This window comes from Poromitra crassiceps, assembly GCF_964638095.1.
Source record: "Poromitra crassiceps genome assembly, chromosome: 3".
NCBI lineage: Eukaryota > Metazoa > Chordata > Actinopteri > Beryciformes > Melamphaidae > Poromitra > Poromitra crassiceps.
Genome location: NC_139625.1, coordinates 58,532,474 through 58,659,973, shown reverse-complemented (window position 1 = coordinate 58,659,973; position 127,500 = coordinate 58,532,474). Strand labels below are relative to the sequence as shown.

The 127,500-nt window shown below is 44.4% G+C and overlaps 4 protein-coding genes across 4 annotated transcripts in view; 2 read left to right on the top strand and 2 right to left on the bottom strand.

The window, feature by feature from the left end:
* The window catches only part of igfbp2a (insulin-like growth factor binding protein 2a), a 45,461-nt gene extending 40,413 nt beyond the window's left edge, over positions 1 to 5,048 (bottom strand). Inside the window, exon 1 of the mRNA XM_083632833.1 lies at positions 4,637 to 5,048. Within this exon, the coding sequence (XP_083488959.1) occupies positions 4,637 to 5,018 (382 nt within the window). The 5' untranslated portion in view covers positions 5,019 to 5,048. The remainder of the gene's footprint in view (positions 1 to 4,636) is intronic.
* A 19,167-nt stretch (positions 5,049 to 24,215) lies between these two features.
* stk11ip (serine/threonine kinase 11 interacting protein) lies at positions 24,216 to 84,233 on the top strand. Its single transcript, XM_083633095.1, has 26 exons — positions 24,216 to 24,340; positions 24,672 to 24,739; positions 27,353 to 27,555; positions 32,592 to 32,666; positions 32,844 to 32,939; positions 33,129 to 33,236; positions 35,760 to 35,831; positions 36,024 to 36,153; positions 36,631 to 36,734; positions 36,993 to 37,082; positions 39,817 to 39,858; positions 40,528 to 40,695; positions 43,733 to 43,814; positions 44,478 to 44,987; positions 47,663 to 47,877; positions 48,414 to 48,521; positions 49,058 to 49,292; positions 51,411 to 51,583; positions 52,271 to 52,562; positions 54,205 to 54,314; positions 55,901 to 55,998; positions 57,162 to 57,343; positions 72,939 to 73,023; positions 76,314 to 76,396; positions 78,035 to 78,261; positions 82,959 to 84,233. Exons 2-26 carry the CDS (start codon positions 24,673 to 24,675, stop codon positions 83,097 to 83,099), a joined length of 3,696 nt encoding a protein of 1,231 aa, XP_083489221.1. The 5' UTR covers positions 24,216 to 24,340; position 24,672; the 3' UTR covers positions 83,100 to 84,233.
* A 3,759-nt stretch (positions 84,234 to 87,992) lies between these two features.
* On the top strand, positions 87,993 to 106,795 carry LOC310773994 (gap junction gamma-1 protein-like). The gene is made up of 5 exons (XM_083634040.1): positions 87,993 to 88,144; positions 99,775 to 100,046; positions 102,083 to 102,311; positions 103,548 to 104,252; positions 105,326 to 106,795. The coding sequence occupies exons 2-5, from the start codon at positions 99,807 to 99,809 to the stop codon at positions 105,337 to 105,339; spliced, it is 1,188 nt and encodes a 395-aa protein (XP_083490166.1). The 5' UTR covers positions 87,993 to 88,144; positions 99,775 to 99,806; the 3' UTR covers positions 105,340 to 106,795.
* A 14,248-nt stretch (positions 106,796 to 121,043) lies between these two features.
* On the bottom strand, positions 121,044 to 123,184 carry inha (inhibin subunit alpha; the record flags this gene model as incomplete). The annotated part of the gene is made up of 3 exons (XM_083633658.1): positions 121,044 to 121,493; positions 121,987 to 122,285; positions 122,887 to 123,184. The coding sequence occupies 3 exons, from the start codon at positions 123,182 to 123,184 to the stop codon at positions 121,044 to 121,046; spliced, it is 1,047 nt and encodes a 348-aa protein (XP_083489784.1).
* Between the last annotated feature and the right edge of the window lie 4,316 nt (positions 123,185 to 127,500).

Genomic DNA, 127,500 nt, shown 5'->3' with positions numbered 1-127,500 from the left:
CACTTGTGACAACGTGAATTGTCACCATCGACTCGAGTGAAGTACAACCACACTTTAGAATCTGATCGCTTCGTTCTTTCAGCCATTCTTAACGTGTGCTCTGCTCAGTTGCATGTCTAGTCTATCTGCCTGCTCCTCCGCCGGTTCCCTGTTCCCTGTGCTGTGCATGTGGGTGCTCTCAGGCACGCCCCCAGCCCCTCCCCTCTCCTCTCAGTCCTACTCCTCTCGTCTTGTCTGGCAGTGCAGCAGCTGTGTCTCGGAGAACAACGCGGAAAAGATTATCCCTTTTCTTGTTCGGAAATCGCAAAAAACACATCATAGGCCTGTCTTACGGAGTTGGTGAGATAAAATGTGCAAGATAACGTAACGTTTATTTAGCAATTATATAGCCTATAGTAAATCTATTTTCTTAATTTCTCCACTCCAGACAGTACCGATAAGAGAACCGTTAACGTGAAAGCTTATTGATCCTCCGGTATCCCGAAATCCGGCCCCGGGGCCAGTTTGGTACCGGGTCTCGGTACCCATCCCTATTTAGTTATGAGCCGGAGAAGATAGGTTGTTTTGAGCAAAAAGACACGTTTCAAATTAGAAGCTGAGATATTTCGCCTTTTGTGAAAAGAAGCATTTCAAGCACATTCACTGAGTCTGAAGCTAATATTTTCTGATGTAGTGACGTGGTGTAGTTGTGTGGTGCCCTGCGTGCCACACCCCCCTCCCCCCCCCCCTCAGCTGCAAACTCCTCCCCACACTAACACACAGCCTCACGCACCCAGTCTATTTTCGGAGCGCTCCGTTTTTGTGCGCCGGCTCCCAGCGCGACAAGGAAATGCCAAACCGGACTGCAGGGAAAGGTTTGGCCCTTCGGCGTCGGGTGCTGCCTTTCTGGCGGCTAATCGTGTGGAGAAACTATGCAGACAGACAGACAGAGGCAGAGAGGCTCAGTTGTGGGCGCGAATTGACTGCTGTTCGCAGCCAACGTCAGCTGCAGCCAGAGCCATCTATATGGCTCTGGCTGCAGCATGAGCGGTTTCGCTTTCATCACGGGGCTTTTTCCTGCTGTTTTCCGGACCTTTCTCTAATCTGGAGAGCACTGTCGCCACCTAATGGGTCTGTAAAATAGGTTATACACCTTCAATAGCTCCCATATTTTTATAGGAGATGTAATAGGCTTTGATCCACGTCCCACCGTCAAAAAACGCAATTGACGACAATCGTCGTCATTGGCACTCTACGTCACTAATCGAATTGACGACGACTGTCGTCATTGGCACTCAATGAGTTAACCTGCATAAAAATATGGATGTAGCCATGACGTCACCCATTGGATTCCTGATTTGAAGGCTTGAGTTTCGCATTGTGAGTGACCGTCGCCATCTTGGTTTTCTTGGAGCCAGAAGTGACCAGATGTGGACAAGATGAGCTGCATCGCCGCCTGCTATTGGTCCGTGATGGGCGAGTTGTGCGATCACTGGACAGGGGACATGTCAATCACGTAAAACATAACATAGACCCAAAACATCATCTGCTTTGTCTATTTTACTCTATAAATTGGACCATAATGAAGAAGACTTGAGAATAGCGCTTGAGACATGAACTCGTTAGGAAAGTGTTTACTGAGGTAATAAGTTAAGTAAGAAGTTGGGTCATTTTGCCATTGACTTCTATAGAATCTAGCTTCTTTTTGCAGGCTAAAGGCTGTTACACACCAAGAGCGATGCGAATATACAGCACGAAATTGCGATGCGAATTTTGACCCAACTGTCAATCACAGCCACAGATGTGTACACGTCGGAAGCGAATTTCTGAAAAATCGACCTTGGTCTGAAATTTTTTTAACTTCCAAACTTCCACATGGATTCACGTAACACCACAAAACATTGCAGAAAGGTGGGTCATAGGCCAAGGAAGACCTGATTGACTTTCCATGCACCACTGGCCATAAGGGGGCGTGGTAATGAGGCTAGCCAATCACAAAAAGGCACCTAAGCTCCAAACAGATTCACATACAGTAACACCGCAAAACTTTGTAAAGGCGTGCCGGAGGTACAGTATGCACTCTACTGAGTGCCCTCTAGTTATTAGATAACCTTTGCTTACAGCATGTATGTAAATGACTGAGAACCTTTGCTTACAACATGTATGTAAATTACTGAGAACCTTTGCTTACAACATGTATGTAAATGACAATTATGAATAATTCTGCACTGTGACCTTGTAACACTATCTATCTATCTATCTATCTATATCTATAAATTTGGTAATGTTTAATTGTTTGTTTCAATTTTGTGTCCTGGATGTAACGTGGATGTAAACGTGTGAGGCCACGCAGCAGCCGAGCTGCGTATGCAAGCAGCAGGGCCAGCTTGGCGAGCTGCAGGGCGGGCGAGCTTAGTTTTATGTAAAGCACTTTGAATTGCCTGTTTGAAATGTGCTATACACATAAACGTGCCTTGCCTTATCAGCAATGAGTGGGTCAATCATAACAGTGTGACCATGTGAGAAGGACCATCTACAGTACAAGTGGGTTTCCTCAGTTACTTTACTTTTTAGACCATTGGCAATGAGTCAAGTCAGAGCTCGATTTAGTTTGCTCCTCCCTTGCAATAAGGCTGCACAGTCCACTGTACAGTCCTGTCAGTAGTGTGCCATCAGTATGGCTGGTTGTTGTGTAGCAAAACTGGTTCATTTGGCATCTAAAATTGTGTGCATAGCTGCATGTATCAAACTGGACTGTGTTATATAGTAATAGGCATAGGTCTTCAGCTCATTGAAGCACATGCATTGCATATAATGTTGGGTTGGGGATTTACCTCCCAATAGAAAAAGTGGCCCTCCTTGTGTAACAGCATAATATCCTAATTCACCCTAGTCTATTGTATTATTATGATTATTTTTTATAGGCAATTATTTAGAAAAAAAGAGTTAGCACCTGCTGTAAATAATTAGCTCCCTGCAGCCTCTAGGCTACTGCTTTTATATAATGTGTCTTATGTGTTTTGTTCTTGTTTGTTTTGCTCTTACGCAACCCTGCCTCAATTCATGCCCGGGAGTTGTATGACTTGTCTGTTATTGTCTCAACAGCACTTCATCTATAAAGTTTGTTATTTCACATTACATAAATGTGAAATGAAGCTGTTATGAAGGCTGGCGGCTCGATCGCAGCGTCACTCCGGTAGGTTCTCTACGTTCTGCCAAAATAAACACGCGTGAGGAGGTAAACTCGGACAAAGCGTGGTGCTGGAAATCAGTAGAAATCACTGACTCAAGCTGCCAATTAATAGTGCTATTTATTTACTCTTCTTCAGTAAGCCTATGACCTGTCCTTGTTTCAACACAAACGGCACTATCCCAACCCGCTCTGGTTCTGAAAAGAGCTTCACACTCATTAAGATTTTTCTCTCTTTCTTTTTTTTTGCCCACACATTCCAAACCGTTCTAAATTGCTCATTTTCCAGGTAGACAACTCAGCAGTCAGTAGACAGCACCAGTTTACAGTCACTTCTGGTCAAAGCCTAAAGTCCACTCTGCCAATCAATGCAGCATTCCTCTTGCTCTCTTTCTCTCTCTGTCTCCACTCTTCCCCTTGAGGAAATGTCAACACTAATGCTGCAATTGTTTTTGTCTTTCCCTACAACGACAACTTTTGGGAGATTTGCAGGCCGTTGGCTCTCAGGCTGCAATCTATTACAGTTTTAAAGGGAGATTGTTGCGGATATCAGCTGATGAAGAGTTATTGTTTCTTTCATGTCTCTATTCCCATACATACCATATTCAACAGACAGTAACATGTGAGCAAACATAAATCCCAGTTAAATGACTGCATAGTATGACAGAGGCTGCACACCTCAGTTATATAGGGCATGAGCAATATTACATCCCAATGCATGATTAGGCTATTATAGTGCTATAGAATAGAGATAGCCTTGGCAATAGACATTTTAAGTCAGAAGCTCTAGATCAGTGGTTCTCAAACCTTTTCACGTCAAGGACCCATAAACTGACACAGATTAGCCCACGGGCACGAACCCCCAGTTGAGAAGATTTTGTCCAGGGTCCCCCATCTGATAAGAGTTTTGCTTTTAGATGTTTTGTTAGAGAAAGTGTATGAAACCCATGAACAAAGTAGTCATATTGTGTTCCTTATGGATGGAATTACAGTGAAAATAAAGTATCCCCCTTTTTGCTGGGGACCCGGAACCCCCTCAAGGACCCCTGGGGGTCCCCGGAACCCAGTTTGAGAACCACTGCTGTAGCTACAGTAATTAAAATGTGTTTGGTTAGGTAGCCTACTGAGAAGGAATCTTGTAATAAAGAGGGATGTAAAAAAAACTAGGCTGCAAACATCACAGCAAAACGGTAAATATAGCCTATATTATCGTTTATCAATATGGTAGAAAAAACAAGTAAGGATAGGTTAACACACTCACTATTGTGCACCACAGACACACTACAAATCCCTATGGCCTGTAGGAATATTATAGGATTATTACTACAGTATAGTGCTTCTGCGTTTGGGCTCTGCCTTCCATGACAATGCATTCAGATATACTGTATACTCTTCCTCTGCCTGCAGTCTAGACAGTGTCATTAAAAATTGATAGAAGAAAACCAGGTTTCCAGTAAACGCACTGACCGCTGGTGTGTTCCCGGTGCTCCAGGCTCCATGTGGTGGGCAAGTCGGCGTCCACTTTGCGCCCGCAGAGCCCCTGGCCCTGCACCAGTTGCTCCAGGGGAAGATCCGAGTCGGGCTTTGGGTAGCACCGCAGACCGCTGGAGCACCTCGGAGTGTACACGCCGCACAGCTCGCCCTCTTGCCGTGCGCACACGGGACAGCACCCGCAGCCCGGCTCCCGCACTATCTCCGCGCAAGTGTCGGCCAGTTGCTTTGGGCACTGCGCCTGGCGCTCCGCGGTGCAGCCCGGGCAGCGGAACACCATCTCGGCCAGCGAGGCTCCCGCGATAGCCGCCAGAGAGAGGAGCAGCAAGCTGCTGCTGTAGCCCGTGTACGGTAGCATTGTTCCAGGCGTGAGGTTTAGGCTCGTTATCACGGGCGATGGAAGGCAAGCCCAGGTAAAAGAAGGGAGGAAATGTGCATGCGAACAGGTGAAGCCGGGGGATGTGAGGTCCGCAGGGTCCTACAGACACCCATGTTTGATCTCGGGGGCCAAATGGGTGTTAACTGAGTACAGGGCAGGATCTGCTATAGCTTGATGACGATTTTTTTTTTTTTACCTCCACAGAATGATTACATTTAAAATGCTTGTGTCCCATGTGATTAATGTGATTCATTTTGCATAATGTTTTCAAATATATTATATATGCCTACTGTGGCTCAGAATAAAAGCTCACTTCTTCATGGTGTTGTGCAAATGAATGTAATTTAACTAAGTTTTAATTTAGTTCAAATTTGAGGTGAATAGTTACACTGCATTTTGATTTGAAGTCCTCACAGGCAGAACTGTCACTGGAGTCTGTTTGCAACCACATGATTCCGATGACGTCAAAAGCTTAGGTGGAGGGCATGCAGCAAAAAGCAGAATGGACAAGATGGAGGAAAGCTCATCATAGCCTATTGTGCTAGTTTAGACAATATTACGAGAGAATGTGTAAACAGAAAATCACAAATTGCAGCAACCCAGTCTCGAGGTGTAAAGTGCGCACGTTGGTCCTCCTTGGCCAATGGGATTGTCTCTTTGGTCTGATGGTTAACGTGTTGCGCTTTGGAATGACAGACCCGGGTTCAATACCAGCCTCACTTGTGCCGTTAAATTAATGGTGTCAGAAGTGTGATGGGGTGGCCGCGAGGTCATCAGAGACACAGGGCCCCTGGATGCGTGAGGGAGCAGAAGGGCGCCACTGCGGTTGGTTGGTTGCCGAGTACGCTGAAGCGCAGGGGCTGCGCTTCCCACAGGCGGAGGTAGTGTAGCGACCCGTTCCCGAGGTGTAAAGTTGGTCCTTGGCCATAGCATTTACACTTGTCCTCCAGATGGGAGGCGCACAACTCACTTCACTCATTTTGCCGACCAGCTCCCCCAATTCAGATGAGATTTAAATCTGCTGAGTGATTGATCATTAATGTATAAATTAATGGAAAACTTAAATTTCTATCATATGGGACCTGTAACTAAAGTCTCTCTTTCCAAGATTCACTTTAAAAGACACAGTAAGTAATCAGGGGGGGGGGGGGGGGGGTTGAAAAATGTCAGTGGGGGGACCCTGGCCCATAATCCAGCCAGCTGTGCTCAGGGGGCACGGGGGTGATAAATAATAATAAGTCCTTATTTGTGGGGGCTTTCGGGTCTCGTTGAAGAGGCGGAGGGCAGTTGGATAGACTGTCCTTGTGACGAGAGGTTCTGGTACCGCCAGACATCAGTCTGTTGCCAAGGTGGAGAGCCTCAAAGAGTTTATGACCTGGGTGGGAAGGGTCAGCCATGATTTTCCGAGACCGCTTCAGCATCCTGGCGGTGTGCAGGTCCTGAAGGGATGGCAGGCTGCATCCGACCACCTTTGCTGCATTGCGGATGATGCGCTGTAGTCTGGAGGTGTCCTTGACCTTGACAAAGCAATTACCCCTAAATATAAAAGATAAACACATTCCTCATATCACATCTGGTGTTTTATTTATTTTGGCCTGTTAAATTACTGATAAAAATGTCTGGTCGTGTAATACACTCACTCAGATATACACATGATGATACTGCCTTATTGCTTGTTGTGTCTCTTGTTGTTTTTGCACTCATATGCCCTGTTATATTTGTACTATGTTGTAAACGGAGTTCACAGCACAAGAATTTCACACGTGATACTTGTACTAAGGAGTGACAATAAAAATCTAGAATCTTGAATCTTGATGCAACTGACTTTAAACTGTCTGAAATGGTAAAGATCCAAGTTCAGTGAGATAAAGAAGGTGCAAATGTCTTTTGCAAGATGAAGACTCTAGTGGGGGAAACAGGTGCCTATGGTGTGTGTCAGCGTGTGTGTGTGTGTGTGTGTGTGTGCGTGTGTGTGTGCGCGCGCGTGAGTGTACGCATGTATAAAAAAAGACCAATATAGCAGAGATCCAAGCACTTATGATGCATAAATGTGCAAGGGTTATCCTCTACAGGTGAAAAGGCTAAAATGTTCAATAAACACAATGAGGAACCCCCCCCCCCCCCCCCCCTCCATATTACTGCAAAACATCTGTGCCGAAAGCGCCTCCACAACACATGGGTGTATAATAAAGACAGATTGTATTTAAATGTACTTTCAGCAAGATCTTGTCTGGGAACATAGTCAAAGATTATTAAAAATTATAGAATGTATTTCTCCATCTGTGTGGTTTAAGATAATTATGGACATGTGTGTCTGCCATTGACAGGTTTCCTATCCCTTTGCTAATGTTATGTTTTTCCAAAAGCGACTCCACAGGACACAACAGGAATACTGTACATGCAGACATGTTGCCTTGTTGAGGACACTGTGTGAAACAGAAACAGATAATGCAACACCACAAGACTCAAGGCCACCTTATGCTATCTTTTCATTTCATTTATAATTTATTTGATTAGGCACACATACACAACATATAACATTTGTCAAAAACATCTGATGTCATCTATAGCCTGAGCTAATTTGCAATGCCCATCCCTAGATGTTATAAGGCCATGTTCAGACTAGGAGGCCAAAACCTATTTGTGAACTTTAGTGACCTATGATTCTATCCAGATTGGTTTTATAAGTCTGGACGCTCCAAATCTGATTTGTGTCACTTGTCCCAAACCACATATGGAGGTAGTTTCCAATCTGCTTTCGAATGATGTGACTTCAGTGTGGACGTGCTGATCACCCAAATCAGATTTGAGAGTGTCTTTTGCAGGGTGCGGGGACTTGAAGAGCAGAGAGCAGACATGAAACACTGCCAGAAACATTGTGGGCCCTATCGTTGCATCGGCGTAGAAACTGCGTTTAGGGCCTGGCGCAGCCCAGATTAGTGGGTGTGGACCAGCGCACTCGATATCTTGGTGTCGGCGCTACACGCGGCCTCAAGCATTATAACCACGCCTTTTAAGTGTAAAGTTATGCACCATCTGCTCATTGGAGAAGTGCAGTAAAGAGTCACACGCTTGCCTTTTAAGCTCCAATTCCACGGAGAAATCCAGTAAAACCAGACAAGCCAAACGCTCTGCTCCCCCCCCCCCTCCCTTCATCCCGTCTGTCTGTCTCCATATATAGGCTATTATTCCATATTATTATGCTTCTCAAACCAATCTAACTGCAGTTTAAATACTGCAAGCATGTAAATACGCTACACTATAGCAAGATCAAAGTGAAAAGAATGTTCTAAACGCATGAGCTAGAAAAATATAGCCTATCCCTATATGATGAGATTAATTAGATTGGTGAAAGTTTGTCCAGAAAGATATCGTTTTCTCTCCCCTGCTGCAGGTAGGATGATGCACATAGCCTACATTATGTAAAGTCATTGCAGAAATGTGTTTTTATTGTAAAACTAAATGTGAAGTAGGGCCAAGTTATTGGAGCAGACATCACAGTATAGCACATGACAGTAGAAGCGCGTGACGCTGTCACTTATCTAAATCACGTTAAATCGACGAGGGATATATATAGGCCCAGGATGACATATATGTTTCACATAGGGTGGTGTTTTCATTTCGATGTTTTATTTGGTCCAATATTGAAATGTTCTACAATTGCAGGTTCTGTTACCATTACACATTATTTAGATCTACCTTTATATCTATTTCGGCTCATTTGGTTGCTATTTAGTAGCGAAATGGAGTAGCCCAATGCATGCTGGGACATTTCACATGCCAGGCAGTGAACTTACAACTTACTTTTCCTATGTTAAGTTAAGTTAGTTAAGTTATCCTTTATTTATCCCCTTGGGGAAATTCATCCTCTGCATTTGACCCATCCTCTACTAGGAACCTTCCTAGAACTAGGAGCAGTGGGCAGCCGCAGTGCAGCGCCCGGGGACCAACTCCAGTTCTTTTGCCAGTACCTTGGTCAGGGGCACTGACAGGAGTATTAACCCTAACATACATGTCTTTCTTGATGGTGGGAGGAAACCGGAGCACCCGGAGAAAACCCACACGGACACGGGGAGAACATGCAAACTCCACACAGAAAGGACCTGGGACGGACCGGGTTTCGAACCCGGGACCTTCTTGCTGTGAGGCAACAGTGTTAACCACTGAGCCACCATGCCGTATGGGACGTGTGTTGTGTCTGTCTGAGCGAGGGAGTCAGAGAGAGAGAGTCGTATTGTGCCTGTCAGACTGAGGAGAGAGAGGGAGTGACACAGAGAAGGGTGACAGAGGAGAGGCAGAGGAGCGCTCCGCGCAACTGGCGCACTGAATAGCAGTGGTGGGGGAAAAAATCGATTCACCTAAGTATCGCGATTTTTAATGTCACGATTTTTTGAATCGATCTTTTATTCCAGAATCGATAATCGCAAAAAATAAAAATAAAAAATTGTGTGCTTGCAGTCAGGCCACTCACTGAACAGCAGGCCAGGCGCCGCCTACTGGTTTACTAGTGGTTTTATTACTTTATTAGTTAGTCTGAAGTAATAATTACACTTCAGGGTTAAAGTGGGTGCATCTCATTGTAAAATTGGACTTCAAACGGCCCAAATCTGGCTTCAAACGGCCCAAATTGGGCTTCAAACGGCCCAAATTTCACGCGTGTCGGCCCATATCGGCCTGGCCTGCTTGGTATCTAATGCCCGGCCTGAATTATGATCCCAGTCCGCCCCTGTTTTTAACTATATCGCCCAGCTGTACTCATGATATATAATATACAGTCTCTAGTGTATGATTCAACTTTTCCCATGTTCTAATCTAGTGTAAAAAAGCAAACAAACTGAAAAAATAAAAGAAAAAAATAAACAAAAATCGCAATAAATCGTAATATCGAATCGCAATAATCGTAGAATCGCAATACTTAAGAATCGCAATACTTAAGAATCGCAATATAAATCGAATCGGCACCCAAGAATCGTGATAGTATCGAATCGGGAGATAAGTGAATCGCCACAGCCCTACTGAATAGGCCTGGTTTTCAAAAGCGCAAAGCGCTAAATTTACGCCAGGTGGGAAGATATCATTAGGCCGGTATTTAACGCCGAAACGCCGATTCTCGCCCATTCAGGGAGTGCGCCACGCCCATTCCGCCTAAAGCGCATTTGGCAGCCTAAAGCCATGTTGATATCTTCCCGAGGCAGGCGCAAGGCACGTTTTTTTGCGTTTCAGGCCCGTTTTAGCGCCGAAGGCCTGTGGGAGAATAGGGGCCTGTATGTTGGCTCATTGTATCTGGACACACAGATCCGACTTGAACACTTGCCCAAATCAGATTTGTGGCAGTGCGGACACACTCCCAAATCAGATTTGGGAAACCAATCAAGATAATGATGATTAATGACTTTAGCAGCAAATCGGATTTGCCTGTAATGTGAACATGGCCTTAGAAGCACCTGTTAAAAGAAAAGTAGAGTAAAATACAGTAAAATATACAATAAACAATATATCACAAAATCATAAAAATAGGTCAATCAAACAATCGGTCAGTCATAAAACAATCAATCATACACAAAGACATAGGTCATCACCCACACACCCACGGGCACAGTTATTCATGTGAACATTGGTAGTTAATCTTCAAGAACTGCTTTAGATTTTACTTTAAAACATGCTCTCAGCTACGATCCTGTTTAATGTTTGTGAGCAGTGAGTTCCACATTTTAACCCCCTCTACAGAGAGGGCTGTTAGGGAGGTTCTTCGGAGCGGGACTTTGCAGTTCCCTGCCACAGCACCTCTGGTGGTTGTGCCTGAAGCCCCCAGATGTTTTACCATGTCGCAGAGAGCATGCGGTACCTGATCATGGATACATTTGTAGATTGGCAACATAATGTCTTTGTCAGCAGACTCTCTCTCTACTCCTCCCAAACATCCAGATAGCTGCAGTGGTTTCCCAAACAAGTACGGCACAGTGGTCGGGCGTCACACATTATTTGAGGGCTGAGTGAAAACAACCAAGATAAGCCATTCAAGTTCCCTCTCAAATTCCCTAATAATCACCTTGCCAAATCATATTTTGTTAGTCATCATTCACTGCTCTGCATGTAGTCAATATAAACTGGTTTTGACGTTTTGGTGTCAAATAATAATTTGCTGGGACTTTGCCATACTATACCTTAGGGTTCAATTAATTGGTACCCTACAGTTTCCATAAGTGAACATCTGTCCATCTTTGTTTATTTAGCTTGCAGTTAATTTAAGACTTTGTAAGGGAGCATATTGTCCACTAAAATTGTTAAAGTTGGTGTTTTCCAGATGTCAGAAACTGGACCGTTCTTGTCATGGGTCTATAAATGTGTGTGTGAAACTGCCTGTTTGAACACCATGGTGTTCAAATCCACTGCAGTTTCCAGAATCAGAGCCAAGCCAGAGGAGACTTTTCTGATTTGGGCTTTTTAAAGTCGTAGAATGCTTTACCAGTCTTTTCATATGCTGCAGAGATGGAGATGGGGATGCATTGAGTCTGATGTGTTTGTTAATTTGCAACCATAGAGCCATGAAACAAAACCCAGAATATACAGTTTGCTGGTGGATGTTGCAGTCCTTTGTTCCTAATGGCCTCTTACTGTATGTTTGGGCTATACATTCCACAGCTGATACTTTTCTAATGTACATTCTATATGTGGAGAGCAGGTTTCTGCTTCAGCACTACAAGATCCTGTGGGCTCTTTTTCATGACAGGTCAATGAGCTTTCATACAATAGGCCTTCAGCATGGTCCTTCCCCGTCAGTGTTGGGCAGTAAAGTAAAGTAATGCGTTACTGTAATTTGTATTACTTTCCCCAGTAACTAGTAACGTAAGGGATTACAATTTCCAAAACAGTAATTATATTACCGTTACTAATCCAAGTAAATTAAAAGTTACTGCATTACTCTCTCCAACGCTAGCACAGCACTAAAACAAAGAGATAGGTATGTGAAACTACTGCGTTGCCAGTACACAATACGTTTTTTGTCCAAGGTAGGAAAATAAATCAAAAGTATGCAGTTTGGCTGATTGTTGACTCCTCCTGTAAGGTTATTGTTCCAACAAAGTGGATTCAGTTCGAAAAGGAGCTGGCTAAACAGGGTGTCACTTTTTCAGAAGGGGGCATGGGGGGTGGGGCGTGGGGTTAATGAACGTATAATAATGTAACGAGTAACGTAACTAATTACTTTTGATACCATGTAATAAGTAAAGTAATTGTATTACTTTTTAAAGGAGAAATGTAATAAGTAACTTATTACATTTCCTGAGTAACTTGCCCAACACTGTTCCAACATCAGCATTATTGACTGATTGTTTTAGAAATATAGCGAGAAAAAAATATTGTGCAAAAAAGTTAAGCTGCTTGTTTCCAATGCGGCGATATTATCAGCATCAACTTCCCATTTCCTTCCAATTATGTGTCCCATCTGTGCAGAGCTTTTTCAGGGTTAAGATACATTTTGTGTATGTTTAATTCAAGAACCCCAAAAAAAGCTGAAATCTGAGCTCAAAAGGATATTTTGATTAATGTATTTTACATGTTTCAAATAAAATAAAAAACAATAAAGCTTCATTGAGCTTAGTCAGCTCAATGACCAGATTTTTTTTTAATTTGGAACAAAACATATATTTTTCAGAGGCACCAAAAACACCTTACTTTATGTCAATTTTCTTACCCAGCAAATGGACGTTCTTAGTCACTGTATACAAATATAATTTTGGTTGAGCGATATTAGATATATCAGAGAATTATAAATTGGCCTTAAAGCCCTCTACCAACACAAAGCTGGCCGAAATTAACGCAGAGCAGGCCACTTTGTCTTTTGACCTTCATCAATTGAACCAATAGATTAGCAAACATTCCACTTTCCTAATCACCAGGATATTGACTTGTAAAAAATAATGGAAATCAAAGAAATCAGATTGTTCCATTTGTTCCATCTTCAACTTGATGATTTTCTGTGGGCCATGTGAAGATGTGCTGTTTAGTGTCGCTCTCTGTTAAACACACAGCAGGGCAGCACAGGGAGTGGAGGAAGAGGAAGTCCTGGACTCTGTCTTGGCACAAAACCTGCCTGCAGAAGTGTCTCTGAGCAAGACATTTAACTTTGCCATTATTCAACCCGCTTTGTATCATTACAAAAGAACTTGTACAACTTCCTGGACTAAATTATGTCACAATGATGTCATTTGTTTCAGGAAGCTCTGTGAATGAAGGTAGAGAGAGCAATAAAGATAGCGATAGTAAAGGTTGCACAAGATCTACCCTTCTGTCTCTCCATTATGTGATAGATGTCAGCTGTTAGAGGGTACACTCTCACATGCTTTTTGGTTTTGCCCTTCACTATCTGGATTCTGGGCCAAGATATTTGACTGGTACTCTAAGGCCTATAAAATAACCCTCCAGCTGGAGGCAGAACTCGCCATCTTCGGCTGCTCGGAATCCTCTCTGCTCCTCCCCACGGCTGTGCAGCAGTCTCTGACGCAGGGGATGACTGTCGCCAAAAGACTCATTCTGAAAGATTGGAAGTCCCCCTCCCCGCCTTCTTTTCAATTGTGGCTGGCGGACATGGTTTCGGTTGTATGTATGGAAAGACTCAGGTTCTTGAGGACCAACTCACTCGGGAAGTTCTCAACCATATGGGACCCGTTTCTGGCCTACTTGGACGAGGTTAGAACGATGAGTAACTTTCCCAGTCAAATTCTTTTTGTAAGCGCATAGGCTTCTTAGGTAGCTGGTAGCACCATGTTGCAATGTTGGTATGTTTTTTTTTTTTTTTTTTTTTGTGTGTTGTTTTTTCCTTTCTCTGTGTTTGAGTTTGTTTATTGTATTGTTTTTCATGTTCATGTTTTAAAAGTTGAAAAATTGAAAAATAAAATAATGAAAAAAAAAAAGAAATAGCGATAGTAATAGTAATAGTAATAGTAATAGTAATAGTAATAGTGATAGTGACAGTAATAGTGACACCATGCCAAAACTGGTCCAAATCACATAATTTGGACCAGGAAGTTCTGTGAATGAACGGGGAGCTCTCGGTCCAGGCAAGATGAAGGGAAGTTAAACTTTTTTTTTCCATTTAAAAAATAATAATTATAAAACACAAACAAAACAAAACAGACAAATAGGCTCAGACACACAAAAAGAAAAGAAAGAAAAACATACAAACAATCAAAATAACAAAGTGGTGCTACCAGCCACCTAAGGTGCCCATGTGCTTGTAAGCGATGTACTTGGGATCTCACACAAGGGGTATATGGGAAACCCTCAAACCTCATCAAGGTAGGCTAAAAACGGGTCCCAGATAGTTCGAAATGTTCTAAGTCAGTTGGTTCTCAGGAACCTGAGTCTCTCCATCCATAACAGAGATCATGTCTGTCAATCACAGCTGGAAAGGAGGTGAAGAGGAGGAGTTCCATTCCTTTAGAATGAGTTTTTTGGCAACAGTTGTCCCCAGTGTCAGAGATTGTTGCACAGCTGTAGTGAAGTTCAGAGAGGTCTCCGAGCAGCCGAAGATGGCGAGTTCTGCCTCTGGCTGAAGGGTTATTTCGCAGGCCTTAGAGTACCAGTCAAATATTTTGGCCCAGAATCCCGCCAGTGAAGGGCAGAACCAGAAGGCATGAGACAGAGTGCCCTCTGACACCTGACACCTACAGTGGAGAGACAGAGGGGTAGATCTTGTGCAACTTTTGCTTAGAATAGTGAAGACGATGGGTGACTTTAAAATGGATCAGCTGGTGTCTACTATTAACTGAGCAGAGTTGTACCACAGACAGACTCCTATCCCATATAATGTCAGATAACTCAATGCGAAGTTCCAAGTTAAACATGGTTGATTTGCATATCTAATACCGATTTTGTAATGATACAAAGCTGGTTGAAAATGGGCAAAGTGGCACTTTAAAGGGCTACTTACAAGGAACCAGATGTAGCCTAAAAGTGGAACTGCAGCCTCAAAAAGAGGCAGTCATATTACCCGCCCCCTGCTGGAAGAGGCTGCATTACTGTGGCCTGTTTGTTTCTATCAGCATGGCGCGCCCCACCTCCCAGAACGCATACATAAATAAACAAACAAAAGGACTATGTCCAGAGCATTCCTTGCATGGAAAGACCTCCCCGCCGTGGCTGACATGTCCATTGGCACTCAATTAAAAGTCGCCAGCTGCTACCGACATACATGCCCGTGTACAGTAATGTTATTGTGCATAATATACGGTAATGTTTCCTATCGATCGGCGAGGCCAAACCTTGAGGTGTCGTGCTTACCCACCGAACAAGCTCCTATTAACCCCGTCCAGTGCGGTAGACTAATCGGTGTTTATCCAAGAGCACAGAAATAGAAGTGGCATGTGTAACCTTACTCCGCAGCACAGACGGAACAGCAGATATAAATGCAGATTATTTTGTTTTGTGGGTGCCCCCTGATTTAATGCTATTTGGCCCTATTCACGATTTGCATCCTAGCTCACCTTGGGGGTGGAGGGAGGGAGAAAGGGCACATTTGAAGCCGCCGTGTATCTCAGGGGTGTGAGTCAGGAGGATGCCTAGGGCTGTTTGCACATAGAACCTCATATGTCATTTTCTGAAACCATGGATGGAAAAGGAGGGGAGAGAAGGCCTGGCATTTTATAAATACAAGCAAGGGGGCTAGGATTTGTGTCTGGGATGGCCACTAGCTAATAGGCCTAACAGGCCGCAGTATCTGACCATGTGTGCAAAGTAACCCCCGCCAAGGTCACTTACTTAAATCCCCCCCATGGAACTGCTAAGTAAACACAAACTCTGGATAAACTCCACATTGATAGAGAAAGGTATGGGATCGCTGATGGACTGTAGGACACTTCCATGAGGCTCGTCAAGTACACAGAGGGAGTTTTGTATGCGATAGGTCATCTCCTTAATGAAGTAAGCCCCCGAGCCTCTGCACAGGTTTCTAATAACACAACAACATGGTAATCATTTAATATGCAATTACAACACATACATGAAGAATAACGTGTCATATACAGTGGTGGGAGTTAATTACTGTAAGCACATTACATCTGTCTATAACGAGTAGTGTAAAGCATTATGGTCCCTAAATCCAGTAATCACATTACAGTTACCAAATCAAACACTGCTGTATGTCATTACTTGCATTATTAGGATCGGGATTGAATCTGCAGGATTATGGAAAAAAACATCAAACGTGCGGGGCTTTTTCGTGCACGATTGTGCAACACGATTGCGCAACAGCTGACTGTAAAAAGCTGTTGATTGCTAGAATGGATGGGCTGGAGGGACGAAGAGGCGTGATGATTGGTTAGGTTTAGGCATGAGGAGTGACGATTGGTTGGTTCAGGCCAATCAGAGGCAGTCCTCCATCCGGCCGATCCATACCAACTTTCATAGGAGTTTGAGGCAGATCGTGGGAAATGGCAGCACGGTCTACAACTTTTGAGGGGTGGAGATATGCACATTACTTCACATCTAACGTAACAAAAAAAGTAATGTAACGAGTAGTGTAACAAATTACTTTCTCTAGGGAGTAAGTCAAGTAAGGCATTACTTTTTAAGTAATGTGTAATGTGTAATGTGTAACATACTACTTTTTGGAGTGACGACCCCCAACACTGCATAATGAAATTCAGTTAAGATGCTGATAATCCATTTGTTAAAACTGTATACTTGGCTTGGTCAAAACCACCTTTATATGGGATATTAATTTGTAAGACATGTCTTAATGTCACATTACTTTTTGATATTCTGGCACATGCCGAAATACCCTTTCAAGATTGTCCAATATTTGGATTCTAATTGATTGGGTGGTGGTGACTGACACATTCATATTTGAGAGGCTACACTTTAGAGCTGCCAAGCTACTAAACTGTGACAATGGCAGCAGTCCATTTGAGAGGGAGGAAGGTACTGTACAGAGACAGTGATATAAATCTCTTAACGCTGTGCTGAGACTTAAACTAATACTATCACAGCTGTGTTTTAAACCCAAGAGGATATCCAAAAATGCCTAATGTGTAAACAAAACAAAGTATAGTATTACTGTCCAGCTTTGGTCCTATAGTGTGCTGTTAGGAACTGGACCAGGTTTGGAGGGGGGAAGGAGGGGGGGGTTGAGGGGGGAGGTCTCATGCTGTCGACTCACTTTTCAGACTTTGAAAATGAATGATACACAGTTTAGCGTTTGGCCTTGATTATACTCAATTAAAGTTTCCTTTGCTTGGGCTACTGATTGGATAAGTAGAGGCAGTGAGTGCGGGGGTGTGGAAAACCAATTTATCATCAGATTTATGGGCGCGTATAAAACCAAGTCATACACTTTTGCGCCGAGTCCTCTCATGCAATGGCATCTAAACATATTTTTGTTTATATCTCAAGCCATATGTTGCAAATTCTGAACAAAGGCCACTGCACCACTGAGTTACGTCTTCCAAAATCAGAGGAGATTTGAGGAATCTGCACAAGCACTTCATGGTCTCGCAGTGTCACACAACAAAATAGGATCAGTTACTTCTCAAGGGGGCTGTTTTTCCCCTGTGTTTCAACACCATATTGCTTGAGACAGAGATCATGAGAAATTGAAAAGGGTCAGACTCAGAAGCATTGCAGCTTTCATGCCGGCACACTTGGTTGGGAATATCCCTTCAGCTGGTGCAATGTTAGCTACATCTCACTCAATGGAAATGTTTACCAAATTACAGTACATAAATCCTTACATGGAAATGTTCACATCACAAGTCCCAAATGGAAAAATGCGTGTGTGTGTGTGTGTTTGTCTGTGTGTGTGTGTGTGTGTGTGTGTGTGTGTGTGCGCGCGCGCGTGCATGTGTGCGTGTGTGTGTTCCAGTGTGTGCGTGTTTGTTTGCTGCCTAGCAACAAGGGATGCATGTGCAAATTAGGAAAGTTCCTGCTTTATTTGCTCATGCAAATATCTGTTATGAAGCCACAGTGTTATGTATTCTCAAATGGAAAAAAAGAAAGATCTGCTTCCTTAACAACCCTCATCCTACCAACATATTTAACATATGAGGAGTAGCCTACCGACTGGAGACCCCAAGAATAAGCTACTGTAAGAAACAACCATCATTTCAAAATCAATAAACAGATGCTAAAAAAAGAAGAAAAAACATAATTGCAAAAAGTTCCAATAGTTCTCCTCAAAACATTATTCATGTGATTAATGTGATTAATCCATCCATCCATCCATCTTCAACCGCTTGTCCGGGGCCGGGTCACGGAGGTAACAGTTCTAGCAGGGGACCCCAAACTTCCCTTTCCCTGGCCTCATTAGCCAGCTCTGACTGTTGCATCCCGAGGCGTTCCCAGGCCAGTGTGGAGATATCATCTCTCCACCTAGCTTCTCTTTTACATTTTTGTTCTGTTTTTACTGTATAGCACTTTGTAACTGTTTTGAAAAGTGCTATATAAATAAAGTTTATTATTATTATTATTATTATTATTATTATTATTATTATTATCCCTTGGTCTGCCCCGTGGTCTCTTCCCAGCTAGTCTCGCTGGCCAGCCTCCTCTCCCTTCCGTCCGAGGAGTCTGGCGCCGCAGGTCTCCAGAGTGGGATTGCGATGGGCGGCGCTTAGCGGCAGTGCCCTTGGAAAATAGTTTCAAACAATCCAACTTGCCGTTTTCAGTGTGTAGCAACGAGCTAGCGTGTAGGTTTCTGCCGTTAGCTTGCTAGCTAATTAGCGTTGTTGTTTTCCCTGAGGCGGCAGGGGACTATTTACAGCAACACACAGGGAAGAGTGAGCGGAAGCCACTCTGATTGACATGGTCGGAGCCAATGACAGAGCTTCTTAAGCGGGGAGTGGACATCCGGCTGCCACTGAAACCGACGCCTCCAATGGGAGAGCAGAGTAGAGCAGGGGAGGGTTTATCCCAGTTATGGAGACCTGCGGCGCCAGACTCCTCGGACGGAAGGGAGAGGAGGCTGGCCAGTGAGACTACTTCCCAGCTGGACGTGCCTGGAACACATCTCTAGGGAGGCAACCAGGTGGCATCCTTACCAGATGCCCGAACCATCTCAACTGGCTCCTTTCTACGCAAAGGAGCAGCGGCTCTACTCCGAGTCCCTCACGGGTGACTGAGCTTCTCACCTTATCCCTAAGGGAGATGCCAGCCACCCTCCTGAGAAAACCCATTTTGGCTGTTTGTATCCACGATCTTGTTCTTTCGGTCATGACCCACCCTTCAGGACCATAGGTGAGGTTAGGAACGGCGATTGACCGGTAGATCGAGACCTTTGCCTCTTGGCTTCTCGAGTGGTATGGCCCCTTTTACCTAGCCCCTCCCCCCTTCCTTGCCCCCTCCTACCACCCACATCCCCCTACCCACCCCTCAATCCCGACTCTCTACCACCTTCCTATCCCCCTTTTCCCTAGCTCCGCCCGTCTTCCTTGCCCCCCCACCACCCACATCCCCCTAGCCACTCCCCCTACCCACCCCTCGAATCCCGACTCTCTACCACCTTCCTATCCTATCCCTAGCTGCAACCCCTTTTCCCTAGCCCCGCCCCCTAGTCTCAGGCTAGAAACAGACGGACGTGGATGTACACACATGTCACCTATAGAAGCGGCTACACCACTTTAAAAAACGGATTATTATTATTTTAGGACAGTTAGAGAAGAGAAGACAAGAGGAGAGGAGAGAAGAGAAGAGAAGAGAAGAGAAGAGGAGAGGAGAGAGGAGAGAAGAGGAGAGGAGAGAAGAGGAGAGAAGAGGAGAGGAGAGAGAAGAGGAGAGAAGAGAAGAGGAGAGGAGAGAGAAGAGGAGAGAAGAGAAGAGGAGAGGAGAGGAGAGAAAAGAGGAGAGGAGAGAAGAGGAGAGGAGAGAGAAGGAGAGGAGAGAAGAGGAGAGAAGAGGAGAGAAGAGGAGAGGAGAGAAGAGAGAAGAGGAGAGGAGAGAAGAGGAGAGGAGAGGAGAGGAGAGAGAAGAGGAGAGAAGAGGAGAGGAGAGAGAAGAGGAGAGGAGAGAAGAGGAGAGAAGAGGAGAGGAGAGAGAAGAGGAGAGGAGAGAAGAGGAGAGGAGCACATGAGGAAATATGTGTCTGCTGCATCTGTGTCTGTCACCTTCAAAATGACTGGCAGAGTGCCCCTACCCCCACTGATAGTGTGTGATTTAAATTAGGACCTATGGCAAACTTGAAAAAGAATCCATCTAGGCTATTCAAACTGCATACTGTAGTGTAGGTGGAATTGGATGCTTTTAATTTGTATTTTCTAAGCACTAATTTAAAAAAATGAAGAAAAAATGAAAACAATGATATGAAGTCATTAGGAACAAATTGATTGACAAAGCCATGAAAAATGTGAATGATAGGATAAAGCACCTGTGAGATATGATATGAACCAGTCAGTAGGAACCATTCTCACAGGCTTACAGATTGAGGATTGAGACATTCGGACATGCTGGCATCAGTATTATAGTCTTTTTTCTGGTATCATCACCTTAATAGCAACAATATCCAATAGGCCCATCGTGTTTGATGAGATCCTTAAAGATGTCAAAGTTGAATATGTCTAGCACATTTTGTGTTTGTCTTGCCTAACAACATTGGCAAAAATAAGGATTTGGTAATCACTGAGTCTTTTTTTTCCATATAGGAAAAACACTGAAATGCCGGGCCAAAACATATTCAGTGGATGAGAACTGTTAGTTCAGCACAATATGAAGCTGTTCTCTACAAGTTTGACTGCCCCAAGCTGCAAAATGTAATGCCAAAAATGTATTGTACATCCCAAAAGAGAAGACGAATGACTGGATAGGATTTGTCACTTTTTTGTCTCTCTCTCTCTTTTACTATACATCAAAATCAACTTGGTTTACTTGACCTGCCTGGCTACCCACTCAGCATCCAGTACAGTTGATGGAGCCATATGATGAGATGTTGTCGCATGTTACTGTAGTCTACTCCGGCCCCTGCTGTGTAAAATTGGCCAAACCAGCTACTCAGCGCCAAGCGACTGGGGCTTTTATTGGTGCCATGACTCGGATACGGTTGAGTCAACCTCTGCCAGGAGGCAGATGTGGTGTCTCAGAAGTCAACCTCTGCCAGCAGGCAGATGTGGTGTCTCAGAAGTCAACCTCTACCAGCAGGCAGATGTGGTGTCTCAGAAGTCAACCTCTTCCAGCAGGCAGGAGGGGTGTCTCAGAAGTCTCATGTTGACCTCTTCCAGCAGGTAGATGTGGTGTCTCAGAAGTCTCAGGTTGACCTCTGCCAGCAGGCAGATGTGGTGTCTCAGAAGTCAACCTCTACCAGCAGGCAGGAGGGGTGTCTCAGAAGTCTCATGTTGACCTCTTCCAGCAGGTAGATGTGGTGTCTCAGAAGTCTCAGGTTGACCTCTGCCAGCAGGCAGATGTGGTGTCTCAGAAGTCAACCTCTACCAGCAGGCAGGAGGGGTGTCTCAGAAGTCTCATGTTGACCTCTTCCAGCAGGTAGATGTGGTGTCTCAGAAGTCTCAGGTTGACCTCTGCCAGCAGGTAGATGTGGTGTCTCAGAAGTCTCAGGTTGACCTCTGCCAGCAGGCAGATGTGGTGTCTCAGAAGTCAACCTCTACCAGGAGGCAGGAGGGGTGTCTCAGAAGTCAACCTCTACCAGCAGGCAGGAGGGGTGTCTCAGATGTCAACCTCTGCCAGCAGACAGATCTGGTGTCTCAGATGTCAACCTCTACCAGCAGGTAGATGCGGTGTCTCAGATGTCAACCTCTACCAGCAGATAGATCTGGTGTCTCAGATGTCAACCTCTACCAGCAGGCAGATGTGGTGTCTCAGATGTCAACCTCTACCAGCAGGTAGATGTGGTGTCTCAGATGTCAACCTCTACCAGCAGGTAGATGTGGTGTCTCAGAAGTCAACCTCTGCCAGCAGGTAGATGTGGTGTCTCAGATGTCAACCTCTACCAGCAGGCAGATGTGGTGTCTCAGAAGTGTCAGGTTGGTGGATTTGACAGATGGCATTTATTAACCTCAGCTGCCACTTAGATGAGTGAACATGACCTGGGATTTGCTCCCATCATACAATTTTTTTTAAGACGACTCAAAACCTTCCTGTTTTCTAAAGCCTATCTATGAGTACTTTTTGTGTTTATTTTAATTTTTTCCCCACATTGCATGAATGTATGTATTTTGTATAATTCGTACAGTTTTCCTTGTTTAAGTTTTGCTTTTATGTGAAGTGCACTGTGTAGAAAATGTGCTATATAAATACAATTTCCCTTACCTACAGCCTGGCTTCGGACTGGAGTCTTCCTCTGGATGACAACGTGCACTTTGTCCTCCCAGTAGGCTCTGAGTTTGTCAGGTTCCTGGGTGCAACTCATGACTGTAGATTTTCTTGCCATAGTGCACCTTCCCTCTTAAGGCCTGGGTTGGAACAGGTCTACCTGTAGTGAATCCACACATGACAAGACTTGAAGTAATGAGCTTGGCTGTCAGAATGAGAGAAAATGTTTACTTCAGACTGAGAAGAGAAGAAGAGCCATGCATGCAGACCAGTCTGACCAGTGGTTCTCAAACCTTTTTACCCCTTTTCAGACATGTTTTCAGCCAAGTACCCACAAAACATTTGGGGGAGGGGGGAAAAGGGAAATTATTGTCCATTTAATTTGGTAACAATTGTATGATTTAGTGAGAAATACAGTATGGGCTTATGCTTCATTTATGGTCTTTGTCATCCTGTGCTGTGTGTGTGTGTGTGTGTGTGTGTGTGTGTGTGTGTGTGTGTGTGTGTGTGTGTGTGTGTGTGTGTGTGTGTGTGTGTGTGTGTGTGTGTGTGTGTGTGTGTGTGTGTGTGTGTGTGTGTGTGTGTGTGTGTGTGTGTGTGTACGTGCGTATGTACGTACGTATGTACGTACGTATGTACGTATGTGTGTGTGTGTGTGTGTGTGTGTGTGTGTTTGGTATAGTCTACTCTACTGTTTACATTGTGCAGTCTGGGCTCCTTGGGTTAGTGCACCACTCAGTGGTCACCCCCTGAAATGAATCGTGAGCAAATCGTTCATTCTGCCCTGCAATGGCAAAAAGCAGTTACAATACAAGGTGCCTTTGTGTGATTTGAAAGCATAGTTTGAAAGTGAAAGGTTGGGCGTCCTGGTAGCTCGGTGGAAGTAGTGCAGGGTATACTGTAGGCCTACGCAGTATACCTACTTTTCAGTTGGCTTTGAGTATACCCACTTCTAAATCCCCTCTGATACGCAGTGCAAAGAGTGAACGAATATGTAACATTAGCTTTTGTTGTTTGCTTAACTGTAACTAAATATTAGCTTTAGCAAAATAATTTCAGTGGTTTAATTTGCGGCCTATCATATAGGTATGAGTTAACTTGTCTTAAAAAGTCTCCAATAGACTGCCATCAGTCTGGTAACTTCTGAATATGCACCGATCTGTTTAACAAAGCCGTCACAGTTTAGATGAGACAGACCAGCAGAGTTGAGGCAACTCAATGTGTACAAATTAATAAAGCTAAAATAAGTGTATTCCTGGTTTTGCTAAATATGTTGCTGATGCCATAAAAGTGATGCCCATCTCCCAACTGGCATTGTTGTGATAAGGAGCTATTATGTCAGATAGCAATGTGGTTATCTCAAGTGACCAACAACCCAGATTTATAGGTAATCCATGCTTACTCCCTAATCAAGTAGTATTAATTGACAATGTGCAAATACTACTAGAACATTTTGGGGTGAACTAATTATGCAAGAGTACATGTTACTGTTATAATACAGGGTGTTTATTATTTGTTGAAGCATAACAAGTAACCTTGCATTACTCACTTCTCCAGGCACCACTGACTACACCACTGCTCGGTGGTCTGGGATGCACACTGGGTTGGGATCTGAACAGGGCCTGCTGTCCGCTGCAGCTGATCCACTGAAAATGCATTTGATCAAATTAACAGTAGTGAACGTGGTGGAGTGTACCTGGAAGATGACTCAATAGTGGTCTCAATCACACAAATTATTTTTCTATTGTAAGAAACTATGAACCTGACACTTAAATTACCCTATTATAATTATGTCTACAAAGTCGTATTTCATTCATTAGTAGTAGCCTGAAAACAGTACTACTTACCAACCCTTTTTGACTTACCAGGGCCGCCGTAGCGGCTTGTTGGGCAATGCCATCCTCGTCATGTGATTCAAAAAATGTCAACATACTGCACCTGCAAGAGGAGAACTTAGTGATGTTGTCCGCATACGCTAATATATAAGCTAAATACGTTTGACAAATCCCAGTTAATTAATGTTAGCCATCCATTGTTTGGTTGTCACCGCTCAGGTATGTTGTCGTTTCGGCTTAACGTTAGCTAACAACTTTTAGCAGGAAAGCTAACGATAGGGTTATGAACCAGTTTCACACCCTCTGAATGCTAACGTTAAGCTAGCTTTTAACGTCAACTGCATATTATTTTATTTCAATAACGTTTTCGACATGCTTCCTAAGGTAAAGAGGGGTTGTACCTGTTGGTATATCGTGTATAGCTAGCAGAGTATGGGAAAATATATTAGGCTAACGTTATTCTCTGGGTTAACATTGGTTAAGATAATGCTAGCTAACGCTAGATCAAATTGTTGATTGTCGCACAATGTTGTCTGAAAAAACGTTACAGGATGGCTGTATCTCACACTGGCCAGTCCTCTCTTGTACACAGCTTGGCCACCCTGCTCCGAAATGATGGTATGACAGTGTCGCATAAACACACAGACACACGCACGCACACGGCCACGAGAGTCGACCACAGGAGTTATCTATCTATCTATCTATCTATCTATCTATCTATCTATCTATCTATCTATCTATCTATCTATCTATCTAACCTATATAAAAGGGAGCTAGGGCTCTGTTTGTCTGTCCCACTGATGATGTCATAAATTCACACACACACACACACACACACACACAAAGTTCCAGTGATGTCATCAGTGATGTCATAAATTGTGACATCATCAGTGATGTCGGAGGCATTGTGACATCACACACACACACAAGAGACAGACACATGCGCACACACACACACACACACACACAAAGGGCTAATGTACACCGCCTCCGGAACAGATCCGGTACGGCTGCAAACAAACCTACACTCATGTAATCTGTCAGACGTATGCGGGATCCGACAAAAATAGAACAGGTGCGTAATTTTTCCGTACGGCATGTATCGCCCATCAATTAACATGGGTGAGAGTCGATCCGTCAGTTTTGTCGGATCCGCAACACAGCCGTAACGCATCTGGTGTATATTGCCTGAAAGTCCCAGTGATGATGTAATCAGTGATGTCATAAATTGTGACATCAGTGACAGTAACTGGGTTTCCATCCAAATGTATCGCATAATTTAAGCGAATTTTGTGAAAATCCGCAAAATAAAATGCGAATTTATGCATGTTTCCATTCAGTTTTGTTTAGCGAGTTTTGGGAGTCGGCAGGTTGAGCAGTCGGTGGCGCTTCTCGTCAGGAGGAGGCGTAACGTGCCTGTGTGCCTGTTAAGAGATCTCTATCAGCGGAGACCTGCTTTGATTGAGTCATCACCCGGTGATGGTGATGATCACCGTCCTCATCATCGTAAAGTCGCCTTCAAAGCATGATGTTAGATTATAACGAACTAGTTGTGTGGCTTAGCCTTCCCAAATGTTGAGGGTCGTTTTTTAGAATTTAATACATAGAATTGCGAACGTTACATTCAATTTCATTCAGACTGCCTGGCGCTAATCGCCACCATTTCTCCCTGGAGTAGCATGAAGCGGAAGTGAAGTCACATCTGGTACGTCATCGTTAATTCGCAAAATCTGTTTCCATTGCAAAAGTTCGCATCTTCCTACTGTCGATACGCTGATAAATCCACCCCCTCCAACCGTAAAAACATTTATGCGATATTTCGACCTTTATTCGAATTTCTGGTGTTTCCATTCAAGTTTATATTCGCATTTTGGGTAAATGCGAATATCCAGAGGTGGATGGAAACCCAGTTAGTGATGTCATAATAGGTTGTGATGTCAAAAGGCATCATCAGTGATGTCATAAGAGTCCCACTGATGATGTCATCAGTGATGTCATAAGAGCAAAATCAAGTCCCAGGGCCAGACACTGAAAGAAGTGGGAGTCTGGCTTCAGACCCCCGTCTTCAGCCATCAACAGCTGTATGTTGCCAGCTCCAGAACAGGTGATTCAGCATCCCTGAAGTATTCCATCAAGGATGTGTATGCGGGCGGCAGTTATCTAAACCTACCTCACTTGCTTGCCAGCCACCAGTCAAAACAAGTCTAAACTTCTCATCACTGATTTAAGTTTGTCAGCTACAGCAAAATATGACCAGGATAGCATACCACCAAGTATTTACATATTTAATAATGTAAATTTGTAATTTTATTGCCTCACTACAGTACTCTGCAGTCTGCACTAAATCATATTCCCAATCCCTCTCCTGTATTACTTTCCCTCTGTGCTTAGCCTTTGCTTTCTTTTCCCAGAAGTTATGTCATACATAGACTCAGCCCTCAGTCTTAATCCGTTTCACTCCTGTAAGACTGAGAATATTACTATTTAAATCTTTGCATAACGTTAGGTGGCGCTGTTGGAAGCCTTGCATCGGAGAACCAATCATGAGTGTTGTGGGCGGGCCTGCTTTCTGGGGGCAGATCTCATGCAGAACCGGTGTCTCGCAAAACATCGTCGCATTTGCGGAGAAACATATTAATCACGTAGAAACAAACATAACCTGTTAATAGGACGTGTTTCATCCGGCCCCGGCGGCTAGAGGTCTTTCCCCCAGCGATAAACCCGACTCCCGAGGCTAACGTTACAGAGCCTGCTGGCTGCTGATGACTTCACACAAGTTCACAGTATCAAGCGGACCACTTCCGGGTAGGAAAAACGATTGTAAAATAAACCACAGCTATACATTTTGTTTGGAGCATATCAGCTTCATGCTCTGTGTTAGGACTATGATAAATGGCATTGCCGCTACCAAATAAAATTCTAATAATAAATGTAGGCATGTCTGCTGCCGGCGGTTCTCGCCGGGCTCGGACAGACAGTTTCTGACAGTGAAATTCCCAGACGTTTGGTGGCGCAGCTCACCAAACGTCTGGGAGCCGAGACTATGTCATACATGACCATTTTACGGTCACAGGGATACACCATATAGCCCTAACTTGTGCCCTCATTGCTATTGGTTGCGTGTAATGTTGGTGATCTGAGTATTTAAGCATAGTATGCTCATTGTAAATCCCTGTGTGAGTTGGTCTGCTGAATGCCTCAAACTGAAGCACGCTGTCTGTTGTCCTCCAGGCGACTTGGTGCTGGAGGGGAGCAGCACGCTGACCCTGCAGGCGTCCAGCTTGCAGCAGCTGAGCCGGCTGTTTGAGCAGTACCTGCTGTCCCGCAGCCAGCAACATGGCTTCCTGGCTCTGCCCTCCCACCCTGCCGACACCGCCTCGCTGCTGCAGCTGCAGTTCCTGTTTGACGTCCTGCAGAAGACCATCTCCCTCAAGGTGGGTGAGCGAGCGACAGTGACCAATTGAGTGGGGCTGGGTCTAAAAGAATAGATTTTTTTGCGACTCAAATCGATCTTCACTTATTTTTGATTTTTCATCCCATTTTTATCCCCCATTAGTGCTAATCCAATTTATTTATCCTGGTTGCTACTCCACCCTCTGCCGATCTGGGGAGAGCCGAAACTGGCTCCATGCTTCCTCCGAGACATGGGCAGTTAGCCAGCCGCTTCTTTTCACCTGACAGAGGAAGCTTCACCGGTAGGACATAGCATGTGGGAGGTTCACACTATTCCAACCAGTTCCCCTCCCTCTGAACAGGCGCCCTTAACGACCAGAGGAGGAACCACATTAGCAACCATGATATTGCATGTTTTTGTGAAGGGGGTTCCTATATGAAGGAAACCCCCGGGAGGCACAGGGAGAACATGCAAACTCCACACAGAAAGGCCCTTTTGACGACCCCACCCGGGTGGTGGGCACTCGAGGACATGCGGACGGGCACGCATTCCTTCAGCGTTCACAGCGTCCCAGGTGGGAGTCGAACCCAGGACCTTCGAGCTGTGAGGCGACAGCGCTTACCACTGCACCACCGTACCCCCTAAATCGATCTTCACTTGAATGATCCGATATCAATTCATAAAATTAGGGATGCACCAGTTGCCATTTTCTTGGCCGATTCCGATTTCCGATTTTTGAATAGTCTGACTTGCCGATACCGATTTTGGACGATTCCGATTTTCTTTCTAAGAACAATAATTGACGGGTTACAAAAAAAAAGTAACTTTGCTTTAATAGAAAATTAAGATTCATGTCACATTTCTTATCGTTTGCATGAGGTAGGACCATCTCACTCAAACACATCTCAAAATAAAAGTGTTCCAGGTTACTGGACAGAGCTTTTCTTTTTTGTGAAAATACAATGAATATAAATCCATTAATTCCAGTATATCCCACAGCTATCGTGCATTTACTTTTCCAAAAGAAAAAAGGTGCAACAGAACATCAAAATGTTATCCATGGACAAGGAGTTTACAGTATAGCCTATACTGTAGGTCTGGAGTCCAGACCTTCAAAGCCATGCCCACTGTACAGTAGTGGATTTGGCTGTTCTTGAGTAGATGAGGAAATGAGTTTGAGTTGACCATTCAGTCTGAATATCAGAGTTTACAAACAGTCCGAAATTTCGTATGCGTTTTTTTTAATCCGCCATCTGAAAAAAAATAATCACGCACAGAAAACCTTGCAGACTGAAGTTCGATGCGTTTTATTATTAGGTTTGTCGTTCTATTCGCAATACGAAACTAGTCCTCTCCTGTATCCACGTTACAACATGACTGACAGATAGCAGCAGCAACTGATCTGCAGCAGCGGTGATGTGGACTGCAGCTGCAGCAGGTCGGGGAATGTAACCACATCATACTGGACACAGGGCTCCATCTCACCTTCACTTCGCCAAGCCGGCTGTGTTGCGCTGTGGCCGGGGAGAGAGAGGGGGCAGTGAGGTGAAGCGAGCTGCTCAGACTGGAGTGGACTCCAGCCGAGCGGGACTCGGCCGCACCTCTGTCTCCGCGGCTTATTTTCGACTTGCATGTGTGACAAACTGCAAAATTTCCACAATAAGGAGGACATGCTGGCGTGTGTTTCCTAGATGTCCCCTTTGGCTGCAGCCCATCTGTCTCTCTGCCTTAGGGTGCGCGCATGTCACGTGAACGCGTGCAGCTGCAGGTAATTGACCAAACAAAAAAAGGGGGGAGCCGACCTGCGCACACAATCGGCTATGTGGACTGATCGGCGCAGGTCACCAGTCGAGACCGATCAGCTGAAAATCGCCCATTTCCGGTCACGTGCCGATCGATCGGTGCATCCCTACATAAAATCGATCTTTTAATATATGACTTTTCTAACTGCTGTAGTGTGTTGATCATGTTAAATAAAAGTACATTGGGGTCAATTCTTAATGTAAACTATATTTTTTAATAATGCTCCAAGTTAGAGGTTTCCTTGTACAATTTAAAGCATTAGTTCTCTGGGAATCTATTTCATATCCAAGCAGAACTGTGTAACTGAAATATCCCTAACAGAATCGATATAGAATACAAACAAATCGGAAATCGAATTAAATCATGACCCTGTGAATCGGAATCTAAACAATTCCGGAAATCAGTTGCGATATACCCAGTCCTATGAGTGACTGAATGATTAAGTGAGTGTTTGATTGAGCAAGGGAGCTGTTTGCATGTGTAGGTGAAGCTGTGCGGCTGTCTGTGATTAAGTGATTGAATATGTGTGATGGAGTGTGTGTTTCGTGACAGGAGAAGAAATTAACCTTTTTTGGGAGGGCATTTTTTGCTGTCCTTGGTCAGAATGTTTAAGTGCATTTTAGCTATTTTCTGGGTAAATTTGATTGAATACATTGGCATTTCATAACTGCCAAATAAATAAGCAATTTGTCATGCCACTAAGATTTGTTTTATTTTATGTCATAATATACAGTACTGTGCATACCACACTTCTTCCCACTGCTGGAAACTCACTTCAGGTCTTCCACAACAAGATGATTGCTGTTTCTGTCCACCACCACTGAATTTAAAAACAAAAAAACTATATTTTTAGTTGACCCAGCCAGTGGTTTGTGTGGAGTTGATATCCTGTCCTACTTCTAGCTGCATGGTGCCAAGTATTTCTACTGCTTCAGGCTTACGGCTCTGTTTTCTGATCAAAAGCCGCTCCACTTTTCTTGCCCACAACCCTGTATGAATAACCTCCTGGGCAGGCTCAAATAAAATACCTACGGTGGCCCGGGAGGGACAGTAGTTGCATCGTTTTCATTTTGAATTTCACAGGCATTTGAGGAACTTTCAAGGGTGCTTTTGCCCCAAATCCCCTTGATTTTTGAACCTGGTATGCAAGTATGTACAGTAGGTATCTGTGTGTGTGTGCTTGTAGGTGTGAACATTACATATACCCAGTGTTTTTTTTTTTTTTTTTTTTTTTTTTTTTTTCAATTTTTTAATAGAACACTAAACGGTAAATGGTAAATGGCCTGCATTTATATAGCGCTTTTATCCAAAGCGCTTTACAATCAGTAGGTACATTCACCCATTCATACACCGATGGTGGCAAGCTGCCACGCAGGGTGCTGGCACACCATCAGGAGCAATTTGGGGTTCAGTATCTTGCCCAAGGACACTTCGACATGCAGACTGGAGGAGCCGGGAATCGAACCACCGACCTCTTTCATCCAAAGCGATTAGTGACGACCCGCTCTACCTCCTGAGCTACAGCCACCCTGTACACAAACAAGACAAAACAAACAGGCTCCGGCATAGGAAAAGAAAAGAAAGAAAAAACATACAAACATAATCAACATTCAATATCACAATGTGGTGCTACCAGCCACATAAGGCGCATATGTGCTCAAAAGAAAAAAGACAAACATGGGATCCCGCGCTAGGGGGTCCCTGAGAAACCAGCCATGCGAGTCACCCATCGCCCCTAACCTCATCGAGGTAGGCTAGAAACGGGTCCCAGTTTGTTTGAAATTTTCTAAGTGAGTTGGTTCTCAGGAACCTGAGCCTCTCCATCCGTATAACAGAGATCATGTCCATCAACCACAATTGAAAAGGAGGTGACCCATTCCTTCAAAATTAGTTTTTTGGCAACAATTGTCCCCAGTGTTAGAGACTGTTGCACAGCTGTAGGGAAGTTCAGAGAGGACTCCGAGCAGCGAGTTCTGCCTCCGGCTGAAGGGTTATTTTGTAGGCCTTAGAGTACCAGTCAAATATTTTGGCCCAGAATCCTGTCAGTGAAGGGCAGAACCAGAAAGTATGAGACAGAGTGCCCTCTGACACCTGTCACACAGATGAGACGGAACGGTAGATCCTGTGCAACTTATGCTTACAATAGTGCAGACGGTGAACAACTTGAAACTGGATCAACTGGTATCTGCTATTAACTGAGCAGAGTTGTACCACAGACAGACTCCTTTCCCATATAATGTCAGATAAATCAATACCAAGTTCCCCCTGCCACGCTTCTCTAATCCTCTCAGTAGAGGCTGTGTTGCACTTATCAAACAGACATACAAATCTAGAGATGAGATGCTTGGAGTGAGGAGGGCTCAGTAAAACATCGAAAAAAGCATGCTCGTTTGGGAGTGCTTCAAAGGCATTAATCTTGGATCCAACATAATTTCTGATTTGCAGGTATCTGAGTCAGTGCGTGCCAGGCAACTCAAACCTCCTCTTTAGTTGATCAAAGGATGCAAAATGACCATCAATATACAGATCTCTGATGGAGACCAGCCCCTTCTCAATCCAGGCATGGAGGGTTCTGTCTGACCGTGAAGGTAAAAAAGAGTGATCAAGACAAATTGGTGTGTGGACAGAAACATCTGGTAGACTCAAAACACTCCTAACTTGTTTTAGAATTCTGAATGGAGTGTTTCACAACAAAACTTAAATTTGGTAGAGTCCCGGGCCTCTCTAGCCTAGAAAACAACATGGCTGGCAGAGAGGAGTTAGCAATAGAGCCGGCCTCCAATTTCAGCCACAGGGGGGCCCCGAGTGCTAAGCCGCCAGGAGTCGCCCGCTGCCAAAACATTAGAGCCCTAACATTGGCAGCCCAGTAGTGCCTAAACACCGGTAAGGCCAGCCCTCCTTCAGACTTGGGTTTTTGCAAATTAATTTTCGAAATTCTATGGTTCTTGTAATTCCAGATATAGGACAGTATTATGGAGTCCAGTTCTTTGAAAAAAGCCGATGTAAGGAAGATGGGAAGATTTTGACACAGATAGAGGAACCTGGGAAGTGAAACCATCTTAACTGAGTTTATACGGACAATCATTGATAAAGGGAGGATTTTCCAGTTTTCTATACATTGTTTAAGTCTTGAAACAAAATCACCAAAATTCAACTTAAATATTAGTTTAGGATCCCTGGGTATGTTAGGCCAAGATAGGTGAGATGATCCTTACCTGGTGGAGTTCTTATATCTAATATACTACCGGTATTTGACTTAATGTTTAAACACAGCTCATCAACCCGCCGGGAGAGAGGCTTCAGTCGGTGGTGAAAATCTTCCCATTCAAGTCTCTGAAATTCTTGGAGGTAGAGTATAAAACATCCTCACAGTTTATAGACATTATCAGATTCATACCATCCCTCCTTCCTTCTCTCAAAGTGAATTTCCTTTTGCTACATTCTCCTCATTCTGTCTGCCTGCCTGTCGGTCCTGACAAGCCATTTAGCCATGTTTGATCTGTTTGTCTCTCCGTCCTTGGCCAGCTGAAGCGGATTCCCCCGCACTGTCTGGAGGGACTTAGAGGAGTTTACTCCCAGTTGGAGGTCTTTACCTGCTCAAAGAGCCTCAGCTCCCTGGAGGTACTCTTATTTGTAGTATGTGTGTGACATTGTGTCAGTGTGCAAGTGTACTGTCTGTGTGTGTGTGTGTGTGTGTGTGTGTGTGTGTGTGTGTGTGTGTGTGTGTGTGTGTGTGTGTGTGTGTGTGTGTGTGTGTGTGTGTGCGTGCGCGCGCGTGCGTGTGCGTGTAAATTGTGTAATGTATTCCAGGAGCTGCTTTCCCTCTGTGGAGGTGACTTGAGCTCTGCGCTGCCTTGGTTGGAGCTGCACACTCTCAACTTCAGCTACAACTCCATCGTCTGCCTTGACCAGTCACTGGTGAGACACACTAGGAGTTGCATGACTCCAGATTTTTTTCAAGTCGACCTTGGCTTTCTACCAATAAACTCCCTTGATCATGCTGCCGCTCTCACTCATACAGTTCATGCTCTCTCACTGCAACTCCTGTCCGAAGCGGGCGGCTAAACTCTGGATAGAAACTGTATATATTTGTATTTTGTAACATTATCTCTCCTCTTCCTTAACTCATTGAGTGCCAATGACGTCTAAAGACGTCAATTCAAATAGTAACGTAGAGTGCCAATGACGTCTAAAGACGTAAATTGCGTTTTTTGACGGTGGGACGTGGATCAAAGCCTGATGCATCTCCTGTAAAAATATGGGGGATTTTGAAGGTGTATAACCTATTTTACGGACCCATTAGGTGGCGACAGCGCTCTCCAGACCAGAGAAAGGCAAGGAAAAACAGCAAAGAAGCCGTGATGAAAGAGAAACCGATGCATGCTGGAGCCAGAGCGGCACAGATTGCTCTGGCTGGAGCCAACGTTAGCTGCGAACAGCAGCCAATCCGCTCCCACAACTGGGCCCCTCTGTCTCTGCTGCATAGTTTCTCCACACGATTAGCTGCCAGAAAAGGAGACACCCGACACCGAAAAGCCAAACCATTCTCAGCAGTCCGGTTTGGCTTTTCGGTGCTGCGCTGGGAGCCGGCGCACAAAAACGGCGGAGCGCTCCGAAAATAGACGCTGGGTGCGTTAGTCTGTGTGTTAGTGTGGGGATGAGTTTCTCCCAGCTCTGGCATGCAGGCTGTGTGTTAGTGTGGGGGTGAGTTTCTCCCAGCTCCAGCATGCAAGCTGTGTGTTAGTGTGGGGATGAGTTTATCCCAGCTCCAGCAGGAAGAGATTCGTCGCCTGACTCAGGTAGCAGAGATTCGAGCAGAGCCACCAGAGACACTCCCACGGAGGAGGAGTTTGCAGTTGAGGGGGGTGGGGCACGCAGGGCACCACACAACTACACCACGTCACTACATCAGAAAATATTAGCTTCAGAGTCAGTGATGTGACAGTCACCTGATGCCCACCAACTGTAAATCAAGACCAGCAAGTAGGTGTAGGGTCTGCGCACGCAGGGGCCAGCGCTGCTGGTTGCAGCTAAAAAATATTATTTTGATATCAAAATTCCTTTGTTTTCGCTGTTTTATTGAAGGAAATTATTTTTGAGGTGTCACTACATCAGAAAATATTAGCTTCAGAGTCAGTGATGTGCTTGAAATGCTTCATTTCACAAAAGGCTCATTATCTCAGCTTCTAGTTTGAAACGTCTGTTTTTGGTGAAATCAACCTATCTTCTCCGGCTGATAACTAAAGAACGGAAAATGATATCAATAAACTTTTTTTTGCTGATGATACAAGAGAGTCTTGTCGTTCTTTGGGCGTGTTCGGTGTTTACATAGTAATATCACACAATATTCTGTGGGTCTTGAGTTATCACTGAAAACGCTCTGAAAGGGCTGGCACTGGGAGCATCCGTTTTCCAAAAGTGGCTGGCACTCAATGAGTTAACCATCACCTCCCTCCTCCTCTGCAGCCCGAGGCTGTATTTCCCTCTTTGGGATTCGTCTCTCAGACTCACCGCAGCCGCACGCAGTCAGGATAGAGTGAGTTCAGTCCTGACAACACATAGCAAAATGTTTATTTAAACAGAAACGGTGGTGCATTGAAACATGCGAGGAAACATGAACCTTCAACCTGGGAACCATAGCAAAACTGCACACAGCGTTTTAGTTGAACACACCTCAGCTGACCCGCGCACACAACAATAAAAGTACTCAGAGTGAGAGAAACACCAACGAATGTGCAAAGCCACATATTATAAGCCAAATAACGGAGCTTACTACTTTGAATACCAAATAAATCACGGGAGGGCTCGACGCGTGATATAGTTCGGGCGACGCGTCGTTACATCGAGTTCATGAAACCTCTAATGCACGCGCACACACACACATGTGCTGTGCACATACAGCATGTACACATTACAATATCTCAGAAGCGCTCCAACGTTGACCACTTTTAAAACTAGGCTTAAAACTTATCTTCTGTATTTCTTACATGTATCTAATGTCTTTTATTACCGTATACTGTATTTCTTACATGTGTCTAACGTCTTTTATTCCTTGTCTAAAGCACTTCTGCCATGCCTTCATTCTATCCATCCATTTAACCAGCTGCTAAGCTCGCCATCCATCCATATAGCCTGAGAAACATCCATGAACGACTTTCTCCACGCTCGTTCTTAGAGTTTACTGAACGTCCTGAAGTATTTAAACATCCATGAACGACTTACTGAACGTCCTGAAGTATTTAAACATCCATGAACGACTTACTGAACGTCCTGAAGTATTTAAACATCCATGAATGACTTTCTCCACGCTCGTTCTTAGAGTTTACTGAACGTCCTGAAGTATTTAAACATCCATGAATGACTTTCTCCACACTCATTCTTAGAGTTTACTGAACGTCCTGAGAAACATCCATTAATGACTTTCTCCATGTTCATTCTTAGAGTTTACTGAACGTCCTGAAGTATTTGGATCTAAGCCACAACAAAATTCAGGAGTGCGCTGAGTTTATGAAGGTGGGATGGTCACCAGTTTTCATTGTTTAATCATAATTATAAACATAATAATAATCATTATTATAAACTATATTTTAGTTGAGCATAGTTAATTTAGATGTATAAAGAATTTTGTTCCCTCTCGCTGCTTTTGACACCCTTTATCTTGTTTTTCTCTCCCGTGTCTTTCGTGCACTCCTCACTCTCTCTCAGCCCCTGAGTGAGCTGGAGCACTTGAACCTGGGCTATAACTGCCTCCAGAGGGCGCCAACGCTGGGCCTGAGCGCCCGGGCCAAACTCCTCACTCTCATCCTCAGGAACAATGAACTGGAGACGATCAATGGTAAGGCAGACAAACCTACATTGATTGTTGTTCAAGCTAAGGTCAATACCCAGTCAATTAAATCATGGCGCTGACAGGGGTGTGAGGCTGTGAGCCCATCAAAACCTTATAATAGGGCTTCACGGACAAACAAAAATCTCATCACCACGCAGATACACAAACTGAGAACTTAATCCATTCTGAGGTAGTGGACTTTCTCTGCCAGTGATATTCCACGCCCCCCCCTCCCCACACACACACACACACACACACACACACACAGGGTCCAAGTATGGCTGCTGTGCAGCATGCCGAAATTCAATATATAGGCTCTTGAATTGTAATGGTTCTTTAAATTTAGTGTATGTTTGTGTGTATGCATGTCTGTCCATTTGTTGTTTCTGTGTGTGTGTGTGTGTGTGTGTGTGTGTGTGTGTGTGTGTGTGTGTGTGTGTGCGCGCGCACACATGTTTGTGCGTCTGCCATCTTATCATACAGGTGTGGAGCAGTTATCTTCTCTCCAGCACCTGGACTTGGCCTACAACCTCCTGTTGGAGCATTCCCAGCTGGCTCCCCTCTCCCTGCTACACGGCCTCAACACAGTGAGGACACACACACGCACACGCGCGCGTGCGCGGAGACATAGAGTCTGCATACTGCGTAGACTTGTTCTCAGTCTGTTTATTTGTAGATTAACGTTTTGATCTATACGATCGTCATCAGATTCATCGGCTGATTAAGATTAAGAGAACATCATTTGGTGGACACCAAATGATTATCTGTTTGCACATGTAAGACTACTAGTTTGCTGTAAAATGCACAATGCCATGTAATTGCACCACCTGTCTGTCCTCTTATAGCTGAACCTGGAGGGCAACCCGCTGTACTTCCAGAAGACACATCGCACTTGCACCGTCCGGCACCTCTCCCCGAAGGCTGCCTACCTTAGAGTGAGTAACGGGGGAGGGTAATTAATAATTATAACAAGCAATAGCTCATGACTGGCTGTGGCATATGGTTATTATAACATCGTTGTTCACCCGACGTGAAGCAGGGGGCGATAACCACCTTAGCGGTGATATAATCACCATATATCACGGCCTGAAGTGAGTTATTGCTTTTATAAAATGGTTACCCATTATGGCAATGTGAAAGTAATAGACACACTCAAATTAAAACAGTTTTTATGCCTCCGCTGGAGATAGCCAGCCCGGAGGCATCAGTATTAATAAATACTAATGTTCAAAATAAAATAGGCCCTCCTGGCTGCTTGCACATAGAGCAAGGCAGTTGCTGTGCAACGTAGGTAAGTTACAGCAGCTACCAACACAAGACAAGTTTAGCTAGTAAATTTGGTGGTTCTAAAACACAATTATCTCAACAACCAAGCAACAGATTTCAAAATGAATTTTAGTATTGAAGAAAGCGTGACTTATACATGTTAACAAGCTAGTGTTTCAGTCATTCAGTGGCGTTTTGAGAGTAGTTTAGGAGTAGTTGCTAACTACTACTAGTTGGTGCAGTAACTAAATTAGTAGGGCTGTCAATCGATTAAAATATTTAATCACGATTAATCGCATGATTGTCCATAGTTAATCGCAAATTAATCGCACAATTTTTGTATCTGTTCTAAATCTACCTTAAACCGAGGTACCTTAAACCTGGGAGCTTTGTGCAAAGATGCACTGTTGTATTAATGGGTAGTAACTATTATCATTAGTATGGGTAAGTATTTGGCCATTGGTATGGTTATTATTGCTACTAGTTACTGGGAATACACATCTCTCACTCTCAGGCTGCACTGTGTGAAGTTAACCGTGCTATCCTCTACACCAGTGATCCTCACTATTTCTTCGATGAGAGCCGCACTGGCAGGACAAAGTCAATAGGAGAGCCACTTTTACAGCAAAACACCAAAAGCCACCCCAACCAAGCACATCTGCCTACCATTTTTTTGTGTTTTATTGTTTTACACACACACACACACACACACACACACACACACACACACACACATATATATACCAGTTTCCCCTAGAAAATCTTTCAGGCCTGGAGGGATTTCGAAACGTACCCCGACGGTGGGGGCCGTCGCTGGCGACGCTAAAGCCGCCAACTAAAGCTTCGAGAGCCGCCAGCATCTCGCGAGCCGCGCAATGAGGAACTAGGCTCTACACAGACAGGAGCTTTCTCCCCCCTCTCTCTTTCTCGCTTTCTCTCTCCCTCTCTCGGTCTCTCTCTCGCTGGTCTCTCTCTCGTTGGTCTCTCTCTGGTCTGATCACCCCCCCTCTCTCTTTCTCCCTCGTCTGTCTGTCTGTCTCGCTCGCTTTCTCTGCCTCTCTCTCTCCCTCTCTGTCTCCATCTCCCCCCCCCCCTCGCTCGCCGTCTGTCTCTCTCTCTCTCTCTGCCGGTCTGATCGCGCTGACGTGCTCTTTCTTTCTCTCTCTCACCCAAAATGCGGGGCATCTTCTCAATTTGAAGCTGAACTTGCCATCATACCCATTTTCTTCCTCCTTTTCTGCTCACGGAGGTTTCTTTCTGCTTGCTATCAACGTTACTCCTTCCTGATTCCCCAAACTATGGGCCGGACCGAGGCTCAAACATCACAGAAAATGCATGCGCGTCAAAAAAAATGGTGGCGTTAAAAGGAATGTGCGTTAACGCGTTATTATCGCATTAACTTTGACAGCCCTATAAATTAGTAATAACTGCGAACCAGTCTGCAGCGCTGCTTGAATGCCCTTCTCAGACGAGGAGTGATACTGAATTGTGCAAAAGGAATGACGTCATAGCCGTGGTATATGCTCAATACACCACAACTATGAACCAATCATATCACTTGATTTGAGGTACCCGTTTTATAACTAAAATGTATACCACTGTTTCTAAAGTTGGAAAATGCTGCAACATAAAGGAACAAAACGATCACACAGATAAACACCTTGGACATCAGAGGAGCAGCACAAAGTATGTGAGAAAGCAGAGTTCAGTGTACTGTAGGTATGGGGGGGGGTGAGGGTAACGGGAGGGTCCCGCCCATTGTTTTGCATTAATAACTTTGATTGACAGGGGAACAAAAGAGTTCTTATTATGTCTGCTCAGCCTGCACAGTAAGACACTGTGGTGCTCTTTGTGTCAGCTTGGAGAAGACATATCGTTTGTGGCTTGTGGGCTGTTGCTAGGTTTCCAAACCGGACAGTGATCCTATAGTACGGTAGAGTAGAAGCCGTGTGTGGGGTTTAAACCCCAAAAGGATCTGCATTGAAGTAGGAATTACAGCTTTATATTCCACAACAACGTATCTTACCTATATGTGAACCCCAAGATTCACATGACTACATGTTCTATGGCTGTATGATAGACTATCACTCACTGGTGGTCTTCTGTTGGTATGGGCTCAAAATCATTGTTGTCTTGCTTTCGTTCAGCCAAAGGAAATGGTTGTCACATCACCGAAAGAAAGTATCAATCACAGATGCTGTGCTTCTAGTCAGTGGCAGTGCAATACCAGATTCTTTTTTAAATCAGACTATGTCATCTGGAAAATTGAACGGTGTGGATATTTGGGATGTTACTTTTACAGGAATTAGTATGGAGGGTGAAGAGAACAGGGGGACTAAAATCGGTGACATCTGGGAGGGAGTGTGCATGTTTTTAAATAACTCCTATGTTTTGTTTTTACAGCTCAGACTTGATGGCACTCAGCTGTCCTCATCAGAGTTGTCAGTGAGTATCCCGATCAATCACTACCCTCTTCTTCATCATCATGTCGTAAATTATGCCTTTTCAAATTCTCTTGCCACTTGTCCAGATACTGTATGTCAAGCAGCTTTGTTATATTTGCCGATTATTTGGTTGTTCTATGAAATATTGTTGTTACAGTATGTACAGTACAGTACATTCTGTTACATGTACGTACATATAGAGTACAGACGTTGGATAATAATTCCTGCTTGGTCGGGCATCCATACAGGCACAATTGGCCGTGTCTGCAGGTGGGAAGCCAGATTAAGGGTATGTGTCCTGGTCGCTGCACTAGCACCTCCTCTGGTCGGGCGGGGTGCCTGTTCGGGAGAGGAGGGGAACTGGGGGGAATAGAGTGATCCTCCCACACACTACGTTGCTACGTGCTCGCTGTCAGGTAAAAAGAAGCAGCTGGCGACTGCACATGTATCGGAGCAAGCATGTGCTAGTCTACAGCTCTCGCCTGATCGGCAGTTGGATAAAATGAGATAACTGTGATAACACATTTTGGATCCCCCCCCCCCACCTTTTTTTCTTCTTCTTGCTCTTTTTTTTTTTTTTTTTTTTTTACAATAGTGAGGTACAGTGAAGAGTACCGGTCTGTTCGGGCTTCCTGAAGGCTAACAAATGTCTAACCACTCCCCTCCACAGGTTCTGCCCAAACCACGCCAGCTGATTGGCCAGTCACAGACCTCTCCTCCAGTTGCCGTAGCACCAGAGCGGGGTGTCCAGGAAATGTCCAGTGGAGCCGGGGAACTGAGCGACAGCATGTCAGTTGGGGAAATGGGCATCACACGTATTCGCAGGAAGAAAGCCAGAGTAAGCTAGCTGCTCCCAAACAAACGTTCGACTTGATATTGTTCCTGTAGAAATTGTTTATTTATCCCAAATGCAGTTAGGTTGCTTAATTTGCACATGAAATTATGTAGTGTCTTGTGCCTATATAAGTACTTAGTATTCTGCACTGATGAGCAACTTTTTCACTGTATAAAGCTGCTGTTGATTCCCCGTTTGCAAACCTAATTGAATTCACAAATCTATCTGCTGAACCAGACTGGTGGACCCTGTGACTAACTGGTGTTGATGTTGACTGGTGGACCCTGTGACTAACTGGTGTTGACTGGTGGACCCTGTGACTAACTGGTGTTGATGTTGACTGGTGGACCCTGTGACTAACTGGTGTTGACTGGTGGACCCTGTGACTAACTGGTGTTGATGTTGACTGGTGGACTCTGTGACTAACTGGTGTTGATGTTGACTGGTGGACTCTGTGACTAACTGGTGTTGATGTTGACTGGTGGACTCTGTGACTAACTGGTGTTAGTCACAGGGTCCACCAGTCAACATTGACTGGTGGACCCTGTGACTAACTGGTGTTGATGTTGACTGGTGGACTCTGACTAACTGGTGTTGATGTTGACTGGTGGACCCTGTGACTAACTGGTGTTGATGTTGACTGGTGGACTCTGACTAACTGGTGTTGATGTTGACTGGTGGACCCTGTGACTAACTGGTGTTGATGTTGACTGGTGGACCCAGTGACTAACTGGTGTTAGTCACAGGGTCCACCAGTCAACATTGACTGGTGGACCCTGTGACTAACTGGTGTTGATGTTGACTGGTGGACTCTGACTAACTGGTGTTGATGTTGACTGGTGGACCCTGTGACTAACTGGTGTTGATGTTGACTGGTGGACTCTGACTAACTGGTGTTGATGTTGACTGGTGGACCCTGTAACTAACTGGTGTTGATGTTGACTGGTGGACTTTGTGACTAACTGGTGTTGATGTTGACTGGTGGACTCTGTGACTAACTGGTGTTGATGTTGACTGGTGGACCCTGTGACTAACTGGTGTTGATGTTGACTGGTGGACCCTGTGACTAACTGGTGTTGATGTTGACTGGTAGACTCTGTGACTAACTGGTGTTGATGTTGACTGGTGGACCCTGTGACTAACTGGTGTTGACTGGTGGACCCTGTGACTAACTGGTGTTGATGTTGACTGGTGGACTCTGTGACTAACTGGTGTTGATGTTGACTGGTGGACTCTGTGACTAACTGGTGTTGATGTTGACTGGTGGACTCTGTGACTAACTGGTGTTAGTCACAGGGTCCACCAGTCAACATTGACTGGTGGACCCTGTGACTAACTGGTGTTGATGTTGACTGGTGGACTCTGACTAACTGGTGTTGATGTTGACTGGTGGACCCTGTGACTAACTGGTGTTGATGTTGACTGGTGGACTCTGACTAACTGGTGTTGATGTTGACTGGTGGACCCTGTGACTAACTGGTGTTGATGTTGACTGGTGGACCCAGTGACTAACTGGTGTTAGTCACAGGGTCCACCAGTCAACATTGACTGGTGGACCCTGTGACTAACTGGTGTTGATGTTGACTGGTGGACTCTGACTAACTGGTGTTGATGTTGACTGGTGGACCCTGTGACTAACTGGTGTTGATGTTGACTGGTGGACTCTGACTAACTGGTGTTGATGTTGACTGGTGGACCCTGTAACTAACTGGTGTTGATGTTGACTGGTGGACTTTGTGACTAACTGGTGTTGATGTTGACTGGTGGACTCTGTGACTAACTGGTGTTGATGTTGACTGGTGGACCCTGTGACTAACTGGTGTTGATGTTGACTGGTGGACCCTGTGACTAACTGGTGTTGATGTTGACTGGTAGACTCTGTGACTAACTGGTGTTGATGTTGACTGGTGGACCCTGTGACTAACTGGTGTTGATGTTGACTGGTGGACTCTGTGACTAACTGGTGTTGATGTTGACTGGTGGACTCTGTGACTAACTGGTGTTGATGTTGACTGGTGGACCCTGTGACTAACTGGTGTTGATGTTGACCGGTGGACCCTGTGACTAACTGGTGTTGATGTTGACTGGTGGACTCTGTGACTAACTGGTGTTGATGTTGACTGGTGGACCCTGTGACTAACTGGTGTTGATGTTGACTGGTGGACCCTGTGACTAACTGGTGTTGATGTTGACTGGTGGACTCTGTGACTAACTGGTGTTGATGTTGACTGGTGGACTCTGTGACTAACTGGTGTTGATGTTGACTGGTGGACTCTGTGACTAACTGGTGTTGATGTTGACTGGTGGACCCTGTGACTAACTGGTGTTGATGTTGACTGGTGGACTCTGTGACTAACTGGTGTTGATGTTGACTGGTGGACGCTGTGACTAACTGGTGTTGATGTTGACTGGTGGACTCTGTGACTAACTGGTGTTGATGTTGACTGGTGGACTCTGTGACTAACTGGTGTTGATGTTGACTGGTGGACCCTGTGACTAACTGGTGTTGATGTTGACTGGTGGACTCTGTGACTAACTGGTGTTGATGTTGACTGGTGGACCCTGTGACTAACTGGTGTTGATGTTGACTGGTGGACTCTGTGACTAACTGGTGTTGATGTTGACTGGTGGACTCTGTGACTAACTGGTGTTGATGTTGACTGGTGGACTCTGTGACTAACTGGTGTTGATGTTGACTGGTGGACTCTGTGACTAACTGGTGTTGATGTTGACTGGTGGACTCTGTGACTAACTGGTGTTGATGTTGACTGGTGGACTCTGTGACTAACTGGTGTTGATGTTGACTGGTGGACTCTGTGACTAACTGGTGTTGATGTTGACTGGTGGACTCTGTGACTAACTGGTGTTGATGTTGACTGGTGGACTCTGTGACTAACTGGTGTTGATGTTGACTGGTGGACTCTGTGACTAACTGGTGTTGATGTTGACTGGTGGACCCTGTGATTAACTGGTGTTGATGTTGACTGGTGGACTCTGTGACTAACTGGTGTTGATGTTGCACAACCCTTCTGTGTTTCAGAGTAAGGTGAAAGTGAGGAGGGCCAGCATCTCCGAACCCAGTGATACAGATTATGAGCCCAGACCACAGACCTCAGCACAAGGTGGGTTTTAGAATTTGTCTGTGTAATGTGCAATGTCCAGATTCCAACAGTGCTGTTTACCAAATGTCAAAAAAAAACTTCTCAGCTTTTCTCCCTGGTTCTTATTTCTTTACATATTTGTTACATCTACACACCCTGGCCCTTGTAGTCTTTACTGTTCGTTGCTTGTAATTAGGGATGCACCGATATGAACATTTTGGCCGATGCCGATAACAGATATTAACATTGCTGTTATGGCCGATAACCGATATTTACTGATGTCGATATGATCTGTATAAAAACACATTTCTATGATAATAAAATTTTGTACATACTGAAAAACACATGTAAACACTGAATTTGAAAAAGTAATGCATTTCTTTATTTCAAAAACATTTGTAAAAGCCCATAAATCATAGATTTACTGCATTATTTCATCTCAATCTGAAGAATTTGGCTGATACCGATATTAACATTGCAACATCGGACCGATACCGATATGTTTAAAAATGACTAACATCGGCCGATACCGATATGATTGCCGATATATCGTGCATCCCTACTTGTAATGTTAGTGACCTTAGAATTAAAGCTTATTCTTCTGTTGCACTCACTCTAAGCCACTCTGGATGAGAGCATCCGCTAAATCCCTAAGATGTAAAGGTGAATCTGCTTGTTCTCCAGACATCGTCCTCCCGCACCAGCAAGAGATTGAGCGCATGTCCAGCTTCAGAGAGCAGCTGGGTGAGGATTGGCTGCGGTACCAGCACCATCTGGACAGAGCAGCGCCCTCTATCCTCACCGCGCCCACCAGCTGCGCTCACCAGCCAGCATCTCTCCGTCAAACCCTCCCCAACGGTTTCAATGCCAGCCCCTGTCCTCCCTCCATTCCCGGGCACCAGCCCTCCCCTCTGCCCCTGGAAGTCCCGGAGGTCCTCCCTCCTCCGCTGCTCTCCTCAGAGCCCAGGGTGGAGACGTCTGATGGCGACGCCGACCAGGAGACGGAGTCCACCTTGCAGTGGCCCGGCCAGAGCCCCAGTCACACCGAGTCCACCTTGGAGAGCAGCATGATGGATAGCCAGGTGGTGAGCCCAGAGGGGGTGGTCTTGCCTGAGCCAGATGGGCTGGAGAGCCACAGGCCGGCTGGAAGAGAGAAAGACACCAAGGAGGAAGAAGAGGAGGAGGATCTGGGAGGTAGGGACAAGGCAATCTCAGAAACCAATCGTCAGTCTAACAACGATTAGTTCCTTCCAGAAGATTAGACTCTGGGGGCGACAGGCGTCGGCCAATGTTTGGGCGTTTTCCGGTGTAGCCAGCGGACATCCAGGCCAAGACTTCCTCTTCTGTGTGCCGCTCATTGTTTATAGCAACTTGAGAGTGTTTCTTCACACAATACACAATCATCAATACTTTTTGTAGATCGTTTAGGTCCAACAACAACAACATTCTCTATAAACAGATAACTGCATATAGACCAGAACAGCACATCCAGGTAATTTGCAAAACTTGAAGGCCGTGCCCCTTTTTAGGGGATAACACAAGCCACTCGCGTTGACTTCAATGTAAAATAGCAGTACCCAAAACATCTATAGAAAAATAACAGAATTAATTTCCTTTATAAATGACCCAAAGACACCATGACATGACAATATATTTCAACTCGGCCGGCCATAGAATGCGCAAGATACATCGACACGAGGTACTTGCCTTATATGAACGCTGTATCCAGTTTCCACCAGGTTACATGCATCGTCCACATTGACGGTGTCACGCCTACCCTATCGCAGACCAGTTTTTTTTTTTTTTTATTGTTAGTGAAACTATAACAACACAGCAACTCTTCGGCATATCTCTATCAAATTAAACCGTTTTAAATAGTTTGTTTGAAGTGGTTTCGGCTTCTTGTACCGTCGTTTACTATGGTGGGTTTCCCCTAAAAAGGGGCGCGGCCTTGGAGCTGGGCGCTTGAAGACGCGACGCAGTTCTGGTCTATGCAGGGCTTAAAATTCGGCGCGGGATTGCGAGATTCACGCATTTTTTGGGAAATTCCCGCATATTTTCAATTTATAAAGGGGGAGTAATCCTGCAATGGTTTACGCCAGGGGTCTCAAACTCACAGTTCGCAGACAGAGACACGCAGACACGGCCCCTAAAACGATTTAATACGGCCCGCCACTTGATATCAAGTTATAGTGAAATCAGGCTTGTTGTAAAACACAGAGCGCGCTCCCGATGCGCTGCCTTCATGCAGACGAGCCGCACTTCACACCAGGGTTGCCAGATAAATTTCCATAGATGTGCAGTTCCTTGGGCGGTTTTGTGTGCATTTTGGCGGGTTTTGAACTCTTTGTGCTGGAAACCGTCAGCAGTATCTGGCAACAGTATCTGATGATCTCCAGGCCAGCGGGATCATCACTGCATGTAAAATCCACCTCATTAGCAGGTGATTCGGTTCACCCGATTGAAAAACCAAGTGGAAAGAAAAACATTTGCTCGCTAAAATGTTGTCTTTTGTTGAGAAGTGAACATGTCGCTGTCAAAGGCAAAAGAAAGGTTGATGACGAGCACAGACAGTTTCAGGAGAAGTGGGAGAGTGATTATTTTTTCATCGAATTCAAAGGGAATGCGCCTGCCTCATTTGCAAAGAGAAAATCGCCGTACTAAAAGAATATAACCTGAAGCGAATAAGAATAAGAGAATAAGCAGGGATGCAAACTAGTCACCTTTAGGTAGCCTAACAGTGAGTCGCCTTTTTCATCCCAAAATAGGGCACATTTTGTGTCTGCCCTGGTATCTGTCACCTTTTTAACTATCCATGACTTTGCATCCCTGAATAAGAGTCTAATTACTATCTCTTTTGTCACTTGACTTGACTTGTCACTTTTGTCACTTGACTAAAACACTCATATCATATTATAATACCCCAGGTGTGCATAAACTACAGGTTAAGTAAAGACAAAAATGTGAAATTATTATTGGTTATCGTATCTGTTATCGGACAGGAGAAGCAGATATTTACCGGTTATCGTATCGGCTGAAAAAATCCCCCCCAAAGTCTATAAATCCCCCCTATCTGAAGAACATAAGGGGGGAATTCCCCCCCAGTTTGCAAAGTGAATTTTAAGCCCTGATATGAGATGTCATATCTCTATAAACAGATAACTGCATATGAGATGTCATATCTCAACTCCAATTCTCGCATCTCAAGTTGCTAATTGGACTGTAAACAATGACGGGCGCACGGAAGAGGAAGTCTTGGCCCGGATGTCTGCTGGCTACACCAGAAACCTCAAACTATTGGCCGTCGCCCCCAGAGTCTAATCGTCGTCAGACTGACAGAAGACAATGGGTTCCAAGATTTGGGATGGGTGAAAAGGACACTACTACTAATAGTAATAAAACTACTGCTACTGATACTTTTACTACTGTTATTACTACTACTACTGCTACCTCTATTAGCCTACTATTTATTTATCCAGGTGAAAAGGTATTTTTCTTTTTCAGTGCAATCCTGTTGCTTCTCAGTCATACAGTTACACAGATTCATACCTGTCTTTTCTTGATTGACACGGTATCGTACTAGTATTGAATTTTTAGATATAAGTATATTTGAGCACTAGGAAAAGCACTATATAAATCTTATGTATTATTATTATTATTATCAGAGGTAGTATTGGGATCGTCAAAATTCTAGTATTGTGACAACACTAGCAGAAGAGTATTACTCTTTCATTTTCCCTACCCATCTATTTCCAGCCACACCAGGGATTCGAAACAGGGACTGGCTGAGGAAATTAATAAGTACCAAAAATATGCCTTTTGTGCTTGATGATCTTTCTCTTCTCTCTGCCCCCCACTCAACTTCTCAGTGGACCTGTGTCCACCCCTGCTTGTGGGGGTGTTGTCCGACAAGGAGGAAGAAGCTGTGGAGGGCCAGGGGGACAGGAGGAGGAGGGAGGTGTTTCTGCTGGTCAAAGAGGGCCTGGTGCTGGAGGTGGACATGCAGCGGGGCCAGGAGAGATGCCGCCTGGAGCTCAACAGCCTGGCCAGGGTGGACACCACAGAGGCCGCCTGGACCCAAGGGGTGAGGCGAGAGAGCGGAGGTGGGGAGGGTGGGGTGAGAAAGAGATGGAAATAGTGGAGGATGGATGGTGAGGAGTGAGATTAGAGAAAGTAAAAGAAGGACAAAAGGGAGAAATTTAGTACAGTAGTAGGCGAAAGAGAAACAGAGTCTCTCTCTCAGTGAGATTCCTCTCCATATTGTGAAGGCTGCATTTGTGCTTTGTGCATTACCATACTCAAAATGATTCTAAAACTAAAAATTGCTTTGGCAGCTGCTTGTTCAGGATGCTCAAATATTGTTCAGGGATACTGAGATAAATAGATACAGTAGGTGGATAGTGTGTGTGTGTGTGTGTGTGTGTGTGTGTGTGTGTGTGTGTGTGTGTGTGTGTGTGTGTGTGTGTGTGTGTGTGTGTGTGGTGTGTGTGGTGTGTGGTGTGTGTGTGTGTGTGTGTGTGTGTGTGTGTGTGTGTGTGTGTGTGTCTCTGCATAAGGAAAAGGACTTGATGGCTGTGAGGAGGTGACAGAGTGGCGTTGTCTCTTTCTGTCTCTGAATAGACAGAGAAGATGCTACCAGCCGTGGAGCTTCACTTCTGCTACATCAGCAGGGAGAGGAGGAGGAGATGCTATGTCATGCTAGATGATGACCCCCAGCAGGCACTGCAGGTGAACACACACACACACACACACACACACACACACACACACACACAGAGTTGTGTAGGATGGGAAGCATTTGATTTCCTGTAATCAGATATTCACAGAGACAGATTCAGAACAAGCCATACGGAAACACATTAGAGCTGGGCAAGATATCGATATTATATTCATACCATCATATGACAAATTGAGGCAAACGGTTCCAGAGACACTCAAACTCACACTGAAACCCAGACTAATGGCATTCTTTTAGGCTTAGATGCTCTTAGAAGCTGGATGATCTACCCCACCTATAGACGGTTTTCATGGAATTGTGTTGCTAGGGAACAGTTTGAAATCTAGCTTATTTCTTGTCAGCTATTGTTTAGATTTAGAATGTTTATGTTGTCAAGTTAAAACCGTCTATAGGATGAAGGAAGTTAATTATTATTATTGTTGTTGTTGTTGTTATTGTTATCACACAAATTACATGGCACATCACAGTACATTACAAGACAATGCAATCTGATTGGCTGTTGACATTCCCGTTTGTCTGTGACCAGGCTCTGACCGATGTGCTGTCTCACGTGGCGGAGGAAAACCAGCGGCGTGACTCGGAGGTTCGCCCCAGCCGTGTGCGTCGCCTGCAGTGCCTCCGCTGCCGGTCAGAGTTCACGCAGGCAGAGGGGAACGGAGAGGAGGCGGGGGGGAGAGGGTGGGGGAGAGGGGCCGCCATGCTGCCTGGAGGCATGGAGCAGCTGGACGGGGAGGACCTGATGGAGGCTGAGGGCGGCAAAGGTGAGAAGAATGAAGGAGATGTCAAATAAAAATGACAAATACAGATATGGAGAATCTAGTGCAGTATATGCATGCATATGCATACTTGAACATGAAAGCTGCTATTTTGTTTATGGTTTCATTTACATCTTTTTGTCTTTCTCATTTTGGACAATCTAGATCTCTATTTGACATTTGTCTGGTTTCAAGTAGACTCAATTCTCAGTCTCTATCCGCGTTGCTCAACTACCGTAGTCAGACTGAGAACTTTCTCCCAGCGTTCGTTGTTAAAGATGAGTAGAAATTATTTGAGAGTTAAAAAAAAACTGCATCGCAGAACCAATGCCGAGTCTTTAGGGCAGCCCTTCATGCAGAAGGGGCGGTGACATGCAGAAGTTGTGTGCTTGTAAAACGTAATCAAATAATGTACATCATGACATCCCAAGTTCTCTTCATGTTACAAAGTGATTCGCTGTATCTCCTGTTTGTTTCACTATGGAGGATAATGGGGTGACGGAGGTTTGTTAGCGGCCGTTCTTGCCGCCGTTCAAACTACCGGTACTATTTTTTACAAGAAGTTCCCAGATGATTGGTAGGCAGAGATCTGCAATTGTCTGGGAGCTGAGACTATGAAGGAGATGCCAGAGATTGTTTGCAGTAGCTTTGATGAAGAACTGTGACAAATGGAGATATGGAGAATCTATGAAAGCAGCTATTTTGTTCATACTAGTTTAATTTAAATATTTTTTGTATCTTTCTCATTTTGGACAATCTAGATCTCTTTTTACATGTGTCTGCTTTCAAGTTATCCCTGCTGCCCCTTTAAGCTGGCGCATACCATCAGTTTATCCAGATATTTTATTCTAAGATTGGAAAGATACTTTTCCCAGTCCTGACTCTGAAAAGCCTTTTCTGATTAATCCCTCATGTTCAGCCATGCATAGACTCCAATGAGTCACGCTCAACCTCAGATACTGTGGATCGTCTCTAAATAGCAACATGACAAGATCCACAATAAGCATCTATACTCAAAATTGCAGTACTTTTCAACCTCTTTGCCATTGTCAATGATGTGTGTCAGTTATCTGTGTTGTTGTCAGCACAATGTGATGGCTCAGCCGACTCCAGGGAAAGTTAAAGATGAGACACACAGGGCAAGGTCATGCAAACCACCTAGCAAGCTGTCAGTTCATTGCAACAACAAAAAAGGTTATCATTTGACGTCAAGGTATTCTGTAACTGCTCTGCGACTATCTGGCTCCCAAAACAAAATGTTGCTCAAATGAAGCATCCCATGAGTTATCTGCCAAGCTGCCTGTTCTGCTGAGTTCCCACCTCTATAATCAGCGGGGAGACAGATAATACCCTTCGCTCCTGCAGCCGCCTCCCAGCGCTTCGACGAAACCCGACGTTTAGACCTGCTCCGGCACGCACAGGCATCACACAGGCTTTGTTCAGCAGATGTTTTGGGGATTTCTTGGAACAAGCTCTTTTTGTTGATGTGCTTAGTCTGCTGAAATGCAGGCAACACATCGGCTTTTCATCCGCACGTGTCTGAACTGAGCTATTTATTTGCCAGTGGGCCAAAGAAACATAGCCCGCAGCAAAGAATTCCAATTGTTTCCGGTTTTCTTCCTCAGATGAAACTTGTTATAAAAGAATGAAGGCATGTTTTCTCTTCAATTGCAATGTAGTCCTCTCCTTTGTCCTGTCTGTGTCTTAATTTATATGCTCAAGAAAGTTTCCTTATGTCTTTTAGAGATTGTTTTGAACAGCCATTGTACAGGTAATGTCGTTTTGAAAGAAAAACGTCAAGTAAAATTTCATAAAAGTAGATAAACTTTTTATTTAGTATTTCACAGATTTGCAGCGTTTCTCATTCCAGAATTAGTTTCCCCTTGTAAAAAGTGACACCTCTTACTAAATGATTCTCAGCATAAAAATTACAACTTATGGTACTTTTTAAAGATTAGTAGGTTACTTTAATCTGTGATAAAATGTCAAACTTTTACAGACTGGACCCTTTATTTATTTATTTAGAGATATTGAATAATGAAGCCCAGGTAGTGCCTTTTTTGGAGCAAAATTAGCATATTCCTTTTGGAAATTAACTCCCTGCGTATGTATTTGTTTTTGCAGGAAACAACATAATATGCCCGGAATGTGGTAGCGACCATGTGGTCCAGCTGGCTGGCCAATCAGCTCACTCCACCAGTACGCCCATCCGCCGTCCCTCAGGGCAGGACTCTGGAGATGCATCATTTACCCTCGGGCCTATCGATCTAACTGATAGCAGTCACACTGCCCATAAGGTCTCTCTACAGTATACATGAGTAGCACGGAATGTTTGTTTTTGTTGTGGCGGACATCTTGATGCTGAACGCAGCACCTGTTTTCATAATGTTAGACCATGGGAGGACTGTTCAAAACCATACCCTCTTTGAACTCTAACTACTCTTTCATACTTTAAGCTTGACACTCCATTCAAACTTTAAATGGGTCACCACTTTTAGTACTTTATTACTCTTATTCAGCTTTTCTGCTACCTTTTGTACTTTGTGAGGAATCACAGTTTTATACTTTTTTCAACCTTTATAATGGGAGCTTGTGGAGCCTGTCTAGAGCAATGATGTCATAATTGGCTCTACCAAACTTTACAGGTTGTGCTTTTTACTAAATTCACACATTTTAAAACTGCGACAGTTCATACAACTTTAACACTACATACATATATTATACATCAGACCCTTCAGCTACTTCTGCTCTCATTCACCATGTCAAAATATAAGCGATGTGATCTATAGTTTTTGACATATTGATGTTTGTTTGACACTACAGTAGTGTTCCAACTTCCAATCTATTTCCAATTGCGCAGCATTGGAATACAAACACAAAGTTCTCCTTCCTGTCTGTTTAGAGGCGTATTTTTCCCCTATGCACTATGTTTCCAAAATCACTGAAAGAAGATCTCATCATTTATCTCCTTTATTATCTCACAGCAGGAAGACTACACAGACGGGCCAGCGTCTAGAGATGGCAGCCTTAGCAGCCTGGAAGCTTCCAGCGCCACAGAAGCTGCCACCTCGTCCTTCGTCACTGCCCAGGGAAGCTCGTTTTTCATAGGGGAAGGCGAGGGCGACACCTGGGCTGGGCGCAGCCGCTCCTACAGCACAGACTGCCAGAGTAAAGAGGATCTGGCTGGGAGCTACCACTACACCTCTACTGGGGCTACACCACCTCTAGGCCACAGCCAGGTCCAAGACCAGCATGCAGACAGGTCCAGCCCGAGCGGTGGGTGTCCTATCCAGAATGACCCTGTGATGTTGTTCTGGGCAGTCGATTGGGAAAAGGTCAAAATTGTAGTATTGTCTACTGTCATTTCCTTTTTTTTTTTCAGGGGTTAATGGTTTCAAGACTAACACCAAAATCAAACTGAGCAAATATTCAACACTTCCCCCACAGAGAAAATGGCAGATGTACTGTACATGATATTTAATAATGAATTTAATGAAATTGTACAGGTTATACCCACATCATTTTCTTTAAACTCCTGAACTATGTAAAATGTTCTTGAGTCTGAGAAATATTATTATTATTGTTGTTGTTACTATTGTTATTATTATTTATATGGGGATATCTTTGTGACACACACTGGCTGTGGCATCCGGTATGTAACTGTATGTAAATGTAACTGTTTACATCAATTGCATTGTTTGTCCTAAAGATAGGTCTATGTCTTGATTAGATTAAAAGTGAAGAAGGTATTTGGATCGTAGTGTGTGACACAGAAATCCTTAGGGGAGCACTGTGTCTCTATGACAGCAGCCCACTTCTGTCTGCCAGCTTTAGATGAAGCAGCAAGACAGATTGGAGTCATTACTCTAAGTGATGGGAGAGGAAGGAAGGCCTAAGTCTGCACAGAGGGGAAAACGGGATCAAGTAGTAATAGCTTTCTCTATCTCCTCTCAGGTTTTTATGATAGTTTCAATGCCAATACCATGTAGCCTAACCACCGGTTCCTTCAGAAACCACTGGCTCACCATGGCAGCAGCTCATAGCGAGCCTAAAACCACTGACAGACACTAAGTAGAGTTTTTTTTGTGTGTGTGACAGTGCATCCATTGTTGTGTAGCAGTACACTAATTCTCTCCTTGTTCTGAAAGAGCACTTTGTCTCCGAAGAAGTGTGCTGACTCCACCTGTGTGTGTGTCTCAACCTGTGTGTGTGTGTGTGTGTGTGTGTGTGTGTGTGTGTGTGTGTGTGTGTGTGTGTGTGTGTGTGTGTGTGTGTGCGCGCGCACACATATACACCGTTCACCCTTTGAAAGAATAGAGGCACTTGTCTGAGGGTTCAAGGGCTATATAATCCCAGGCCTGTTTGCCCTCTCCAGATGAAAGACATGGGGCTTGTTTAGGCCCCTGCAGGTCCTTGCCCTGTCATTTCTGATCAGCTTTAATCACTCATAAATGTTCACATAACGTCCATTGTAGCCATTTATGTTCACATAACGTCCAATGTAGCCATTTGCAGTCGCTGGCTGGATTTATTGCTCTGAAATGCCTTCCCGTCTGTTGGCCTAAGCTGCTGTAAAATGTTGGCCAGGTTTCATGAAGGCCAGGAGTTGAATCCTTACATTGCTGCCAGCAAACTGTACCTCAATAACCATTATCTAAATGAAGACGTGAGCTAGGGTGCTTCAGCCAATGCAAATAAGATGATATTGCCATATGACCAAATAAACCATCTAAATATTGATTTAGTTGGAATGAGTTCATTTGTTTTTATGTGAATAAAGCGTAATTCCTAAAGAGCTTGGTTCGTGAAGCGTGCCAAGACCGCTGCTGGAAAAATGCAATTGGAGTACTGCAATGCATCACAACTTTAGCTTCTACTGTAGCTGCTTTCAAATGACGTATTAGCAATGTGCTTGCAGATGAGTTGGACCTGCTGTCTGAGGACTTTGAGGCGGTCGACCATCGGTTGCAGCTTTTCCTGGATGTGGAGGTCTTCGAGGAGGAAGAGGAGCTTCACTCTTTCCTTAGGGTATGACGACTGGAAGGAGTGGGTGGCACACACATCAAATTCAGATTCAAACTTAAGTAGAATCAGGCCAGGAAACACACTGTTCTGTCCACAGGCACAGTGGCACGTTAGAATCCAGATTCACCAAGCACTTTTCACAGTTTTCCGCCTAGACTGTAAAAAAAGATGGACGTAGTGAGTGTGACGTCACCCAGTGGTTTGTGGACTTCGGTTTTGAAGCCTTGGGTTTGGCATTTTGGCTGCTGCCATCTTGTTTCTCGGCTCGCACGAGAACAGGGGTTTCCCACAGACCCGCAGCACCGCCTGCTATTGGTCCATGATCGCCGAGTTTACATCTTTTTTACTTTTTTATCATCTATTTTACGGGTGAGTTGTGTAAAAATTCACTGCCCATACAGTTGTCATGAAAGGTGGAATTATCTATAGAAACCAAACACGTTTTTGGCTGTCAACATGTTTATTTCTGCTGTAAAGTCAGGCATTTTAACATGGGAGTGAATGGTAAATGACTGACTCCCTTTTGCAGCCAGCCTCAAGTGGCCATTCGAAGAACTGCAGTTTTTGGTACTTCGCTTTGGCTTCATCTGTCCAAGCTGGAACTCCCCCCTCTTGGATTTACCAGATCAATATGACTTGTAGACCAGAAATGTAACTTTCAAAGTGGCTAGACGAGACAAACCTACCAGCCTCACACACCCAAAATGTAACAGCATTAGGTGGTAACTGATTACCCAATCCAGTATTGATGAATATACTGGATTCTGCAGAGCGAGCGTACCTACTTTGGCTGCACAAGCATTTTGCCATGCTGGCAGTCTGTGACAAAGGGTTGAAATTCAGCAGCAGATGGTTTTGATGTTTTGATGGTTTTAAAATATCCCTATATGAGATCCATTAAAAGTCCTTTTCTATAGCTCCTATATGAGATCCATTAAAAGTCCTTTTCTATACTGATGTCATGGGATAGCCCAGAGGACTTCAAGTTAACGGTTGGTAACAGCTTTAAGACCTACCACCATATAGCTGTGGCTTCATTCAGCCACGATGAACCCAGTCCAGTCAGTAGCTCTCCTGGGAGGCCGTCCCAGCCAAAACGCCTACTCTTCTTCTGTAGCTCTTCTGACCCTCCCACCCCCCCTGCTGTTGCACAACTTTCTCTGAGACCTCTTTAATATGCAGTGCATCCTGGGAGCTCTTCAGAGCAGCAGGCTATTATTGCTTGACTCTGTCAGACACCTGGATGAAGAGCAATGAGTGGAACAGGACCAAGCAAACCGCAGCTGGAGACAGGAGGTCCCACTCTGTTCATCTGAGTTATGTTTATTTATCTAGTGCCCCGGGTTCCCTCTCCCTTTCATTCATGCTTTTACCTCTTATGTTGTTATTGTTTTAGAGGAAGTGAAGCAATGTCTCAATCTACTGGCTTAAAACCTGCAAAGTGCTTATGAAATCCACAAAAAGCTGGTGTCAAGTGTGAATATGGATCGTTTGTTGGTAGTTCAATTTTCCCATGGATTTATTGCTCTATGATATGCATTATTGTGCTCTAAGAGATTAATGGGGTTTGTCCTTTTTTGTACTTTCAGATGTCCACTGTCAAATTTGGCGAGCTTGGGGAGTTTCCCTCTCTCTTGGTGGTGTCAACCCAGCGGATCTACTTCCTGGAAATGACATCAGAGACCCAGTGAGTAAAACAACTTCACAACTAGAAGTTACCAAAAGTACTTTTGACTCAACTTTAATGTGATTCCAACGAGCATTACTTAACATCCAGCATTCATTCCTTTTATCAGTTAGCCATTTGGAGAGTGATGCGTCTTCACTCCAATTAATCAAAACATAAACAAATCCTATAGGTGCTGGGGTGACAATGTTTCAACAGGGGGCACCATACTGCAGTAAATTATTATTATTAATAATAATAATAATAATAATAATAATAATAATAATAATAATACTGTAATAATAATTTATATAGCACTTTTCAAAACAAATATTACACAGTGCTTCACAAAAAAGAAATCAAAACAAAAGGTGATACAAGCGAAGCGAAGTGAAGATAAAACTTTAAGCCATTGTCACACCCAAGTTCATCAGATATAAGATGTCATATAAAACAAATTTACATTAAAATAAATAAATAAAGTAATAGATAAAGTAATCAAATAAAAGACAAATACAAAAGAGTATAATGATTATAGACGGGTCTTCCGATAGAGTTTTTAGGAGTGCCTGAAAATGTTGGTGTGGACCTGCTGACCCACTGTCTTGGATGTGAATAATATTGCATAACCTGCTCGGGTTTCTGGGTCACATCTTGAGAACACATTGACCTCAGTGAGTCTTTGTGCAGTCCGGTCTCCCTCTCCTACTCTCAACCCCTTCGTAACAGTAAGTAAAAATGCGTTTCTTCTCTCATCAAACAAGATATATGTTAGCCCGGGTCTCTAGGCCTGTGCTGTGTTGGCTCTTAGAGGGTTCCTGTGATTTTAGCCCACAACGTCTGACCATCCTGCTCCTCGGATTTTCGCAACGAAAGAAAAAGTTATGCAACAGTTTGTCGGGATTTCACGCAGCCTTATTTTTCCTGCCTGGTGACAAAATTAGGTATTACAAAGTCAGGATGCTGATTAAACTTTAGCTTTACCTAGCAAAAATTCGACACATGAAGTTATATTGACTGTGAAAAGATCGTATTTGCATATCTAGCTCTGATTTTGAAAAGATTCCAGCAGTTTAGAGTGTTGGACTTGCATGCGTGCCTCAAAGTCTCACAGATCATGTGCCCAGTTTTGTCCATCCCAGAGTGACAAATCTCAGCGGATTTTCTCCGTTGTTCCCTCCCAGCAGTGGCCAGCTATCCGATTGGCTGCAGAAGAGGGACAGCCACCCAATCACGGAGCTCAGCTACCTGGAGGTGGGGCTGGGATCCCAGAGCATCCACATGGACTTTGAAGAAGGGGGCGTGGCCTACACCCTCCTCATACGGGACAGTTCACGCTGCAAACGCTTCTTTGCCCTATTGACAGGTACATAGTATACAAACACAAGCACACGTTTCCTCTTATCTTTCTCATATGCTCAGTGATTTCTATTGAACGTATAGAAAAACACAGAAATAGCAGCATCCCAGTAAGCATTACTTTCTAAATCTATATAGAAAGAGAAACTTACACATTGGTTTTCACATCACTTCTTGGGATACTTTGAGGGAAAATGCTGCAAAAAGATTAGTTTTTCCTTTGAATGATTTCAAATCAATACAAACAGCTGTAGAATTATGTTGAGTCCCTGGGGCAGACCTAATAGAACAGCATGTTCTCACATGCATGGTGCCACAGACTGACTTAGTCCCCTATAAACTCATAATATACCATATGTTGCATATCTGGACTTATTCGGACCTTCACACACACACACACACACACACACACACTGATGCAAGTTTGCCAGACGTCCCCCTTAGCATTAGGCTCACACACACGGTGTGCGTCCTGCACAGACCAGCCTGTCAGCGAGAGAGGACTGGAGGCTGAGTGGAAAGCAGACTTTTATTAGACCGGGTTCCTGCTCGGGTCTGGAATGTCTGGAAAAGTATGGAAAATGAATTGGACATTTTTGCAGGTTTTCACAGTTTGGGAAAACTCAGAAAAGCCTCTTGAGTATGGAAAAGCGTTGTTGTTGATACACGACAACTACACATTTTGCAGTTGTGATATTTGTTGTTATTGAGAATAATCTATATCTATAAGGTAGATTGCTTGCCCATGTTGCCACTGTCAGGATACATGATACTGAGCACAGACCAAAGTCTTCAAATTCTGTCAAGAAACTTTGGGGTGGAAAAGGTTTTGATGATTTGATTTCCGTCTCTCGTTCAACTCTCCTTCTACCTTCTACTGACTTTTGATGGCATTTCCATCCAACTCGTGCTAAAAAAAAGTATGTGTGTGTGTGTGTGTGTGTGTGTGTTTAGTGCATGAAAAGATTGACCGTTTATTGTGGCGTCATAATAAATACTGTGGGCATCTGTGTGTGGGAGGGATGCAAATTTTATTTTTTAGAAATGTAACTTCACACCAGCCAGGTATAAGTTTGTATACTACCACTCTGTACTAAAAGAGCCTTCAGCTCGCTCTCTCTCTTTCTGTTTGTGTGTGTGCGGGCATGTGCTCATGAACCTAACCCCTAGGCCTATTCCCTTCTGATCCTTTGACCAACCAGTTTAAAGCATTTCAAATGTATCTCTCTCACTTTCTCCAACACAGTTTATTTCTCTCTCTCCCTCCCCCTCCTCACCCCTGAGAGGTTTTCCTTCCTGTCTAGATTCATAAACAGCCCATTCACTCCTTTTTACTCTCCATTGCTGAAAGCGATTCCAGATTGCTTTCAACAAGACCACAGAGCTTTTCCAATTTAGAGCTGACACTTCAAAGTTAACAACATTAATAATGGTTTGCTGTAACTTTCCAGCTGGGCCGGTCTTATAGTATGCATCCCCCCAAAAAATAACAGCTGGGCCGGTCTTACAGTATGCATACCCCCAAAAAATAACACCTGGGCTGGTCTTACAGTATGCATCCCCCCAAAAAAATAACACCTGGGCTGGTCTTACAGTATGCATCCCCCCAAAAAATAACAGCTGGGCTGGTCTTACAGTATGCATCCCCCCAAAAAATAACAGCTGAGCTGGTCTTACAGTATGCATCCCCCCAAAAAAATAACACCTGGGCTGGTCTTACAGTATGCATCCCCCCAAAAAATAACAGCTGGGCTGGTCTTACAGTATGCATCCTCCCAAAAAATAACAGCTGGGCTGGTCTTACAGTATGCATCCTCCCAAAAAATAACAGCTGAGCTGGTCTTACAGTATGCATCCTCCCAAAAAATAACAGCTGGGCTGGTCTTACAGTATGCTTCCCCCCAAAAAATAACAGCTGGTCTGGTCTTACAGTATGCATCCCCCCAAAAAATAACAGCTGGGCTGGTCTTACAGTATGCTTCCCCCCAAAAAATAACAGCTGGTCTGGTCTTACAGTATGCATCCCCCCAAAAAATAACAGCTGGGCTGGTCTTACAGTATGCTTCCCCCCAAAAAATAACAGCTGGTCTGGTCTTACAGTATGCATCCCCCCAAAAAATAACAGCTGGGCTGGTCTTACAGTATGCATCCCCCCAAAAAATAACAGCTGGGCCGGTCTTACAGTATGCATCCCCCCAAAAAATAACAGCTGGGCTGGTCTTACAGTATGCATCCCCCCAAAAAATAACAGCTGGGCCGGTCTTACAGTATGCATCCCCCCAAAAAAATAACAGCTGAGCCGGTCTTACAATATGCACCCCCCCAAAAAAAATAACAGCTGGTCTGGTCTTACAATATGCACCCCCCCAAAAAAAATAACAGCTGGTCTGGTCTTACAGTATGCACCCCCCCAAAAAAATAACAGCTGGTCTGGTCTTACAGTATGCATCCCCCCAAAAAAATAACAGCTGGTCTGGTCTTACAGTATGCATCCCCCCCAAAAAAATAACAGCTGGTCTGGTCTTACAGTATGCATCCCCCCCAAAAAAATAACAGCTGGGCCGGTCTTACAGTATGCATCCCCCCCCAAAAAATAACAGCTGGTCTGGTCTTACAGTATGCATCCCCCCAAAAAATAACAGCTGGGCTGGTCTTACAGTATGCTTCCCCCCAAAAAATAACAGCTGGTCTGGTCTTACAGTATGCATCCTCCCAAAAAATAACAGCTGGTCTGGTCTTACAGTATGCATCCTCCCAAAAAATAACAGCTGGGCTGGTCTTACAGTATGCATCCCCCCAAAAAATAACAGCTGGGCTGGTCTTACAGTATGCATCCCCCCAAAAAATAACAGCTGGGCTGGTCTTACAGTATGCATCCCCCCAAAAAATAACAGCTGGGCCGGTCTTACAGTATGCATCCCCCCAAAAAAATAACAGCTGAGCCGGTCTTACAATATGCACCCCCCCAAAAAAAATAACAGCTGGTCTGGTCTTACAGTATGCATCCCCCCCAAAAAATAACAGCTGGTCTGGTTTACAGTATGCATCCCCCCCCAAAAAATAACAGCTGGTCTGGTCTTACAGTATGCATCCCCCCCCCCAAAAAATAACAGCTGGGCCGGTCTTACAGTATGCATCCTCCCAAAAAATAACAGCTGGGCTGGTCTTACAGTATGCATCCCCCCAAAAAATAACAGCTGGGCTGGTCTTACAGTATGCTTCCCCCCAAAAAATAACAGCTGGTCTGGTCTTACAGTATGCATCCCCCCAAAAAATAACAGCTGGGCCGGTCTTACAGTATGCATCCCCCCAAAAAATAACAGCTGGGCCGGTCTTACAGTATGCATCCCCCCAAAAAATAACAGCTGGGCTGGTCTTACAGTATGCATCCCCCCAAAAAATAACAGCTGGGCCGGTCTTACAGTATGCATCCCCCCCAAAAAATAACAGCTGAGCCGGTCTTACAATATGCACCCCCCCCAAAAAAAATAACAGCTGGTCTGGTCTTACAGTATGCATCCCCCCCAAAAAATAACAGCTGGGCTGGTCTTACAGTATGCATCCTCCCAAAAAATAACAGCTGGTCTGGTCTTACAGTATGCATCCCCCCCCAAAAAATAACAGCTGGGCCGGTCTTACAGTATGCATCCCCCCCCAAAAAATAACAGCTGGTCTGGTCTTACACAGTATGCATCCCCCCCAAAAAAAATAACAGCTGGGCCGGTCTTACAGTATGCATCCCCCCCCAAAAAATAACAGCTGGTCTGGTCTTACAGTATGCATCCTCCCAAAAAATAACAGCTGGTCTGGTCTTACAGTATGCATCCCCCCCAAAAAATAACACCTGGGCTGGTCTTACAGTATGCATCCTCCCAAAAAATAACAGCTGGTCTGGTCTTACAGTATGCATCCTCCCAAAAAATAACAGCTGGGCTGGTCTTACAGTATGCATCCCCCCAAAAAATAACAGCTGGGCTGGTCTTACAGTATGCTTCCCCCCAAAAAATAACAGCTGGTCTGGTCTTGCAGTATGCATCCCCCCAAAAAATAACAGCTGGGCCGGTCTTACAGTATGCATCCCCCCAAAAAATAACAGCTGGGCCGGTCTTACAGTATGCATCCCCCCAAAAAATAACAGCTGGGCTGGTCTTACAGTATGCTTCCCCCCAAAAAATAACAGCTGGTCTGGTCTTGCAGTATGCATCCCCCCAAAAAATAACAGCTGGGCCGGTCTTACAGTATGCATCCCCCCAAAAAATAACAGCTGGGCTGGTCTTACAGTATGCATCCCCCCCAAAAAATAACAGCTGGGCCGGTCTTACAGTATGCATCCCCCCAAAAAATAACAGCTGGGCTGGTCTTACAGTATGCATCCCCCCAAAAAATAACAGCTGGGCCGGTCTTACAGTATGCATCCCCCCCAAAAAATAACAGCTGAGCCGGTCTTACAATATGCACCCCCCCAAAAAAAATAACAGCTGGTCTGGTCTTACAGTATGCATCCCCCCCAAAAAATAACAGCTGGGCTGGTCTTACAGTATGCATCCTCCCAAAAAATAACAGCTGGTCTGGTCTTACAGTATGCATCCCCCCCCCAAAAATAACAGCTGGGCCGGTCTTACAGTATGCATCCCCCCCAAAAAAATAACAGCTGGTCTGGTCTTACACAGTATGCATCCCCCCCAAAAAAATAACAGCTGGGCCGGTCTTACAGTATGCATCCCCCCCCAAAAAATAACAGCTGGTCTGGTCTTACAGTATGCATCCTCCCAAAAAATAACAGCTGGTCTGGTCTTACAGTATGCATCCCCCCCAAAAAATAACACCTGGGCTGGTCTTACAGTATGCATCCCCCCCAAAAAAATAACAGCTGGGCCGGTCTTACAGTATGCATCCTCCCAAAAAATAACAGCTGGTCTGGTCTTACAGTATGCATCCCCCCAAAAAATAACAGCTGGGCTGGTCTTACAGTATGCTTCCCCCCAAAAAATAACAGCTGGTCTGGTCTTGCAGTATGCATCCCCCCAAAAAATAACAGCTGGGCCGGTCTTACAGTATGCATCCCCCCAAAAAATAACAGCTGGGCTGGTCTTACAGTATGCATCCCCCCAAAAAATAACAGCTGGGCCGGTCTTACAGTATGCATCCCCCCCAAAAAATAACAGCTGAGCCGGTCTTACAATATGCACCCCCCCAAAAAAAATAACAGCTGGTCTGGTCTTACAGTATGCATCCCCCCCAAAAAATAACAGCTGGGCTGGTCTTACAGTATGCATCCTCCCAAAAAATAACAGCTGGTCTGGTCTTACAGTATGCATCCCCCCCCCAAAAATAACAGCTGGGCCGGTCTTACAGTATGCATCCCCCCCAAAAAAATAACAGCTGGTCTGGTCTTACACAGTATGCATCCCCCCCCAAAAAATAACAGCTGGGCCGGTCTTACAGTATGCATCCCCCCCAAAAAAATAACAGCTGGTCTGGTCTTACAGTATGCATCCTCCCAAAAAATAACAGCTGGTCTGGTCTTACAGTATGCATCCCCCCAAAAAAATAACACCTGGGCTGGTCTTACAGTATGCATCCCCCCCAAAAAAATAACAGCTGGGCCGGTCTTACAGTATGCATCCTCCCAAAAAATAACAGCTGGTCTGGTCTTACAGTATGCATCCCCCCAAAAAATAACAGCTGGGCTGGTCTTACAGTATGCTTCCCCCCAAAAAATAACAGCTGGTCTGGTCTTGCAGTATGCATCCCCCCAAAAAATAACAGCTGGGCCGGTCTTACAGTATGCATCCCCCCAAAAAATAACAGCTGGGCTGGTCTTACAGTATGCATCCCCCCAAAAAATAACAGCTGGGCCGGTCTTACAGTATGCATCCCCCCAAAAAATAACAGCTGGGCTGGTCTTACAGTATGCATCCCCCCAAAAAATAACAGCTGGGCCGGTCTTACAGTATGCATCCCCCCAAAAAAATAACAGCTGAGCCGGTCTTACAATATGCACCCCCCCCCAAAAAAATAACAGCTGGTCTGGTCTTACAGTATGCATCCCCCCCAAAAAATAACAGCTGGGCTGGTCTTACAGTATGCATCCTCCCAAAAAATAACAGCTGGGCTGGTCTTACAGTATGCATCCCCCCAAAAAATAACAGCTGGGCTGGTCTTACAATATGCTTCCCCCCAAAAAATAACAGCTGGTCTGGTCTTACAGTATGCATCCCCCCAAAAAATAACAGCTGGGCCGGTCTTACAGTATGCATCCCCCCAAAAAATAACAGCTGGTCTGGTCTTGCAGTATGCATCCCCCCAAAAAATAACAGCTGGGCCGGTCTTACAGTATGCATCCCCCCAAAAAACAACAGCTGGGCCGGTCTTACAGTATGCATCCTCCCAAAAAATAACAGCTGGGCTGGTCTTACAGTATGCATCCCCCCAAAAAATAACAGCTGGGCTGGTCTTACAATATGCTTCCCCCCAAAAAATAACAGCTGGTCTGGTCTTACAGTATGCATCCCCCCAAAAAATAACAGCTGGGCTGGTCTTACAGTATGCATCCCCCCAAAAAATAACAGCTGGGCCGGTCTTACAGTATGCATCCCCCCAAAAAATAACAGCTGGGCTGGTCTTACAGTATGCATCCCCCCAAAAAATAACAGCTGGGCCGGTCTTACAGTATGCATCCCCCCAAAAAAATAACAGCTGAGCCGGTCTTACAATATGCACCCCCCCCCCCCAAAATAACAGCTGGTCTGGTCTTACAGTATGCATCCCCCCCAAAAAATAACAGCTGGGCTGGTCTTACAGTATGCATCCTCCCAAAAAATAACAGCTGGGCTGGTCTTACAGTATGCATCCCCCCAAAAAATAACAGCTGGGCTGGTCTTACAATATGCTTCCCCCCAAAAAATAACAGCTGGTCTGGTCTTACAGTATGCATCCCCCCAAAAAATAACAGCTGGGCCGGTCTTACAGTATGCATCCCCCCAAAAAATAACAGCTGGGCCGGTCTTACAGTATGCATCCCCCCAAAAAATAACAGCTGGGCTGGTCTTACAGTATGCATCCCCCCAAAAAATAACAGCTGGGCCGGTCTTACAGTATGCATCCCCCCAAAAAAATAACAGCTGAGCCGGTCTTACAATATGCACCCCCCCAAAAAAAATAACAGCTGGTCTGGTCTTACAGTATGCATCCCCCCCAAAAAATAACAGCTGGGCTGGTCTTACAGTATGCATCCTCCCAAAAAATAACAGCTGGGCTGGTCTTACAGTATGCATCCCCCCAAAAAATAACAGCTGGGCTGGTCTTACAGTATGCTTCCCCCCAAAAAATAACAGCTGGTCTGGTCTTACAGTATGCATCCCCCCAAAAAATAACAGCTGGGCCGGTCTTACAGTATGCATCCCCCCAAAAAATAACAGCTGGGCCGGTCTTACAGTATGCATCCCCCCAAAAAATAACAGCTGGGCTGGTCTTACAGTATGCATCCCCCCAAAAAATAACAGCTGGGCCGGTCTTACAGTATGCATCCCCCCAAAAAAATAACAGCTGAGCCGGTCTTACAATATGCACCCCCCCCAAAAAAATAACAGCTGGTCTGGTCTTACAGTATGCATCCCCCCCAAAAAATAACAGCTGGTCTGGTCTTACAGTATGCATCCCCCCCAAAAAAATAACAGCTGGGCCGGTCTTACAGTATGCATCCCCCCCCAAAAAATAACAGCTGGTCTGGTCTTACACAGTATGCATCCCCCCCAAAAAAAATAACAGCTGGGCCGGTCTTACAGTATGCATCCCCCCCAAAAAAATAACAGCTGGTCTGGTCTTACAGTATGTATCCTCCCAAAAAATAACAGCTGGTCTGGTCTTACAGTATGCATCCTCCCAAAAAATAACAGCTGGTCTGGTCTTACAGTATGCATCCCCCCAAAAAAATAACAGCTGGGCTGGTCTTACAGTATGCATCCTCCCAAAAAATAACAGCTGGTCTGGTCTTACAGTATGCATCCTCCCAAAAAATAACAGCTGGGCTGGTCTTACAGTATGCATCCCCCCAAAAAATAACAGCTGGGCTGGTCTTACAGTATGCTTCCCCCCAAAAAATAACAGCTGGTCTGGTCTTACAGTATGCATCCCCCCAAAAAATAACAGCTGGGCCGGTCTTACAGTATGCATCCCCCCAAAAAATAACAGCTGGGCTGGTCTTACAGTATGCATCCCCCCAGAAAATAACAGCTGGGCTGGTCTTACAGTATGCATCCCCCCAAAAAATAACAGCTGGGCCGGTCTTACAGTATGCATCCCCCAAAAAAATAACAGCTGAGCCGGTCTTACAATATGCACCCCCCCAAAAAAAATAACAGCTGGTCTGGTCTTACACAGTATGCATCCCCCCCAAAAAAATAACAGCTGGGCCGGTCTTACAGTATGCATCCCCCCCCAAAAAATAACAGCTGGTCTGGTCTTACAGTATGCATCCCCCCCAAAAAAAATAACAGCTGAGCCGGTCTTACAGTATGCATCCCCCAAAAAAATAACAGCTGAGCCGGTCTTACAATATGCACCCCCCCAAAAAAAATAACAGCTGGTCTGGTCTTACACAGTATGCATCCCCCCCAAAAAAATGACAGCTGGTCTGGTCTTACAGTATGCATCCCCCCCAAAAAATAACAGCTGGTCTGGTCTTACAGTATGCATCCCCCCAAAAAAATAACAGCTGAGCCGGTCTTACAATATGCATCCCCCCCAAAAAAAATAACAGCTGAGCCGGTCTTACAGTATGCATCCCCCCAAAAAATAACAGCTGGTCTGGTCTTACAGTATGCATCCCCCCCAAAAAATAACAGCTGAGCCGGGCTTACAGTATGCATCCCCCCCAAAAAATGACAGCTGGTCTGGTCTTACAGTATGCATCCCCCCCAAAAATAACAGCTGAGCCGGTCTTACAGTATGCATCCCCCCCAAAAAAACAGAAAAAACAAACAAACAGCTGTGCCAGTCTTACAGTATGCACCCCCCCCCCCCCCCCACACACACACACACACACAAAAAACAAACAAACAAACAAACAGCTGGACCGTTCATGTAGTATGCATCTCCCCCAAAAAATTACAGAAACTTGAGAATGACTGTTTGTGTGCTATGTGTCAGTAATTAAACATCCTGTCTAGTCTAATCTTTACATTTACAGTAGATGAAGCTTCGAACCCGTACCAATCGGGTTTTAAACCCCTTGCCCCCCTTAACCCTTAAGGCAGGGATGTCAGAGATACGGCCCGCGGCCCGGATCCGGCCCGCGGGCAGGTTTCATCTGGCCCGCGAGATGTTTTGAAATATAAAAAAAAATAAGTACCGGTATTATTATTATTAAATTCGCACCCCATTATCATGAACTACGTGTGGCTAATAAGCAAGCTAAGAGTTAATTCATAAGTTAATTAACCTGCACTACAAGAAAGTATGTCAGTAGGTCATCAGGTGTAAACAAAGCTGCCATGATGCCACGCTGGAATTGAATCGCGCCTTCGGCTACCTACCAAAAAACAAAGGAATCAACAAGATGCTGTCGAAAAAGAGAAAGGTTGACACGGAATGCAGGCAGTTTCAAGGGAAATGGAAAGAGCAGTATTTCTTTTGTGAAGTAAATGGGTAAATGAGTCGAATTGATTTTAGTAAAAAAAGAATCCGGCCCCCATGAGGTCTCAGTTGAACAAATCCGGCCCTCTACCTAATATGAGTCTGACACCCCTGCCTTAAGGAGTAAGAAAGCTATTTGGCTAGTACAGTATGCCGAAGTCTCTTTGCAGCACAGCAAATTAACCCCCAAACAGCTGTTGTAATATTTAGTCAGCGGAGAGGAAGAGAGCTGGTTCCCGTCATATGGACCAAGCTGGCTCCGTCATATGGACCAAGCTGGCTCCCATCATATGGATGAAGTTCAAAACCGCAGTCGGCGCGACAAAGGCTCCGCTGTCGCTACGGAGCGAGATGAGGTTGGCTGGCTGAGGGAGAGAAAAGGGATGTGGTTTTGACTGGGACAGCTTTCTGGAGCTCACTGCTCGGTGTGCTAACCCAGTCTGACATCACTTCATTGAAACATGAGAGATAACGAGACTTCTGTAATCTCCAGGCACAAAAAAAGAGACAAAAGGGGATCTTGTCTGAAACGGGACTTATGCTACATCTCTGTTTGGTAGTGGTTTGTTGAGATGAGATGCTTTCTCTCGCTTGCACAAATTGAGTTTGTATCTCTGTGTTTTTTAATCATTATCCTCCATAAAAGTGTGTTTCATCGCTTTGCTTCTAGGTTTTATCACTCAAACTGTTATAGGAGGGTGTCTAGTGCAGCAGCGGTAGATTCCCTGCCTACCAACATGAGGGCCACAGGTTCGAACCCCCGTTTTATCTCTGGCTTGGTCAGAAGTCCATACAGGCACAATTGGCCGTGTCTGCATGTGGGAAGCCAGATTAAGGGTATGACATGGTCGCTGCACAAGTGCCTTCTCTGGTCTGTCGGGGTGCCTGCTCGGGAGGGAGGGGAACTGAGGGGAATAGCGTGATCCTCAAATAAAATAAAATAAAATAAATATCTGCACACAGTATAATGTTATCCCGTGCTTTAATGCTCCCCTCCAACACCACAAACAAACGTTTTGCCCAGCAAGGGCTTCGTATATGGCGTGATCCTCCCACATCCTGCCGGTGAAACTCCTTGCTGTCAGGTGAAAACAAGCGCCTGGTGACTCCACATGTATTGGAGGAATCATGTGGTAGTCTACAACTCTCCCCTGATCGGCAGACGGGGTGGAGCAATGACCGGGACAGCAGGGGCAATTGGCCAAGTACAATTGTGGAGAAAGTGGGAGGAAATCTGCCCCAAAGCAGCAGTTTTCCTTTCCCTGCTCCTATTCCGCATGTGGAGAATATTGGAGAACTCAAAGATCTCTGCCTTACCTCTATCGACTTCACCTTTTACCACACAAACACGGCCAGTGCCTCTTAACCCCTCGCTGAACTTAAAACGCAGACTTTCTGAAGTTCCCCTCTCCTAGCTGTCCGATATGGCAGCCGAGGATAAGGTGTTTGGTTTGGCGTCAGACGGATCAGAATTCACTTTTGTCTTGTGAAAATAAGCAGGGGCATCGGTGCTGGGTGTGGAGGCAGTAGGTAGGAAGCACGAGTGTTGACCAAGACCAGAGAATCAGAGAAACAGACACAGTCGGCCCACTGCAAATCTGGTTGTTGACATGCTTGGCCCGTCACCTTCGCTTAGTCATGATGGCGATCTTGGATGACACACTGCAAAAATATTCATCTTAACAAGCATTTCATCTCGCATTCAGTCTTTGATACTGAAAAAAGTGAAGAAGGAAAAAGACTTGAAAGGTTGGAGAATTTGGACTTGATTCCAATGCACATTTTCCAAATCAAGTCATATTATCGGAAAGTGGTTGAGCAATCTGCTTTATTTTCAGAGACTCACTTTTTTTTTTTTTTTGAGGAAAGTGAAACTGCTTTGGAAATAAGTGAAACTTCACTGGCAGAACTTTTAACTTTCAAGAAGAATATGGTTAAATTACTTCACTTTTTTCTTCTTGTAGTGCAGAGTTTTTAAAAAGATCAGATATTGTTGGTAAATTAAGCTACAGTACTGGTTTATGACATCATGATTTAGTGTATTAGATGAATCAAGTCTGGAGCTGTTTTATGTCTATCTGATTAGAACTGTAAAGGCAGTATATAATTTTAGAAAAGAAAAGAAAAAGCCCTGGAAAGGTTTTGCATACCCTTAAATTAAAAAAGATGGCAGCGATCAGAATACTGTTATTTATCTCTGTTACCACTAGTGTTGGGCAAGTTACTGAACATTTGTTATTAGTTACAGTTACTTCTCTCAAAAAGTAATTGAATTGCTTTAAAATCACTGCATAATAAAAGTAATTAGGTACAGTACTAGGGAAAGTAACTTTTACATTACTTTTAAAAATCTTGAGTTTAGTGTTGCTGTGGCACAGTGTGGGACAAGACATACTGTCGAATTTGATCTGTCGTTGTAGCTGCATAGGATACGGGAACATTTGCTTATTGGGGAGCTTATTGCTTCTACCTACAGTATAGGCTCTGGCTGCAGCTGCGGCGTGTGGAGCATTTTAGCCGAGCAGGGACGTGGTGTCTCTCCCTGGACTAGGTCTGATGATCATAAACTGGATAATCCTCTGAAGCTGTCCACTGTTTTCACGTCCTAAAGCAGGGGTGGGCAACATTTTGTTCCTGAGGGCCATACTGACTTACATCAAGTAAGCGAAGGGCCACACATTGGACATCATACCTGCCAACACTCCTGGTTTTCACGGGAGTCTCCCTATTTTTAACCCTCTCTCCCGTTGTGATTGGTAATTTCTTGTTAATCTCCTGATGTAATAGTCATACAAATCCAATGGCTGTAGCAGATGAGATTTATTAACATAATTCTGCCTTTCATTGAGTTTTTGGGGGTCGTTTTGTTTTTCTTTGAGGACCTTGGGGGCCCGATTGAGATGGTCCAGGGGCCAGGTCCGGCCCTGGGGCCGCATTTTGCCCATGTATGTCCTAAAGTAACTAGTAACTGGCCCATTTAAAATGTAGTAATTGTAATTGAGTTACTACAGTAATTTGAAAAAGTAATTAGATTACTAGTTACTAGGGATGTCACAATATATCGTCCCACAATATATCGCGATATCAAAATGTGACAATATGTATCGTTGAGATGAAATCTCATATCGCGAGAAAAAGAAGCTGAACATGGTGGCACTGATCTGCATCTGATTGCATGCTCGCTCTCCTTTTCATTGCTTTGTTTGAACAGACGAGGGACGTTACAGACACGGAGGATGAAAATGGTGAAATTACTCAAATTAGCGTGGAGGGTGCCCCCTCAACTTACAAATCGATCGCAAAAAAATATTGTTAAAGTATCGTATCGTTACCGTGAACCCAATATCGTGTATCGTATCGTATCGTGAACTGAGTGTATCGTCACACCCCTACTAGTTACTGCAAAAAGGAGTTAAATTACATTAGTTACTCCCAACACTGGTTACCACACACACACACACACACACACACACACACACACACACACACACACACACACACACACACACACACACACACACACACACACACACACACACACACACACATAGTCACAGGAAAACAGAGGTGTGCTCTGATAAAATGGGCACTGATTTGAAAAGTGATATTGACCGTGCCCTTCCTCTTCTTCCAGAGGGTTTTGCACAGGAAGGCGGGGTTTTCTTTGTCATCCTCTTATTTCTCGCTACCGTTTCCCAGTGTTTTGTTCTCTCACTCCCACGCCGCCACAGTGTCCCTTTAAATCCTTTTGAAGACCATCTATTCAAACCTGACTCTGAAGCCGCACTCCAGATCTCCTCTGAAGCCCTGTGTTGTTGTCACAGTAGATGCCACGCTACATTTTGTGACTGTGAGCGTGACCCTGGCGCTTTGTGCCTCCAACACTTTCCCACCCACTTTTCTTGCCCGATTCTATTGAGCTGAAATCTTACACCTGCAACTAGAGACCTCGTGGCTTTCTTATCATGGCTACAATGGCAGACTGAGAAGGTCTCAGATTGACTTTGTCTTTTGTGTGTGGACCTCTTTCTATGAATGTTTGGGTGTGATGTTTTTAGGCTGCATATCTGTGCTGGGTCTTTTCCAGGTTTCTCTCTCTCTCTGACTCCTTAGTAGAGAGCTGCAACGATTACTCGATTAGTCGATTGACAGAAAATTAATCTGCAACTATTTTTTAATCAATGAATCATTAAGACAGAAAAAAGACAAAAAATAATAAAATGATCTCCTTCCAGCTTCTTAAATGTGAATATCTTCTGGTTTCTTTAGTCGTCTATGACAGTAAACTGATTATCTTCGGGTTGTGGATTGTTGGTCACAACAAAAGAAGACATTACATTTAGCTTTGGGGGAAAAGTCGATTAGTAAAAAAAATAATCGACAGATTAATCAATAATGAAAATAATCGTTAGTTGCAGTCCTACTCTTTAGTTTTCACTCACATGCTCTCCTCTCTGCACCAATTTCGCAGTTCATAGTACTGTCACATACTGTAAACTGTAAAGCGTGTTGTTTGGAGTGGTTTACTGGGCAACTCGGGGGCATCAAATAACACAAAGGCACCTGAAAATCCCAGTCTTGGGCCTTTTTCAGGTGAACTGTGGTGTGGTTCTTCGGAGTGAGAGAGTAATAATCCCAACCAACTGCAGGAAACGGCCCCAAAACGTGAGGTTGTCTGGGTATAAGGAGACGGATGTTGACGTCTTACAGCCCACAGTTCCTCATGCTCGGAAAGCCGAGCATAACAAAATGAACCTATAGAGACACTGCATGAAATAGGCCACGTCCATCACGGAGGAAAAGTTCCATTCATTTCCACACACCAGCGTCATTTTCCTTGAATTAAACATAGCTAAAAGCTGTTGTGTGGTGGGCTGCGCAGACAACAAATGTAAAAAATCGCCAGTTAAAGTTTTTTTGTACTCCTGAGCAACACAAGGAAGCCATTGAGAATTGGCGAGAAGAAAAATGTGGATCTAGCTGTCAAGGAAGTAAGTTGGAGTGTTCATCTTCCGTATACGATCTTTTTGTGCAACACGCAACCATGCACGTGACATAGGAGATGGAGGGGGGGTTTCTGTTTTCCCCCATCTGAATGATGACGCGTTACGCAGTGTCTCTATGGCTCATATTCTGCTATTTTTTCCCATGTGTTTTCAACTGGTATGAACACCAGAGAAGGTCAGTTGTCGTAAATAATGCAGACAGGTCTATCACATTTAGCTAAAGTTAAAGGGACTGGAATCAGATTTTGTTTCAAAATCTCTAACCTGGCAGGGTGTCAGATTACTAAAACTTTGCCCATTAAACGAGTCATTTGTGAGACCAAGTAACTTTTGTTACCAAGCCCTGGTTCGCTAGTAAACTAAACAAACCAAATACCAAAAAGGTCTACTAAGTTTTTTTTTTATCAAGTTATTTTTTTCTGATTTCTCAGTCGTTGCTCCACCCCCTCTGCCGATCTGGGGAGAGTTGTAAACTAGCACATGCTATCTCCGATATACATGTACAGTCGCCAGCCGCTTCTTTTCACCAAACAGCGAGGAGTTTCACCAGCAGGACACAGTGCATGGGAGGATCACACTACTCCCCCCCCCCAGTTCCCCTTTCCCCCGAACAGGCACATAACCACCCTTATTCCGGCTTTTCACCCGCAGACACGGCCAACGGTGCTGTATCGACCAAGCTGGAAGTAACACGGGGGCTCGAACCTGCAACCCTCATGTTGGTAGGCAGGGAATCTACCGCTGCACTACCCAGACACGCAGGGAATCTACCGCTGCACTACCCAGACACGCAGGGAATCTACCGCTGCACTACCCAGACGCCCAGTGACTGCATTTATTGTCTCTTATTCTTTAGTTTTCTGTCTTATGCTTTTCTCCCTCAGTAGCCAATAGAACGGTCAGGAAACATCCAACTTGATATCTGTGCCTCTTTCTCTCTTTTTGCTGTCCCTTCTTCAGGAATCGTACGCGAGATGGCTCCCAAATCAGACAGCAAGCTGAAGTCCATCTCTACCACGAGGCTCAACCCTCAGCACCATCTCTGGTAGGCTACAGTCAGATTCCGCTCCCTCATGTCAAAACGCACTACACCTACCAGTAGCAGACATGTTGGATTTTATGTGGAGAAAATACTTGTGCACAGGAAAAAGAGGAAGGGGGTTACTGTGGTCTAAGTTCTTTACTTCACACATTTCCGGCACATCTTTAGCTGATTAGAATCCGCTGTATTTGTGTCAGACTCCATTTAGTAAAACTGTCCCCCTAAATTAGCTGGTAAACCACATCTTAATTTGTTACACGTGTTTTGCTCCAAATCCCAAAGCGTACAGTACATGCCTTGTAGTGTGGTTCACTATCGCCTACGATAGTCTCTATACCTTTGTTTGGCTGTATCTCAGTTTTTCCTCTGAAAACACAGAAGATACCAGTCTTTTCCTTGATTCCCACTGAAAAAGAATTGGGTTATCTGCATCTAACAGAAGCTAAGGAGCTAAAATGTCCTGTGAATAATCATACATTTAAATATTACAGCTTCATCCGTGACTAATTTTTTTTATCAATTTTTTATTTATTAAAATCTTTCAACATAACAGAGAAAGAAAACCACAAACGTATAGAAAAAAACCTATACATCAGCATCATCATCATCAGTATATAAATGGGAGCTGGGGCTCTGTCTGTTTGTTTCTCTGTCCCACTGTGATTGTCCCACTGTGATGTCACAAATCCCACTGTGACATCATCCTTGATGTCATAAATCCCACTGTCACATCATCCGTGATGTCATAAATCCCACTGACATCATCAGTGATGTCATAAATCCCACTGTGACATCATCAGTGATGTCATAAATCCCACTGATGGCGTCATCAGTGATGCATATAATAAGATAAAAGAGATAATAGGGTGAAATATTTGTTTACTTTCGCTTATTAATACAATGCTTTAACAGCCTATTATTTGATATAAATATGCTGCTGCTGTAACAGTCTGTATATTTGATGATTTATATTTGATGTATCAAGCTGTAACAGTTAAATGTCTCAGGAGATCGGGGGGGGGCGTCGCCACAGGGAGGTTATGAGGGGAGAGCAAGGTAAAACCCGCATGATGCGCCTGTGTGTCTACATGCCCACATGTATCTACATGTACTTATATAATGGATGTTAATGTCTTGTTCCCCTGAAAAAAAAGAAAAAATGTATCACAGTGATGCTGGTCTCATTGGCCACACAGCAGCCGAGTTGCGGGCAAGGACGCACAGAGGCCAGCTCGGCGAGCTGCAGGACGGGCAAAGCGAGCCCGCAGAGTGGGCGAGCCTAGGAATCAAGTCCCTAGTACACATACACAACCAGATTCACTCAGAACATATCCCCGGGGCGGAAGGGAACTGTTGGGAGTAGCGTGATCCTCCCTACGTCCTGCTGCTGAAGCTCCCCGCTGTCAGGTGAAAAGAAGCAGCTCACAACTGCACATGTATTGGAGGAAGCATGGTGCTAGTCTATGGCTCTCCCCAGATTGGCAGAGGGTGGAGCAGCGACCAGGGCAGCAAGGGGAAATTGGCCAAGTACAATTGCAGAGTATGAGGAGCATTCCATCTCTTTTTTTTCTTTTTTTTTGCGGCAGTAGGGCCAGCAACAGCGTCTCAAGGATAAATTCAACCCAGTTCATCCGTGACTCCTAATCCTAGGAGTTTGGTCAATCTGGCAATCATTAAGTTGTGAACTACATATTTGTGTGCATTGGCATCAGCAACATTCCAGACAGAACTCAAGCTGAGCAATCATTTTGTATCAAACTATACAGTCAATTGAAAAATAAGCAACTACTAAACATGACGTCCACCCTTGGTTCAGTCAGTAATGAAAAAAAATAAAATGTTTTGGACAAAATTCACCGTGACGGAAAAACTTGAAATGTTGCTAAGCGCGCCGCCCCCTATAGGTGAAATGACAATTTATTTTATAGTTGCACAGAGTACATACCTGCACACGTATACGAAGTTTGGTTACCATAGGACAATGCGTTCCTGAGTTAAGGAAAGACCACTTTCATCTTTTATGCTCCTGATAGATGGACTGCTCTCCATAGAGTCGTTTAAAGCTCTACTTGAGGATGTATTGCATAGGGATTACACCTGCTTTGCGTAGCCCTCTTATTTGTCTGCACCTGTGATTTCATGTGATTTTATTGTTTTAGTGTTTTATTGTTTTATATACGCCGTAATCTTTTTTTTAACTACTTTTAATTTAATTTTAATTGTTGTATACTGTGTGCTGTAATCAGGGCATCCTTGAAATAGAGAGTGTGCTCTCAATGGTCCTCCCTGGATAAATAAAGGTTAAATAAATAAGGCAATTTTTGTGAAATAGCCCCGACCCATGACAATTGATGAAACTTTGGAAGTCAATTATATGAAAATGGTGTGGACTATCAAAAAACTGTAATGGTACACACACAATTTGTCAGAGGAGTAGCAGAAAAAACGTTGGTTCTGAAGTTAAAGTTGCTATAGCGCCACTATCTGGTCGACACATGGGGGTCTGGCCTTGCCTGAGTAGTGGGGGGGGGGGGGGGGGGGCATAGGAACCCACCTGCCAAATGAGCTTACTCTGGGACTTTACATTGGGACATTTGGGACATTACAGTGTGACGGTCGGACCGAGACTGATGCATAGACCCCCCCTTGGTCTCAGACCATTGGGGAACACTAATGGTAATTTTCCATTGAGTTTAGATGAAGAGGAGGAAATGAGAACAAGATGCCATATTCCAAGGCACACCCTTCATCGTGAAGGAGTAGATTAGTGAGCCGAAAAAACATGCAGTCCTCAGGCAAGACACAGCACCGCACATAAATCCCCAGCTCAATAAACAGAAATAAACAACAAATCAAAACCGCTCCTTCTTCCCTTTGTGTGGCGGAAAACCACAATCTCACACTGCGCTCCCTGCATGATTTGCGCCATCCAAACCCAGTTGTCAGTCATTCTGTTCGCTTCACTATGACTGTGAAATTCACTCCAATGACGTTTAAGTGGTTCCATTTGAGTTACAAGACAACACAGTAGCCCAGAAGCCGACGGCACGCAGTACCTGCCAACCGCAAACCACCACAACGCTCCATTATCTCTGCCTTATGAAAACAAAGTCTGCCATCTTGGAAAGCAGGAGGGGGGGAACTGCCGCTCCTTGTAAAATAAATGTTTAATAAGGCTTTTTAACTGGCCGGCCCCTGGCGCGATACGAGGAGATTTGTGTGTGTGCGTGTGTGTATGTGTGATGGTTATGATGTGTGCGCTGACTGAGAGTTAATTTCTTTTGATCTGATAGGCCTCTAGTGTGTGAAGACATGCAGACAGATGTGGAGGACGGCCAGCTGCAGTTCTTCTACCTTCTGGCTTTCTTCTTACAAGGTGAGGTGACATGGACGCTCCCATTGCAGAAATATACATTTAATCCCATACTGGGTATTTTAAAACTTTTGTTTTTTCTCATGCCTGTAACCAGAAGAAGAAGAACAAGAGCCATTTTCAATTGAAAAGACAGGCTGAGACAGTTGCTCGACATGACTAATAATAATAATAACTTTTAATTTATATAGCGCTTTCAAGAAACCAAAGGACGCTTAAAACCCTCGGTTATTGAAAACTGTGCAACATTCATGAACACGAATAGCCCGTTTTGACAGACAACAACATTGTGTTTAAGGCAACTACTGTTTTATTGTGATTGCTACATGTATGAAAAATTTGGTCCATTTTAAATGGAGCCCACAGTGGAAATCGTGGGGGGTTAGCTGAGGCTAGCGCTTTTGCTTACACTGTACTGTAGATCAGACTGACTTACTGTACAAGGACTGTCAAAATGGAATACAGCAGCGATATCACTATCATTAAAATGTGATAACAGTAAGGAGTGCAAGGGTAAAAGCCAGAGTGACAGTAGATCATATAAAAACGGAAGTGCTAGCAAAGAAATGAGAGAAGGGGAGAGGTAGAGGAGATAAGAGTATTACTTTAGGTAGAGGAGGCAGATGTGGGAGAGGGGGGCGTCCGGGTAGGGCAGCAGTGGTAGATTAGATTCCCTGTCTACCAACACGAGGCTCACAGGTTCGAGCCCCCGTGTTACCTCTGGCTTGGTCGGGTGTCCATACAGGCACAATTGGCCGTGTTTGCGGGTGGGAAGCCAGATTAAGGTTATGTGTCCTGGTCACTGCACTAGTGCCTCCTCTGGTCGGTTGGGGCGCCTGTTCGTGGGGGAGGGTAATTGGGGGGAATAGTGTGGGTCCTCCCACATGCTACGTCCTGCCGGTGAAACTCCTCGCTGTCATGTGAAAAGGAGTGGCTGGAGACTGCACGTGTATCAGAGGAAGCATGTGCTCGTCTACAACTCTCCCCAGATCAGTAGAGGGGGTGGAGCAACCACCGGAACATCAGGGGGAATTGGCCAAGTACATTTGAGGGGGGGAGGGGGGGTGACGTCAGGGGATGACGTCATGCAGCTGTCAGAGATAACCTTTCAGCCTAGCATGGAAAACAGGGAGGGACTCTGCTGTATTCACTGGAAGACAGGTGAATGTGTTGGTATGTACTGTATGTAGTCTATACATGTGTACTGGTGCTATACGACGCCGGCTCTCTGTTTGTACTGTTCTGTTTGTGCCTCAGCAGACACATTTGCAGGGAAAACGTAGCTGCAGGCTACACAGCTGTGGAAGTTGATGGAATTTCAATGACTATAATTTTAGCAAGCCTCGATCTGCCTTTCCCCTTTGCCTGTGAATAAAGATGGTGGAGCTTTCTGCTGTTGGGAGATTATGAAACGGAACCAAAACTGATCGAAAAGATGCTTTGTAAGCTGTTGATTTGAGTGACTTGAGTGTGACAGCCAGGTGACCTACTTGGTCAGTGGCTAGATTTTCATTTGAGAACTTTGTATTTATTTATTACAACTGTAATACCTGATAGGGTTATTCACTTGGACTACCAAAAAACATCCAATTGCATAACCGTGTCAGGCGGGTTGTAATATATGACACTGTTTTCCCTCAGAGGACAGTTGGACTCCGCTGACGGTGCTGGCAACTCGGGAAACCCTGTACTTGCTCAACGAAGATCACCAATGGAGGAAGAGCTCGGCCAGCCTCACAGCCAACGAGAATGAACAACACTGCAGCGGGGCGGTCACGGTTCTGGAGACCCAGCCAATCAGCTGCGTGAGCTGGGTCCAGCTGTGGTCGTCGGACCCGTGCAGGATGGACATTAAGCTTTACGATGAGGTCAGTCCAGAGGGGAGACGAGGGCGAGTGGTTAAGATTAGGGATAGTCAGTTTTCTTATTCTTATTCTTAACACATTGACTGCCAGCCGTTTTTTTTTGCTGTAGGTAGCTTCTGCCAAGCCGTTTTTTGAGGATTCTGGCTCATTTTACAAGAGCCGAGGATTCTTTTCTGCTTGGAGTTTGTGAACATACAATATCTCAAAAGTACTAATAGAATGTGTACTTTCTCTGTCTAAAAGAGTTAGTTTGTAGAGTTAGTAGTTATGTAAGCATTAGCAATTGAATACAGCATGGTTTTAGCGTCAGAAAAAATATTCAGAGATAAACGGCTTTTTGTGAAATTCGATAGAACAGTCACTTTAACCATTCATTTTTGGCATCAGTAAGACCTAAACAATAGTTTTGAACAGTAATTTCCTCCATAACAGCAGGAAACTCCCCTCTGCTCAACTCCTCCCTCCGTGGGCGTTCTTCTTGGCTGCAGCGCCGTGTCACAAGCACTTTCCTACCTGTGCAAATGCACTTTCTCATACTCTCGACCTCTCAAATAAATTTCTGAATAGAAATTAAATTACTCTAAATTAGAGCGAAAAAGAAACAAAAAAGAATGGGTTGAAAATCCCATTCTAAAAGCCTTTTATGGCTGTTTCCAATTTGGTGCTATTTTGCAAGGCAAAATGGCCTGCTTCACCAGTCTCACTGCCCCGCTGCCGCTGTGCCTGGCTGTGCCTGTCTGCGTGGCCGCTCCCCGAGGAAGCCCGGCTGGACTCGCCCGCCTCCCGGAGCCCTGGCCGAGAGCTCCGATGAAGCCCCTGCGACTCTGGTCATATTTACGCTGCGTGCCTCAAAGTGTGCTCCATCCGCAATCCACCATGCAAGTTTGCAATCCCGCACCGCCAGCAATCAGCGCGATAACGAAAGCGCCTCCGCCAATCCATTTTCATGAGAATGGAAATGGATCACACTGCTTTTTGCTTGCCTTCCTACTTCCTTGTCGCCACTTAGTGGGTCGGTGGAATGGGTTGTACACGTTGTACACGTCCAATACTTATATAAGAGATGTAAAAGGGTTAGATGCACAACCCACCGTCAAAAAAAAAAAATCGATGCCAACGACGTGTTTACACGTCGCTGGCAGTCAACAGCTGGATTCTGAAAACGTGTTTACACGTCGTTGGCAGTGAACGTGTTAATTATTGGCTCATTCCTGCAGTGAGTGCCTGTAGATCAGGGGTCGGCAACCTTTTTGATATGAAGTGCCATTTTCAAATTTGTTTGTCAATCAGTGTGCCAAAGGCTTTTTCTAGCTGGAGGTGCTGACATTATCTGTCTTTCGCGCTGACATTTTCATCTGCTCTCTGCTGCTTTGGAATGTATGGAGGTTAACCAATCAGAGGCAGAGTAGCGTGGGTCACTACCATAAATATCCTAAATAACAGGCTGCACAATTTGCAATGCTGTGAAATGGGTAATTTGGCAGGGCATTTCAACATTTCTATGAAAAATTATTAATTGCCCACGTATTGCTACTGTGTGCTGCCATACCACTGGTTAACCCTTTCGCTTGCCAGAGGTGGCACCCATGCCCTAGGTAGGTTGCTGACGCCTGCTGTAGATTATGGTAAATCCATTAAGAATTATTTGCAACATGTGCCATAATAACTGCTAGCAAATAGAATGTGTGGTTCAAATGGAAAAGAATTAGGAGGGGGGAAAATCTTTAAATTATCAATTTCAAAAGTGGAACCCTCCACTTACTCAGCAGTCCAATTTAGCCTCCTACTGTACCATGTCATTATTTGCTTAAAATAATCTGCTACTTTGGGTGTCTTTGTCTCTTTCTGCTGTGATCAATCAAAACCAATCAAAAATACACAGAAAATGCCCATTTATTGGTTGCTTTGTTCCCATACAGTCATTCCAGTAGCACACGAAGCCACCTGAATCCCCATGATCTCCTAACAAAACGACACAGTCTCCTGACCTAGCCTGACAATAAGGAGTTTTATTGAAGGCACTTTACATGACATATGATGATGAGCTGGGGCAATTCAATATACAGTACTGCAATGTTACAGATTGTACATTGAGCATTTTCAGTTGTAAATTTTCCTAGAAATTGCAATACATTTTTTCACTTGAACACTGGATTTCTTATATAATCTCTTGTTCAGGGAATGGGGGGGGGGGGGGGACATTTGGGGTAAAGGTGAGATAATAATGCTCAAGGTTTGCTCAGTTTGAATACACTGAGATTTTCTTCTGATGTGCCACCTGATTTGTAGGCCAGGACATCTGTGAATTACCAGAATTCCTTGTTTAGAACTTCATCTATTGAATTACAATTAAAACAACTAGTAATTTTAGGGTGGAGGCTCTGGAGACCATTGGCCATATCTTCCCAAAAGTGCTAATTTAGCATTTGCGCTCGTTTAACACCGTGCGCAATAGGGCTGTGGCGATTCACTTATCTCCCGATTCGATACTATCACGATTCTTGGGTGCCGATTCGATTTATATTGCGATTCTTAAGTATTGCGATTCTACGATTATTGCGATTCGATATTACGATTTATTGCGATTTTGTTTATTTTTTTCTTTTCTTTTTTCAGTTTGTTTGCTTTTTTACACTAGATTAGAACATGGGAAAAGTTGAATCATACACTAGAGACTGTATATTATATATCATGAGTAGGGCTGGGCGATATAGTTAAAAACAGGGGCGGACTGGGATCATAATTCAGGCCGGGCATTAGATACCAAGCAGGCCAGGCCGATATGGGCCAACGCGCGTGAAATTTGGGCCGTTTGAAGCCAGATTTGGGCCGTTTGAAGTCCAATTTTACAATGAGATGCACCCACTTTAACCCTGAAGTGTAATTATTACTTCAGACTAACTAATAAAGTAATAAAACCACTAGTAAACCAGTAGGCGGCGCCTGGCCTGCTGTTCAGTGAGTGGCCTGACTGCAAGCACCCAAAAAAAAAAAAAATTTTTTTTTTTTTTTTTTTTTTTTTTTTTTTTGCGATTATCGATTCTGGAATAAAAGATCGATCCAAAAAATCGTGACATTAAAAATCGCGATACTTAGGTGAATCGATTTTTTCCCCCACCCCTAGTGCGCAATGCAAATTGGGGGCGGGCACAAGCGCATGCCTGTGATAATTGTACTGGGCATAGGCGTGCCACATGCCAAAGCAGGCGTTTCAGTGCTAAAATGTGGGGATAGATGGCATTATCCTATCGTCAGCAGCGCGCAATTACTTTGCACTAAGAGCTTTGAAAAGGACCTCTTACGCGCTAAATACCTCGCTACGGTGGGAGCGCACCGTAATCCCCGTGCAGTGCAGTGTAAAGTAAAATTTATTTTGGATATGTCATTACGCACAGCCTTGCCAAACTTTTATCACATTGCAAAGAGGGAAATGAATTGAGAAAACTTGTTGGACAATGGACATAGGCTATTTACCTTCATAACCCGGAGGGTCATTGGCACCACAGACGATCTGTCAATAAGCTCTCTCCATCTCTCTCTGTCCTCGCACGAGTGAGTACGGTACACTCTATTACGCATGGAGAGAATTACAACATATTGCATGCCATTTTCACAGCCATTGCGAGATGGGAATCTGATTGGTTTTGATTGACATAATGCCCAGCATTGCCTGGCCACACCCGTGAATAATTCTGGTAGTTAAGACTGCCCAAATCCCGTTTGCGCAGGCATTTTGGGGCGCAGATGATTTTGGCAGGGCTCTAATTTGCACCGCCGAGAATTGCATCCCCAACATATTTCGGGCTGTTTTAACTTAGAAATCAGGGAGGTCACGTCTACCAGACAATTATATCACTTTTAAACCGTTACATTTCTGTATAAATCATTACAATTATGCTCCCGTGAGGCAGGGATGCTTTTTTTATGCTGGGCGGGGGTGCAAAACTCGGCATAACACCTGGACAGCGGACTGCAATCTTCCCTGCTTTAAGGCACGTGCAAACAGGTGCGCAAGCGCTAATAGGGGATATCGCCTGTATGAAGATAGGGCCCCATGTGTCATGGGTGCACTTTTTTTGTGTGTGACTGTGAACAAACTCATGCTGAAATTTGGGTCCCCAGCAGCGCACCCCCCAAGTTTGAAGTCGATCGGAAGAAATGTCTTGAATATACATGAAAGCTGATTGGTCGAATTGCACAAAATTCGACACTGTACTTTCTTGGGTCCCCAGCAGCGCACCTGCCAATTTTGAAGTCGATCAGACAAACGATTCTCGAGATAAACCATTTTGTGTGTTGCCAGTAGGTGGCACTATGATTATGCACGTGTCTGAAATTCAGCGCCGCACTCCGTCAGGTTCCCGGCTGTGCACTCACCGAGGTTGAAGTCGATCAGATGAACAGTTCTCAAGATAAACCGTCAGGTCTCCCTGAGCGCACTCCCCAAGTTTGGAGGCGAATGGTGTGTGAGTTATGACCATTTAAAATCTAAAACATTGCCGTAGTGGCCCCTATGGGCAGGGTGGGATTTTTTTTTTTTTTTGCATTTCCTATTCTGGCCTGGCAGGTGCGTCGTTGGCGTGGCGGGCCCGCCAGGCCTGTAGATTGGTAGGGGAAACACTGCGGACATACTGTAGTACATACAGCTCTCCAATGACAGTATAGTAGTAAGATTGTCCATGTTGTGTTTCCTCCTGCAGATTGTGAAACAGGAGAAGACCTGGTCCGTGCGCTCACAGAGTGGCGAGCTGCTGGAGGGCCTGCTGGCCTGGGTCAGGGCCCAGTGGGAGGCCATGTTCGGAGTCAAACTCAGCACAAGTCTGCAAGACGCAGCAACATGACGTCTGCGTCACTCTGCGTGTGTGTGTGTGTGTGTGTGTGTGTGTGTGTGCACTCCTGTGTTCTGTGAGCACAGATTTGTGTGTCGGTACCGGGAAACGTTTCGTGAACGTAAGCGAGTGTGTCCTCATTTCCTCTACGAAATCTGCTCTCCGTCCGGTTATACCTTTCAGTGTTTCTTCATTGTCTTTAAGCCATGTGCTTTGAAATTATTGCACTCATTCTTGTGGGGCACAAGCTTTCACAAGCACTGTTTGCATATTCATTTTCTCTCGACATAGCGTCCCAGTGAACTTTCCTCCAGCAGAAGTGGTATGTGCCTTGTTTGTTTTACAGCTCCTGCCACCTTTTCCTAATGATATGCACCTTAATGCGTCTGTGCTTGCTTGTCTTCATAAGTTGTTGCATCGATCTGGGATGAAGCAGATTTGGATGCTCGGGGACTGAGTGAGCATCGAAGTGGGGAGAGAGATTTTGCATTAAAGGGGTGCATAAAATGGTGAGCGAGAGCTTGTGTGTGTGTGTACACGCATGTGCGTGCGTGTGTCTTCCTCCTGTGTGTGTGTGTGTGTGTGTGTGTGTGTGTGTGTGTGTGTGTGTGTGTATGATGTGCAAGTCTATCTAGGCTATTGTTGTCCGTGTGCAGTGAGTTGTGACATCACGCGCTCGGCACGAGGCTGCTCCTCAAAGGCGAAGCCTCAACACGTTGTCATTGGAGGTTAAGTTCACGCCCTTTAACTCCCAATGAGGGTCTTATGATGCGTCTGTGCAGCGTGTGAGTCTGTCAACAGAAAGGGGATACCAGAAGGGCAAATGTGCAGAAATTCCTCGAGTCACCGTGTACTTGCAGGTTGACTTTCTGCAGAAAATAGAAAAAGTGCAGTTGATTTGCAGAACCGAGTGTCGTACCTGAAGACTTTTGTTGTGTCAGTTAAGAGCCTATAGGACTGCTGCCGTTGTGTGCATCAGGGTTGAAAGAAAGACATGTAGCCCGGTGCTACTACTGTGATGTGTGATATCCATCAAATACTCTTTGTGATGCAGTAAATATCAGTGTGAAGTCGTAAAACAAAATCTAAATGTAACTTAATTTATTTGTCTGTTAACATTTTCATAATTGGGGGGGAAGTCAGAAATGTGTCTTTTTTATTTTTATATGATTAAAAAACACACTTGATGTTAACTGAATTAAATTGTAATATGTTGATTATTTGCTTTAGTATGTCATGGTGTGCTGATGTTCAGAGTGTGTTTTAGAGGAGAGATGGGTGAGATAAACTCAGCTTGAATGTGTGACTGCATTTCAGTGTCTGGCACTTTCTCTGGCAGAAATTGAAATGATCTGCAGAACCTTGTCAAGCATCCATCAGCCCTGTAGGTGATTATTAGTCATGACAGCTGATTATTGGAATGACCACCTGGTATTTTGACATACACGCTTAAGGCTAATGCTGTCAATCCTCCATATTGAAGACAGCACAACACAACACTGGTGGTTTTATTATGCAAAGGAAACTCAAAGTATTCTGCTCTTTCATTGCCATTTTCAAATCTACATTAGCAGGCATTCTAAATGAAATGAAATCAATGATATTGCAGAAATCTCCAATTATTGTCAGTACAAAAAAATGAAATACGGTATACAACATGATTATACTTTATATTATGGTAATGGAATCTTTCTGAATATGTCTTCATCACCATCTTATCCATTGCATCCTCTATGAACTTCCTACATACTGACATCACAGTTACTAACACAACAAACACTGGCTTTCAGCCTCTGGGTCTTTTCTTTTTTTCTTGACATAAGGGACTCGGACTGAGTTGTGTGAAAGGGACATTAAAGTATTTCACTGTGTAAATATTTCTCTAGCCACCATCGCTGCACATGTGTTGTGCACATGTTCAGAGACCTGTTTCACCTTCAATTACACCCACGTGTCTGCCATACCTACCCCCTGATCCTAAACCACTGCGACACAGCGTACAGTAGCGGAGTCACGCCCACACAAAGCCCTGGTAGCTGCTCATCTAGTGCCCAATGCAGCTGCTTTCATGCCCGTCTGTAATATCTGTCACATGATGCAGGTTCACACAGTGATTAAGTAACAGCAAAAAAAAGGTGATACTTGTCTTTTGTCTTGGAAATTCCACATGAACACCCTCCAAAGTCACATGATTAGGTTGGAAACAGAACATTTTGACATCCGAGTTTCTAAATTAATGCTGATATTTATTTAACCATCTCAAAGAGGCAAAAAAATCAAATCCTGTGTCAACTGTAAGAAAACACATTCACACTTGTAGTTAGGACTCACCGAACATTTGCTTGAAGGAAGTTTGTCAAAAGTCTTCTGGGTTTGATTTTCCGTCAAAATAACATGTGAAAGTATCCGACTTGGAAGTCCTGGATGTCGGACCTTCAGAACTTGAATGCATATTCAATGACATTGAAAATGTCAATCAGACGGCAGTATAAAACAAGCGTCAACTTTTAAAGCCACGACGCAGTGGTGTGGCCATCCAGCTTTATGGCACCACGCGCCCACCACCCACATCCCCCTACCCACCCCTGGAATCCCGACTCTCTTCCACCTTCCTATCCTTAGCTATGACCCATATTATTCCCACTAAACGTCTATGAGTGACTGACTGACTGAGTGTCCTAACTTTGCTATTCTCTGACCCCGGGGGGGCCTGCTGGCCCAGCGCTGTGGGAAGATCAACATTTGGTATGACCTGATATTGGCGACACCATCATGTTCAACATTTATAACCCCATATAATCTATCTGTCCGTCCGTCTGTTCGTCTTCTAAATCTGTCTCTGGTCTTGGCTAAATTGCAGGAAACTGTTGCTTTTGACATCTGGTTCTAAATGAGATTTAGACCTCCATAAGTGGCTGTCTCTGCCTCTATCAAAGATGTCTGGATTAAGCATAGATATGTGTAAAGGTGACTGAGTTCATGCTCCACTACAGAAGGGTTGGGATAGGAGTCAGAAGAGGGCAGAGCCTCAGTACGCGATGTGCGGCCAGGCCAGCTGACCCACAGCACACATCTGGACCGGGCTAGCTGACCCACAGCACACATCTGGACTGACTGCAGTTCCCACAGCCTTGTCCAAACTCTGTCTTTGGCCTTGTGGTAAATCAGGACACTACAGCCACAGGCAGCTGTGCCGTGCATGACAGCAAGGAATCTGCTGCCCAACGCTCAAGACAACTAACTCTGGGGCGGTTTGGGGCCTCCTGATCTGAGAGCTGCAGTCACACATTGCTCTTCTAGATGAGCTCGTTGGGAGCGATCCAGGGTTTCAAGATTCAAGATATTTATTGTCACTCCGTTGTACAAGTAGGCTACACACGTGTGAAATTATTATGCTAGGAGGCTCCATTACAAGACAGTGCAAGTACAGGAGGTAGGCTACATAGTCACAACAGTAATACTTATGTAGGCAAACTGGGGGGGAATTGAATAGCAATAGAATTGAATAAATAATACAAATATTGTCAATGGAAGGTGCAGTCAGGGCAAGTTGTGCAGCAGCAATGTGCAAATGGCAATAATAACAGATGTATTGCACTCAGTAAAGGTATTGTCTCTGTGTGTGCGTGCGTGGGTCTGTGAGTCACCAGCAAATGAGCAGTAGCCTATCTTCATTTCACTGTTAGTTCACTCACTCGACGTGAGCAAGAGACTGATCAGAGGCTTACACTCTCCTTACCAGTGTTAGCCAATAGGCCCTTTTCACAGCAAGCGTTTTGAGGTGGTAAAGCAGAACCAATAACATTAATGAGGCCCCTGGCACTGGAAAACCTAAATGGAATGGAACGTCACCAATGGTATTGATTAGGCTACCCCTGCTTTACTTACTGCTTTACCACCTCAAAATGTTTGCTGTGAAAAGGGTCCTTGGTGCTCAAATCCACTCCTCTGCATCCAGACTAGAGTACAGCTGGTTCTCTATCATATGCGACCAGTTAATAGCATTCACCTGGCATCCTGGGTCTAAATCTATTAATAACTACCAGACTAGAAAACCAGCAGTACAGAGGCATTCTATATTGTTTCAGCCGTCTAGAGCACTGGTTCTCAATCTGGGGTCCGTAGACCACCAGGGGTCCTTGAGGGGGTTCCAGGGGTCAAATTGATGGGAGCAAATTGATCAATGTTCTTCACCAAATTAGAGAATAGAATGACTGTTTTGATCATAGTTGTCTATCTACCTACAGTACAGTTAGTCTTGGAATTCTGAACAAAATCATATCCATCAATAAAAATAGCTTTGGGTCCAAGAGACAAAATCCCCTTGATATGAAAAAGTTTGAGAATCACTGAGAGTGTAGGTTTAGGTTACCATTTAGATGGGATGTCCTGGACCTTTTTCATCCTCTGTCTCTCAGTCTTTCCTGTCTCTCTAGACCAGTGGTATGCAACCTTGCTCTACTCAGGAGCCACATTGACCAAAAAAATGGTTTCACTGCACATGTACATGCAGATGCATACAAACAAAGGTAGCCTAACTTTAACCATTTTAAATTCACAAACCTGACCTGAAAGTCTACTACTTATGTAGACTTATGGGCTTATGTCTTTAACTGACACATGAGAAGACAGCACACACAAAATACATAGCCTACATACACATATTTGTTTATTTATTATTATTATTTTTGCAGAGCATCCTTTAAAATGTATGACAGGTTTTCCATAGATCTCTGGGTGAGGGAGGGCAGAACGGTAGTCGGCAGTGCGGATCTCAAGTTTCATGCAGAGGGGCCTCCTCTTCTTGAATGGGGCTGATTACGTGGAGGAGGTGTGGGAGGAGGGGAATAGCAGGAGATTTCAGGAATCAAGGGATCTTTCTTTTGTCCTCCTGTGCTTGGGACCCCGACGCGCGGGGTCACATGGGCCGAATGGGTTAATCCTGAAGGCTGCTGTAGTCGCGGACTTGACGCTGATGAGAAAGCGCACTAATTAAGAAAGCCTGGTCGAGCAATTAACGTGCGACGAGATTGAAGACGGGCAGCTTGGAGCAGAAGGTAGGTGAAAACTTGAGTTCAGAGAGGTGCTTTTCTTCCTACAGGTTTTTTGTAGCGTCGTTTGTGATTTTGGCATCCAACAAGTTGACTTTACAGGACGGGTTTGAGATCTAAAGTGTGTAAATGGGTTCAGTTTGTCAAGGCCTGGAGCCAATCTACGCGTAGTGCGGTGAGTTTAGTAACGTTAGCAAAGTTTCATCAGTTAAAGCGCCGATGGGAACGTAACTCTATGCTCAGGATACCAATATCACAGTGGAACTTGTCATGCAACTATAGCCAGCTAGTTCAAAACTTTAGCCTAGTAACGCCATAGGAGTTGAAAAACTAGCATATTAGGATAGGCTAAATCCACTGAAATCTAACGTTACTGACTTCAGACTCAAAGTCAGGAATTTTAAAGTGTTTTTCGTAGCAGGAATGCTTGAGACGTCTGTCTGGCACAATTTTATCACCCAAAATTCAAAATTGTCTTTCCACCAAACGACTTCTTAAAATGGCTAAAGCGTGGTGTATTTTCTTTATCCTTTCTACTAAGGAAAACTCGGTTGTATTTTTTTTTATCTCCAGGAATACCACAATTTCATGTGACTCAGCAAGTTCAGTCACACAGCCTTCTGTTATGCCTAGATGTTTATTTTTTATGTAGGCCTATTGCTTATGAGTTCAACCTCTGTAACTGCTTACTGTAGTTCTATCTGAGGCTAAAACTTATTCTACACCCCTGCTGCCTTGTGGATAAAATCCCTCCCACCCCACTGCACTGCATGTCTTGTGCAAAGTCAGAAACCCTAGAGAGTGACACCACTGAAGTGCAGTGATTGACATTTGTGGGGGTATTATTCCTCTCTATTGCCCTGTATAACCGGCAGACTGCATGGTGCTTTCAAGTGCCCTCTGTCTGCTCCCTGAACCCTAAAATCCAGCTCTCTGCTTTTGGTTAGGAAGGAATGTTAACTCGCCTTTGCTTTGTCCAGAAACTTTTCCCCCAAACTCTCCAACAACCCCCCCCCCCAGCAGTCTCCTTCTGTAGCTTAGTGACTCTTCAAGCAAAGAAAACCTATTAAATCAGTTGAGTTGGGTTTAGCCCACACGAGCAAATAGGCTACTGTTAAAAGCCGTCTTTGGTCAGCTGTTAGGGGCTTGGCATGGCAGGACTGTTTGCCCTGGCTTGCTTCTGTGTTTGCACAGACTTGCGTGAGAAGAGCAGTTTGTGTTGGGGAGATAGATGGCTGGGTGATCTGCCACATGTGGCCAGAAAACTGTGCTTTTTTTTCCATCTAGACCAGCGATTCTGATTCTCAACCTTTTTCATATTAGGGACAGCTAATTTAGTCCACATCACAGCCACGGACCCCGATTGGATCCGATTTTGGCTCGCCTCTCAGACACAAATCTGTGAATATTTTGTAATTGATGGTGATTTTGTCCAGAATTTCGTGACTATCACTATTGTAGGCAGAGAGATAACAGTGAAACTATGACCAAAACAGTCATTCTGCTACATTCTGTAACTGTTAACGTCTTGTAAATGAAATAATTTTGAAGTTTAACAAGTTCAACTTTTTCAATTTTTCAATTTAGTTTGCTGGGGAGCCTCTGGGAGCCTCTCAAGGACCCTTGGTGGTCCCCCCAGATGGACCCCATGTTGAGAACCACTGATCTAGACAGCAGGAAAGCAGAGAGGACAGCTAACATGCGGTAGAGCAGAGAGAGAGAGAGAGGTTCCCCCACTTTCATGTCAAAACCTCCAAATCGATTCGAATCGATCTTTGAATGAATACCACACACCTTAATTTTGATACAGATCCCCCCCCCATGTCTGAGTCAAGTTTTGCCTGTCTCTACTGGTACTGTGGGTGGACAGTGTGTCTCTACTGGTACTGTGGGTGGACAGTGTGTCTGCTGGTACTGTGGGTGGACAGTGTGTGTCTGCTGGTACTGTGGGTGGACAGTGTGTGTCTGCTGGTACTGTGGGTGGACAGTGTGTGTCTGCTGGTACTGTGGGTGGACAGTGTGTGTCTGCTGGTACTGTGGGTGGACAGTGTGTGTCTGCTGGTACTGTGGGTGGACAGTGTGTGTCTGCTGGTACTGTGGGTGGACAGTGTGTCTGCTGGTACTGTGGGTGGAGAGTGTGAAATCTCTGAGTCATTCTTTTAGCTTGTCTTTATTAGTGAAAAGACAGCTGTTTTAATTTTGATGGTGATCCCCTGGACCCCTCTCCAGGACCCCTGGTGGGTCCATGGACCCTGCTTTGGGTGCCACAAGAGAGTTCACATCACAGCCAACACTGTCATCCATGGTGTTCAAATGTAACTTTTCACCTCACCTGGCAAAAGGCTGGTAAACTAAAATAATTTACCTGCCAAGAAGAATTCACTTTTCACTCTTGTTTTCAGTGCCATTTCGTGCATCAGATATTGTGTAAACGTGTTCACTCGCTTGTCAAGGCTCAGGGTTGTAATTCATAATAAAGTGCAATAGACTTCAAATGACAAGGAAGAATTTGAAGCTTGGTTTCAAAGACATGATGTCCTGAGGCAGCCATGTGTTATCATCTCAAAAGAGTTGGAGCATTCCAGTGTGGTGGGTGGCTCTGATCCATTCTGTCTGCCAGACTAACTTTATTGGCATTTGGTGTGTGGCAGGTGTTCATTTCAAATTCACTAACCTGGTTGATGTCCCGTGCGAACTGGTGCATTCAATCTGGACTTGTTTATAGGCAAGGTCAAGCTGTGTAAGCCTTCCTGGTGTCGGTCAGATGACTGAAGTGCAGTGAGTGATAAGGTTGTGATAAACGCAGGTAATGCCCCTTCAAGGTCACGTTTAAATGCCAAAGTGCTTGTTTTTCCGGCTCACCCAAAACCGTTAGACACAACACGCTGGATTCTGAAAACAGGGCTGAGAAACGGTCCTTTCAGAACTATTGTTTTGACGTGGCTAGATTACAGTGATTATGCAACCTGGATAATCAGAACCAACTTGAGTAGTCTATTTATAGACGAGGCTTAGTTTTTTTGATGAGTCCATCATGTTTTGCACAGCAGGTGATGTCCTCAAAAAACACAGCTTGAAATGGAGATGGCTGAATATCAGATCACCAAGATTTCCTCTGGAACAAAAGGAACCAAACACGCCTTGAACTGGGACAAGTGGAATTGTATGCCGTTAAAGGGACAGTCCGCCTCAAAATGAAAACGTGCCGAAAGGGCTTGTACATTAGCATTGACGGTTTTCTAAAGGAGATATTCAAGAGATGTAAAGACAATAGGTGAGATCATATAACCATATAGACATTTGGGATGAGCCAGTTTTAACCAAGATACTGAGGAATGTGAATGCCTCACCCCCAGTTTACTGTTGGTTTTTTGGTGTGTCAAAGTGCTGTTTTTGTTGTATTAATATTTTGAATATTATATGCATACATGGCTATTGGTGATGGGAATATGAACATGTAAACTAGGGTTTTAGACCCCTCCTAAAGTACATGTGCCACTTAGGCCAGGCTTGTAATTGTAAGGCAGGGCGAAACAGATGTCACTGTGCAGATGTAATTGTTCCTGCTGCAATAATTGCCATCAGGGTCACAGGTTGTCCGTTCTGTTGCCAGTCTCACCGCCAAGACTCTATTAGGCACATGAACTAGTTCTGTCCCAGGTAAAGGTATTCACTGGGAAATATCATGAACATCGCTAGCTGAATTTGAAGCAGCTTGCTTTTTATTTGACTTGTTATAAGCAAACCTCACATTTAAATGCCTCATGCTTTTCTGACTCGCTTCAGATCTGAGAGGTGATTTGAAGCACAGCATTTCTCACTGGATGCTTTTAAGGATTTCGTTTAGTCTCCAACTACATACAACATAAAAAAAAGATCCAATGCCTTTGGTAGTTTCTTGTTTTTGCATTTTGCCTTTTATTAGATAGGACAGTACTGTAGGCAGACAGGAAAGGTGAGGGGAGAGAGAGAGGATGACATGCAGCAAAGGACCATGGGTCGGATTCGAACCCGGGTCGGCCGTGCGAAGGACTAAGCCTTTGTGGTACCCGTTCTACCAAGTGAGCCACCCGGCTTTGGTAGTTTTGATGATTTCTAAGCTCTTTTTCTTGATCATGTCGGTGACGTGGCACAGACCGTCTCACCGCTTGTGTCCATGCCAAGGTGCCAGTCCTGTGGGAGGATTTGGCAAAAGGAGGTGTCATTACCGTAACCAGGCGTCATTACCGTAACCTGGCACGAGGCGGGCCTGTGTCATGAGGAGACTTGCCCTCAGGGGCCGGTAATGGGTAAAGCCTCCACCTATTGTGATGATTCATGAAATGCTTGTAGTGTGGGGCAATATTTCACACACCCTGCAGACTGATATTCAGAGAAGGTGGATGAATGGTAATCTGTCTTGGATCAGATTGATATCTGAGACCTTGTTTGTGAGCCAGTTTCTGTTGGTATCAATTCCACTGACAAATAGCAAATTATGCTCAAATTGGCTTCAAGAACCTTAAATTTTACTTCCGCTATAATCTTTGAGAGAGAACATCACAAATGCAATCCTGTGATTCTCCCAATTAACCTCTTTGTTGGATCCCCAAAAATCTTGTCCCATTACAGAGTGATCCACTTTAAAGGAGCGATCTCTCATACAGTGACTGAACTGAAGACTGTATTGCTATTGTAACTCCCATACACATCATGGTGACCGTGTCTATTGTAACTCTCATACACATCATATTGTAACTCCCATACACATCATGGTGACCGTGTCTATTGTAACTCTCTTACACATCATATTGTAACTCTCATACACATCATATTGTAACTCTCATACACATCATATTGTAACTCTCATACACATCATGGTGACCGTGTGTATTGTAACTCTCATACACATCATATTGTAACTCTCATACACATCATGGTGACCGTGTGTATTGTAACTCTCATACACATCATATTGTAACTCTCATACACATCATGGTGACCGTGTCTATTGTAACTCTCATACACATCATATTGTAACTCTCATACACATCATGGTGACCGTGTCTATTGTAACTCTCATACACATCATATTGTAACTCTCATACACATCATGGTGACCGTGTCTATTGTAACTCTCATACACATCATATTGTAACTCTCATACACATCATGGTGACCGTGTGTATTGTAACTCTCATACACATCATATTGTAACTCTCATACACATCATGGTGACCGTGTCTATTGTAACTCTCATACACATCATGGTGACCGTGTCTATTGTAACTCTCATACACATCATATTGTAACTCTCATACACATCATGGTGACCGTGTCTATTGTAACTCTCATACACATCATATTGTAACTCTCATACACATCATGGTGACCGTGTTGTTTCACTAATGTCAAGTAGTACTGTAGTAGGTTTTATTAGTGCTTCGCAGTCATTTCCAGACTGAAATCACACCAATTTACGCGCATAAAATTGTTAAAGGTCCCAATTCGTGCAGCTCTAACCTCTTAAAAATGTGTGTCTCTGGTCCATAAAACATGATTCTGGATTAATTTGTCGAAAATATAGCAACCCCGTTTGTCATGACGGAGTTGTCCCTTCCTCGTCCCAAGAAAGGTCTGTTTCTATAATATATTCAGAACTAACAGTTCCCATTGGCCGCTGAGGGAGAGCCCTCCCAGGCTCCCAGCGGCCAATCAGATTAGCGTCTGTGGACCAGCACGCTAGGTTGTGTCTACAACTAACGCTATCGTTAACTTAACGTTGCTACGCTAAAGAGGACATCTCAAAATGCATAGACTTACCGAATGCACCTCCGCAGTTGCTGGATCACGTACAGTTGGCGTCGCTCCAGCTAGAAGTGTTAATTTTGTGGCTATAGACAAAATGGTGCAGGTAGCTTGTGTGAGAGAGACCCGCGCAGTATGCGTGAGGAAGCTCGTGACGTCCCAATTCCCCTCTGGGCAAACGAAGCGTTTGGGGGTGTGGCTTGGAGGAGACTGCAGGGGGGAGCTGGATAGGGACAAATCCAACTGTGGCAGTTCTGAGCTTGTGACCACTCATTACAGGGAGGGCTGACAGCAGTATATATGCATTTACAAGTAAAAACAGCTTTTGCACGGAATGGGACCTTTATGAAGCAGTGGTAAAAATCCATTTTCAATAATGATACAATTGGTCTACAATAAAATGTAAGTGCAACTGCTATATGAAGAAGGGGGAATGCTGTATAATATCAGTAGACTGGGGGAAAAGAAGGGAAAAGCTAGGAGTGAAAGCTGTGCTCATGCTGTATGGTGGTTGATGAGTCTTGTGAGGTAGGGGATGGGAGCATTGAAGTTAACGGCCTGTTCTGGCCAGCGGGGTATTGAGTTTGTGGCCATTAATCGATGATGGCCTATCATCAGCCATGACCTAAAAGGGGAGCTGAACATCAGAGCACTCACCAAGAAGGCACAGCAGAGGAAGAAATTCTAAGTGCCAAAGGCAAAGATGGTGCACTTCTACATCCATTGTTGAGTCCAGCCTCACCTCCTCCATCACCGTCTGTTATGCTGCTGCCACTCTCAAGGACATTAACATACTGCAGCCGCAGCGCATCATCCGCTGTGCTGAGAAGGTGATCGGATGCAACCTGCCATCCCTTCAGGACCTGCATGCAGCTAGAACACTGAAGCGATCTCGTAAGGTCATGGCCGACCCCTCCCACCCTGGTAATGAGCTCTTCAAAACACTCCCCCTCAAGAGACTGAGGTCTGTCAAGACCAGAACCTCTCGCCACAAGAACAACTTGGGGTACGGTGGTGCAGTGGTAAGCGCTGTCGCCTCACAGCTCGAAGGTCCTGGGTTCGATTCCCACCTGGGACGCTGTGGGCGCTGGAGTTGTGACCCCCCCATATCTTAAGTGCCTACTGCCCAGGTGGGCTATCTCGTCGAAAGGGCCTTTCTGTGTGGAGTTTGCATGTTCTCCCCGTACCCCCCAGGGGGTTCCTCATCCGACCAGTGACGACAACATCTGAAGTTGGTCCAATGAAGGTCCCCGGGCCGCGGGGCTTCACTCGTCACTTAAAGTACAGCTGCTGCTTCTACCAGAACTCTTATATCATTAGATTACTGTTGCTAACTTCATCGTGCACCACTTAGACTGTAACTATTTAATTTAACGCCTATTTAACTCGGGACTGTAAATTCATGTTTTATGCCTACTGAACACTCCTCCACTCATGTATATATTGTACTAGGGATTAGGCTTGCCGCGATAGGTGTTACCGGTGTTACACGGTGTTGGGGGATACACCGATTACATAACGTGCCCACCGGTAACACCTTTTGTTTTTATGGAGGAAGAATTGAAAGGAAAACTCCGCAGTTTCAGCGTGCGCCGGTGTAAATTACAAGCGCTCCCTCTCGGCTGCAGTGTGGCTCCGCTGTTCTGGTTAGACCAGCAACTAACGTGAGTTAACGCTATACATCTTATGAACACAAATTATGCCCTCCTCATACACATGTAGGTAAGACCCTTAGCTAAGCCTGCATGCGTGTGCATACTGTTGTCACTGCAGGCCATCTCTGGAAATGTGCCTTTTTTTCCACAGCGAAAAGTCGATGCTAACTTAGCATCCATGCTAACGGGAGGGAGGACTTACCAGCATTCAGTCATTGCCTGCTTACTGCTGCTTGCTGGTATTGTTAATCCCATGTCAGAAAAAGTCTCCAGGTGTGTCGCTAACGTTAGTTTCTTTTGAGAAAGATTGTCTCCACGGGCGTCTGAAAAGTTGTCTCGAGTCAGATGTAGCCATGAGTTGTGATGCAGCCAGTGTTGTATGACTGTGAGCGTCCATGCTAACGTTAGTACTTTAAACAGCAGCAGCGTGCGTCTTGTCTCTATGAACCTACAGAATGGACGGTTAAAGCATAGACTCTTGCTTACTTTAAAACTTGTATTATCAACATACATATAACATAACGTTCGCTCTAGTCTAGCTGCTATGGATACCCGACTGGTGTCTCACTGTTATTGTTCCCGGGAACAACATGCACTAGTAGGAACTAACAATCCTATTGTTTACATTTCCCGGTGTAACCGGTAATACCGGTGAGGTCACGTGCTTATTATTCGGTGTGAAAATGTTCACACCGTGGCATCCCTACTAGGGATCTCGCGTGCTACGCGCGCTTGATCCCTGGGCGAGCCCACGTATCCTGCAGCTTGCCGAGCTGGCCCCGCAACTCGCCGAGCTGGCCTGCAGCTCGCATTCGCAGCTTGGCCGCTGCGCGGCCTTGCCCGCAGCTCGGCTGCTGTGTGGCCTTGCCTGCCCTATTGGCGTGCGCATAATATCTCCGTCTCGCTCTCCCTCAGTCTCTCTCCCCCTCTCTCTGCCTCATTCTCTCTCCCCTTCCTCCCTCTCCCTCAGTCTCTCTGCCTCCTCTCTCTCCCTCAGTCTCTCCCCCTCTCCTCGACAAACTACTGGATTTATGACATCACTGATGACATCACTGGGATTTATGACATCACTGATTACATCAGTGGGACAGACATGGGATTTATGACATCACTGATGACATCAGTGGATTTATGACATCACTGGTGACATCACTGGGATTTATGACATCATTGATGATGTCATCAGTGGGACGGAGAAACAGACGGAGCCGTAGCTCCCATTTATATACTGATGATGATGATGATGATATATTGGACTGCACTTGCAATGTTGTGGTTGTATTTTTCTTTTTACTATTTCTTTATCTGATTATTGACATGGCGGCTATGCTGCATAATGACAGTAAGACTACGGTAATTCCTTGTATGTAATCTTGCATACTGTGGTAATAAAAGTGATTCTGATTCATTGCAAGTGGTACGTCCAGATATTTGTAAAATGGTAAAGGCATGATTTTCAGACAATACTGTAAGTCCAGGAAAGTTTGAATTTGAAAAAAGAATGAATTGACCCCATTCACGGCTCGACGTCGTAACTCCTCCAAGCCAAAGCAGGTCTCCCTAACAGCTAGCTGCAACTTGCCAACCGGTGCTTTGATGTTGGATTGAGCATCTGAGGCTTAGCATAGCAGGGAGGTGTAAGAATGTGAGTTTTCCATAGGCCTACTGTTGCTGAGACCAGCGGCTAGCAGAACCGTTGAGGTGAGGAGGCGTTTACTCTAGTTTGAGTGTTACTGTTTGGATGTCTGTCAAAATCTGTAGCTGATACAGGTAAAGTGTGGCTCCCTCAGTAGCTTTTTTATCTGTGCCCCGCAATCTAGCTGTACCCAGTGTCTGAGTCCATTTTGGAAGTGAGTTGGTAGTTTGACATCCATTTGTGTTGATTTGAACAATGAATTTAGCCACCAGTAACATTCATTCACTTAAAGGAACACTCTGCCCATTTTCAACCAGCTTTGTATCATTAGAACATCAGTAGTATATCAGAAAACTGTAAACTGTTTTGAAGTCTGTCATTTAATTTGACAGTTATTGAGTGTTAACACATTGAGTGCCAAGGACGTCTGTGGACGTCCTAAAAAAAAGTAACGAGGAGTGCAAAGGACGTCTGTGGACGTCCTAAAATCATAATTCATATTATTCCATAATTCTGCTGTTTAAGGTCGTACCCAGCCAGTGAGCATGAATCCCTTCAAGGGATCACACGGCGCCACCTTAAACATCGACACGGGAGCTGCGCCACCCACCTCAGATCCTTTACTTTGTGCTGGAGAAAGCAGGGAAAGACGTGATCAAAGGGGAAACCGATGCATGCTGCAGCCAGAGCCGTATAGATTGCTCTGTCTGCAGCTGAAAGTTGGCTGCATCCGCGCCCACAACTGAGCTCTTCTGCTTCTATCTTCTGCATATAGTTTCTCCACACGATTCCCTGCCAGAAAGCCAGCACCCGAAGCCGAACGGCCAAACCTTTTCGTTCAGTCGCGTTTGGCATTTCCTTGTTGCGCTGGGATCCGGGCAAAAACGGAGACTCTGTGCGTGTGGGGAGGAGCCCGCAGCTCAGAGGTGGAGAGGGGGGGCACAGAACCACACCACGCCACCACATCAGAAAACACCAGCCAGAGTCAGTGAATGTGCTTGAAATTAGAGTGCAAAAAGTATTCATAAAAGTGACTATATCTTGAAAAGTAAAAAAAAAACAGCAGAAAACCCTTGAAAGTGCTCTTCTTTCAGAGGCTGTCATTTCATAATGGAACTGTCTAGAAACAAAATTTCTTCTTTGGAAGAAGCAGGAGTGTCCAATGTTTCATTAAAGTCCAGCCCTGTCAATATAGCCCTAATAGAAAAAATTCTATAGCTGTTTTCAACTGAATGGAAGTGAATCTGGCACAGGCTCCAGACAATTTTACTGAAGCGCTGTGGCACTCAATGTGTTAAAGTGTGGACCAGTGACATCACTGGTCCACACAAACTCAAATTATTAACTCAAATCAACTCTCAATAACTGTCAAACTAGATGAATGATGAATAGTTTGACAGTTATTGAGAGTTGATTTGAGTTAATGAGTTATTAATTTGAGTTAGTGTGGACCAGTGATGTCACTGGTCCACACTTTAACACTCAATAACTGTCAAATTAAATGACAGATTTCAAAACCGTTTACAGTTTTCTGATATACTACTGATGTTCTAATGATACAAAGCTGGTTGAAAATGGGCGGAGTGTTCCTTTAACATGTCTTCTCTTTTTTGCATAGTTTTCACCTTACGCTCAGAGTCTTTGGGTAGTATGTGGCTTGCCTTGACTAAATGCTAGCAGAATTGTGCCCTGAGTCGGACACATCCAGTTCCGGTATGACACATTTTCTGGTCTTTTCGTGGGGCTTTTCTTTTCAGCAAACGCCAGCTAGTGTTTGAATAATTTTACACAGTTTGAACAATCTACATATCAAATTTCATATGAAAACATGCATGGCTATTTAAATGTCTAAATAGTTTAAGAAAGTGACTTTGATGCGAGAAAGCCGTAGGGTGCGCTTGGGCGACCCTTGACAATCGATTGTTAATGTCTTAACTGCATTGTTTATGTTAGCATCAGTGTTGCCAGGTGTACGATAATTATCGTATTTGTACGATAATTTCGCCCTCTGTACGATGTACAATCAATAATGCCAAAATTCCCATAATGTACCATAATTTGATCATTTTGACACTCTGTTGTACTGATATGGATCCTATGTCTGTCTGTTTATACATGTCTTCTCACAACGTCTTTGCAGCCAATCATGCATTCATGTCCCCTAGGACAAAGTAATTTAGTTCCGTGGTGCATAGGCCCGATGCTGGGAAGAGGAGCACTCCGAGCGCGTCTTTACCGTAAAATGAATTGCAGGAAGGCGCTGCCAGCTAAATCCTGCCTTTTACATAAGTGCACAGTGGAATGGAAAACTTTTTCTTGGGGTCACAGCACACATGAGTTAAACACCATGAGAGAAAACAAGACAACATTGTGTAACAATGCAATGGAGGGTCAACGTGCGTTCAGATTTAATGTGAGACGATGGCAAAATGAAGGTAGTAAAAATGGAGAAGACTGAGGAGTTGTGCTCATTTTGGTATCACTAAAGATGTTGCTTCTCAGTATTATTGATTCAAATCCCAGTTACTAATTTGTCTCTTGTCTCTCTGTCCACCCAGAGCTGATCTAGCTCCCTGGTCACCTTGGCACCATGAGTTGGAGCTTCCTAACTCGTCTGCTGGATGAGATCTCCAACCACTCCACCTTTGTGGGGAAGATCTGGCTGACGGTGCTCATCATCTTTCGCATCGTGCTGACGGCAGTCGGGGGTGAAAGCGTCTACTATGATGAACAGAGTAAATTCATCTGCAACACGCAGCAGCCTGGATGTGAGAACGTGTGCTACGACGCGTTTGCGCCGCTGTCACATGTTCGATTCTGGGTTTTTCAGGTGAGCCGCATGTCCAGAAGTTCACCCAAAAATGAAAATTCAACCCTTATCTCTACTCACCCCCATGACTCATCTAAATGCTCATGCTTACTAAAAAAGCTTGAATTTGTTTCTTGAACAAATATAAATACTGAAGTTGATGCCTATGCCATTTTTATCCAAAACCTTTCCATCAAGGCTAGGGGTGTCACAATACCCTCAGTTCACGATATGATTCAATACACGATATTGGGTTAACGATAACGATACGATACAATATTTATTTTTTTACAAAACTTGAATCATGATATTATGACTGGGGAAATTGTCTATTTGAAATACACAAAATGCAAAACAAATGCTGTTGTTGGAAATTGTTATTATAATAACTAGAAAACAACATGGAAGATAAGGCTTATCTTGCAATATGTGTCGCACTGTCACAAACTAAACGTTTGTTGCATGGTAAAAGAAAAAGAAACTACAATCTCTCAAATATCTTATGCAGGCAACGAGCTGTGTATTGTGTAGGCTAGTATCTTCACATTTAATTGTCATCCTTCAATTAATTCTGACTGCACTGCGCAGTGTTAATTGACTATTGAAACGTATCAAGTTAACGTTACTCTTTCTTTACCAATCCAACACATACCAGAGAAATTGTTTCACAACGGGAGTACAGAGCTGCATCGCCTAATGACAGATATTATGCGCACATTAGACTCATTCAGAGCGAGATTCATGTGTAGGCTATGCATTGATTAACTGCTCACCCAACATGTTGTGCCCGTGGAAACAATGGCACGACAACTAGTTAATTTCAGACTAGGTCTTTACAGATGAGGGGAGACATCTCGCCTGTCACTTGGACCGGGGTCTCCCTGTCCGAGTGTCCGTCCTTTTCCCCCTCATGTGCAGGCAGAGGCAGACACACAGTCGGTGCGCCCTGCTGTCATCCACTGAAACACGCTGTGCGCATGGGGATAACCGCATGGGCAAACGTGAATAGGCGCGCGGCCCAGCACGTAACAGGATGTGAGCTGCCAGAACTGCAAGATCTGTACAACCAGTGGTGCCTCAGGAGGTCCCTGAAGATCATCAAAGACACAAACCACCCCCACAACAGTCTGTTCTCCCTGCTACCCTCAGGGAGGAGATACAGGGTCCCAAGAGCACGCACAAATCACTTGAGGGACAGTTTTCTTCTCACAGGCCACGAGACTCCTTAACATATACAAATAGTGTAGTAGCCGTACTGTACCGCACTGTAGATGCCACCATTATGTATGACTAATGTTCAATAGTATGTTTAATTAGGTATATGCTATTTGCACCTAACAGAATGTTATTATGTTTAATTATGTTTAAAGTATGTTCATGCCATTTGCACTATGGGCAGTGAATACGCCACTGTCCGTGGCGTGTCTTACTGCTCTATTGCCCGTTGCCTCTTGTTTTTTATTTATATATCTTTTATTTTTATTTTGTTTTGCACTATGTTGTAACGGAGTCTACAGCACAAGAATTTCACACATGATACTTACTACGGAGTGACAATAAAAATCTTGAATCTTGAATAAGTGTTGCGCAAACTTCGCCAGCCAGGGGAATGCATTGATTAGTGATAAATAATTTAATCTTGTCGGTTATTTAATGAGCGTCGGTTTAGTCCCCATTTCACAAGCAAGGAAAAGATAGAGAATGCAGATCAGTGCCGGCCCGTCAGTGCAGCATGTTCACAGGTTCTTTTTCTCGCGATAGTTTTTCATCTCCACGACACATCGTCACCTTTTGATATCGCGAAATTTCGTGGGACGAAAAATATCGTGACATCCCTAATCAAGGCAATTATAAGAGTTTTGATTTAACACTTGTCGCAGTATAATTCGGTTTGTGTTTGATGTCTTTACTATCTAAAATGTGGAAAATATTACAGTAAAAATCAACAAAAAATGGGGTGTGTCCAAACTTCTGGCTGATAATGTGTATTAATGGTTGAACTTGTATGGACACAAACTAACCTGTGAACCACACTAACATTCAGTGTGTTTGTCTAGGTAATCATGATCACCACCCCCACCATAATGTACCTGGGCTTCGCCATGCACAAGATTGCCCGCATGGAGGACAGCGAGTACCAGCCGCTCCAGCAGAGCCGGAGGAGGAGGATACCCATCATCAGCCGCGGGCAGGCGCGCGACTATGAGGAGGCAGAGGACAACGGGGAGGAGGACCCCATGATTGAAGAAGAGATTGAACAAGAGAAAGTGGACAAAGTAGAGAAAGGTACGGTGAGGAGCCAACGCGTACAAGAAGCCACAAGTGCATTTCTTATGTCATTGTGGAGCTTAAAGGAGTAGTTCGCCCAAAAATGAAATGTCTGTCATCTTATGCCAACAATAGAAACTCCGGTGAAGGAGCGTCTGCGTAGTGTAGAGGTAAAAGCACTCACCACCTACCACTGCGGAGACCCGGGTTCAATTCCTGGCAGTGGTACTTCCGGCTTGGTCAGACGTTTCCGACAGACACAATTGGCCGTGTCTGCGGGTGGGAAGCCGGTGCGGTAGGAGGCCTTGTCGCTGCACTAATGCAGCGGTAGACTCCCTGCCTACCAACACGAGGGTCGCAGGTTCAAGCCCCCGTGTTAACTTCAGCTTGGTCAGACTCCATTATAGCATCCATACAGGTACAATTGGCCGTGTCTGCGCATGGGAAGCCAGATTAGGGGTATGTCCTGGTCGCTGCACTCTGGTCGGTCAGGACACCTGTTTGGGTAGGGAGGGAGGGTGGGTAACTGGGGAGAATAGTGTGATCCTCCCACGTGCTACACCCTGCCGGTGAAACTCCAGGTAAAAAAAAAAAAAAGCGCCTGGCAACTGTACATGTATCGGAGGAAGCATTGTGTTATTCTACAGCTCTTCCCAGGTTGGCAGAGGGGGTGGAGCAACGACTGGGACAGCAGGGAGAATTGGCCAAGTACAATCAGGGAGAAAAATGTTTTGTTTTTTTAAGTCCATATAACACACAGGGAGGATGCCAGCACAGCTTCGTAGCAGCCTTCTCCAAAACAACTGAAGTCAATGGGGACCTTTTTGAGAGTTCCAAAACAAAAACAATCACACATAGAAAGACCTACAGTATACTGTATACACATTAGGCTATTTAAGGCTGCTACTGTATGGAGTTGTGCTGGCGACCTCCCTGTGTGTCATATGGACAAACTTCAGCAGTGTTTGGCATGAGGGTGAGTAGATGACAGAATTATAAGTTTTGGGTGAACTATTCCTTTAATTTTTGGTTTTCAAATACTTTTAAAGTAGGAATTGTTACCCAGCAAAACCAATCAACCGCAAAGCATTTTTCCTAGAGATTTAATCCAAATGGGTTTCTGTCTAAGGATGTAATAACTCCCTAATTCTTAATCTTCTTATACATCTCACAAATATGTCACATAACAAAGCTCACTTTGATACTGATGCTAAGAGATGCTAACCAGTGTGTCTCTGCTCCTCTATCATCAAGGCGTGGTGAAAAAGCACGACGGTCGCCGGCGGATCCTGAGGGACGGCCTGATCAAAGTTTACGTGTTCCAGCTGCTGTCGCGCGCCTCCTTCGAGGTGGCCTTCCTCTGCGGCCAGTACGTCCTCTACGGCTTTGAGGTGATCCCCTCCTACATCTGCACACGCTCGCCGTGCCCGCACACCGTGGACTGCTTTGTTTCGCGGCCCACGGAGAAGACCATCTTCCTGCTGGTGATGTATGTGGTGTCTTTCCTCTGCCTGCTCCTCACCGGCCTGGAGATCGTCCACCTGGGGGTGGGCGGCATCCGCGACACCTTCCGCAGGCGTGCCACCCTCAGCGCCCGCGGCCCCCCGCCCTCGTCCTCGTCCTCTTGCCGCCCGGTCGCCCTGCCGACAGCGCCCCCCGGGTACCACGCCGCCATGAAGAAGGACCAGTGCGGCAAGCTGAAGGGGGCACTGAGGGACTCGCCGCTGGGCGACTCCGGGCGGGAGAGCCTGGGGGACGAGGGGCCGTCAACCCGTGAGCTGGAGAGGTTGCGGAGACACCTGAAGCTGGCGCAGCAGCACCTGGACCTGGCTTACCAGGCGGAGGAGGGGAGCCCCTCGCGGAGCAGCAGCCCCGAAGTCAACGCAACTGTACAGACGGCCGCCGAGCAGAACCGCCTCAACTTTGCCCAGGAGAAACAAGGAGAGGCTAGCGAGAAAGGTAGAGCTACTGTTAAATGTTTAAATGAAGATGTTAAAATGTGGTTTTGGTGGAGTGGTTACCTGTAAAAAAAAAAAAAAGCTTGGCTGCTGCGTGACCTCGCCCGCAGCTCGGTCGCTTCGCACATGCCAGTTAGCAACCACAGCAGCTTTTGGCCAATTAAGCGTTCGGAAATAGCACTCCGAGCGCCCAGAGCGCACTCTAGCACAAACTGGAGCATTCGTAAATTGGGAGCGCTGTTGGAATACAGTGTTCGGTTATTCAGAGCGCTACACTCTCGGAGTGGCAGAGCGCACTGTCGGCACTCTGTCTGAGGAGAGGGAGAGCCAAGAGATGATGAACTGCTAAAATGGTTAAAAAACACAGGGGGAGAGAAGAGAACGGAGGAGAGGAGCTGAGAGCAGATAAGAGTGAGCTGTTTGTACAGTATGTGTAACAGTTAGCTAACTGCTAGCCAGTAGCATATGTTTATAAAACGAATGACCCGTTCGTTAATTCATACAGGAAGAGTACGCTCTGCCTCTTTGAACAGCTGCACTCTCATTTTCGTGCAGGGCGTCAGATTGGATTTCCGAACGCACCCTATATTAGTAAGATCCTTCCAATCAGACCAGTTCGCATAATTTGAACTGATGGAACGGTTTTACCTAATTTAAGGGGCTGGTGTTGACGGCTTTTTTTAAGGTTTTAAAATGAATCCAATTCAACTTTCTACTTTTTTAAACTAAATACATTTGCAAAACATCATGAAAAACATTCTTATCCCGAGCCACTACTATATATTTGTAATCAACAGCATGAAAACAGAATAATATGAGACCTTTTTTTATTGACCTTATGTTCTTTGTTCTCTGAGCTTAAAGTAGTACATATTTGCTCTTCACTTAAAGTTACTGTCAATCCACTGCTCCCATGAGCTGTTTCCCTGAAGATTTACTCATAGCCACAAGTTTCTCCATGACAGCATTTGACGGTGCTTATTTTCTTCCAGGCATTTAAGGCCTGAGGTCTAAACGTCTGTGAAGGTCTCTGTGTGTGATGAGTATTCTAATGTTCCTCTCCTCCTCTCCTAGGAATACATGCCTGAGCGTGCTTCCTGCCTCAGAACGTCTGCCCCTCCATTCCTACTGGCCTTAAACACATGGGGGACGCACATATGGGAATGCAGTCAGACCACTGAGGGAGACCAGTGTGCGTGCGTGCATGCGTGTGTGTGTGTGTGTGTGTGTGTGTGTGTGCGCGCGCGCGTGCATGCATGCGCGCGTCACTTTGACTGTGTGGATGGATGAGAGAAATGTGCCTTTCAGTATTAACGGTCAGTCCAAAAAATAAATAAATAATGAAGCTGACCGAGCTGCATTGTGATAATGGTACATCTCCACAACTCTGTAAACTTGAAAGCCTGCTAAATACTTTGCTCTCTCTCTCTTGCCCACTCTCTCTCTTGTTTGCCGATTTCCACACACCTTAACGGTGCTGTCAGCTAATGCCTTGTCACCCTGTTCTTCTGCCCAGAGGATTATTATTTTATTATTTTGCTACGCAGTGATCCCTTGGAGACATGATGTAGGGATTATCAAAGCTCTATCTGGCCAAAGTAGTCTTTTCCCCCCAGTCTTAAGGAAAAGGAGACTCTCGGTTCATCAAATGTTGAAGAGCATTCACCCCTCAGCTTGTCGAGGCTTGTTGTTGGCCTGAACACTGAACACCACCTTAATTTGACAGATTAGATGTTTGTGATATGGGTGTCTTAGCCTGAGGCCACACAAAATCCAAGCCTGTATATTGACTCAAATTGGCCAAAATGTTTACCTGGGAAATGCTTGAATTCTTTACCAATGTTCCTCCACACTGTTTTTTAAAGGTCTTTCTAAGGATCAAAATAGTTTAATGTGCCATTCATTTCAAACATCCCAACATTTCCCTCACCAACATGGTATCTTTCCCTATGATTCTTGACCAAATCTCTCGATTTATCTTTGACTGGTTGAAATCTGGATATTAATTGTTTTTTTGTCTGAGGAAGTGTTGGTATATGTCACTCATTTCACATGACTGCTGGAAAGTGGGCACTTTTATGTTTAGGGAAAAAAATAAAAATCTAATCACAAAGCCTTCTATTTTGATGTGTTCCCCCATCATAAATATCATCTCAAATTTATTTTTTGTTTATTTTTTCTTTACCAGAGGGAAGGATTTGCATTCTCTGGATCTAGGATCTAGGCTTCATTCAACAATGTAATTATTTTCTTTTCTTGCCTCTGAATGAAGGGATGACAAATGAGCCTTTGAAGATGGCATTAAGAAACGGCACTGTTGCCATGTTTTGTTTGTGTTCATACGTTCTCATATCCTGCCAGTCCCTTTTGTCTTCTTTGGCTGATGGGTGAAACTGGAGCCTGCCATAAGGCTATTTGATGCTGTATTCTTGTAATCATCTCACTTCCAGTTCTTCTACTTAATACAAGGTACATTCCATTTTGATATGGTACTGCTTCAGTGGTTTATATATTTTTTCCTATTGCAAGTTTTGTAGTTTTTGTAACGTTAGAGATTATTTTGTCTTAAGAGTAAATAAATATATTTGAATGGAATGTTTTCGTTTTTGGACTCTTATTAAAAACGTCAAACTCTATTCAGACTTTATTCAGACTTTTTTGTGCACCTTTCTTGCCTTTGGCTCAGCTGAATCTCCCTAGACCAGTGGTTCTCAATTTCTTTCACATGAAGGACTGCTAAATTGACAAAAATTAGAAAACGGACCCCCATTTGATAGGATTTTGTCCCATGGTCCCCCATATAAGATTGATGCTTTTAGAGGTTTTATTACAGAAAGTGTATAAAACCCATGACCAAAATAGTCAGTGTTACTTATGAATGGAATTATAGCTCAAATAAATTACTCCCCTTTTGGCTGGGGACCCGGAACCCCTTCAAGGACCCCTGGGGGTCCCTGGACCCCCATTTGAGAACCACTGGCCTAGGTGACTGAAGGTATTACAAGTGGTAGTTAAATCATCCAAACATAATAAAACAAAACTGGAGAAAACAGGTGTGTTTGTTCGAATGGAGATGTCCTCTTTCTAATTTTAGTTAGCCTATTTCACAAAGCAGGATTGGCAAGCTGTCCAGATAACTTCAAAAATGTTATGACAAAGCTATTCTTGAATATATTCAAGTTTTGTTTTACAGGTCGAAATAGATCTCACCAGGATACATCAGAATGCTTTTCCCCCCTGGGAGATCCGGTAAGATCCTGATAATGGGCCAGGGAATTGAGTGTAGCCTACAGGTGTCTTCACAGCGCCCCCTGTTGTTCAGCCAGAACTATCATTTTATTGCAGTGGGCTTGAATTTAGTTTTGGTTGGCTATTTAAATGGAAAGAAAATGCAGGCACTCAAATGCATTCAATCACATTTTGGTCATTTAACCATGTTGCAGTTATATTCAGTGCATAAACTGAACACGCTGTGGCCAGGTCTGGTTGTATCGACATAACACCACTGTTAACATTCTGTTGTTCAGCTGAATATTACTGCTGCAAAATATCAATTATTATACATCTTCTTTTTTTTAAAGGGACAATCCTATTGGCCAAGGGCCAGCGTGCTCTACTAATGTTAATTAAACCCGAGTTGAGGTTGGCCGACAGTCGTGTGTGTGTGTGTGCGTGCGTGCGCGTGTGTGCGCGCGCGCGTGTGTCTGTGTGTCGCTTGCGCGAGAGGCTAGCGAGAGGTGCTAAGCTAGCGAGTTCAATTGAAGAGCTAACCAAATTAAGCTCGCACAGTGGAATAATTAGCCGACTGTTGTAGAGCTCAGCTAATGTAACATTAGCTGATATATAGTTATCTATCAGTCGGTGACGCTAGATAAAGCTGTTTGACAACTCAACTGGAAAGAATGGTGTTTGCTACTGAACTGTTACTGAAGCATCAGTAAGTCTTTCTTGTGTTTTATCAGGTAACGTTAGCCTTATGTTATGTCATTGGTCGTTAATATCTCAAAATATATAACGCTATACATCACGTCGCTTATATTTTGACTTTGTGAGTGAAAGGAGAAATGTAGGCTCAGGGGCGGAGCGACCCTATCAGCCCAGAGGGGGCGAAGCTCTTAGGGGGGCCCCATCAAAAAAAAAAAAAAAAAAAAAAAAAAATTTTTTTTTTTTTTTTTTTTTTTTTTTGAAGGCCAGGCCAGGCCGCAGGGCCGGTTCCAGAACAAGATGACTAGGGGTGCATCCTAGATAGGAAGGGGTGCAGATGCCCGGCCGAAGGCCGGGCCCACTCGGGTGGCCGGCCAAAGGCCGGCCGGCCGAAAAATTTGACATGTTATTTTACTAAAAATAATGCATTTGACCATCATTTCAAGTAGAATGATACCACCCAAGCAAGAATATTTCAAGTGTTTCAAGTGCTTTACTGAAATATTTGGACCATATAATGATAATACAATTATCTCAACCTTAAAAGGTTACATATAGGTGCCAAAAAGCCATAAAATCACATCAAAGAACAAAGAAAAACAACAACTATAATTCAAGTTTAAACAGTAAGTGTGCAGCTGTAGCATTTATACATTTTTTTACTTTTCAACTGAGCATGCAGACAAATAAGGGTGCAATGCATGCTTTTGCACCCCCGTAGAACCGGGCCTGCCAGGCCGCGAAGAAAAATGTGCCTTTTTTGCATGTTTGAATCGGTTTTAGCCATATTTAGTGGAATATCTCATTTTAAACACACCAATGTTATTGTCTATTGATTGAATTCCTCTCAGACTCACACCACTGACTTTATTAAATAAAGTCATTTTAAGTCACAACTGTAAAATAGCTGATAGCCCCTATATCCGAAAACACAATTTGTCACTCACTGAGCCAAGTAATATTATGTCCAAGAAAGACTACAGTGAAGCCACTTTACAGACAAGCTTGTTCTGAAGAAGAAAAATAAAAACACAGGTTGCCAGCCAGGTGGCCTGGCCTGCAAAAAAAAAAAAAAAAAAAAAATTTTTTTTTTTTTTTTTTTTTTTTTTTTGATGGGCCCCCCTGACGAGTGGGCCCGTGGCGGCCGCACCCTCTGCCCCGGCGTACGCTCCGCTACTGTGTAGGCTATGTTAGTGTTAAAGTTGTGTGAACTGTCGCAGTTTTGTTTTAGTAAGAAGTAGCCTGCTAGAGTGAGACACTCAAGGCTGGTCCCATTATAAAGGCTGAAAAAAGCATAAAACATAAACTGCGATTTCTCAAACAGCACAAAAGATAAGCTGATAGAGTCCTAAAAGTGGTCACTCGTTTAAAGTTTAAATTGCCCCAGAAGCTATAGCACCTGCAATCTTGTGTCAAGTTTACACTTTACACTCATTACGTTTGTAATTAATGTAACATTGTTTTGCTTAAAAAATAAATAAATATACAATGTTAAGTAATACACATTTTGTTTCACTTTAGCCTACCCAGGCAGGAATTAATGTAGGTCACTGTAAGTTATGAAGTTATGAATGTGTTGATTGTACAATTTAAATTGTACAATTCTGGCCATGTCAGGTTTTTTGATTTGATTTGAAGTTGATGGCGACTTGGTGAGCCAACCCAGAGGAGACCTCCCTGGCTTGAACATCCCTGAATTGAAGAGCCCAGAGCCAAGAACTGCTCTCCCCTGCCAGGTGGTAAGGTAAGCACAAATTGCACAAAGCCAGCACCACTCACTCAACTTCCAGCACCGTGCACAACCCCAAATCACACACACACACACACACACACACACACACACACACACACACACACACACACACACACACACACACACACACACACACACACACACACACACACAACCACAACCACACACACACACACACACACACACACACAACCACACACACACACACACACACACACACACACACACAAGGTGGGGGCCGCTTAAAATCGGTCCGCGGGCCGTAATTGTCCCCTGGGCCCGACTTTGGACATGCCTGGAGTAGTGTTAGTTGACACCTAGTCTGACTGGGTTGAAGCAGCATGGTGGACTTAGCTCTCTCATTGGTGCCGACCATTTCAGTCGGTGCTGGATGGAAATCCCATTCCGCTCCCTGCAAGCTCTGCAATTGGCTCTGACCCACTCTGACTGCGGCTGCGACCATATTTGGATTTCCTTTCCACGCCTCCCGTGTCAAATCTGTATGCCTCTGTTGCTGTATGTGTCGATTCTGCCGAGCTCAAATGCCTGCGCCGCTGCCTTTGAAACAAGATACAAGATACAAGATGTTTATTGTCACACGGATGTACAAGTACACACGGTGAAATGCTTGAGCTGAGTTATGTTCCGTTACAGTCATCATCATCAACATCGTCATCATCATTGTCATCAACATCGTCGTCATTGTCATTCACATTATCGACATTATCATCATTGTTTCCTGTCATGCTTGACTGGTACATTAACATCAGAACATTGTCATCGTTATTGTCATCTGTTCCGGTGCTTTCCAGGTCTGTGCCGTATATTGCGGATGCCCATAAATAATCTTTATAATATGTTATGTTAATTAGTAGTTACAAGTCTTTGTCTATATATTGCGGTTGCCCATAAATAAATCTGTACATGTTATCTTAGCAGCTGGTCATAATGGTGGGGTAGATCTGTTTATTGTTTAGGAAACAATAACAACAGCAGCGCTATTCGCTAGCTCGTTGCTACACGCTGAAAACGATTGATATGGATTATGCAATGAAGCCAGCCTGCATGGTACGTTCAGTGGCAAGTGAGACTAGTTGACACCTGCTGGGTAGGAACTAGTTGTGGCGCACATGTAGCATTTTAGCAATGGCTGATTAAATAACTTGGATTTTTTTTTTTTTTTTTACATTTTGGAAATAAACTGTAATCCCAAATCTTTCCATGTACCCCGTGCAAGCTGCTCAAGTACCCCTAGGGGTACACCCTGGTTGGGAATCACTGGCTTACCGAATCGGCCAACCGGGCACAGACCCAGGCACCCAAGAGCAGGGCCCCCCCAGGCAGAGCCTGATACATGATGATGCTGTCACTAACTTTACATTCACTGCCCCACAGTGGAAGGGCTTTGTCATTTATTTATTTACCAAAGCCCCCCCAAAATTCCCAATAATAATCCACATATTTGTTTTTAAGTCACAAAGTCGCAAAGAGCTGTGACAAAACCTCATTGACAGAAAATAAGTAAGTAGAAGTAATTTTCAAATGAGAGAGAGCAAGGGGAGAGCACCAAGAGAAATGGTTGCGTGAAATGATGTCTTGTTCCTAACAGTCCAAACACTACATACGCCGGCCAAAGCTACGCTGAAGCAACTCTGAAGCAATGCTGAAGCAATGCAGCGTGAAGGCAGTTTCATTTCCACGTCCTATTTAACAGGTGAGACCGATCACACCAGCACCACGCCACGCGGAAGCTACGCTGCACGCGTGGTGCAGCGATACTTTCAGCTTCTGTTCTATTTTTCAAGCGTGCAGAGCGCTGCACAGGAGCAGCCTGGCATGAAGTCAATGCAAGCTGTGAGTGGGGGCAGGGCAGCACCGGGCAAAACGAGTGAGGCGTGGACAAAACAGTGCTTCTGGTGTGAATGGCAAGGCTCCTGCTCGAAGCTTCCGTGAAGCGCTGCTTCAGCTTTGCTTCAACGCTGCTTCTGAGATGCCTATGGTGTGAACCAGGGCTAAGTATAATATTCTTTATATTTCCATGTCAAAACCACATTCCTGAGTGTGTCCTGGCTGTGTGTCTCCTCCAACATTGCCATTGGGCTGTGTGGCAGGTGCACTGCGCGTGCACAAATTGTTATGGGAAATGCATGCCTCATATGAATTTTAGAGCAAATAAAACAAACCAAACAAATAAAATAATCCCCTATTAAGGACAGTAACTGTATTCATAATGCCACCAATTTAAACTGTAACTGTAATGCAATACAGTTACTCATATTTTGTATTTAAGATACTGTATTCTAAATATATGTATTCTGTTTACTCCCCAACCCTGGATATCAGGAGATGTTGGAACTGAATTCATTTCAAAACCACATCATCATCTAATAATAGCTGCATATTCACATGAACAGGCGTAAGGTGTTTGTGTCATTTTGTCCATCATAATGCCTTCCCATTGTCTTCAAAGACGGACATGAAATGCAGTTTCATGTAGGGCTGTCCTCTAAAAGTCGATTCATCAGTCGAGAGACCCCTAAGTCGATGGAGATTCCCAGTGGTGATTTTAGAGTCTGTAGGGGCCCTAGGCAAAAATTCCCTGGGGGCCCCTCCATCCTCATCACCATAATTTTATTAATAACCTGACACCAACGAAAAATACATCAATATTCTCATTGGAATTCCTCAAGTTCCTAGGACATATTTGATTATCCTATTCATAACTTTCATACATGGTGCAAAGTTAACTTTTTTGTCCACCGGCCAAATGTCTAGTGAATGTTCAAATGTTACCAGCCACTCAATGGATTAGCATTGTTTGTTTTTGGCTGGTGGTGAGTGAATCAAATCTACCTACCAGCCACTTGCAGATTTATATTTTATTACCAGCATTTGGCTGGTGAGTCGTGACTGGTGCTAATTGTGTGCCCTGCTTTCATAGCAATTACCGTAAATTCCGGACTATAAGCCGCACCTTTTTTCCCGTTTTTTGGCCTTTTTTGGCCCCTGCGGCTTATATAACGGTGCGGCTTATCTATGGATTTAAAAAAAAAAAAAAAAAAAAATCTCTCTCTTTTAGCACTCTTTCTAACTATAAATCCTATATAACTATAATAAGTTTTAATTTCCTCTCTTGCCCTCTTTTCACCACACTGTATGACACTGTATGACACTGTGTGCACTGTAAAAAACAACACAGGTGGTGTTGTGTTATGTTGTTTTGTTGAAATGTTAATAAATGGGAGCTTCCTCAAACAGCCATCTCTTTCCCGACAATCCCCTCTGTGCATGAACCCTTACATATGGTAATTAAACATTAAAACACAAAAAAAAAAAAAAAAAAAAAAAAAAACATTAAAACACTTATGGCTTATAGTCCGGTGCGGCTTATATAAGAAAAAAATAGTCAACTTTGCAGGTGCGGCTTATACACCGGTGCGGCTTATAGTCCGGAATTTACGGTAATAGCTTAAAGTCCCTGGAAACCAAAATCCACAAAAACCTTCTAACTATTAAATGTAGGGTCTTATGTGAGTAATTGTGTGCCTCAGAAAGGAGTTGACATTACTTTCAACGCTAACCCCAAAAATCGACACTTTTCTACAAGGTCTGGATTTCCATTTCCTCATTGAAGAGAGCGGTGCGCACGGTGCTAAAATGCATGATCTTATCACGTCATAAGATTTAATCAAATCACACACACGCATGCACGCATGCGCGCACACACACACTGACACACACACAGTAGCGCTGTGCACTCGCAGCGGCAGAGATCTCTTCCTCTCTGTCAGTAGGCTATGCGCCGAGCAACGCACGAACACACACACTCCATCTCTCTTTCCTTCTCTCTCTCTCTCCTTCTCTCTCTCTCTCTCCGTTAACGGAGAGAGACCGTTAACGGAGAGAGAGGTCTCCTCCGAGCAGGTCTCCTCCAGCAGGTCTCCTCCGAGAGAGAGAGAGAGGGAAATTTCCCCTGCTGCAGACGGGACACGCCCACACAGTCCGCGGGAGAAAATACACTCTAAAATCTAATTGATTCTCATGACTTTTGCGATGACTGTCAAACCTAAATTTATATACTTTGCGACGTTCATCATCGTTCAAATTTGGCTGGTGGCTTATTAACATAGGTTCCTGTGATGTGATGAACTCAAAATGCTAAATAATAAAAAAATATTTCTGGTTTCCAGGGACTTTAACTATTAGCTTAGCCAGGTTAACTCATTCATGGCCAGTTTAGGACTGCCAATATTTAGCACAGGCCAAAGATTTTCATAATTGTTGGTCATCTTTCAAGACCCACAGTAAATTATCTATTAGCACCAAAGTGATTTGCAATACCTCAAAATGAAGATGTACGTCTCTGGGTTCACCAGGAAAAAAAAAGTGAGCTTTTAGCATGTTCTGTACTCTACTTATAGCCATTTATATACACCCTTTTTTCCCCCAAATAGGTCTCTCTGAGAAGACAAACAGGAGAAAAGGCCATTTTTGTAAAATACACAATCTCAGGCAGAACTCGCTCTCAATTCTTTTATTTTGAACTGTATTGACATCAGACATGTAAATATTATTCATTATGACACAAATGACAAAAAAAAAATATATATATATATATATATACATGAAGTGCTTTTTTTACATTCAACAATACAGTTTACTCAGTGTGAGTGAGTGTGCAGACAGACACACAGACAGACAGACAGACAGACAGACAGACAGACAGACAGACAGACAGACACACAGACACACACACACACACACACACACACACACACACACACACACACACAGAGAGAGAGTTCTGTCCACAGCTGCTGCTGGAGCGCACCTCTTCCCAGGGAACATTACTGATCGCCCCGCAAATTAGCATAGGAGGGGAACCAAACTGGTCTGAGATCAGCGTCTAGCCTCATCTGCCTCTGCATCGTTTTCCTCCTCTCGTTCGGGCTGGGACGAATGCTGCGACACAGGAACGGGGTCGGCTTGGCTTTGGGACCAGGCGCTGGAACCGGATCGATCATGTTGGTTTGACTTCCGCGAACAACTCAATCCAGGTTCGCCCTGCAGCAGAGGCGACCAGCGCAGCGCGCCGAGGGGTGTTTCAATGGCGTTTCTCCTCTATGCAACAGGCAGCGTTTCTCCGTTTTCTCCTCCTCTTCCATTTCAAAACAACAGCTGCGGTATGTGTTTGATAACGTGTTGTCGGCTTTGACTTTGAGGCTAGGGACCTGATAACATGTCACAGGCTGGGGAAGTCTTTGAACTACGCGCTGTACTAATAAAAACAAAAACACGTCAAACACGTCATTGGCCCTCTGGGCTATTCCTGATAACACGTCAAAGACGTCTTTGGCCATGAATGAGTTAACTAACAAACAAACAAACACAAGTGACACCATTGCTAGCTGAATGTATTCAAGTATCTCCCCAGAGGCTATACTAAAATAACAGCATTCAGTTATCTGCCTAATCAGTATCTGCTCCACTTGTTTTTTCCCCACATCCTCTTTTTTTCTCTTTTGTTTTGACTTTTACATTACATTACATTATGTCATTTGGCAGACGCTTTTATCCAAAGCGACTTACATTAACACATTTTTGTCAGCAATAGAGCAATCAACTATGCAACACAGTCTATGACAACTACAACCTCTGAAGGAACAGTGGTACAAGTTTAGTTTAGGTTAGTTTTTTGTTTTTTTTTTAGAAAGAGAGAGAAAGAAGTTAAATCAAGAAGGGCCCAGATGGAGCCTGAAAAGGTGTGTCTTTAGTCTTTTCCGAAAGATCGGCAGTGATTCAGCTGTCCTGACCGAAGGTGGAAGCTCGTTCCACCATTGAGGTGCCAGGGACGAGAAGAGTCGAGATCGGGATGAGCGACTTTTGAGCCCCCGTAGCGAAGGAGGGGCGAGGCGTCCTGCACTGGTGGAGGAGCGAAGGGAGCGCTGAGAGGTTTGGAACCTGACCATAGATTGCAGGTACAGGGGTGCTGACTGGTGTACTGCCCTGTAGGCCATTGGTATTGTCAATGGAGATGGAGAGATCAGCGAGAGGGCAGTCTTTCCCTGGGAGGAAGAGTACCGGTAGCTCTGTCTTACCAAGGTTGAGCTTGAGGTGGTGGGCAGACATCCAGTCGCCAATGTCTTTGAGGCATGCAGAGATGCGAGCCTCGATTTGAGTGTCGGAGGGAGGGAAGGAAAGGAAAAGCTGGGTGTCATCAGCATAGCAGTGATAAGAAAAGCCATGAGATGAGATCACATGGGCAAGAGATCTGATATAGAGAAGGAAAAGTAAGCGGCCCAGGACTGAGCCCTGGGGGACACCGGTGGCAAGAGGGCAGGATCTGGAGAAGGACCCTCTCCATAAGACCTGGTATAAGCGGTTCGAGAGATAGGAAGCAAACCAGGAGTGTGCAGACCCTGAAATGCCGAGGTCAGACAGAGTGGAAAGAAGGATTTGGTGGTTGACTGTGTCGAAGGCAGTAGACAGGTCAAGGAGGACAAGGACAGAGGAGACGGATGAGGCCTTAGCAGTGTGAAGGCCTTCTGTGACTGCAAGAAGAGCTGTCTCAGTGGAGTGAGAAGCCTTGAAACAGGACTGCAGAGGGTCCAGGAGGTCATTCTGGGAGAGATAGAGCGAAAGTTGTTCGGACGCTGCTCGTTCGAGGGTTTTGGAAAGGAATGAGAGAAGAGAGACAGGTCTGTAGTTCTGAATAGCAGTAGGGTCGAGGGAGGGTTTCTTAAGCAGAGGTTTGACTCTTGCAGTCTTTAGAGCAGGCGGAACAAGACCAGAGGACAGAGAGGAGTTTATGAAGGTAGTGAGGAATAAATTAATTTACTTCATTCACTTTCAATTCAAGAGAATACGTGAATCATGCCATTTTGACGGGAATGAGTCACATACTTGACTTGAATTGAAAGTGAAAGTGAAATCACGTCATTAAAATTGTCCGGGCCAGGGGATGACATGGAGCCCCTTTAGGGAGGTTTCAATGCCATTGCAAATTTTCCATTGGTTCTTTAATGGATAGGGGTTTGTGGTCACTGCTGTGGAGTAAAGTTTGTCAGGCCTCAGGGGGCCCTAACGGACTGGGGCCCCAAGCAGTTGCCTGCCTTGCCTGTTCACAAGCTGCCCCTCTGTAGATTCCTCAAGTCGAGCAGTCGTTTTCCCCCCATCTAAATTCCAATCTTAATTTCATTTGTTAATTTATTCTTGTTTAGATTTATTTAGGCCTATTAGTTTTTGAGAAATAGGTTAAAGAACTGTTTAAGTTGTTATCCATGTAGGCCAGTGAGTGTTTCTCAAATGGAGGTCCGGGGACCCCCATGGGTCCTTGAGGGGGTTTCAGGGGGTCCCCACCCAAAAGGGGGGTCATTTACTTTAGCTATAATTCCATTCATAAGTAACACAATGACTATTTTGGTCCTGGGTTTTATACACTTTCTGTAATAAAACATCTAAAAACATCAATCGTATTATCATATGGGGGACCGTGGGACAAAATCCTATCAAATGGGGGTCCGTGGTCTATTTTTTGTCAGTTTAGGTGTCCTTCATGTGAAAAACTTTGAGAACCACTGATGTAGGCTACATGTTGTTTTAATGTTGAAAAGGTGAAATAAAAAAACTGGGCTATAAGAGCTTAATTAAAAAAAAGAAATATACTGTATGTGTCCTGCCTCTCTCATTATTCAGACAAATCCTTTATCCAATTTTGAGCATTTAACACCAGGTTGTTTTGATTGCACCAAGTCACCAGGTGGTCAACCTCCTGCCTGTATTGGGACTCGTCTCCATCTGTGATGAGCCCTATGAGGGTGGTATCATCCGCGGACTTTAGGAGCTTGACGGACTGGTGACTGGAGGTGCAATGACATGTAGTGTGTTGTACAACAAATTGCCTCCTTGGAGGATATTAACGTTTTCTACCTACCTTGATATAGCCTACAGTACATTGGTATGTTTCAAAACAACTGACCCCTGTGACTATCGTGATATCGATTTCAACCATATCTCCCAGCCCCAGTATACTCTGTTTGTTCTGCTCTCTCTCCTCTCCCCCTCCTCCCTCCCTGTCTCTCTCTCTAATATAAGATGGTTCAATGATGTTTATTATTGCCCAGCATCGGCAATTCAATTCTTGCATGATCATATACAGTCTCTTATAGATTTTTAAATGCGCAAAAATATGTCCCCATCACTCTGTCGCATTGACTGTTAATGTGGTCGAAATGATCACTGAAGATATTCTTGTTTTTATTTTTCATTTATTTGTATAGAATATAATTTTGTACTCACAGTCGAATCCGATTCGAGGACAGCCCTCAAATGGGCCATGTGTACAAGGTGCGGTAGCCTCCCCAATTCAGTTTATATGGGCAAAACAAAAAAAATCTACATGATCTGTGGTTGCCTTTTCTGTTCTATAATTTATGTGAAATTTATGTGGTGTTCTTAAGTGCCCTGTCAAACAACTGAATTATCTGGCCTTTGTTCAGCATCATTCTATGCCCTCTGCCAGGGAGGCAGGGAGGTGGATAAAAAGATGCCAGTGGTCAATGGCTGTTAGTAAATAGTTAGTTGATGTTGTGTGTCCACTCTATGCAAGTAGTTACTTGTTTGCAATTATTACTGCCTGTTTGTCCTTCTCTTGTATGCGTGCAATAGCCTCATATAAACCAAGCATTGCATTTCAGAGGTTATGTAGTTGTTTGCCTGCCCTGTATAGTAAGATGCCCTTTGCCAAGGAGGCATGGAAGATAAAAAGATTCAATTGGCTGAGCCTATATACAGTATGTTAATAGCCTATTATTTGCAATTATCACTGCTCCTATTTTTTTGGTTGTGCGTGCAATTAATTAAGCATAACATTTCAGCATGTAATGTTGTTTTTCACATCATAAAATTTATTTTCGGAAGGCTTTTCAGCATACTAGAAATCTCGACTCCTAGGCTCGCCCGCTGCGCAGGCTCGCATTCGCAGCTCGGCTGCTGCGCGACTTTGCCCGCAGCTCGTCTGCTGTGTGGCCTCTCCTGCTCTATTGGCATGCGCAGCACACAATTGCTCACACTTCGCATCACTGATGACATCACTCACTGATGACATCACAATTGCTCGAGTGACCATCACTGATCAGTGATCACATCATGGAGTGCTCGAGTGACATCACTCAGCGCACAATTGCTCAACTTCGTGGCCTCTTCTTCTTCTTCTTCTGTGGTGTTTTACAGCAGTTGGCATCATTTATGTTACATTACCACCTCTCATACCCCACCGGCTTCCCACCTCCCACAGCCAATTGTGTCTGTAGGAGCGTCTGACTTCGCATCACTGATGATATCACTCACTGATGACATCACAATTGCTCCAGTGACCATCACTGATCACATCATGGAGTGCTCGAGTGACATCACTCAGCGCACAATTGCTCAACTTGGCATCACTGATCGCATCAGTGATCAGTAGTGAGAGAAAAGTAGAGTCAGCACATTGACTGATGATGTCATAGACACTGTGACATCATCAGTGACATCCCAATTGCTCGAGTGACCATCACTGATTACATCATTGAGTGCTCAAGTGACATCACTGATGATGTAATAGACATTGTGACATCATCAGTGACATCATTATGACCAAAATCATCACAAATCTCACAATGTGGGACAAAACCAAAAATGCAGACCAATTTCAGAGCCAAAGTCCTTTAGAGAGGTACAATTAGACTTCAATATTACTGCAATACATTTCTTTTTGGCGAGGCAAAGAGCTATCTATAATTTTAATTGTAGAATTCCCCTTAAAGGGATAGTTCAATTTATTTTTTTAAAGCCTAGTCCTATTTGCTCCTGACCAATGATGTTGATTGATAGATTTTTTTCCAGGCATTTTGCCTTGACACTCATCCACAGTGCACACAAAGTAAATAGTGTCAGCTTGTACATACAGGAGCATGACCCCATTGACCTTGCATTAGTTTTTGCCCAACTTTCCAGAGCTACTATGAGGAACAGCATGGATTGTCCTGAGAAAGAACTCGGTGAACTCAGTGAAAGAACTACAATGTCAGTAGTCACAGCAGGCTACAGGTGTGTATGTCTGGTGTCATGATGGCATTTATAATACAGTTTGGTACAGTTGATTTAATACCAGACAATATATCAATAATACCAATACCACTGTGAAATCTATAGCAGTTTAAAAATAGACCTACACTGCCCTCCGAAGGTGAGAGCCAAAACACACATTTTAAATAACAGGTATGAACTCAACACTGGTATTTTTACTTCAGATTATATATGAAGGCTGAATCATTAAAAAAATACTTTTGGTCTACATACTTTGGTCAGAGCCTTGGTAATCAGTAAAACACATAAATGGCATTACATATTGTATAAAAGCCATGTACAAATGGGTTGGGGGGGGAGGGGGGTAGTCTATTTAAATGCCCCTATGCGTTTTTATTTTCAGTTGGGTGTACTTCTGTTCCCCACTGTGATTTTTAATTCATTTTTAATTCGTAGGTGGATTCCAGGATGAACTGATTTTACATATTGCCCCCCACATTTCTAGTTTTAACTTTTTATCATCTTATTTCTTATACTCCTTGTTTCATGTCTGGCCCACATCCTTTTCTACTGTAAGTTTAAGTCTGTTTGTGTACATATGTCTTTCATGTCTTTTATCTTCTTTGTATTTGTATTTTTGTATCTATGTTGGCACTGTTGCACATTACAACAAATTTCTGTGAAAGCAGACAATAAAACAAACTTGAACTTGAACTTGAAGTACGCCAGTGGTTCTCCAACGTTTTCACGTCAATGACCCCTAAACTGACACAAATTAGACCACTGACTCGACCCCCATTTGGTAAGATTTTGTCCTGGGGTCCCCTCATCTGATCGATTTTTGCTTTTAGATGTTTTATTACAGAAAGTGTATGAAACCCATGACCAAAATAAATAGTCATACATTCTTGTCATTCTGTTACTTATGGATGGCATTTTAATTAAAATAAATGATCCCTTTTTGCTGGGGACCACTTGGAACCCCCTCAAGGACCCCTGAGGGTCCCCGGACCCCACTTTGAGAACCACTGGTGTAAGCATTAGTGTTTAGATACAGGTACACTCTTCAGGCATCATGTTGGGCAGGGTCTCATACTTGAAGGAGTACCCGCCATCAGACGTAGTGGTGACCCTCAGTGACTTCATGGTCCCAGGGACTGGAGCGCAGCACTGCTTGATCCCCAGCAGGGCGGTGGTGCGATCCCAGGCGGAGCAGTTACCCAGACAGTAGTGGAAAGTCAGCACCTTGGGGTGGATGATCCAGTTGTCCCAGCCTAGCTCTTCAAAGCTGATCTCAATCTCCTCCCGGTGGCAGTCGCTGTGCTCCGGTCTCTCCTGAGAGGGGCGCTGTAGCAGGTCGATGGCAGACGGCGACCAGGGGATGGTGGCGGCTGCGCGGCGGGATGAGCGGTCGGGACCCCGAGGCTGCGCGTGGAGATGGAGGAAAGGCATTTTGTCCGGTTCGTTGGCGTGGCACTGGCAGGTCGGGCAGCGGACCTGGAGTAGGGGTGGGCAATAAGGCAAAAATATCATACCACAATTTTTTTTTAGGCAGGATCACGATCCACGACCTTATCACAATTCTTTTTCATGTTTGTTTTTAAGATTACTTTGCAAGTTACTGAACAGTACTAGGGCTCAGCGATATGGACAAAATCAAATATCACTAATATTGTTGACAAAATACCTCGATATTGATATTGCGACAATATTGTATTGACTATTGGTGCTTTCACAAAATATGTACACAATGAGATTTTTCATAAATAATCATCAGTAATGTGGAGGAAGTGGGTAAAGGCAAATAATAGAACAGCTAGAACAGCCTGGTAAGTTCAGAAAATGACATCACTTTACTGTAATGCAGCCTTTAAAACCAGGATAAGACAACACTTATGCCATATCACCATCTTACGGTATCCAAAATCTAAGGTGATATCTAGCCTCATATCATGATATATGATATATTAACATATTGCCCAGGCCTAACCTGGAGCACAAAAGGGCCCTTGGACACGGAGGCGTGGAGGGTCTGCTCCAGGTGGTAGGTGCTCCAGCCGTCTGAGCTGGTCGTTGACGGAGCCCCCGCTGCCTGAAGAAGCTGCTGCTCCCAGGTGAGGATGAAAAGTGGGGCAGAGGAGTTGGCTGTGGCCCCCTCCCCTGCATAGAACCAGAAATGGGCTAAGGTGACCAAAGCCTCCTGGTTGTTCATGGAAGGCTGGAAGTAATATGTGAAGTGGCTGGGGGTCGCTTCTCCAGCCACTGAGTCGGATCTGGCACAGGATGAGTCTACCAAAGTGACAGTAGCAGAGAAGTTTATTTTTACCATTTGCATGCGTAATCAATTAAAGTTTGACTTGACACTTGATTTTTGTGTGCTAAAAAATAATTAGAATAGGATAATACACTGCTGTTAGAAATGGTGATTTATAAAAGTCAATCAAGATCAAATAAAAAGTGTTCAAAGCAATGTGCATTTCATGCATTTAGTCTAAAATAAATCACTAGCAAATATTTTTCAACATCTATCATATTCAGATTTTATATTGTGTTTGTAGTTTTGGGTTAGAGTTTTGAGTAAGATACAGTAATAATAAATGAACAAATATTCCCCAGTTATGGGCTGTATTGGCAATTACATCATTCTGTAGGTACTCAGAGGTCCTCCTATAAGAGCTTCCTCTTCTACAAGACTGTGTTTGTTGCTTTGTTCATGTGCAACACATTTTGCAATACACAGATATCCATGTTGTTAGCAGAAAGTCTGGGTAAAATGCATCATATCGATCAGTGATTGGCCAACCGCATCCTATCTTAAGACCTTTACCTAAAATCATTTTCTTCTGGAGGGCAGAAGAATTTTTAGGTAAAAACCAGCAAAACATCTCACCAGAACTGGGGAAGAGGATAATCTGAGAGTTGTCCTGGTTCTGATTGTGTTGGTGGTTTATCCATGCTGTCCTGCCAGCCCTGGAGTACCTCCGGCGCCCTTGCCTAGCCTCTGGCTGTGCCGTGCCCCCGTCAGGACCCTGCACCGAGGGCACGGGGGGCTCCATCCCCAAGCCCTCCAGAACCCGCTCTTTGAACCAGGCCAGCACCACTTCTCGAGGCAGCTCATCTCCCTCGCAGGCTTGTGTCAGGCTGTGGATCCACAAACGGGCCAGGATCAGCAGAGTGCAAGACAGCATGGCTGTGACAACCGCTCAACACTAAACTGCTTCCAGTTGCATCAGCTGATACAGAAATAAGTGTCATAAAAAGCCTAAGAAGCGTAATTTTGTTGGTCCAGAAAAGGTGGCAAAGTTTGTTCCAGAGAAGTGACTCTCCTCCTATCTTTCCCGCTTCTCACATCGCCAACAAAAGCTGTATTCCACCTTCTCATTGGCTTATCTCGGTTGTTTTCACTCAGCCCTCAACAGTTTTTCTTTTTCCAACTTGTTCTGAAATAATGTGTGAAGCCCGACCACTGTGCCATACTTGTTTGGGAAGCCATTGCAGCTATCTGGATCTTTGGGAGGAGTAGAGAGAGAGTCTGCGGACAAAGACATTATTATGTTGCCAATATACAAACGGAAGATTGCAAAAGGTGGCCTTGAGTCTTGCGCTGTTGAATTATCTGTTTCTACGGCTGTTTCACACAGTATCCTCAAGGCAACGTGTCTGCATGTTTTCCTCTGCTGTTGTGTCCTGTGGAGTCGTAACACATAATATTAGCAAAGGCATAGGAAACCTGTCACAGACATGTCCATAATTATCTTGATCCACACAGATGGAGATTACACTTGTCATTTTTAATCATCTTCGAGATATTTTCCCCACACAAAGTCTAGCTGAAAGTATAGTCAAATACGAATCTGTCTTTATTATACACCCATGTTGTGGAGGCGCTTCCTGCAAATATGCTCAGATGGTTTGCACTAATGGCTAAAAAATGATTATTGTGTTTATTGAACTTTTTAATATATATATATATATATATATATATATATATATATATTTTAACCTGTAGAGGCATAGCCCTTGCACAGTTAACGTATCTAAGTGCTTGGACTTACATTGGTCATTTTTTATGCACATGCACATGCACACACACACACACACACACACACACACACACACACACACACACACCATAGGCACCTGTTTCCCCCACTTTCTTCCTCTTGCAAAAAAATGTGTGCCTTCTTTATCTCACTGACCTTGGATCTTTACCATTTCAGACAGTTTCAAGTCAGTTGCATAATGGGTATATCTGAGTGAGTGTATTGCACGACCAGACATTTTTATCAGTAATTTAACAGGCCAAAATAAATGAAAGAGCAGATGTGCACTGAAGGTTCCAGACAGTGAAGCCTTGTTTTGAACCAACCCGAGAGTTTTGTTGTAAAATGAGATGTCCTCCATTTGAAAAAAGCAACTCTTATTAGTACAAAAAATGTGTTCCTTTTGAAATAACATTGAAGTCTACTCACACCTTGGAAGGTGGAATTGTTCATCTTCTTGTAACTTATACTGTAGGTACTGTGACACGTTGATAAAATGGGGGGGACCACATGTATGGATCTACCCTGAATAGTCTGTAGGTCCGTCCTTCCATCCATAGGTCATGCTCAATATCCTGGACTCACTGTTCAGATTTTGATTTGATTTTTCGTCTGAATCATGCCTATTCTCATTATTGGGAGGTATTGAGGCAGACTGAGTATCTATTCTCATTATTGGGAGGTATCGAGGCAGACTGAGTATCTATTCTCATTATTGGGAGGTATCGAGAACCGCTTCCAAATTGCCTAATTCACCAGAATCGATAAGCGCTGCAATAACAATACTTCTGATTAATCATGAAAACTGTCGATCATTAAGAATGTGGTGGGTGATGCACAGCAGCCACTTTGAGCCAGAACGCTCACCAAACATCAGCTATCACGGTGAGGACTGACTGTGCCAATTAAGTAATGAGGGATGATTAGGTGGCCATGATGGAAGGAAGGCCTGTTTAGGCAGGGCAGAGTCCGGACCTCGGTTTAACATCTTATCTGAATGATGGTGCTCACTCTCAGGACAGAGTCGTCTCTGCCCCAGGTCAAAGACAGGGCCCTCTGAGACCAGAGGGAAGAGCACCTCCTACTGGTCCTCCAACACCACTTCTAGCACCATTCTCCCATCCAAGGAGTATCCAAGTAATGCAGTCTGTTATTGTACTACTCATCATGTCAACTGATATTGCCAGGGCAGACTGCCACTGTCAAAACTGTCATGGCACTTACTTTGCCAATGTTGACTTTCCCAGAGTTGACTTGACTTGGCTGCAATGTGCTCTGCTTGGTGCATGTGCTCGCCCCCCAGAAATGCTGCGTGCAGCTTTAATTCATCTTAAATTTCTAATCCAAATGTGGTCTATCGCCGGGTAGCTTGTTCAAAAAGATCATTTATTCATATGGAGAGAAAAAATTCAAGTTGTAAGCTTACAGGACTTCCCAAGAAAAGACTGCACATATTAGGCTATGTTTCTTTTCTTTTTGTCTTTTTTTTCTGACCCCCCCCCCCCCCCCCATTTTCTCCCCAAAGCTGCCCCGAGCCCTGCTCCACCCTCTGAGTCTGACTATCTGGGGAGAGCCGTAGACTAGCACCATGCTTCCTCCGACACATGCAGTTGCCAGCCGCCTCTTTTCACCTGACAGCGGGAGCTTCACTGGCAGGAGGTAGCACGTGGGAGGATCACGCTATTCCCACCAGTTCCCTTTCTGCCCCGAACAGGCGCCCCGACCGACAGACAGAGGAGGCGCTAGTGCAGCGACCAGGACACATAGCCCTAAAGGCTATGTTTCTTTTTAATTCACGTTTTTCATATTTAGTGATGAGACACTCAAAATGATGCTCAAAATGATTTATTGTTGTTACAGGCCAGCCACCAACAGCAGAAGTCTCATTCACATGTTCATACACTAGCTTCTTGTACATAGCCCAGTTAACTCATTCACTGCCAATATCTGACTGGCATTTTTGGCACAGGCCAAGTATTTCCATAATGTTTGGTCATCTTTCAAGACCCACAGTAAATTCTGTACTAGGACTACAGTGATGTCCAATACCTCGAAATGAAGATCTAAGTCTCTACTTTCACCCCCAAAAAGAAAGTTAGCTTTTAGCATGTTCTGTACTCTACTTATAACCCTTTTTATACACCCCATGTTCATCAAAAAAGCCTGTCTGGGAAGAGAAAAGGGAGAAAAAAGCATTTTTGTAAAAGGGCACAATCTCAGGCATAACTCACTCTCAATTCTTTTATTTTGAACTGTATTGACATCAGACATGTAAATATTATTCGTTAGGACACAAATGACAAAAAATATATATATATATATATATATATATACACACATGAAGTGCTTTTTTTTTACATTCAACAATACAGTTTACTCGGTGTGAGTGTGCAGACAGACAGACAGACAGACACACCGACAGACAGACAGACAGACAGACAGACAGACAGACAGACAGACACACACACACACACACACACACACACGATCCCCCTTTTAGATTTCTAACCCAACATAGGATAAGCAATAACCACGCCCTGTGGCGCTGGGATTGGCCAGGAGCAACACTGGAGGGCACGCAGCCCAGCGATTTCATAACTGAAGAGCTCTTGAGAAGGACAGCGGGCTGCTGTGAGTGCCTTCTGCCCGCTGCTGCCTAGCTGTTCCTGTGTTTATTTTTGATTTGTTCTGGTACACCCGTCTCCCTATCAACTCTGCTATTTGATCGTTCCCGTTTTCCCCTCGGCTATTCAACACGTCCTCACCGCCCTCGCAAACTGATCGATCATTTCCTCATTCCTCCGATGATCAAACACATCTCTTGATTACTTTCTCCCGTTTTCTCCTGGCTGGCACAGAGGAAGGCGACTCCAGCTCGTGCCGAGGGCGTTTCAATTGCGTTTCTCCTGTCTGCACAAGGAAGCGTTAAGCTTCTGGCATACTCTTCGCGCACGCGCTGGAGGCGGGGCTCCGAGGAGGGCGCGCGCACTCTGCGCGGGCCAAAACAGAACATACTCAGTGCGCAGCTCCAGGCTCCAGGCAATCTGAATGAAATTGAATGTAACGTTCCCAATTCTATGTATTAAATTATAAAAAACGACCCCTCCACATTTGGGAAGGCTAAGCCACACAACTAGTTCGTTATAATCGAACATCATGCTTTGAAGGCGACTTTACGACGGTGAGGACTCAATCACAGCAGATATCCGCTGATAGCCTACCACGGAGATCTCACAGGCACAGGCAGCAAAACCGACGCGCTGATAGAAAAATCTCCATGGACGCGCCGCGCTGCGCTCAGGCCTCGCCCCCCGACACGCCCCGTGCGATGTCGTCATAATCGCCGTGCGCCCTATGCGCTTGGCTGGGCGCGAAGAGTATGCCACAAGCTTTACCCGTTCTCTGCTTTTCCTCTTGCTAGATTTCAAAACAACAGCTGCGGTATGTGTTTGATCGCGTGC

What these genes read in the sequence shown, in the direction of transcription:
- stk11ip (XM_083633095.1), top strand. Translation starts at nt 24,673, where the DNA reads ATGGCTGTATCTCACACTGGCCAGTCCTCTCTTGTACACAGCTTGGCC. An exon ending in AGACAGGTCCAGCCCGAGCG is followed by an intron (nt 52,563 to 54,204) that starts GTGGGTGTCCTA and finishes ATGTGCTTGCAG; the next exon opens with ATGAGTTGGACCTGCTGTCT. An exon ending in CTTCTTTGCCCTATTGACAG is followed by an intron (nt 57,344 to 72,938) that starts GTACATAGTATA and finishes TCCCTTCTTCAG; the next exon opens with GAATCGTACGCGAGATGGCT.
- LOC310773994 (XM_083634040.1), top strand. Translation starts at nt 99,807, where the DNA reads ATGAGTTGGAGCTTCCTAACTCGTCTGCTGGATGAGATCTCCAACCAC. An exon ending in TTCGATTCTGGGTTTTTCAG is followed by an intron (nt 100,047 to 102,082) that starts GTGAGCCGCATG and finishes GTGTTTGTCTAG; the next exon opens with GTAATCATGATCACCACCCC. An exon ending in AGTGGACAAAGTAGAGAAAG is followed by an intron (nt 102,312 to 103,547) that starts GTACGGTGAGGA and finishes TCTATCATCAAG; the next exon opens with GCGTGGTGAAAAAGCACGAC.